Genomic DNA, 121,896 nt, shown 5'->3' with positions numbered 1-121,896 from the left:
GGCAACGTAGCCTAAAGCGAGCCTAATTCAGCGCGCCTAATTCAAATCTGTGTAAGGGGGCGTGTTTTATGTTAATGGGGCTTGACCTTACGTTTTTGACGTTTTTTTTCACTGCGCATGCGCCGGGCGCCTACATTTCCCAGTGTGCATTGCGGCTAAGTACACCGCACAGGCCTATTGATTTTGACGTGGACGTAAACGACGTAAATCCCGATTCACGGACGATTTGCGCAAACGGCGTAAAAATTTCGAATTTCGACGCGGGAACGGCGCCAAAACTTAACATTACTATTCCAACTATGGCCTAGCTCTAACTTTAGGCGGCCTATCTCTAACGTAAACGGCGTAAAAGTACTGCGTCGGCTGGGCGTACGTTCGTGAATCGGCGTATCTACTAATTTACATATTCTACGCCGACCGCAATGGAAGCGCCACTTAGCGGCCATACGAAATATTGCAACCTAAGATAGGACGGCGCAAGCCATCGTATCTTAGATATGTTTAAGTGTATCTCTGATTGAGAATACACTTAAACATAAGTCGGCGTAGATTCTGAGTTAGGTCGGCTTATCTACTGATAAGCCGGCCTAACTCTTACTGAATCTACCTAAATATCTTTAAACAGATTCCGGTCATTTGGGAGATTGTAAAGTGCTACAAGAATAATAGATTTGGTATGTATCTTGCAATATCGTTTTTCTGTTAACCAAAATAGACACACCTCGGGAGTTTGAGGAATACATGGAGTAAATGTCTCTTCTAATCCATGGTCTTTTAAAGGTTACGATTTTTTGCCTATAAAGTGGGTTTCCTATAACCAGATTATCTTGGTAACCCCAAAAAATGGTGCTAAAAAAAAACATCAATTGCAGCCACTGTGCCCATCAATTGCCACCGCTGTAAAAATATATAAATCTTGCAAGTTACTCTAGAGCAGCCTGAGACTGCAATCAGTGTCAGGTGTAAAGTAACCTGAGGTTACAACCTAGCGTCAGGTGTGGTATAACAATTCCTGTGAAACAAAGTGCAAATTCACAGCTGCTAAGCATTGATCACAATCCCATAATCTGTGAAAACATATATACAAAAAACTAAAAAATGCAGCGCTGTGTGACCTTACAAATGCAAAGATAGTGCCATAAACAATGACAATCAATATTGCTGAACAATGTAACTATGGAAATAAAAAAAATAATAATAATTTTGTGTAACAGGCAAGCTCACAGTGAAAGAAATGTAGTATTATTTCTTAATATCAAGTGTCCAAAAAATGATTTTCTTTCCCCGAATTTTCATCAATCCACAGACAAAAGTGCAAATTGGAGTATTATATGTATTACTGTCCAAAAAGTGACTCTAGTGATGATATGCCTGATCAGAAGAGGTTGACTTCCCACACGTGATCCCCCACCCCTGTGCGAATGCACTCACCTCCAACAGTGTGACCGCACACTTAAGTTTGGTCCACATAAGCAGTTGAACCACTCCTGGGCTCTGAGTGAAACTGGATCAGCAGGATCCCACAGGAAAAAATCCAAAGAAGTCACCCTCAATTTTAAAACAAGAAAGAGGGTGTATAGTGCATTATCGCTAGTTTAAAAATGTATTTAGAAAACATAACATCAGGGTACTCACGCATTTTAGGTGCTTCCAGCACACCAAACTATGAAAGCATTAAGCATAGGATTCCTCTACAAACGACTTCCAAACTTGTATGTGTCAAGTTCCCCCTGAGGAAGATACGTGATTGGGCCTGGGTCGTCACATGTAGGGGAGGGGCCAGGATGGTGGAGGAGCTCGGATACATGCTTGTTTGTAACTGGACACGGGAAACCCCTGTTGCGTCAGAGAGGGGCGGGGTCACCCGTCCATGTCACTGGGTAACCCTGCAGAGTTTCCCTATTGCATCAGATGGGGCGGGGTCAGCTGTGCATGTGACAGGTGGCCCCGCCCTCCCTCAGCTATTTAAGAGCAGTCACGGCGGGTGTAGTTTCATTCGACGGGAACCACCCATGGAGGTGGATCGTGTCAGCGTTTTTTTTATACCATTCTGAGGGGAGACCATCCAACCCTGGGGTCTTATTTGCAGGGAAGGAGAGTATGGCAGCAACCAACTCCTCAACTGTCAGGGGTTTATCTAAAAGAAGTCACTAGGAAGGTTAGAAAAAGTCAGGGAGGAAAATAAACTGTGAAAGTGGCCTAAGAGGGAGGTATTGAATCCTCATATAGATGACAATAAAAGGATGCAAAGGTTTGGTTAAGGTCAGAAGCAACCATCTCATCAGGTAACTAGACAATGCATTTCCTGAGGAAAATGCGAGTGGGAATGCTGAATAGCTGAATTGCTGAGCCTGCACAAAAGCCATTCACCATAACCACTACAGTATCTTTAGGACATACAAGCAGTGTTCCTTCAGTACTTATAAAGCCTAATATCACACAGCTCCTTTCTCTATCTGCAATATAGAGAGTGTCCTGACTTGCCTGGTCGCCCCTCCCCCCTCAAGAGGCTTTCTCCACATGAGGTGGGGGAGGAGGACTGCACTGAGGTAAGGAAAGCTATTTAGGGAATCAAAATACCATTAGAAACGCTTTCATCCACACACAAAATCAGTTATCGAAGCCTTCAAACAAAACGTAATAAATCCACAACCGTACATGCGATCGATACAGCGACTTCACCGTTTGAATGACACGGCCCTTGTGAACGCATCGATATGAAATTTATGTTGATAAACTTAAAATTGTGGCCATGCCAGCGATTTAGAAAAGAGCGTCTTTGTGTGTTTTGCAGGAACATTTTTAAAATTTTTAACATGAGAGTCAATGAGAGTTATTTTGGCCTTCTTGTCCTTTAGAAGCTCCTGGAACTAAAAGTCAAATGCCTATCGCAAAACTGATCACATTGCCTGAAACCAGACAAACATACCTACGTTTTGATATATAAATTGTGTATGACAAGTAGATCTTGTGGGCGTGAGAGCAATTTGTTCCCCCTTTTTTAAAGATAATTTTTTTTGTGGATGATCTGTGCTGTAATGGTCACATGACACACTCTAAACCTGCTCCATAGAAACACATTATAACCGATAAAATTTTCTGAAAAAATAACTAAACGTAAATTGCGTTTTCACAAAAACCGTAAAAGATATCAATCTAAAAAGTCATTTTCGGATAGCTGAATATTTTGTGACCGCTTTAAAGTTTGTTTGGTGTCGGTAAGTGAAAGTATGAAGGAGAAGAAGCATTTGGCAGCGCGTGTGATTTGAAGCGGGAAAAAGGATGTTCTCATTGACTTCAATGTTAAAAAAAAGTGTCTAAAAGCTTAATATTTTAAAAAGTATAAATAGTACAAAAAACTTGAAGAAGTCCCATCGTTAGCTGGACGAGATGAACATTTTAAAAGTTGAATGGTCTCAATAGCTGAAAGTATGCAGAAGTTACGCAGAGCCAAAAAACGTACGGAATAAAATTAAAATTAAAATTAAAATTAAGAATAATAAATTTACGGATATCAATACTGGGAATGCTTATTAAAGCATTCCCACTAATTACATTTCAGGAATCAAGTCTGTACGAGCAAGATAAGAAAGTAGTTTACCATTTTTTCCACTATGTTTATGCAGTCAAGCTGACATGTTCTGTTGTCGTTTACTGGTCAAGTCAACCATGTGGAGTTGTAATGCTCTATGTGCATCAGCTAAAGTACCACAGGATTTTACAGAAGGGTTAGCAGTGTGTCAAGACCGAACAGCATCTAAAGAGGCTTCAATTGCTGCTCGCACGGCTCTACCTGCAGTCTTATAATGTTTGTGATGCTTGAGCGTTTCAAAAACTGTGGTCCTTTTGAATTTGGAATTTAGTCAACGCACATTTCATGAAAAGATGGTCAGTGTGGACATATATTAAGTTTTACTGGACATAGGACAGGATGGATGGCCAGCCAAGGCCTTACAGAAGTATCTTCAGCTCCGGGTACATCTGCAGCAGTGAATGGAAGACATAGGGGTACAGAAACATACATACATCATGCACACAGAAATAAAACTATATACAGAAAAAATTGAAGCTAGCAAACAGAGGTAGCAACACCCCTGCCCAACTCCTAAATGCAAGAGTGGGCTTAATCCCTAAATGTAAGTCATGTATGGGGAACATGACCACGTTCAACATAAATGAATAGGTAACTAAAAATGTCAACAGTTTAACAATTAAAGGATAACATTTGTACCCTTTGGCAGCTCCAGCCAGCTAAAACAAAATAAAAAAAAAAAAAAAAGGAGGAGGATCATCACAGGCTCGCCTCAGGAGAGACAATGGTCACCCAAGAACTTTAAAAGAATAATAATTTTTTACTGGAATTTACTCATTAACCACTTTCCGACTGGCTTGCGCCGATATGCATCGTCAAAGTGTCACGCTCCCACGAATCGCCATATGGGTACGCCTTTCGCTTTAAGACCCATAGCAGGCACGCGTATGCACGCTGCATGGCGGGAGACTCAAGCATGATCGCCGCCAGCCACCTGCGATCGTGGGAACGAGAGCAGGAATAGGGATTTGTGTGTGTAAACACACAAATCCCTGTTCTGACAGGGGAGGAGATACAGATCGTCTGTTCCTACTAAGGAACAACGAACTGTCTCCTTCTTTAGTCAGTCCCATCCCCTCACAGTTAGAAACACACCTAGGGAACACACTTAACCCCTTGATCGCCCCCTAGTGTTAACCCCTTCCCTGCCAGTGACATTTACACAGTATTCAGTGCATTTTTAAAGCACTGATTGCTGTATAAACATCAATGGTCCCAAAAATGTGTCAAAAATGTCCGATCTTCCGCTAAAAATGTGCAGATCACCACCATTACTAGTAAAAAAAATCATAATAAAAATGCCATAAATCTGTTCCATAGTTTGTAGACGCTACAACTTTTGCACAAACCAATCAATATATGATTATTGTGATTTTGTTTACCAAAAATATGTAGAAGAATATATATGGGCTTAAACTGATGAGGAAATTTGGTTTTAAAAAACATTTTTGGGTATATTTATTATAGCAAAAAGTAAATAAAATATATTTTTTTCAAAATTGACGCTCTTTATGTTTATATTGCAAAAAATAAAAACCGCAGAGGTGATCAAATACCACCAAATAAACGCTCTATTTGTGGGAAAAAAAGGACATCAATTTTATTTGGGTACAGCATCGCAATTGTCAGTTATCGTGCCGTATCGCAAAAAAATTACCTAGTCACTTTTTATAATATATATAAATTATATGGACTGTTTCACCTGTGTTTAGAGTATTTAATTTATATCATGAATTACTTACATTGATTATTAATTTGAATGTTTTACACAATGGCACTTTAACTTATGTAAGTATATCCCATTATAATGTACTCATTTTAAGGTATAGCATTGCACATATAGCGTTGCAGTTTCATATCGCGAAAAAATGGCCAGGTCGTGAAGGGGTGTAAACCTTCCAGGGCTAAAGTGGTTAAAGTTGTCAGTCCGACCGTGTTTATGCCCCATCGGATTATTTCCATCGGAGATTCCGAGGAAGTCCATCGGAGTTTAGATCGAGAACATGTTCTCTTTTACTCCGATGGAATTCCGTGATTTTGATCGGACAAAGGTCCAACCGCGTGTACGGGGCTTAACAGTATGCGCTAAAAAGAGGGGTTTAGTTAGCACACATTTGCAAATACATGCGTAAGCTGCAGAGCCACTTCACGGCACCCTCTATTACCTGCAGTCCTAACTCTTTTAAATTTATGAGATTCTCCAACAGTAAAAGCACATTCATTTTAATGGATAGATAGAGGGCAGGTGGGCCTGGAAGTAGCCCAGTCCTCCTAAGGCCCCGTACACACAAACGAATATGTCTGCTGAAACTGGTCCGCGGACCAGTTTCAGCAGACATGTTCGGTCGTGTGTACGGCCGATCGGACAGGATTCCAGCGTACATTTGCCCGCCAGACCGTTTTCGAGCGGGCAAATGTTTCTAAACTTGCTTAGAAACATGCCCGCTGGAATCCTGTCCGTCGGACATGTTCGGTCGTCTGTACAGACTTACCGTACATGTCCGAGCGGCCGCCATCCCTCGCATGCGTCGAATGACTTTGACGCATGCGTGGAAGCATTGACCTTTCAGCGTGGCGCACGTCGCCGCGTCATTGACGGGAACACGTCACCGTGCTGTCTGTCCACGCGGATTGTCTCTCATTTCTGTATGATGGTGTGTACAGCCATCATACAGAAATCTCCGGGCGGGCATGTCCGCTGAAAACGGTCCGGCGGACCATTTTCATCGTACATGTTTGCCCGTGTGTACGAGGCATTAGAGGCACAGGGGCAACCAACACATAGCACAAGTTATCTATCAGGACTTCATTTTCTGACTAAAGTTCCACTTTAAGTCATGATGTCAGGAAAAAGTCAGACATTTATATTGAAAAGGGGTTAGCACTGTGTAAAACTTAGCCATAAGTTCCGGGAAAGTCATACACCAGTAACATAGTAAAAACAAATCAAATACGGAAACCTTTTTGGCTCATGAAGGTAATGGCTGGCATTCTGTGGTGTCAACTCTTAGGTAGGACCTTTACTTTTGAAAACGTAAAATTGAGTACAGAATTACTTTAAACAAAACTGAAAGTACACGAAACAAATAGATGTACAGCTCTGCTGAAATTTTTTTTTTTTTATTGAGGAATTGTACTGCTGTTTGTAACATTACACACATATTACACAACCTTTTCTGAAAACTGAAAATTTCCCACTTCTGATCACATCATGTTTAACACCAGACTCTGTTTGGAATGTGCAGGAAATGATCTGTATAGCTGGCAATTAATTTCAAAAGAGAATGCAACAGATTCCAAGAACCTTAATTAATGAAGTATGATGTGGAAATGGGAACAAAGCACAAATCTGATTCGTCCACCAGCATAGTTTAATTCGACCCTAATGGAAGGGAAGATTATTTCTTGGGTTTTCCAGTGTCCTATGGTTTTCTCAAGTAAACCACAAGTATCTTTCTATGTATGACTGTGGTTAGGATCACTTGTATTTCTCAGCACATCATCTTTTGCGGTTTCTCCAAAATAATTACGTGCTGGAAAAACTGGAACATTTGTTATTAACAGAAAGTTTTATAGTCTAAAAATATTCCAATCACTTTCTTCATGCTGGATGTAGTATAGTCTGTGTCACAGCACAGTATTTTTGGTTTTCTAATTGTCTCTGCCACAGAATTATTTGAGTTTAAAATAATCCAGTCACAGCATCCCGGAATTGGTGACACCGACATCTCAAGCACAAAAATCTGATTGGTTGTTCCTAAGTTTATATTTATGAAATAAGAGACAGTTAGTCCCCAAATTCTTCAGTGGATGAAAAGAAAATACAAGTCAGGTAAAGGCACTTTTTTTTATATTTACCCACTGCTCCCCTTGATTACCAAATTATATTATTTGTTTAATTCTATTAACTTTTTTGCTAACTTTATTAGTAAAATGTTGATTGTCTGAGTATGTATGCACAACAGATAGACCTTAATAGAAGTGTATTATCTTTTCATTTTATTTAATTTTATATAAACATGTAAAAGCTTGATGTAAATAATTTACTAATTAGTTTTCATAATAAAATCTTGTCGTTTATAGTTTATAATAAATGCATAAATGATCCATATTCGCTTATTATATGCTCAGACCTTCCGCCTGCTTTGCACGCTTCACAGTGGCTGTGCTTTACTGCTTCTTCTCCTAACGTAAGCATGAGTCAGCCGACTCATTGAAATCAAGCCACCCCTTATGTAGCTGATATCTTATCATAATAGTTGTCAATGAGGATAAAGCAGTAGTATTTAATCTGCTTCTAGTGGCATATCTACACCTCTTTGTATTTATTGTAATAGCAAGAATATAAAAGAGCAGGTGTATATAAAAAAATATATAAATTAAATCGGGCAAATTCTGACACTTCTCTCCTACATGTAAAAATCATAATTTTTGCTAGAAAATTACTCAGAAACCTCAAACATTATATATGTTTTTTTAGCAGAGACCCTAGGGTTGCATTAACAAAAAAAAAAACAGTTAAGTTAGCCAATTTGTTTTAAATAATGTGAAAGATGATGTTATGCTGAGTAAAAAGATACCTAACATGTCACACGTTAAAATTGCGCACACTTGTGGAATGGCGCCAAACTTCGGTACAAAATCCCTATAGGCGGCGCTTTAAAATGTTTTACAGGTCACCTGTTTAGAGTTACAGAGGAGGTCTTGCACTAGGATTATTGCTCTCGTTTTAACGTTCGCAGCAAAACAACACATGGTTTGAATGCCGTTTACATATGCAGGTGCGACTTACATATGCTTTCACTTCTGCGAGCAAGCACGCGGAGATGGGAGCGCTTTAAATCTTTTTTTATTATTATTGTTAGTTTTACTCTTTTTTTTGATGCTTTCCTTTTACATATTTTTTTTATCACTTTTATTTCTGTTACAAGGAATGTAAATATCCCTTGTAATACAAATATGGCATGACGGGTCCTCTTTACAGTGAGATATGGGGTCTATAAGTCCCCAGATCTCACCTCTAGGCTGGGAAGCCTGAAATAAAAAATAAACAAATGAAAGATCTCAGCTTCATAGTCGAGGCTCTCTGTGCTATAACATCGCGCCTGGCCTCTGAACGATCATAGAGACTTCGGGGACCATCTGGCCCACCGGAAGACTCTATTGTCAACATCCGACGCCCGTCATTTCCTTCTCCAGTTCACCAATCGCACTGGTCATCACAAAGTAAGTTTACAAACTTAAAGATTGTTTAGAATAATAGGCTATAAATAATTCAAATACAATGTGGAAATTAACAGCTTGCCGTAGCTATACATCAGCTCTCGCGCAGGCCACTAGGGGCGCGCGCGCACCACCAGAGGCGCGCATGCCCCCCCGTTCTCCCCTGACTCCCGTGCGCGTGACCGGCGGGCGCGATCGCCACCGGACACGCGATCGCTCGTTACAGAGCGGGGACTGGGAGCTGTGTGTGTAAATAGCTCCCGATCCTGTCAGGGAGAGAAATGCTGATCTTCTGTTCATACAACGTATGAACAGAAGATCAGTCATTTCCCCTAGTGAGGCCACCCCTCCTACAGTTAGAACACACCCAGGGAACATACTTAACCCCTTCCCCGCCCCCTAGTGTTAACCCCTTCGCTGCCAGTGGCATTTTTTATAGTAATCCAATGCATTTTTATAGCACTGATCGCTATAAAAATGCCAATGGTCCCAAAAATGTGTCAAAAGTGTCCGAAGTGTCCGCCATAATGTCGCAGTACCGAAAAAAAATCACTGATCGCCGCCATTATTAGTAAAAAAAATATTAATAAAAATGCCATAAAAATACCCCCTATTTTGTAAACTCTATAACTTTTGCGCAAGCCAATCAATAAACGCTTATTGCGATTTTTTTTACGAAAAATATGTAGAAGAATACGTATCGGCCTAAACTGAGGAAAAAAAATGTTTTTATTTTTTTGGGGGGATATTTATTATAGCAAAAAGTAAAAAATATTCATTTTTTTCAAAATTGTCGCTCTATTTTTGTTTATAGCGCAAAAACTAAAAACTGCAGAGATCAAATACCAATCAAAAGAAAGCTCTATTTGTGGGGAAAAAATTACGCCAATTTTGTTTGGGAGCCACGTCGCACGACCGCGCAATTGTCAGTTAAATCGACGCAGTGCCGAATCGCAAAAAGTGCTCTGGTCTTTGACCAGCAATATGGTCCGGGGGTTAAGTGGTTAATGTATGTAAAAAAATATCAGAAGGTATCCAAAGGATAAAAACTGATCCTAGCGCTCTATGGACGTGGTGGAATATGTGTAATAATCAATAGTTTTGCAGACAAGCAGCTGTTATAATAGGGTAAGAAATGAAAAGCAATGTGTCTCTGAATAGAAGCACTAACAGCGCTGAGGTGACTAATTAAATCTGTAATTAACCTTCTGCTAAATTACTGAGTGAGGATGAATGCAATGTGTATGACCACAAAATGAAATAGGTTTAAAATAAAATCATATAAACCAAAAGGAATAAAATGCATAAAGTCCATTCACAGAAAAAATTGTAAAAAGTCTCTCAAACCGATGTATTTCATAAAATCCTTGAAACTTCCAATTGTAAAAAAATCTTCATACCGGGTCTCCCTTAGGAGTTCTACTCACCAGATGCCTATGGTGTGTTCAGCATTAAGAACTCCTTGCTCATACTGGGATTCCTTTCAATGGATTGCCTTAAAAATCTCCTCAATCTTCCAAAGATATCTCCTTCCTCCTGTTGTCACCGTATCTCAGTAGGTTTGGTATAGGTCATAAATGAGGGAGTGTTTCATGTAAGGCAAGTGAAAAGACATATAGTATAATACTGTTTTTTATTGAGAACCATGCCCCATAAAAATATATATATGCTTACAAATGTTGAAGATAAAATACAGCACATCAAACGTAGTGAACTGCAGCTCTCGTCCGCTCTAGGTGCACAGTCAGCTCAGCTCCAGCTGACAGGCTCCCAGTTCAGTGTGAACGCTGTGTGCAGTGGAAGAAGCACGTCGTGTAGCCACGCCCTTGGTTAATGTATGTTTTAGAATTTTGACAATAAATATGCTTTAACACCCATACATTATGTTATTATTATAGGCATTTATAAAGCACCATCAATTTACAGAGTGCTTTACATCCTTTCCCACCTTCAAGGTGCTTACACTATAAGGTACCTAAAGCTGGCCATAGACAATTTGTTTTTGTTTTCCTTCAGCCAGTCAGCTGAAAAAAGAAATGAATGAACAGATTCCTTCTTCTACCCCAGATAGCAAGCAATTATTTTGCAAGTTTGTAAATTACTTGCTATGCTATTGCTAGACTTGCCAGGCTTCAAAAGTTTGTTGTACAATTGCAGCAAGTCCACATTGCATGACTCCAGTTCAACTTTCTTTGCAAACGTTCTGCAAGTCTTCTGCAAGTTCTGGTTCAGTTATGTTGTGCAATAGTCATCCCACCACAGGGGTTACTGAGGCTAAATTTTCATGTTGTAGGCTTGCATAGCTTTAGCTGTAGATTCACTACTGCAACTTTGCTCTTGCTATAGACTTGCCACGCAAATTTGCTACAAATTGGAAAAGTGTCAACTAGAATTGTGCTTCAACTTGCCAGTAAAAATGTGCAACAAGTTAACAGACTTGCAATTCAACACTGCCACAAATTTGTGGCAAGTTATTGTTGCTACCTGGGACACTGTATACCAACAGCAGGACTCAAGTCCCACCGTCAGAATTCACTGATCAGTGGCTGCAACTGCTTGGCAGCAGCCGCTGATTAACATTAGGGATGAGCTTTATGTTCGGGTCGAACTTGAGTTCGACTCGAACATGGGCTGTTCGCCCATTCGCCGAATAGCGAACAATTTGGGGTGTTGGCGGCAAGTTCGAAAGCCGGGGAACACCCTTTAAAAGTCTATGGGAGAAATCAAAAGTGCTAATTTTAAAGATTAATATGCAAGTTATTGTCATAAAAAGTGTCTGGGGACCTGGGTCCTGCCCCAGGGGACATGTATCAATCCAAAAAATAAGTTTTAAAAACTTCAGTTTTTCAGGAGCAGTGATTTTAATAATGCTTAAAGTGAAACAATAAAAGTGAAATATCCCTTTAAATTTCGTACCTGGATGTCTATAGTATACATGTAAAGTAACGCATTGATATATGTCCCCTGGGGCAGGACCCAGGTCCCCAAACACTTTTTATGAAATAACTTGCATATTAGCCTTTAAAATTAGCATTAAAATTAGCAAACCAGATACAACCAAATTTAAATTTTTCATGTTCGTGTCCCATAGACTTTAATGGTGTTCGCGTGTTCGAACACTTTTTTTGGCTGTTCACATGTTCTGCTGCAAACCGAACCTGGGGGTGTTCGGCTCATCCCTAATTAACACTAGACGCACATGTCAGTCTAATGATTGCTGAACAAGCTGAATTTGTATCAATCTATGGCCACCTCAATTCATGTGCATACATGCCCACCAGGGTACATCAACCTCTCTTTGGAGTGTGGGACGAAATAAGTGTACCCAGAAGAAACCCACAGAAGAACAGAACAGGGGGATTATACAAACTCCATACAGATAGCATGCTGGCTAGGATGCAAACCGGGGGGACCCCAGTTCTGCAAGACAGAAGTGCCAACCACTAAGCCACTGTGTTATCCTTATACTTGTATAAGGTTTACAGTATACAACCCCTGGCAAAAAGTATGGAATCGCCACTCTTGGAAAATGTTCATTCAATTGTTTAATTGTGTAGAAAAATCTAATCACAGATATGCCTGGGGAACTCACTCCAGCATTTACAGGATGACTGGGTTACCCTTTTGGCTATGAATGCTGGGGTGTGTTCTTGACCCTTGGTAGAACTGAAGAAGGAACTAAAAGAACTATACATAAAGCTGTAAGTACTGCTTAGCAAATCCATAGTATTTTTAAAATGATGTGGTATTTACTGAAGGCTGATACCAAAGTTGATTTCTAAGACACTGCAAATCCAAAAAGTAATTGAGTTACATTTTCAATTGGGAATAATGGCTTTTTTGAAATCTTCATATAGCCAAAACATGTTAAGTAAGTGCATTCTCAATTTACTGTCATACAATATCAAGTTAATCTGCACAAGTTTGTTTTCTTACAATAAAAATGTATGATGTAAGTTTTTACATATGATACAGTGGGGGTTATTTACTAAAGGCAAACTTAAAATTGCACTGAAAGTGCACTTGGAAGTGCAGTCACTGTAGATCCGAGGGGGACATGCAAGGAAAATAAAAAACAGCATTTTATCTTACACATGATTGGATAAAAAAATCAACAGAGCTTCCCCGTATTTCAGATCTACCCCTTAGATTTACAGTGACTGCACTTCCAAGTGCACTTTCAGTGCAATTTCAAGTGCACTTTGCACTTGTAGTTTGCACTTGTAGTAAATAACCCCCAATATCTTTACTTAAGTAATTTGCTAATATGATGTATTACATGCAAAATTGCTGTAAGTTATATAAAGTAGGTATACAATAGTTGGATTTTCTTCTGTACTAAATAGGATATCTAACGTTAGCCACTACTAACAAAAAAATATATATATTTTGGCTACATATTAGGTCCATAAACCACTTGAGTACTAGCCTGTAAGGTCGGCCATAGACAGATTGAAATTGAACCAGCCAAGTTTCGATCCATCTATGAGCAGGCAGGTTGTACTGAAGATGATCCATCAATCGACTTCAGTACAACCAGCCTGTCGGGTTTTTCGTGCAATCACTGTCATCGGCTATAGCTGCTGTCAGTGATCATTGTTTTCAGAGGGAGGGGAAACCTCCCACTGCCAGAATACAATGGCACAATGAGGGATTTCCCCAACAACACTCACTCTGTTGATGGGGGGAATTGAGCGATTTTGTTTTCCTTCAACCTGTCTATGGCTTGCATTGTACCCCTTCATTACCAGGTTATTTTTCTGTTTTCACCTATGTGATGTTTGATTGACATTTACTTGCTTATACAATACTGAACCCAAATGAATTGTATAATATTTTAATATCTTAATATTTAATATTTTTGAGACAGACAGAGCTTTCTTTTGGAGGCATTTAATCAACAACCTTTTTTTAACTAAAAAAAGCAAGGAACTGCCAAGATGAAAACATATTACTGAATGGAATGAAATTATAATTGTATAGGCACCAAACACGAATTCCTTGTATGCCTTCCTTAGGAGGTGTAAAATGTCTGATCATCTTTCTGTCCCTCATAATAGAGGTGTATATATAAGAATAATGGTAACTGCGCTGTGGGAAAGGGGAGGGGGGAGAGGTGGTGGGTCATACGTGGAAAGAGAAAGGGGTACGTGGAGTGGAAAAAAGCAATACAATGGGGGGAAAAAAAACAACTAGGATACTGCTAAATCTAGCAGTAAAAAACTCAGTGCATGTAAACTGATACATAAAAAAAAAACAAATAAGTAACAATGGTAAACACAATCACACAATCACACACGTGTTGAAAGTCACAAACAGGAAAATATATCATATCCCAGAAAAAAACACAGCGTAAAATGATCCAACAATCAGTGTCTGAATGAAACACCTCCACCAAAGATGCAGCATGCTGTATAAAATCTTCAGTGAAGACCACCTCTATGTGCACTAGCAGCTCACCTCACTGCTGTTTGAACCAAACAGCCAAAATACTGCAGATCTGGTTGCATATGGAAACTGGCAGACAAAGATATGTATCATGAAAAGACACAAACACAAGTGCTTATAGCATGACACTGTGAGGGAACCCCAATAATGGATAGGAGTAGGTCTCAAGATGATGCACTCACTTGAAAAATATAAAAGCGGCGTCAATCCACTAGCACCAAACTCGTATCCCCCTCAGAGTGTCAGCCTGGTGTGGACTAAAGATTCGCTCTTGACCCCAGATAGCAACCGATCAATACTCAAAGTGGCAATGACATTGAGAAAGAAAGGGAACCAATAGCGTAACTCCGTAAAATGAAACAATTTAATGGTAAAGTAAAAAACTCAAATAAGTAGATAAAAGCAAATGTGCACATCCATGAGCGTCGGAATGTTTGGTGTCTTAGCACGTTATTGGTTTAACATATGAAAATAAAATAACCATATTTTATTTTTATTGACCATCAAAGCAGTAAAATTTTAACGAAACCAACATTTTTAATTGCTCAGTGTTCAGAACTCACACAGCATTACCTCATTTTAACATGGAAATATAACGTCACCCCTAGAAATCTGGGGTGACTTAACCACGTAATAGTGCTCGCGACTGGGGAGAGAGGGAGCTCTTCAGCCAGTGCTCCTTGCAGGGAAAGTGGAAATTCCCAGCCCGGCAGTCCCCTATAAAGGCTTCCCATATTCCAGCACGTTCCACAGCATCCCAGTGGCTGGCTGTTGTTCCCGGATTTAAAGCAGCATTAGCCTCTTAATACCTGCTATTTAAACAAGGATTAACCATTATTATTAACGAATGGAGTGGCCACAATCCCAAGTAAGTGGGTTCATATTGTGCCCCCTCTTTCATGAGATTGTAGGCCACACCCATTCACACCATCACTTACTCCAGATACAACCAAATAAAACATACTCAACCAAAAGTCTGACAAATAATAACCACTGTACTTTATTGGTTTAACATATGAATATAAACTAACCATAATATATTTTTATTGACCATTAAAACAGCATAACTTTAATGAAACCAACATTTTTAACTGTTCAGTTTTTAGAACTCAAGCAGCATTACCTTATTTTAACATGGAAATGTAACGCCTCACAAGCCGGGCTGGAACATCATGTACAGTCCCACCCCACTTCCATGGCCTGTTCAATCCCATACTGCAATCCTAAATTGAAAATATTGAGACCTACATCTGAGAGGTGGACTCCATCTTGCCTGTACAACCCTTGAATACCACCTTCCAGATCTACGTGTCAGGCCCTGTACACACGATCAGTCAAAACTGATGAAAACAGACTGAAGGTCCGTTTCATCGGTTGACCGATGAAGCTGACTGATGGTCTGATATGCGCACACACCATCAGTTCAAAAACAGATCGAGTGCAACGTGGTGACGTAAAACACAACGACGTGCAGAGAAAAATGAAGTTCAATGCTTCCAAACATGCGTCGACTTGTTTCTGAGCATGCGCGGGTTTGGAACCGATGCTTTTGCGTACTAACCATCGGTTTTAACCGAACAGTTAGGCGTCCATCGGTCAAATTTTAAAGCAAGTTCTATTTTTTTTGACCGAAGGATAACTGACCGATGGCGCCCACACACGGTCGGATTGGACCGATAAAACGGACCTTCAGTCCGTTTTCACCTTTTTTTCACTGATCGTGTGTACAGTATGATAGCCAAACAATTCTAGGCATGAACTTTTCCATAGCTCTATTTATCAGTTTTCTCATTTTTCCATTACCTTCCTCTGCAAAGAGGACAGCCAGGAAAGACAAGGGATAATTTCCAAAAACACTATAATCGTACCTGGAGAAGTAAGTCCAATAATAAAATGAGAATTTTTTTCACTGATGTGCAAAAACGTGTGTGATGTTTCTTCAAACAGCCTCCATATCCATAGTGCTCCCACCACCACATGCAATGCTCGCTCACCTCCTTTACCTAACTCTACTAGGGGTCAAACACGCCTTGCACTTTGTGCAAACACTCCCTCCAGGGAATCCTTAGTAATCTTTGATTATTCAAGGAACAGGAAACAATCTATGAGGCCTCGTACACACGACAGAGTTTCTCGGCAGAATTCAGCGAGAAACTCGGTCAGAGCCGGATTCTGCCGAGAAACTCTGTCGTGTGTACACTTTCGGCCCGATGGAGCCGCCGAGGAACTCGTCGAGAAAATAGAGAACATGTTCTCTATTTTCTCGTTGTTCTATGGGAGAACTCGGCCCGCCGAGCTCCTCGGCGGCTTCAGGGCTGAACTCGCCGAGGAACTCGATGTGTTTGGCACGTCGAGTTCCTCGGCCATGTGTACGAGGCCTCACTGGTATGGATTCCTTCCACTGTGCTGCTTCAAACCTTAATCCACATTCGCTACTGTGACGATATCGGTATGATATCCCCGTCAAGCATTCCCTCCTCTCCATACAAGAACATCACAGGATCTTCCACACATGAGTCAAGATTGAATGCTGGAACCAAGACTGATTTATTGGCAGCTTGCTGCTGGTTATAAATACAGTTTTACAAGCTAAATCCTTAATCAAGGAACAATGGGAGCTCCACCCCCTTTTCACACACTCTGGAGTTTCTCATACAGAATATAGCCAGACAATTCAGAGCCGACCTGAGACACATTTTCTTTAAATAATGACATCAGGGAAGTTAATTACAAGGTGTACAGAACACATTAGCTGGGCAGCCTGGCACCGCATAATGAAGCAATCAGAATACATAACATGAGTCACCTCTAATCACCTCTAATCACAGTAACAGGATTAACATCCCTTTGAAATAAGGAGCTAGCTGCAGACGGGTCATTAACATGTCAATAGCTTGTAACACATGAATCCATTTTACCTCTAACCCACAATTTAACCAAGCAGGGAATTACACTGACATATCCTTCACAATGGCCCCCCTTTTTCTCCCTGCTACAGCAAACCCGGTTGGACCTTCCCTGGTCCAGTAGGGTTGACGGGTTCACCGGGTCGTCAGATCACACGCCGGTCAGTCCCCAAGTCTTTGTGCGATCTGCAGAGTCACCAGAAGTCAGTGTGAAGACGGCGAATGGGTCTGTGCGCCGCCGTCTAGGTGTCCCGCTATGGGAGGGGCAGGTTATGGCTCTGAAGTGACAATCACAGGAGATTCATAAAAAGGAAAAGTTATATTTGTTGAAATGCTGTAGCACTGGTGCTCAGAGTCCGGGGGGGGGAGGGGACTCAGAGCCCCATAAGGTCAGCCACCCCCTGCTCCCTCCGCAGCCGCCGGTTCTCCTCTTTGAGCTTCTCCAGCTCCATCTCCAGTTCATGGAGCCTGGGGGGGTCAGCCCGCTGTGACCTCAGGTGGTTGTTCTCCTCCTCCATGCGGCTTATGCACTCCTCCAGCTCTATGTACTCACGGATCAGCTCCTGCTTGCTCATGTCCTGCAGGCTTTCCACGTGGTCCTTCATCATCAGGAACTGGGTGGTGGTGTAAGGGGCCACCGGTGGGCCCTTGGCGAACATCTCGGCCCGCATCTGGGGCGCCCGCTGCGATTCCATCTCCTCCAGTCGCTTCTTCTCCTCCCAGGTCCGCTGGTTATATGACTTCCAGGACCTCTTCTTCTTGGAGGGTAGCTGGCGGTGCCTCTTTCTGCCCAGCTCCCTCCAAGGCCCCTCCGGCTCATGGCTGTCGCCCATGACCAGCTGACAATGGTGTTCCCTGTTGTCCGTAATAACAGATTGTACCATGAGGGCTTCGTAAGGGGTGCCCAATGGTTCTTCCTGACCCAGCTCCTGGGGATCCCAAGCCGAGTCTACACAATGGGCTGCTGCTGGTGGGCGGTACCCAGGTTGAGTCCAATTAGACCTGGTGTTGTCATTCAGGGGGCAATTCTGCTTGAAGTGACCCAACTGTTTGCACCGGAAGCAGCGTTGTTCGTTGTCCTCCTGGCGTGGATAGCGAGGGCTCGATGTCATCGGTCTGTTAGGCGGTTGGTATCTAGTGGCTGGTGGGTGTGAGGGCGCCGTTGGTCGTGGAGATTGTACCCGTGGTGTGACCTGGTTTGTCTTGCGAGTATCCACATATTCATCCGCCAACTTTGCGGCCTCTGGTAGAGTCATGGGCCTGCGATCTCTCACCCAATCTTTGACATCCGTCTGGATGTGATTGTAAAATTGCTCCAGGAGCATTAGTTGCAAAATGTCCTCTGCGGTGGTGGCCTGGCTGCTGTTAACCCAGTTAGAGGCCGACAGGGACAACTGGCATGCCCATTCCGCGTAAGAGTCTTCCGTGGTTTTGCGTGAGTCCCTGAACTTCTGTCTGTGGGACTCTGGGGTTACTGCATAACGAGCCAGGAGCACTTCTTTAACCCTGGCGTAGCTATGGATATCCTGATCTGGCACGGTCCGGAAAGCATCAGAAGCTTTGCCTGACAGTTTGCCTGACAATATTGAAACCCACTCTCCTCTAGCTATTCGGTGCAGGTTACATTGTCGCTCAAAATCTGCCAGGTAGTTATCAATTTCACAGTCCTTTTCATCAAAAGCTTTAAAAGCGCTAAACGGAATCTTCCTTGCGTCTGCTGTGCTGTACTCACTGTTTGGAGAATGTGCGGCTGCTTGTTGGACTGCTGCCAGTTTTAACTGTAGTTCTGCGTCTCTTATTTGTTTAGCCTCCTGTAGTTCTGCGTCTCTTATTTGTTTGTCTCTTATTTGTTTAGCCTCCTTCGCTAACAGGTCCATCACTTTCAGCACCACATCCGGCGTTGGGTTCGGGCCGAACCACGCTAGCTTCTCTCTCATTAGCTTGTTGGCTGGTGATTCCTCTTCCTGGATCACTGGTGTCTCCATCTCTTGTACTGCTGGCGTTGCTGCAATCCCGTCCTCCTGGTCTAGCTCCATTAATTCTGCTATGATGACCCGCTTGGTTTTGTTGCTAGCAATCCTTCCACGAACTTCCAGTAGTTCTTTCAGTGTATTTCTTTTAAGCAGGGTGTAGCAGCCTTCCATTCACTGTTCCCAGTGTCTGCTTGGAATCCTGGTGTAAGGGAGAGTAGAAGGGAAAATCCCGCCGCTGCCAACCAATTGTGACGATATCGGTATGATATCCCCGTCAAGCATTCCCTCCTCTCCATACAAGAACATCACAGGATCTTCCACACATGAGTCAAGATTGAATGCTGGAACCAAGACTGATTTATTGGCAGCTTGCTGCTGGTTAAAAAAACAGTTTTACAAGCTAAATCCTTAATCAAGGAACAATGGGAGCTCCACCCCCTTTTCACACACTCTGGAGTTTCTCATACAGAATATAGCCAGACAATTCAGAGCCGACCTGAGACACATTTTCTTTAAATAATGACATCAGGGAAGTTAATTACAAGGTGTACAGAACACATTAGCTGGGCAGCCTGGCACCGCATAATGAAGCAATCAGAATACATAACATGAGTCACCTCTAATCACAGTAACAGGATTAACATCCCTTTGAAATAAGGAGCTAGCTGCAGACGGGTCATTAACATGTCAATAGCTTGTAACACATGAATCCATTTTACCTCTAACCCACAATTTAACCAAGCAGGGAGAATTACACTGACATATCCTTCACAGCTACCCTCAGAAGTTGTCATCCATCTTACAGCAGCACAAACAGGAAGTACCTAAAAGCTCTTTCGATATTGGTCTTCTATCATCTGCAACAAATGTTACCCTCTTGTACCCCTTCAGCGTCTGCCTCACTAAAAAATATGATGTGCATGAAGGACTTCCCCTTAAACGAAAGAAAAAAGAAACGTCAGCCAACATTTTAATCACATGGCTGTATGAAAAACACTGCTGCATAAGTGATGCTACAAATGCTAAAATCGCCCCCTCTCAATGACTTCTGTAACCAACACCCATGGTATCTGCGAAAGACAACCAACGCCTCCAAGCAGCTAAATAACTCATCCAGGTCTTAGGAGCGACCGATCTTTTGATAGCTCTAGACACTATGGCCCAGATTCACAAAGGACTTACGATGGCGTATCTCCAGATACGCCATCTCCAGATACGCCGTCGTAAGTCTGAATGTGAGGCGTCGTATCTCGGCGCCTGATTCAAGGAATCAGATACGCCAGAATTTGTATAAGATACGACTGACGTAGGTCTCTTACGCTGTCGTATCTTAGGTGCATATTTACGCTGGCCGCTAGGTGGCGCTTCCGTTGATTTCTGCGTCGAATATGCAAATGAGCTAGATACGCCGATTCACGAACGTACATTAAAATACGCTGTTTACGTAAGGCGTCCGACTGGCGTAACTTTACCCCTCATAAAGCAGGTGTAAGTCATGTTAGGTATAGACGTCGGAAACGACGGAACAGCGTCGTATTTTACGTCGTTTGCGTAAGTCGTCCGTGAATGGGGATGGACGTAGGTTACGTTCACGTTGAGTAAACATTGAGCCGGCGTAAGTTAGGGAGAAAATTTGACGTGATACTGAGCATGCGCGCGCATGCGCCGTTCGTTAGGTGCGTCATTTACGTGGGGTCACGATTTATTACCATACAACACGCCCCCTACCAGCCTAGTTTGAATTAGGCGGGCTTGCGCCGGCCCATTTACGCTACGCTGCAGTAACTTAGGGCGCAAGTTCTTTGTGAATACGGTACTCGCCTCTCTAAGTTACGGCGGCGTAGCGTATCTAGGATACGCTACGCCCGCACAAATATACGCCCTCCTACGTGAATCTGGGCCTATATTGAGATCAATTCCCACAGATACTCAGGACATCAAATACCTTTCATGTCTGATTCCGGAAGAACCTGGTGAAAACGGTCCATCTGAAATAGAGACAAGGAATCGGCTATGTTATTCAAGCTTCCAGGAGTATATTTAGCTTTGAGCCAAACATTGAAATTAAAACCTTTACTACTGTAGCGCTACCCCCTCAGGAGCCGCTGGATAGATTTGGGATGGCGTGTTACCTTATGTGATGCGTCTAGGGGTATGATGATGATGATGATGAGCAATGACGGAATGTCCAAACAGCAAGGTGTCTTTTTCTGTGCTTTTATTCTTGCCCAACATGGCAAACAATGAACTTGAGGTAGATAGAGAAAGATGGGTGAAGAGGAGAAGTTGCAGACTCAGGCTTGGATAGAACAGAAGCAGTCAAATAACTGCTTCAAATAACACTCTCACTTTCGTCGCCCCTCAGCCGAGGGGGTATAGTGTACCTGGACAGGCCTCTCACACCGACCTGGCAGCCAGGGTATCACTGGGAACATGGAGAAGGAACAAGTCTCTGCCACAGACTTGGCTGAAATGAGGATAGAAGTGAAACCTCTGCCACAGGCCCTCCTCTCTGGAACGTAGATAATAAAGCAAATCCTTCTCAGTAATGTAATTTGCCTGAATCTCCCTCAGGTAGTCTCGCAAATGGTCACCGACTGACAGGTTGCCATACAAACTGTCAATGTCCGGTCACCTTGATCCCCGATGGATTGTCTAGGCCCTATTGGATTGCCTGCCTCCGGGCTCTCCTCAGACACCAAACAGCACAACTCGCTTGGGATCTTCTTCAGAAATTTGGGGACCCAGTAGATGACTGGGGCCCCGCCACAGCTTCAGTTGCTCCAGGCCATCATGGTCCCGGAACCAAGGACATCGCATAGCACGTGCGCCCCAGCCTGGTAGGCCATATCGCCGGGGCCCATGATGTACGCACACCCTGAAGGTGGGTGCCGCACCCGGAACCAGCAGAAGACGAACCCCACAAAATGGCTTCTGCCCTAGAAGTACCCTCCCTCAGCATGCCCCGCGAGGGAGAAACTCCTCTGATTGGCTGCTGGCAAGAGGCGCTTCAGACTGAACTCCACTGCTGCCACCTGTCGCCCAGAGATGGAAAGGTATCTCTGGAACACAGAATGAACTGGCAGTACAGCCCAGCTAGAGTAGAGGCCTAATTTACATAAATTAGCTGGATGAGAGTAAACTAACTGTAACGCCGTCAGCGTTACTCCTTCCACATGGAGCGCAGACTTGTCACTTATGACAGCTGCGCTCCATTCAGATACACGTCCGCGTCACTTCCGGTGCGCGGACGTCTGCGCTCCACGCTGGAACGCGGAAGTGCGTTCCAGCGTGCGGCGCTCAGCTCAGCCACTGCCCGGGCTATTTAAACTCCCGGGAATGGCGGCAGGGTGTTCGGATATTCCTGTTGGACCCTGCCGCCACCTGGGAACCCGGAACAAGCTACAGAGTCCCTGTAGCAGCTCTCTTCACAGCGCACCTGTTCAGAGACCCAAGACATCACTACTTGCTATTGGAGATTCACCACCATTGTTTCACTACAGGCAAGATACCACCACCACCTGTGCGGACTTTCCTGGTACAGACCACCTCCTAATCGCAAGTATATCTAAACCATATTACTGCTGTAAAAAGGTACCATCAACACCTGTGCGGACTTCCTTGGTACAGACTACCTCCTAAACCGCAAGTATATGTAATACCAGCTTATTGTTAATAGTGATTGCTAGTATATGTCTGGACTGTATCTTTGACTCTATACTTGTTACTATATACTAGCACCAGATACAGAGGAGTACTTCATACTATTTATACCAGTGCAGAGAGATACTACAGTTCCAGTAATATCTGCTACCTCTATGTGATGCAAATACCTAATTTAGATTTATGCTTATAGAATCTGGATTGTGTCCATTAAACAAGCTTAAGAGGAATTAAGCTTCTACTTGTATGTTTTACCTCCATTAGAGGATATGATGATATAACCCCAAACTCTTATTGTTCTGTGAGAGTGAAGTGGTGGTTGATTTCTGATAAGCCTCTACAGCTGCGGTCTAAACACTAAGTAGAGTCTTCTCATTTTCAGGGTCATAACATAATATCCGAACCCAAAAAAGATAAAGGATATATTTACATATATCTTTTAAATGGATCCAGCTGACCTTGCAAATCATTTAGTTGCACTCTCTCAAAGAGTTGATAATCTTACTAACAACATGAATGAGTTACGTATGCAGAATGATGCTTTAAGAGATCAAAATTTGGCACAAGCCAGGCAAAGACCTGAACCAAAGGCCTGTTCTCCGGAACCATTTTTTGGAGATAGAAAAAATTACAGACAATTTATTAGTTCATGCCGACTGATGTTTGAACTACAGCCACGTACTTATCATTCTGATAGGATAAAGATCCTTACATTAATTTCTTTTCTTAGAGGTGAGCCCAGGGTATGGGCTGACACCTATGTAGAAGAACACGGAGATCTCCTAGGAGATTTTGACACATTTCTTGATGAAATGTCTTTGTTATACGAAGATCCCAACAAACAGTTAACAGCTGAGAATTCAATCAGGAGTCTTAGACAGGGAAAACGCCCTGTTGAAGATTTTATTTCAGAATTCAAATGTTGGTGCAGAGAAACTCAATGGTCTGATATTTCTCTCAGAAACCAGTTCCGTTTGGGTTTATCTGAAGCTATGAAGGATGAGCTAGCTCGTGTTGACCTACCTACTACTTTGGAAGATCTTATGCACCTCTCAGTCACTATTGATCGTCGCCTTCGCGAAAGAAAGACCGAACGTGCCACTACCTATTCTGTCACTCCCTTCAGGAGATCTAGATCACCTCCCAAAGATTCTCCAATGGATCTTAGTGTTATTAAAGGACCTTTAACCTCTGCAGAGAAACAGCGTCGCAGAGCTAACAATCTTTGCCTATATTGTTCTGCTCCTGACCACATCGTTTCCACCTGCCCTCTTCTCAAGAAGAATTCAGAAGGTAATTTCTCCCACATTAGTAAATTAAATTCACCCAGAACCATATCTAATCATTATATTTTTGTTCCTCTCACCCTACAGTGGGATCAAGGAAAGATTTCCATTGAAGCAATGGTCGACAGCGGGGCATGTGGCAATTTCATTGACTCAAATGTTGTGAAAGCAAATAAAATTCCCAGTGTGTTAAAGCAGATTCCAGTGTCACTCACATTTATTGATGGTTCTAACTCTTCTTTTGGTCCAGTTACATCTCAGACAGTTCCTTTAATAGTTTCTTGTCCCACTGGCCACACAGAGACTCTCAATTTTGATATTATTTCATCTCCAGTTTTCCCTATAGTTTTAGGTCTACCATGGTTGCATCTTCATCAGCCTACTATTCTTTGGCCCACAAGATCTCTTTCTTTACAGTCTACTTACTGTACAGAATTTTGTCATCCTCCATGTATCATCTCCTTCTCAGAGATTAATCCTACTAATTTACCAGATTACTTACAAGATTTTGCTGATGTGTTCAGTAAGACTAACGCGAATAAACTCCCTCCACATAGGATTTACGATTGTCCTATTGACTTAATTCCTGACAGTCCTATCCCTACCGCTCGGATCTACCCCCTTTCACAACCAGAGCTTATACACCTAAAAGATTACTTGGATGAGAACCTTAAAAAAGGATTTATAAGGCCCTCCACTTCTTCTGCCAGTGCAGCTCTATTTTTTGTAAAAAATAAGGATGGATCACTTCGACCGATAATAGATTATCGATCCCTCAATAACATCACAATAAAGAATAGATATCCATTACCACTCATTCCAGAACTTATTGAACGGTTACAAACAGCTAAGATCTACACAAAGCTAGACCTCAGAGGTGCTTATAATCTCATAAGAATCCGCTCTGGAGATGAGTGGAAAACTGCTTTTAAAACTCGATACGGGCTTTTCGAGTATTGTGTAATGCCTTTCGGCTTATGTAATGCCCCAGCAACTTTTCAGTGGTTTATTAACGATATTTTTCATGATCTGCTTGACATTTGTGTTGTTATCTACTTAGATGACATATTAATTTATTCTGATACTCTCGAGGAACATCACAAACATGTGCGTTGGATTCTGGATAGACTCAGAATTCACTCTTTATATGCGAAACTTGAGAAGTGCGTCTTCAGTCAGACTACTATCTCCTTTCTTGGTTATCAAATCACTCCAGATGGAGTTCAGATGGACCATACTAAAGTGGATTGCATTTTGTCTTGGCCTTCTCCCCAGTCCAGAAAGGCCCTTCAGAGATTCCTTGGATTTTCTAATTATTATAGAAAATTCATTACAAATTTCTCATCAATTGTGAGACCACTTACTAGTTTAACCAGTTCTAAGATACCTTTCATTTGGTCCAAGGAAGCACAAAAATCCTTTGAAACACTTAAGCTTAGTTACTCTTCAGCTCCCATTCTCCAACTTCCCAATCCATTGTTTCATTTTACGTTGGAAGTTGATGCTTCACATTTTGCCTTGGGTGCTGTACTTTCCCAACGACCCACATTATCACACCCACTACATCCTGTTGCCTTTTATTCCAGAACTTTATCACCAGCTGAAAAGAATTATCCGATTGGAGAGAAAGAACTGTTAGCAATAAAGGACGCTCTCGCAAACTGGAGACACCTTCTGGAGGGTTCTACACACCCTATCACTATCCTCACTGACCATCGTAATTTACAGCATCTCAAGACTTGTAAAACTCTTTCTGCCCGTCAAGTTAGATGGAGTTTATTTTTTGATCGTTTTGATTTTGTCATCTCATACCTCCCTGGTACTCAAAATATCAAAGCAGATTCTTTATCTCGTATGAATGAGGATCAATCCATGGACATTCCACCACTTTCCATTATTCCTTCCAACCGATTTATTGGAACAACTTTGACATTCGATAAATTGCTCATTCAAACTCTTTCTAAAGATAAATCTCAACTCCCTAAAGGTCTACAACAGCAGTCTAATGGACTATTAACTTTCAACGACAAGATCTATGTTCCACCAAGTTTACAACTCACACTATTAAAACAACTCCATGATGCCCCACTTGCAGGTCATCCTGGTATTAGTAAAACCATTCTTTTACTGAAGAGAAATTATTGGTGGCCCCATATGACAAAAACTGTTCATGACTATGTGAGTTCTTGCCACACTTGTGCAATCAACAAACATTCAAGGAAACCACCCTATGGGTTATTAACTTCCATCCCAATACCTGACAGACCTTGGGATGTTATATCCATGGATTTCATAGTAGATCTTCCTAGATCAAATGGATTTAACACCATCATGGTCACTGTTGACATATTAACCAAGATGGCCCATTTTGTACCTTTGAAAAAGTTACCCACTTCTCAAGAAACAGCAAGGGCTTTTGTATCTAATATTCTTAGATTGCATGGTCTTCCATCCCAAATCATTTCGGATCGTGGGTCACAGTTTATTTCCAAGTTTTGGAGAGCCCTTTGCCAAACATTACAAATAGATCATCGTAGATCTACTGCTTATCATCCCCAAACAAATGGGCAAACGGAACGTGTTAACCAAACACTTGAGCAATATTTGCGCTGTTATTGCACCCATCTTCAAGATGACTGGGTTGACTTACTTCCACATGCAGAGTTTGCATATAACAATGCTTCCAATTCATCTTCTCAGTTTTCACCCTTTTACGCAAATTATGGGTTTCATCCTAATAGTTTACCTTCTACTTTTTCTCCAAATAATGTTCCGGCTGTTGAGAATTTCTTATCAACCATAAAAAACACTTTAAACACTCTCCGTTCTAATCTAAAGGCTGCTCAAATTAGACAAAAGAAACATTACGACTCTCATAGAACAATATCACCTCCATACAAGATTGGAGATTTGGTATGGTTATCCACTCGGAATTTACGACTTAATATTCCATCAAAGAAACTTGGTCGTCAATATACAGGACCTTTCCCAATTTCTCATGTAATAAATAAAAATGCTGTTAGATTACTTCTACCTCCAGATTGGAAGATTCATCCATCTTTCCATGTTTCACTAATTAAGCCTTATAAATCTAACCCCTTTCCAGATAGAGATCCACAACCTCCTCCTCCAATTCAAGTTTTTGGGGAAACTGAATATCAAGTAGAGAAGATTCTTGATTCTAGGAAAAGAGGATCCTCTATTCAATATTTGATTCGTTGGAAAGGCTATTCTCCCACAGATGATTCCTGGGAATGTTCTTCAAATATTCATGCTCCTCGGCTCATTAAGCAGTTTCATCATAAATATCCTGATAAACCATGTCTCACTGGGCGCTCCGGAGGTGCCCCCTTGAGGAGGGGGGTATGTAACGCCGTCAGCGTTACTCCTTCCACATGGAGCGCAGACTTGTCACTTATGACAGCTGCGCTCCATTCAGATACACGTCCGCGTCACTTCCGGTGCGCGGACGTCTGCGCTCCACGCTGGAACGCGGAAGTGCGTTCCAGCGTGCGGCGCTCAGCTCAGCCACTGCCCGGGCTATTTAAACTCCCGGGAATGGCGGCAGGGTGTTCGGATATTCCTGTTGGACCCTGCCGCCACCTGGGAACCCGGAACAAGCTACAGAGTCCCTGTAGCAGCTCTCTTCACAGCGCACCTGTTCAGAGACCCAAGACATCACTACTTGCTATTGGAGATTCACCACCATTGTTTCACTACAGGCAAGATACCACCACCACCTGTGCGGACTTTCCTGGTACAGACCACCTCCTAATCGCAAGTATATCTAAACCATATTACTGCTGTAAAAAGGTACCATCAACACCTGTGCGGACTTCCTTGGTACAGACTACCTCCTAAACCGCAAGTATATGTAATACCAGCTTATTGTTAATAGTGATTGCTAGTATATGTCTGGACTGTATCTTTGACTCTATACTTGTTACTATATACTAGCACCAGATACAGAGGAGTACTTCATACTATTTATACCAGTGCAGAGAGATACTACAGTTCCAGTAATATCTGCTACCTCTATGTGATGCAAATACCTAATTTAGATTTATGCTTATAGAATCTGGATTGTGTCCATTAAACAAGCTTAAGAGGAATTAAGCTTCTACTTGTATGTTTTACCTCCATTAGAGGATATGATGATATAACCCCAAACTCTTATTGTTCTGTGAGAGTGAAGTGGTGGTTGATTTCTGATAAGCCTCTACAGCTGCGGTCTAAACACTAAGTAGAGTCTTCTCATTTTCAGGGTCATAACACTAACTCTCTCATCCCCCTCTAAATTTAAGATAGCACCTGGACTGAAAATACACAGGCGCTACACTACCAACAATGATCTGGACGAGAGGCAGTTTATCGCAAAGGGGACTCCCTTATTGTCCGTCTCTACCAAAATCCTCCTGTTCGCAAACCCGGATACCCAAAGCTCCATATCAACCAAAATAGGGAATAGCTCGAGCAGAACTATGTTCTTGGTTGCCTCCCTAATAACCCAGGCCAGGCTGCACAACACATATGCATTTTCCAAATTGCAGCGAACGCTTTAGAACCTGCCATGTCAGTAAACAATCGAAAATCTGTAGCAAAAATAAAATCTCTTTGAAAAAAGGACTGACCATTATAAATGTCAATGAACCTGGCCCAAACCAACAAATTCTCTTTAAGAGAATTCGTCAATCTGATGTTGGCAAATGGAGACTTCACGTCAGATATAGCAAGGTAAAAGCAACGTGAAAATTGCGGCCCACTGGCATAATCCTGGATGCAAAAGTTAAGACTAAACTGTTCACTGCAGCGCGCTATGAGCGCCTCCGTACGGTTTTTGAATCCTGTGTACTGGAATCAGTCCGCCTGAGCCCCGGACACAGTGCTGAGAAGTCTCCTATTATTACTGTGTAATGGGGTTCCCCCGTGCAGGTGTCTCCCTCCCTGCCTGCACTGCCCGACTCTCTGGCCGAGTCTCTGGTCCTCCTGTTTAAATTGTGCAGTGACACATTGCAAGAGCGACTGTGTGCTGTGAGGGGGAGAGACTGCGTGTCTTTTAGAAGCACTTTCTTGACAATAGGAGAAATAGCACAAGGGGGAGGGAGTTGTGGGATACCGATATGGCAAGCGCGACAGGTACGACATTTTCTGGAGACTCTGGGTGGTGCAGAAAAGTACAAACGGGCACTCACAAAATTTGAGGAGTACTGTGGAGGAAAGGAACCATTAGCCCATATGGTCGCTAAAATGTATACACTGCTGACTGCACCACCAGAAGACTTTAGAATGTCGAGCCTGGTCAAATGGGAGAGAGATTTAGGAGAAACCTTCTCCCCAATACAAAGCCAAAATATTATAAAAATATTATAAATTTAGCACTAAAATCTTCAAGATGTACGAAAATACAAGAATTTAATTATAAAATATTAACAATGTTGCATACATTCTGGGGATGTCCAATAATACGACAATTCTGGGAAACGGTACGGAGAATTACACAGGCATTTACGGAATACCAGATTCCAGATGACCCCTCGTTCTTCCTATTACATCATACTGAAATTTCTCCAGTAGGATATATGGAATCAATGATATGTCATTTGATAAATGCGGCAAAAAGTTGTATCGCAACAAAATGGAAAGACTCCAGGGCACCTCCAATATCTATGTGGCTGAAAAAAGTAAGGAAAATAGGGATAATGGAGAAACTCCTCCCAAGAACAATAGATAAGAAAGAGCAAATTAATGATATGGGCACCCTGGGAATTATTTGTACAATCGGAGGAAGGCAAAAAGTTATTAGGGGAATAAGGATAAAGATTAACAGATGGAAGAAAGAAGGGAAATAGAAGAGAGATTATATTGCGTTCGGGGGGGAGACAGCGGAGGGGGGGGGGTCGATGTATGTTTTCCTTTTTTTTTTTTTTTTTTATAATTATATTTATTATAGTTATATTTTTAATTTTTTTTTTCTCTCCCCGGTCTATGGATATCCATGGCCGGAGGAGGAGATGAGGTGGAGATGGGGGTCTAGAGGTGGGGATAAGAGGGGAGGGAATGGAGGGGTTTAAAATGAGGAAGGAAGCGTGACAGGGATAATGAGGGAATCAGTCCATTATATAGAGAATATATGGATAATTAGGGCGGAGATGGAATACTTGGGGAAGTCGGAAATTTAGTTAAAAGTAGTGAGTATTTTTGTTAATTATACCTCTCTTAGGGGAATGGTCCAAAATTATCAGTGATATAGATATTATAATCTCCTTCGGAAAGTAATTTATGAATAGAAAATAGAGTTGAAGAGAGAGAAGAAATGTAATATCCATATATATGTTGATGTATAGGACTGTGCCTAGTCCTTTTCTTATGTTTTCTGTATCGCTTTCTTGCTCTTTGTTTTTGTTTTTGAAAAGAAACAAAATAAAAAGAAAGATATAGAATAAAAAAAAAAAGAAAAAAAAAAGAAGCACTTTCTTCTTTTCAAGAAATAACCCCAGCAAAGAACATCATCAATCTCATTGTTAAGTGAATCACCCTTAGGAAAAGACAAATGATGAATAATGCGATATGCATTTTGCTCTTTTTTGGGTACCACTCCCAAAGGTGTTATTCCGAAGTTACCAAAAAGAGGGTGTTTTAAAAGGACCTGCAATGTGCCCTTCCTCAATTTCTTTGAATATGTTTTCTTTTTGTAAAATCTCTGTACAATTTATTTTTGATTTACAAAAATCAAAAAATGCATAGACCTACTTAACCACTTGCCGACCGCCTACTGCAGCTGTACTGTGGCAGGTCGGCTCTATTGCTTTTTATAACCTAACCCTGCTTTAAACTTCTCCACAACTTTATCTCTGACCTGTATGGTGTATTCCTTGGCCTTCCTGACGCTGTTTGTTCACTAAGGTTCTCTAACAAACCTCTGAGGGCTTCACATAACAACTGTATTTATACTGAGATTAAATTACACACAGGTGGACTCTATTTACTAATTAGGTGACTTCTGAAGGCAATTGGTTTCACTAGATTTTAGTTAGGGGTATCAGAGTAAAGGGGGCTAAATACAATTGCACGCCACACTTTTCACATATTAATTTGTAAAAAAATTGTTAAACCATTTATCATTTTTCTTCCACTTCACAATTATGTGCCACTTTGTGTTGGTCTATCACATAAGCCATGCAGTTTAGATGGCTGAATTTGCATCGCACAGACATTGCATGTGAATCGGCTTAGCCTCCCGTTCACTTCGGAGCAATTTGAAATTCGATTTGACATGCCAAATTGCATGCCAAATCGCAGCCTATTGCCGGCAATGGCACTGTCCCAATCAGTGCGACGCCAATTTTGCGGTGCTGCACTGTTTTCCAAAAGTAGTTCCTGCACTACTTTTAGCGACTTGGGGGGCGATTTCATGAGACCCACACAGATGTCTTTCAAATTGCCCCCGAACTCGCACTGAAATGCAGGTTTGTAATCGTGGTAGTTCAGCTGAACGCGCATTATTTCAGTGTGAATGTACCATTATTGTCATTATAAATTGAACAAGCTGAAATTAGAAGCTGACCAGATTCTGAGTGCTTGAGTTTTAGTAAATCTTCACCATAGTGTCTGTTAGTACATTTATTTTACAATTTTGTTTTCTGATGTTGAAACGTCTGGTAGACCTCAAGTCACATCAAAGTCAGACCAAAGTAGCGCAGGGACTACTTTGAAGCCGCATACACACCATCACTTTATGTGATGAAAAAAACCGACATTTTCTGTGAAGTAAAAAAGGACGTTTTTGAAACTTCAATTTTGAAAGACGAAGTTGCCTACACACCATCGTTTTTCTCACAATGTTCTAGCAAAGCGAGGTTACGTTCACCACGTTTTTCCATTGAAGCTCGCTTCATAACTAGCTTCTGGGCATGCGCGGGTGTAAAAACGTCGTTTTAAACTACGTTTTTTGCTACACACGGTCAATTTCTGTGAAGTAAAAAACGACGTTTTGAAAAACGACACATAAAATTGAAGCATGCTTCAAATTTTTTTTGTGGTTTTTCAAAAGACATAAAACAACGTTTTCCCCCACACACGGTCATTTTAAGTGACGTTTTTAAAAACGTCGTTTTTTTTCATCACATAAAGTGATGGTGTGTACGCGGCATTAAAGTCTCACAGATATGAATGGTAATCATTGGAAATCATGGAGTACGACTTGTCATGTGACTTTGCAGTCCCAAGTCGCAGGACAAGTCGCACAAGTGTGAAAGGAGCCTTAAGATGAGGATCCGACTTGGATGCGACTTCCATTCAAGTCTTTGTTTTAGGAGGGCATATTACAAATGCACATGTTGAGAAATGTGAATATGCTGTAATAACAATAAGGGCCACTAGATGTCAGCATTTAAAAACATATATCACTGGGAAAGATTCATGTTACGCTAGCATCTGAAATTAGACAGAAGTCGTACCAAAGTAGTGCAGGAACTTTCTCTAAAGTAGGACCAACACAAGTGGGACCAGTTAAGACCGCTCTCATAGGGAAACAGAGATTTGTACATGTCATGCGACTCAAAGTCAGAGTGCATGTCGCACCAGTGAGAAACCAGGCCCTACATTTTTTTTTTAATATACAAAGTCTATTTGCCACTTGTGGGAGCTACTATTCTTGACCTATGTTTGAAGGTGCAAGCTCCAGGATTATAGGGCCAGATCCACAAAGCAGATGCGCCGACTTAACTCGAGATGCGCGGCGTAATTTAAATTTGCGCCGCGCGTATTTTTGCGCCTGATCCTCAAAACGAGTTACGCCTGAAAACCATTTTTTCCCGTCCTACCTAAAAAAATTACACCGGCGCTTCTTCGAGCGCAAAATACGCTAGACACGCCGCTGTTTTGATAGGCAAAGATGCAAATGAGGGTGATAAGGCGATCCACAAAATTAAGTGTGTGCGCCGTAGATTACGCCCTGTGCACTTCTGTTAGTTTCCCGGCGGGAAGTTACACTTTATAAAAGCGCCCTAATTTTACACCTGCCGTGTAAAGGTCAGCTACAGCAACACCATTAAGGAAGAGCTGAGCACACACACTTGCTGGACTACTATCTGTGTGCCAACATGCCAGGGCCATCCATGATCATAACTGCACTAGTGACTTTAGAGGCGCTAAGAAGGAGGAGGGAACGGAGGAGGAAGAGGAGGAGGGCACAGGAGAGGGTCTACCGCAGACGCCTAGATGTCTTTGGCATGACTGCTTCTGAGGTGTATCGCAACTTCAGATTCAACCGTGAAGCCATCCTGGAATTAACCACAATCCTGCAGGATGATCTCACCAGCCCAACACAACGCTCACATGAAGTGCAGCCACTGATCAAGGTAATGGCAACACTGCATTTCCTGGCCACTGGCTCTTTTCAGCGCACAAGTGGACGTGTGGCTGGGATGGCACAATCCTCCATGAGCAGATGTGTGCACCAGGTTGTCCCTGCAATCCTGAGATGCATGGCCAATCAATTCATCAAACCCTCCCAGGAGGTCCAGCGAATGAACACAATGACTGATTTTTTCAAAATTGCAGGATTCCCATGCACCATCGGGGCCATTGATTGCACACATGTGGCACTACAGCCCCCCATGAGACAGAGCACATGTACCAAAATAGGAAGCACTGGCATTCCATCAATGTCCAGGTGATAGTTGATGCCCAATACCTCATATGGCACGTCTGTGTCAAATTCCCAGGATCCAGCCATGACAGCTACATATACCGTCACAGCAACATCTCCAGAGAATTGGAACAGAACGTGTATGGGGACAGCTGGCTGGTTGGTGAGTGACATGGGTGTCAGGTATGACTGTCTCCCCCCCATGATGCAGACATCACGAGGGGCACATGCATGACTAACATCCTCCTGTCTTTTCCCTTCCAGGTGACTCTGCATATGCACTGGGACCCCATATTATGACTCCATACCGGAACCCCCAAACCCCAGGAGAGGAAAGATACAATGCTGCACACATACGCACCCGTGGAGTGGTGGAATGCACATTTGGCCTCCTGAAGTCACGTTTCCGATGCCTGGATAAGTCTGGGGGTACCCTGTTGTATTCCCCAGACTTTGTGTGCCAGATCATCGGTGCATGTTGTATTCTGCACAACTTCGCAGTGAGAAGGGGCCTGGAGATTGACATATGTGATGACCTGACCCCCGAACCAGACAATCCCCCCCCAACCAACTCTATCCGGTCTGCTGAGGGAACAGCAGCCAGGAGACGCCTCGCAGAAGGCATCTTTGCACAGTAAACACACACATTAATTATGTCACAATGAGAATGCATGCATGCACACCCACTGTGGTCCCTAGCACAGACACATCACATGCACATCTAATTGGATTAGATCCAAGAACCCCCCCAATGGTACTTGGGAGCAGTAACGCCCCGCCACGGCTCCAATTATGTCACTGTGCATTCATTCACCATTCATGGACCTGGGATCACTTCTCCCTGGTCCTGGGGATCCCTACTCCACCAAAACTGAGGGTGACACCCCTTATTTAATCAGGAATGCCACCCCCGACATTCACACATCATTCACACACATGAAACAAATCATAAGTACAGTATACAAAACAAAATCATAAAAAGAAAAAAAGAAAAGTACCCTGCAAAATTAACGGTGGAGGCGTGAGCTACGCCTGGGCCGCCCACGGACACGGGCACAGCCACGGCCAACCAGAGGAGCCTCCTGGGGAGGGGTGTGAGCAGGGGAAGGAGGATCATCCTGGGGGGGGGTGTGAGCAGGGGAAGGAGGATCATCCTGGGGGGGTGGGTGAGCACGGGAAGGAGGAGCCTCCCCTGGTGACTGTCCTCCTGCTGGCCTGCCCTCCAAAGCCACTGCTATCCTGGTCAGACAGATTGTGAGGGCAGCCGTATTGGCCTGGCCAGCCCGGGTATTGTCCTGGACAGCCTGGGTCAGGGCAGTCACCTCCTGGGCCACGCCTGTTGTGGCGGTCTGCAGGTCACACAAGCATGTGATGACCAAGGAGTTTGTGGCCCCATCAGTGATTGCCTCCTTAATTGAACCCAGGCTGGCCTCCATCTGGCTCAGAGTCTCTTTGATCTGAGCCAGATTGCGGGTCTGCCGGGCATTGTCCCTCTGCAGATTGGCCGGCAGACGCTCGGCCACCCCCCTGGTCTCCTGGGTCGCCATCCTGCCTGCAACCGTGTCTTGTGGCCTGGGAGGAGGGGAGAGAGAGACCCTTGTGGGTTGAGGCTTGTTGGGGGAGGAGTGGGAGGGGCTACCCCTGATGGTGGCCTGACTGCTGCCAGCCTCAGGAGTAGCCTCAGGGGTAAACAAATCCGAGGCCAAAAGGACTTCCCTGCCAATCTCCATATCTTCAGCCTCCACCCCCTCATCCTCCTCCCCCTCAACCTCCTCATGAGGGGAGGTGTGGCCACTCCCCTCCCCTGGGGACTCCTGCCCTTCTTGGGACTCCTCAGCAGCCTGTTGTCCAGGGGGATGGTGCAGCAGCCTGGCCTGATGGGCCAGCAATCTCCTGGCCATCTGTGGAGGACACAAAACAATCACAGGTTGGAGGATCCACACACTTGGCACATCTTCCCTTCCCCCACCCACACATGCTAATCACCAGATAGAAAAAACAAAAATGTACCTGTCCTCACAGGAACATCTGATTGATAGCCACGCAGGCCCACCACCTGCTGTGGGCCATCTTGTCACGGACCAGGCTCTTAAGATCGTTGATCTTCTTTTGTATGCCACACGGGGGTCATCGTCTCCCCCCCCCCCCGCGGCATTGATCTGATCCATAATTTTTTGGATCATCGCCTTCCTCTGGGCCGGGGAGGTGTTCCGGCTCTCAGGGCCATGTAAATAACGCCCATATTGGACGATGGCCCGAGCAAGTATCTGCTTCTCAATGGTAGAAAAATTATGCTTCCTACGCTTCGGTGCCATCACACCCACCACTCAGCACCAACAAAAAACAAACAATCAAAAATACTCACACAACAAACAAACAAAAATACTCACACAACAAACAAACAAAAATACTCACAGAAGAAACACACACACAAATCAAAACACACAAGCAGACAGCTACTACAAATTCAAAAACAAACACGCAAAAAACAAACAGAAAATACACTCAGAAAAAAAAACAATCAGAAAATACACTTAGGAAAAAAAAACTACAACTACACTCTACTACTCCTCCAAAACTTTTATCTCACACACAACTCACCAACACACACCAACAAACGACAGAGCAGAAGCAACTTGCTCTAGGAAGGGTAACACAGGGATATACTTTTGCAAGGGAAGTGTGTATGTCTGTGGCTATTTATACACAGGGCGATCCTCAAACTAAGTACGCTTGGCCTTTTTCCTATCTCACTGATTGCGCCGAGCAAAGTTCTGCACATGCCCAGTGAGGAGCAGATTCGTGCGCGCATGCGCAGTACGGCCGGCCCTTAATTTGCATGGGGTCACGGCTCATTACAATGAAGCACGCCCACTTCCTTCCCACTTGCAATAACCCCGCCTTACGTCTCAGAATTTAAGTTACACTTGCGCAATTTTGGACGCAAATGCGCTGTGGATACGGCACTTACGACACAAAATTAGGGCGCCGTAACTTAAATGACATAAGTTTTGAGTAACTTAATTTGCGCCGCTGTTTGTGGATCTGGCCCATAATCCTTATCCTACTGACCTAGAACACATTTTTGAGACAGGAGTCCGGGCTTCACTTTCAAGTAAGACTTACTTTATATGGTGTTTCAGTATTTATAGAGCAGGCATCTATTGGTACATGCTTCAGTTTAGATTTAGAACCCACATTCATCCCTACACCTTCTCACAGTATTACTGTCCTTAGGAAAGTTCTGGGGGGGGGCGGAGGGGGCAGAGATCAGCCTTGGAAATTGTCATATTTCTTTAGGACAGGGGTCTCCAAACTGCGGCCCGTGGAGCCAGATGCAGCCCTTGGTTGCCTTTATCCGCCCCCCGGGGCACTATTCATTCCACTGATATGATACACAATTCTGCCCTCTGACACCAAAAATGGGGCATAATTCTGGCCACTGACATCAACAATGGGAAACTATTTCTCTCCCTAATACCAAAGATGGGGCACTGTTTACTCCCACTGATGCCAAAAAAAATATATTCCCACTGGCCACAGTCCGGCCTCTCTAAAGTTTGAAGGACAGTAAACTGGCCCCTTGTTTAGAAAGTTTGGAGACCCCTGCTTTAGGAGAATGTCCAGGTTTTTGGGATACATGCACATTCTGAAGATAATCCAAGGATGCCAACGGGCACTACAACATTGTTAAATCTGTTGGTCAATGCCCAGCACTAGTTACTTTTAAAGCGGAGGTTCACCCTAAAAAACAACTATGTACCATCCAAACCAGCATACTAGCGTCAGCTACAGTATGCCTTTTTTTTTTTTTGCGCTGTACTTACTGTTTAATCCGTCACTTTCGTTTCAGACTCCCGCGGGGAGTAGGCGTTCCTATGAAGAGGGGAACACGATTGACGTCCGGCTATGGCGCATCACGCGTTCCGAAAATAGTCGGAGTAGGACTCGGCTCTTCACGGCGCTATACGGCGCCTGCGCACAGACTAGGAGCTCACTGCCCAGGCGCCGTATATATCCGAGTCCTATTTCGGCTATTTTCGGAACGCGTGACGCGCCATAGCCGGACGTCAATCATGTTCCCCTCTTCATAGGAACGCCTATTTCCCCGCCGGAGTCTGAAACTAAAGTGGACGATTAAACGGTAAGTACAGCGCAAAAAAAAAGGCATACTGTAGCTGACGCTAGTATGCTGGTTTGAATGGTAGATAAAGAAAAACATTTTTTTAGGGTGTTTAAATAGTGAATAGTAAATTCTATGTAAAAACTATACATTCAGACTTTCTTCTACAGTACTGATCTGAAATTTCGGAATAGGGAAGTTCCATTTTACCTGTTAGATTTTCACAATGCTGGCTAAAAATGAATCTTATGTCAAAGCTTTGATGCCAACAAAATACCAGCATATGCAGTAAATGTAAGCTGGGGACAGTTCTGTTGGAATCGGAAGCGATTAACCACTTTAATACAGGGTATTTTCACCCCCTTCCTGCCCAGGCCAATTTTCAGTTTTCAGCGCTGTCGCACTTTGAATGACAATTGTGCAGTCATGCGATGCTGTGCCCAGAGCGACAAGTTTTAAAATAACATAATATTTTTTACTTTTTGTTGTAATAAATATCAAAAAAAAAAAAAAAAAATGTCCTTAGTTTAGGCCGATATGTATTCTTCTACATATCTTTGTGTAGCGCCTGATTACTTCAAAGTACCGTGCTATTTAAATTTAGAGGGAGATCAGAGTGTTAGTTAAACTCTGATCTGGTTAAAATGTTCAAATTGGGTCTCTGTCTCAGTTTGCCTGTGCTGTGGGCTCATTCTGTTGTGCTGGGGTGTTCTTCCCACCCCAGTGCAGTAGATGGCAGCAGTGGAGTCAAGGTTTGGGCGCTCTTCCCCAGCAGCCAATTAGGAGGGTTGAGCCTCGCTGTGCATGCTGGGGGAGGGTATTTATGGGGCAGACGCTATTGGTTCGCTGTCTTCTTCAAGTGCGGCATCCACCTTTAGGTCGTCCGCACCACGGCGCCCCGGCATGGCGGCCTATCTGGCCGAGGCGTGTGTGCCACGTGGTGTTCCTGGGGTCGGGACCATGTTGGTCCGGAGCATTTGAGCAGCGGCGGGGACCCAGTTATCGACTGGGTTCCCACTTTTGAAGATCCCAAGCGGTATAGCTGTTCAGTGGGGAGTAGGTCTGAGGAGCGCCAATGAAAGGCTGGTGTTCCAAAAGGATTTCGGGATCAAGGTAGCCTGACACTGAAGGATTGATCACCTGTCAGTCGGTACCTGGGCGACGTTAAGAAGGAGATCCAGGCGTAATTCTTCCAAGGAGGATTGCCTCCGTATTTGTAATCAAAGAAGGCCTGTGGCAGAGGTGTCCCCCTGAAGTCCAGTCAGGAGGGTCTGTGGCAGAGACTTTTCCTCAAAGGTTCGAGTGATACTCTGGCTGCCAGGTCAGTGAGAGAGGCCTGTCCAGGTACGTTAAGCCCACTCAAGCAGGAGTGGCGCAGAGAAGTGTTACACGTGGGAGCAGGACTGTTTTCCTATTGCTACGCCTGAACTTGCTATTTTCCTTCTTCCTTCAACTCTACTTTCCTCATCACAAGTTTTATTGTTTTTACCCGGCTGAGTAATAAAGAGCACAGCAAAGAGCACCTGTTGCAGACATTCCTTTTCTGCTATATGCACCATTCACCCCTAGGAATTCGGAAAAGCCACAAGGTAAATGTGCCACACAAAACAAACCAGCAGCTCCTCCGGGGGTAGTGCTACATTTGGTTAAAAAAAAAATTGCAATAAGCGTGTATTGATTGGTTTGCGCAAAAGCTATGGCGTTTACAAAATAGGGGATACTTTTATGGCATTTTTATTTTTATATTTTTTTTACTAGTAATGGCAGCGATCTGCCTGACTGTGACATTACAGCGGACAGATCGGACACTTTTGACACTATTTTGGGACCATTCACTTTTATACAGTAATCAGTGCTATAAAAATGCACTGATTACTGTGTAAATGTCACTGGCAGGGAAGGGGTTTACAATAGGGGGAGATCAAGGGGTTAAATGTGTTACCAAGGGATTGATTCTAACTGTAGGGTGAGGGGACTCACAAGGGGAGGAGACCGATCGGTGTTTCTCTGTACTGGGAACACACCATTGGTCTCCTCTCCTCTGACAGGACATGGATCTGTGTGTTTACACACACAGATCCACAGTCCTACTCTGTATTCAGGCAATCGCTGGTGCCCGGCGGACATAGCGGCCGCCGGGCACGAGCATCGGCTCCTGAGTGACACGGCGGGCGTGCGCCCCCTAGATGGCCGGGAAGCCCAGGACGTCATACAACGCCCGCCCAGGATCGGAGATCCATCCTGCGGACATCATTTGACAATGGGCAGGGTATAAAGTGGTTAAGGTATCTATAAGTTTTCTTTTTGTCGAGACCCAAACATCATCCTAAAGCCTATACATGAGGATGCAAAGAGAGAAAATGATATTCATAATGAAATTGGCAACTAAACTACCAATTTGTTTTAGGAGGGCATATTACAAATGTTGAGAAATGCTGTAATAACAATAAGGGCCACTAGATGTCACCATTTTTAAACATATATCACTGGGAAAGATTCACATCACGCTAGCATCAGTTAGAAAGGTGAAGGGTGTTTTAAAAAAAAAGAAAAACTGTTATATAAAAACCATTGTTGGGCTACCACTTAGATGACCTGTAATTATTGTGTCTTGTCCACAGGAACATATAAAATGAAGATTGTTTTTGTCTGGGTCTGCCTCCTAACTAAGGCCAGCGCATTTCCAGTAAGTATGGTTGGTACCCAAATACAAACTGCTGAGTGGATGTAAATGTTTGTGTTAGTCCTGTGGTCTGCTGTTTTGTTTGTTATTTTGTTGCAATACACATATTGAAAAATTTGTTACAGTGTTATTCTAGCAAATGGATATTGTAATATTTTGTATTTCTGAAGTGTAAGTGACCCCTGACTATGATCCCATAAATCTTGAGATCTGATAACTTCCAGTGCTCTCTAACTCTGCTGCACTGCTATCAGTAATTTTTCCTAGTTCTCTATGTGACCTACAAAACACCTTCCCCCTATGTTTTCAGGAGGAGAGGGGGGATATTTTATAGTGCTGCCCTAGGCTGACAATGCTGTTCCTCTGAAGATACAGTATGGTGAGTGAGCGTGGTCACCCTAGGACAAGAAGCATGTAGCTGACAGGGTGTTCCTGATCGCTACCACACCAGTCCCAGTGTCACCAGACCAGTGTAAGCCAGCAACAGTGTCCCTGATTGCTGCCACAGCAGTCCCACTGTGTAACGCTATTAGCGTTAATTTGGGTACTAGGAGCGCAGCTTTACCTACTATGACAGCTGCGCTCCATTCACATAGACATCCGCGTCACTTCCGGTACGCGGACGTCTGCGCTCCACGCTGGAACGCGGAAGTGCGTTCCAGTGTGCGGCGCTCGGCGTGCATGGGAGACCGGGCTATTTAAACCTCCAGCACTGGCGACAGGTTGTTGGAATATTCCTGTTGGACCCTGTCGCCACCTGGAGACCCTCCACCAACTCTCACCAACCTTGAAGTTCACTTGTGGGATACTTGGATCCAGATCTTATTTGCTATACTAGATAGAAGGACCACCAGCTATACACCTGTGCTTATTTTCCCAGTCTGGACTACCTCCTAACCGCAAGTATATAGAGTATATTACTGCATATTGGGATTACCATCTACTCCTGTGCAAACATACCTGGTCCACACTACTTCTTAAACTGCATAAGCATATAGAGCATATTACTGCATATTGGGATTACCATCTACTCCTGTGCAAACAGACCTGGTCCACACTACTTCTTAAACTGCATAAGCATATAGAGCATATTACTGCATATTGGGATTACCATCTACTCCTGTGCAAACAGACCTGGTCCACACTACTTCTTAAACTGCATAAGCATATAGAGCATATTACTGCATATTGGGATTACCATCTTCTCCTGTGCAAACAGACCTGGTCCACACTACTTCTTAAACTGCATAAGCATATAGAGCATATTACTGCATATTGGGATTACCATCTTCTCCTGTGCAAACAGACCTGGTCTACACTACTTCTTAAACTGCATAATTATATAGAGCATATTACTGCACATTGGGATTACCATCTACTCCTATGCAAACTGACCTGGTCCACACTACCTCTTTAATTGCTTGTGTTTAAAGACTATTTTGCCATACAGTTAGTGTTGCTACCCATAGTCTGGACTACCTTCATTTCTCTCTTTCAGAAATACATATTAACTGTTGAGATACTTGCTCTAAATATATTGAGGTTTGCTTCTATATGTTATACCAGGAGTGCTAATTTCCTACATGACTCAAGTCCACTACCTATATATTCAGAAAGCACTTACTAAAGACTTATCCTTGTCATTTCTCTAGACAAAGGTTACTACATAGTTTAACAAGTATTAAACTATTACTACATGTTTTGCTCCAATCAGAGGATATGATGATATAGACCCCATACTCTTATAGTTCAGTGAGAGTGAGCTGGTGGTTAATTCTGATAGGCCTCTACAGCTGGAGTCTAAACTTGAGACAGAGTGTTCTCAGAATCAGGGTCGTAACATAATATTCCAACCTAATTAAAAAAAAAAAAAAAAAAAAAAAAAAAAAAAATTCAAGATGGATCCAGCTGAACTTGCAATTCATTTAGTTACACTCTCCCAAAGAGTGGATAACCTGACTGCTAACATGAATGAATTGCGTGTTCAGAATGATACCTTACGCAATCTCAATCATGCACAAGCTAGAGACAGACCTGAAGCTAAGGTCTGCCCACCAGAACTATTTTCTGGTGAAAGGAAGAATTATAGACAATTCATTAGTTCATGTCGTTTGATGTACGAATTACGTCCGCGCACTTATTACTCTGATAGAATAAAGATCCTCACTTTAATTACCTATCTCAGAGGTGAACCCAGAGTATGGGCTGATACATACATAGAAGAACATGGAGATCTTTTGGGAGCTTTTGATACTTTCATTAATGAGATGTCTCTCTTATATGAAGATCCTAACAAACAGCTAACAGCTGAAAATTCAATCAGAACCCTCAAACAGGGTAAGAGGCCTGTGGAGGACTTTATTTCAGAATTTAAATGCTGGAGCAGGGAGACCCAATGGTCAGAGATTGCTCTTAGAAATCAATTTCGTTTGGGATTATCAGAGGCTATGAAGGATGAGCTTGCTCGCGTTGTGCTCCCTGATACTCTAGAAGACCTCATGCACCTATCAGTGACTATCGATCGCCGTCTGCGTGAGAGAAAGGCGGAACGTGCAAATACATACCCAGTCACTTCCTTCAGGAGATTCAGATCGCCTTCAAAAGAGTCTCCAATGGAACTTGGAACTATAAGAGGACCTTTGACTCCAGCAGAAAAGCAACGCCGTAGAGCCAATAATCTATGTCTTTATTGTTCAGCTCCAGACCACATTGTCTCTACCTGTCCTCTACTTAAGAAAAACTCTGAAGGTAAATTTTCCCACATTAATAAATTAGACTCATCCCTTTCCACATCTAATCGATATATCTTTATCCTTCTTACTCTACAGTGGGATCAAGAAGAGATTTCCATTGAAGCAATGGTCGACAGCGGAGCCTGCGGCAACTTTATAGATTCAAGTATTGTAGAATCAAATAAAATTCCCTGTGTGTTTAAGCAAAATCCAGTGTCACTCACTTTTATTGATGGGTCCAGTTCAACTCATGGTCCTGTTATATCTCACACATCTCCCCTAAAGGTTACATGTGCCACTGGTCATTCTGAGACCCTCAAATTTGATATTATTTCCTCACCTGTCTTTCCCATTGTTCTAGGCCTTCCATGGTTGCTTCTCCATCAGCCTATTTTCTTATGGTCCACCAAATCAATTTCTTTGCAGTCTGATTATTGTAAACAGTTCTGTTATTCCCCATGCATCATCTCTTTCTCTGACGCCATTCCACATGACCTACCTGAATATTTACATGATTTCCTTGATGTATTCAGTAAGACTAATGCAGATAAACTTCCTCCACATAGAATTTACGACTGTCCCATAGACCTCATTCCTGACAGTCCTATTCCTACTGCTCGAATCTACCCCCTCTCTCAACCAGAGCTTGTACATTTAAAAGAGTACCTCGATGAGAATCTAAAAAAGGGGTTTATTAGGAACTCCACCTCTTCAGCAAGTGCAGCTCTCTTTTTTGTAAAAAATAAAGATGGTTCACTCCGACCAATCATTGATTATCGTTCTCTCAATAATATCACTGTAAAAAATAGATACCCATTACCACTCATTCCGGAACTCATTGAGCGTCTACAGAACGCCAAGATCTATACAAAACTGGACCTCAGAGGTGCATATAATCTGATCAGAATCCGTTCGGGTGACGAATGGAAAACTGCCTTCAAAACCCGATATGGCCTTTTTGAGTATTGTGTAATGCCCTTTGGTTTATGTAACGCCCCAGCAACTTTTCAGTGGTTCATTAATGATATTTTTCATGATCTACTTGATATTTGCGTTGTAATTTATTTGGACGACATCTTAATTTATTCTGAGAATCAGGATGAACATCACAAACATGTGCGCTGGGTTCTGGCTAGACTTAGGACACACTCGTTGTATGCAAAACTTGAAAAGTGTGTATTCAATCAAACTACTATTTCCTTCTTGGGTTATCAAATTACTCCTAGTGGAGTTCAGATGGATCGATCTAAGGTAGATTGTATTCTGTCCTGGCCTTCACCGCAAACTAGGAAAGCTCTTCAGAGATTTCTCGGTTTTTCAAATTACTACAGAAAATTCATAAAGAACTTTTCAGCTATTGTGAGACCATTAACCAGCTTAACCAGTTCAAAGATACCTTTTGTTTGGAATGATGATGCACAGAAATCTTTTGACACACTCAAGAATAGTTACATTTCTGCTCCTATTCTTCAATTGCCAAATCCATCATACCATTTTACATTAGAAGTTGATGCTTCGCATTTTGCTCTTGGCGCTGTACTCTCCCAACAACCTACATTATCGGACCCACTACATCCAGTTGCCTTTTTTTTCCAGGACACTCTCCTCAGCGGAAAAAAATTATCCTATTGGTGAGAAAGAATTACTAGCAATAAGAGATGCTCTCTCTAACTGGAGACATTTGCTGGAGGGTTCAACACATACTATCACCATCCTTACTGATCATCGAAATTTACAACACTTAAAATCTTGCAAAACTCTCTCTGCCCGTCAAGTCAGATGGAGTCTATTTTTTGATAGATTCAATTTTGTTATTTCCTACCTTCCTGGTACCCAAAATACTAAAGCAGACTCTTTGTCTCGTATGCATGAAGAACAAACATTGGAGATTCCACCATTTTCAATTATTCCATCCAATAGGATTCTGGGTACTACTATGACCTTCAATAAGTTGCTTATTCAAACCCTCACTAAAGAGAGATCTCATTTACCTATGGGTTTACAACAAGAGTCTAACGGACTATTAACTTTCAACAACAAGATATATGTTCCACCAAAATTGCAACTTATGTTACTAAAACAACTTCATGATGCTCCACTTGCAGGACATCCTGGCATTACTAAGACCCTTCATCTAGTCAAGAGAAATTATTGGTGGCCAAATCTCACAAAGACAGTTCAGGACTATGTTAATTCTTGTCAGACCTGTGCCACCAACAAACATTCTAGAAAACCTCCCTATGGTCTATTAACTTCTATTCCAGTACCAAATAGACCTTGGGACGTTATTTCCATGGATTTCATAGTTGACCTCCCAAGGTCAAATGGAACAAACACCATCATGGTCACCGTTGATGTTTTAACAAAGATGGCCCATTTTGTACCTTTGAAGAGGTTACCAACCTCTCAAGAGACTGCAAAGGCTTTCATATCCAATATTCTTAAACTTCATGGCTTACCATCTCAGATCATTTCAGATAGAGGCTCACAATTTATTTCTAGATTCTGGAAAGCTCTCTGTCAAACGCTACAAATAGATCATCGCATGTCTACCGCCTATCACCCCCAAACTAATGGGCAAACAGAGCGGGTAAATCAAACACTGGAACAATATCTACGTTGTTACTGCACTCATCTCCAAGACGACTGGTTTCATTTACTTCCACATGCAGAATTTGCTTACAACAACGCCTCCAGTTCATCCTCCCAGTTTTCACCTTTTTACGCAAATTATGGTTTTCATCCTAATAATTTACCGTCTACTTTTCCTTCAACTAATGTCCCTGCTGTTCAGAATCTTTTATCAACCATAAAGGATACTCTAGATATTCTCCGTTCTAATCTTGAAGATGCGCAGATTAGACAAAAGAAGTACTACGATTCTCATAGAACAAAACCCCCATCTTATAAGATTGGAGATTTGGTATGGTTATCTACTAGGAATTTACGACTCAAGATTCCTTCTAAGAAACTTGGCCGTCAGTACACGGGACCTTTTTCAATTTCCCACATCATTAACAATAATGCTGTCAGATTAATTCTACCCTCCGATTGGAAGATTCATCCATCCTTCCATGTTTCATTAATTAAACCTTTTAAACCAAACCCTTTTCCAAACAGAGATCCACAACCTCCTCCACCAGTTCAAGTTTTTGGTGAAACTGAATATCAAGTAGAGAAAATTTTGGATTCTAGGAGGAGAGGTTCTTCCATTCAATACTTGATTCGTTGGAAAGGCTATTCTCCCACAGATGATTCCTGGGAATGCTCATCAGATATTCATGCCCCTAGACTTATTAAGCAGTTCCATCACAAATATCCTGATAAACCTTCTCCTATTAGGCGCCCCGGATGGGCCCCCTTGAGGAGGGGAGTATGTAACGCTATTAGCGTTAATTTGGGTACTAGGAGCGCAGCTTTACCTACTATGACAGCTGCGCTCCATTCACATAGACATCCGCGTCACTTCCGGTACGCGGACGTCTGCGCTCCACGCTGGAACGCGGAAGTGCGTTCCAGTGTGCGGCGCTCGGCGTGCATGGGAGACCGGGCTATTTAAACCTCCAGCACTGGCGACAGGTTGTTGGAATATTCCTGTTGGACCCTGTCGCCACCTGGAGACCCTCCACCAACTCTCACCAACCTTGAAGTTCACTTGTGGGATACTTGGATCCAGATCTTATTTGCTATACTAGATAGAAGGACCACCAGCTATACACCTGTGCTTATTTTCCCAGTCTGGACTACCTCCTAACCGCAAGTATATAGAGTATATTACTGCATATTGGGATTACCATCTACTCCTGTGCAAACATACCTGGTCCACACTACTTCTTAAACTGCATAAGCATATAGAGCATATTACTGCATATTGGGATTACCATCTACTCCTGTGCAAACAGACCTGGTCCACACTACTTCTTAAACTGCATAAGCATATAGAGCATATTACTGCATATTGGGATTACCATCTACTCCTGTGCAAACAGACCTGGTCCACACTACTTCTTAAACTGCATAAGCATATAGAGCATATTACTGCATATTGGGATTACCATCTTCTCCTGTGCAAACAGACCTGGTCCACACTACTTCTTAAACTGCATAAGCATATAGAGCATATTACTGCATATTGGGATTACCATCTTCTCCTGTGCAAACAGACCTGGTCTACACTACTTCTTAAACTGCATAATTATATAGAGCATATTACTGCACATTGGGATTACCATCTACTCCTATGCAAACTGACCTGGTCCACACTACCTCTTTAATTGCTTGTGTTTAAAGACTATTTTGCCATACAGTTAGTGTTGCTACCCATAGTCTGGACTACCTTCATTTCTCTCTTTCAGAAATACATATTAACTGTTGAGATACTTGCTCTAAATATATTGAGGTTTGCTTCTATATGTTATACCAGGAGTGCTAATTTCCTACATGACTCAAGTCCACTACCTATATATTCAGAAAGCACTTACTAAAGACTTATCCTTGTCATTTCTCTAGACAAAGGTTACTACATAGTTTAACAAGTATTAAACTATTACTACATGTTTTGCTCCAATCAGAGGATATGATGATATAGACCCCATACTCTTATAGTTCAGTGAGAGTGAGCTGGTGGTTAATTCTGATAGGCCTCTACAGCTGGAGTCTAAACTTGAGACAGAGTGTTCTCAGAATCAGGGTCGTAACACACTGTCACCAGACCAGTGTAAGCCAGTAACAGTGTTTTTGATCACCGCCACCCTAGTCCCAGTGTTGCCAGATCAGTGCAGCCAGCAACAGTGTTCCTGATCACCACTACACCAGTGCCATTGACCCAGACTAGTTACCAGTCCCAGTGTAACCAGACCAGTGTAAGCCAGCAACAGTGATCCTGATTGCTGCCACACCGGTCCCACTGTCACCAGACCAGTGTAAGCCAGTAACAGTGTTCCTGATTGCTGTCACACCAATCCCAGTGTCAACAGACCAGTGTAAGCCAGTAACAGTGTTCCTGATTGCTGCCACACCAGTCCCAGTGTCACCAGACCAGTGTAAGCCAGCAACAGTGTTCCTGATTGCTGCCACACCAGTCCCAGTGTCAACAGACCAGTGTAAGCCAGTAACAGTGTTCCTGATTGTTGCCACACCAGTCCCAGTGTCAACAGACCAGTGTAAGCCAGTAACAGTGTTCCTGATTGCTGCCACACCAGTCTCAGTGTCACCAGACCAGTGTAAGCCAGTAAGAATGTTCCTGGTAACCGCCACACTAGTCCCAGTGTTGCCTGATCAGTGCAGCCAGCAACAGTGTTCCTGATCACCAATACACCAGTGCCATTGACCCAGACTAGTTACCAGTCCCAGTGTCACTAGACCAGTGTAAGCCAGCAACAGTGTTCCTGATTGCTGCCACAGCAGTCCCACTGTCACCAGACCAGTGTAAGCCAGTAACAGTGTTTTTGATCACCGCCACCCTAGTCCCAGTGTTGCCTGATCAGTGCAGCCAGCAACAGTGTTCCTGATCACCAATACACCAGTGCCATTGACCCAGACTAGTTACCAGTCCCAGTGTCACCAGACCAGTGTAAGCCAGCAACAGTGTTCCTAATTGCTGCCACACCAGTCCCACTGTCACCAGACCAGTGTAAGCCAGTAACAGTGTTCCTGATAATTGTCACACCACGGCCTGTGTCACAAGGTAAGCTCTCTGTGTCTGTGAATGCTCTGTCTGCTTGTGCATGTGACAGATCTAATTACTGTGTAGCTTTCACCTGCCTGAGCACTTGCTTAAGAGACCCAAGGCGTGTGGGATATATAGTTTCTTCACAGGAAGTATTAGATCTCAGACTGCAGAGATTATACCATAACTTGTGCTGAGCAATGACAAATGCCTCTTGTTTCACCACAAACAGAAATTGATGACACAGGAATGTAAAGGTTTACTCCACTATAGACCAAAAACTACATGTGCAATGTGCATCTTATATAGGTGAAAAAAAAGTTGCCATTAGGAATATTTACCACATTTTTAAATATGCTATGCTAGTCTTAAATATCTACTCTTCTTTATTAAAGACAGAACCTCCACCAAATACAGAAGAAAAAAAGCCTTGCTGTGTTGGACCACCACGTGTATGTATCTACTTTTTGCACAGCAAATATTGTCTATGCACTATTTTAAACAAATTATATACACAATGAAAATCTTTTGAAACAATTTTTGGAACTAGCATTTAAGATTTATGCCAGTGTAATATATATTGTCCCCTGGAATCCAGTACAATATTACTCGTACCTTGGAGATGATTATAAACTATATTGCCAGATATACTGTATGTACCAGGATGAAGTATGCTGACACTGTCTCGTTCTAACTACTGGTGCCATGGAAATAATTACACTAGTCTTTGTGCTCGGTATACTGTATACTGCCAGCATTGTCAGTGCCTGATACCAATTACTTGGGTTCCAAGCAATTTTGTTGATAGTTCCTGGAATGAATATTGTAAGTTCAAGATGTGATTATTATTTTTTTACAGTTTTTAAATATTAATATGGATTTTTTTTGTATATTTATTTCTAGTTACTTTTTAAGGGCTATGATTCCAAACATGGAATCAATGTATATTTATTTGAATTTCCACCATTGAAGAATGGCTCTAAATCAAATGTAAGTGTATTCATTGTTTTTACTTACTTTTAAACATTTTGTTTATTTTGTGAGACTAGCTGCTGTCATTTTAGGCTAACCTAGGATTGTATTAAAAGGGTTACTGCAGTCAAAAGTAGTAGTTTGTTATAACATACAGTAAAGCTGCCCACACATGTTACAGTCTGACTGTACAATTTCCTTAAAATCTACAACTGTGTAGTAGAATGGACTATCAGGTTACAAATTGATTGGAACATTTAGGGAGGTTGTCATATTACACAGATGTGGAAATTTTAAAGAAGATTGTACAGATCTTGTACAACCAGATTGTAACATATACAGTGAGCTTAAGTCAAATAACTTTCACTTTCTGAAGTTTAGGTTATTGATTTATTGCATAGATGTATTGCTTGCAGCTTGGAACAGTGTAAGTATGCATATCTCATACCTGGCCGATCCCTGTGTAGGTTGCAAATCATTGTAGCAGTCACTGCTACTACAGTGACAGCAGCAGGCTTCTTGGTCCAGTGCAAAGCTGCTGTCCTTCTTTCCTGTGGCTGCCCACAGGAGGTCACTCGTTCTGTGCTGCCACCATTAAGAGCACTTTCACACCAAGGCACAGGGGCGTCAGAGGTAAAGCGCCACTAGTTTTAGCAGCACTTTACGGTCGTTTTAGAGGCATCTTTCAGTCGCTAGCGGGGGGGGGGGGTTTTAACCCCTGCTAGCGGCTGAATAAAGGGTTAAAAGCGCCCGCAAAGTGCCACTACTGTGGCGATTTACTGGTGCTTTGGTGGCACTGCCTCAAAGATGCTGCTTGCAGGCCTTTTTTTAATGTCCCGCAAGTGCACCACTCCAGTGTGAAAGCCCTTGGGCTCTGACACTGGAGTGACAGGAGAGGCGATTTGCAGGTGCTATTTTTAGGTCTATAGTGCCTGTGAAGTAGTGAAAGTAGCCTAAGGGCCCTTTCACACGGGGCGGATCAGTAATGATCCGCCTCCGTGTGTCCGTAAGCTCAGCGGGGATCGCTCCGTAGATCCCCGCTGAGCCGTCGGATGACAGGGCGGTCTCCACACACTGTGCAGGGACCGCCCTGTCTTTTCTCTGCTCTCCCCTATGGGGGGATCGGATGAACACGGACCGTGTGTCCGTGTTCATCCGATCCGCAGACGGAAGAAAAAATAGGACATTCTTCCGTCTGCAAAATCTTTGCAGAGTCGGGTGATTACGGGTGTCAGCGGATGTTTATCCACTGACACCCGCAATCACATAGGGACCAATGTATGTCCCTTTTTCATCCGCAAACGGATGGATGAAAAAGCGGACATACAGTCCGCACGTCTGAAAGGGCCCTTAGAGAAAGCCTTGTTTTTTTTCTTGTTTTCTTTTTTTTTTATACAAGGTGGAGGAGATACAGATTGTGACATCATTTCCCCATTACTCCACCTCATTCAATTACAGAATGTCTTGGAGTCAATTAAAAATACAGGGTTTTCTCTGCATGGCAGCAGTGCCATCAAGTGACCTCTTGTTGATGGCCTGGGCAAGTACTACAATAGTTTGCACCATAGAAAGGGAATGGTAAGGTATGAGATATGCATACTTACATTGGTTGGCTGGAAATATAACTATGCAATACAATTCATACCTAAACTTCAGCCAGTGTCCCTAAGTACACACGGTCGGACAAAACCGATGAGAATGGACCGAGGTTCAGTTTCATCGGTCCAAACTGACCGTGTGTATAGCCCATCGGTCTGTTTTCCTTCGGTCCAAAATTTTAAAACATGCTTCAAAACCGAACTGATGGACAGCTGCCCGATCGGTCCAAACCGATGGTCAGTACAGAAAAGCATCGGTTCAAAACCCGCGCATGCTCAGAATCAAGTCGACGCATGCTTGGAAGCATTGAACTTCGTTTTATTCAGCACGTCGTGTGTTTGACGTCACCGCGTTCTGACCCGTTTGGTTTTTGGAACGATGGTGTGTACGCACATCAGACCATCAGTCTGCTTCAGCGGTGAACCGATGAAAACGGTCCGTCGGACCATTCTCATCGGTTTGGAACGACCGTGTGTACAAGGCCTTACAGAAGTACAATTTCAACCTATGGAAACTGAAACACATATTGACTTCTTGTATTTCTCTGTGACTTTGGAGGTGAGAATGTGAGCTTGTGTTCCCACCAACCAAAATGTGAAGACAATTGCTATGGTTCCCACTATTTAATTGTGTTTTCCATGAGTTTTTTATAATGGTGAAGGAGGTTTGAGAATCCAGGAGGAGCAGAGTATGGATCTATAATGTAGATATCTTGCCACTGGAGAACCCAAGAGATAAAGAAGCAGGTGGGTAATCCAGTTTTCTAGCGCCTACAAAAAATGAAGTCATGTAATTAGACCATCCTTTCACATTTTCAGAAGACTCATAAAGAGTAATTGTATAATAAATAGTCCTTTACAGCATGATGTTCTATACTTCTGTGTCAAGTATAATGGCTTCTACTAATGCACTTCAGTTCCTACACTAGATGAGCCAACTTCAGTCTAAAGGCCAGGGGGGGGGGGGGGGTGGAAAGGAAGATACATAAGGAGCTAAGGTGTCTGGAAGGAGGAAGGCTCTTCTGCTGATGCTAATCTTTGTTATCCCTTTGCAATAAAGATGCATGGTCATAGGCTGTGACATGAAATAGGAGCTAATGGCTTTGGTAATTACACCCTTGGTGTGATGCCAGTGAGCAGGATGTGAATAAGTTTAGGACTGTGCTACATACAGTGTGCAGAGTTGAGGAGTGCACTATGTTCACAGGGTCGGGGAACAGCAGTAGATAGATGTGCCTGTTTTCCTAAAGGCATTGTTCCCAAATGTCCCTCATGCAGCCTCAGTTGTCCCACTTTTTGGTTTGATGTGTATATCTCTATACAAAATGTACTATTTTATAACTAAAGGTGTTATTCTCCACTTCAGGGCTTTTTTTTATCAAAGAATAGTGTCAGGAGTTCAATCACCCCCCCTCCCCCCCCCCAACAGCATTATATGATGGTTGGGGCCAAATTGCACAATCAGTAGGAGGGTGTTAAAGGAGCATTAAATACCAGGTGTGTGCTACGTAAAAATTGCAGAGTTCAGGAGTGTGCTACATAAGAAGTGCAGCATTCAGAACTGTGCTATGTACAGAGTGCAAACTCAGGAGTGCGCTGTGTACAGAGTGCAACATTCAGAAGTGCGCTTTGTACAGAGTGCAGGGTTCAGAAGTGCTCTATGTACAGAGTTTAGAGATTTGAAGTGTGCTATATACAGGGTGTGCCACTTACAGAGTGCAGGGTTTAGGAGTGCGCTATATACAGAGTGCAGGGTTCAGGTGTGTGCTGCATACAGAGGGCAGGATTCAGGAGTGTTCTATGTACAGCATGCAGCATTCAGGAGTGTGCTACATGCAGAGTGCAGAATTCAGGAGTGTGCTACATTCGGAGTGCAGGGTTCAGGAGTGCACTACATACAGAATGCAGGGTTCAGGAGCGTGCTGCGTACAAAGTGAAGGGTTCAGGAGTGTTCAATGTACAGCATGCAGAGTTCAGGAGTGTGCTACATACAGAGTGCAAAAGTTCTGAAATTTTCTACATACATAATGCAGAGTTCAGGAGTGCATCGGCGTAACTAGTCATTTGCATATTCTACGCCGACCGCAATGGAATCGCCAGCTAGCGGCTGGCCTAGAATTGCAGCCTAAGATCCGACGGTGTTAGTCACTTACACCTGTCGGATCTTAGGGCTATCTATGCGTAACCTGATTCTATTAATCAGGCGCATAGATACGACAATCGTATCTCAGAGATACGACGGCGTATCAGGAGATACGCCGTCGTATCTCTTTTATGAATCTGGCCCCATCTCTTTACTCACAGGCAGCTTACAACAAAGGTTGCTGAGGACTGGTAGCTGAAAATAATAGCAGATGGTCTTAGCTATCTGCACGGGGCCTTGCAACCTATGTAGCAAGCAGATTAAAAATGCTATTTGATACAAAACTCACAAACCGTACTAGTATCTGAATACAGCCATCTTTATTGTGATATACAGTATTGTAATATGTACTTTATACAAGGAATAAATGTCTACCATCAACCACAATAAAAACTGCTGTGGGATATTTCCTAGGTCTTCATGTTTTTTTGTTTTTTTTGTAATCCAGGTGAAAGATGAAAATGTGGAACACTCAAATACTATATCAGAGATTAAAAAAGTAAATTCACTTTCAAATACAGGAGATGGAAACCAGCAAGACGTTGCAGTTACTGAAACAAATACACCAGCTTACTCACATGGTTTTAATGATGTTCCTAAACCAGTGAGCTATTCCATTAATGTTTCCTTAAACACAGTTGATAAGAAAAAAAGGGATTCAATATTTCAAGAAACATCTATGGATCTTTTACCATCTAACATTCAGCAGCATAAACTGGATCCAAAAACCAACAACAGTCCTAAAACTGTTGTACTAAATGACACCGAACAGTATGAAAAGATAAAAAAAACTGATATCACAGTTGGGGATGAAGCAAGACATACAGAAGATGGGATCACCGATGATGTTGATGGGTTTTATAGTACAGAGGGAATTACACTTACTGACATTTCAGGCTATAGTGATACCAATGTTACTAAACCAGACCCAAATGTAATTTATCCTTCTAAAGATGTAGAGAATGGTAGTATACTTGACTGCAGGGAAACTGATGGACTTTGCAGGAACACTTCCAAATATGCAGAACGCAAACAAGTTACTCATCCAACAACACATAATGAAGGCCCTTATCCCACTGGAAAGAGTTTTGAACATAATGCAAACGTAACACAAAATAGCAAAAAACACAAAAATAAACCAAATGAGGGACATAGAAAGCCAGTGACAAATAATGATAAAGTTAAGAAACAACCTGATCAGCCTAAAATAAATGATAGGCAGTCCTTTATAAAGTACAGCACTAAGAGAAATCCCAAATATGCCAGCAAACAACAACAAAGGTATGCACATTTTGATAGCCATAATCGTTATCGTTATCGTCACCATCGCAAACAAAGTTCTTCAGAAAGTGAAAGTGACAGCAGTCAGCAGTTCGGCTAATATAATAGATATCTACAACTAATGCCGCGTACACACGGTCAGAATTTCCAACAAGAAAAGTTTGATGTGAGCTTTTGGTCGGAAATTCCGACCGTGTGTAAGCCCCATCGTAATTTTTCTGTCAGAATTTACGACAGCAAAAATTTGAGAGCTGGTTTTTTAAATTTTCAGATGGGAAAAGTTCTTGTCGGAAATTCCGATCATCTGTATGCATTTCCGACGCGCAAAAAAACACGCATGCTTGGAATCAATTCGACGCATGCTCTGAATCATTGAGCTTCATTTTTCTTAGCTCGTTGTAGTTTTGTACGTCACCGCGCTCTTGACGGTCGGAATTTTGTGTGGCCGTGTGTATGCAACACAAGTTTGAGCCAAAATTTGTGTGTATTAAACACACAGTTTTCTTGTCGGAATTTCCGATCGTGTGTACGCGGCATAAGAGGTCAAATGATTCATGAATGTTATTCAGTATTAGAGTGTTGTTATAGTTTATACTCATGATGAATACTTATTATGTCTGCTCCTGTCTGTTTCTGTATTTTCATTTTAAATCAGCAAAACTTTGAATAAAAAAAGAAGAGGATGTGTATAATGTGGTTACATAAAACAACTAATAAGATTTCATTTTCCTTAGACACAACAGTTACATTGTAAGCTAGGTTGAAAAAAAAGACACATCTTTCTGGTTAAACTAAAAATACCTAATATCCAAAATTGAGATAACTGCATCCACAGAATCCCAAACCAACAGTTAATTGAGAGAAGGTAAAAGAACTGAAAAAAGTTTTATCCTACAGGGAGAAAAAAGTAATTTCTGATCCCCCAGAGTCACATACTTCCTGAATCAACATTATATCGTGTCATTTTAAATAAATATGAATAGGTAATTATATCTTGTGCATTCAGAAACACATTCTGCTTTTTTTTTTTTTAAGTAATCTAGAGATGACTACAGCCAGCTCCTTAGGAAGTCTATTTTACATTTCCAAAGCTCTTACTGTAAAGACGCCTTTCCATATGCAGAGGTTAAGGTTCCTATTCTCCACGTTTACTACATGAACCATTAATGCACTTAATTTTAAAGCAGCATTTTTGGTCTTACACTTTGAACATCCTCATATCTTTGAAGTGCTTAGGTGGGCGCAGAAGGAAAAAAATGGTTTCAATGATAAACTGATTTGTTTCACTACTTATTCAGACATATATCTGTACATGTCCCATGTCTTTAAAAGTGGTCTGTGCATTTGAATACTTGTATTTTATCTAAGTTACAGTTTTCACTATATTTTTTCAATAAAATTTAAACTTTTTTCATATTTATTTTGCTGTATCAAATGTGTGTTTTTCATGAATTAATCACAGCCTAGCTGTATAGCGGGGTCTGAAAAACCTAAGGAGCACCCAGAGACTTTAAAGCGGGGTTCCGGGCATAATTCTTTTTTTTTTTTGCAAGCTAAAATTAATCACAATAGATAATCCCTAAAACATATTAACCTCTTGACCACTGGGCACTTAAACCCCCTTCCTGACCAGACCAATTTTCAGCTTTCGGTGCTCTCACAATTTGAATGACAATTACTCCGTCATACAACATTGTACCCATTTGAAATTTTTGTCCTTTTTTTCACACAAATAGAGCTTTCTTTTGGTGGTATTAGATCACCTCTGGGTTTTTTATTTTTTGCGCTATAAAAGAAAAACGACCGAAAATTCTGTAAAAAAACAAAAAACAAACTTGTTTCTGTCATATTCGCAGGTTATTTTTCACACACAGCATATGCATACCACAAATGACACCCCAAAACACATTCTGCTATTCCTCCCGAGTATGGCGATACCCCATGTGTGCAACTTTTACACGGCGTGGCCACATACAGAGGCCCAACATGCAGGGAGCGCCATCAGGCTTTCTGGAACACCCAGGCCAATTCTGACATTTCTCTCCTACATGGAAAAATCACAATTTATTTGCTAGAAAACTACATAGAACCCCAAAACATTATATATGCGAAGTATTGGGGTATTGCGGAGTATTTGGGTATTGCAGAGTATTGGGGTATTGGGGGTATTGCAGAGTATTGGGGTATTGCGGAGTATTTGGGTATTGCAGAGTATTTGGGTATTGCAGAGTATTGGGGTATTGGGGGTATTGCAGAGTATTGGGGTATTGCGGAGTATTGGGGGTATTGCAGAGTATTTGGGTATTGCAGAGTATCGCGCAGGGTATTGGGGTATTGCAGAGTATTGCGCAGGGTAATGCAGAGTATTGCGCAGGGTATTGCAGAGTATCGGGGGATTGCAGAGTATCGAGGTATTGCAGAGTATGGGGTATTGCAGAGTATGGGGTATTGCAGAGTATCGGGGTATGGCAGAGTATCGGGGTATGGCAGAGTATCGGGGTATGGCAGAGTATCGGGGTATGGCAGAGTAATGGGGTATGACAGAGTATGGGGTATGACAGAGTATGGGGTATGACAGAGTATGGGGTATGGCAGAGTATGGGGTATGGCAGAGTATGGGGTATGGCAGAGTATGGGGTATGGCAGAGTATGGGGTATGGCAGAGTATGGTGTATGGCAGAGTATGGGGTATGGCAGAGTATGGGGTATTGCAGAGTATGCAGAGTATGGCAGAGTATGGGGTATGGCAGAGTATGCAGAGTATGGCAGAGTATGGGGTATGGCAGAGTATCGGGGTATGGCAGAGTATCGGGGTATGGCAGAGTATCGGGGTATTGCAGAGTAACGGGGTATTGCAGAGTAACGGGGTATTGCAGAGTATGCAGAGTATGGGGTATTGCAGAGTATGGGGTATGGCAGAGTATGCAGAGTATGGCAGAGTATGGGGTATGGCAGAGTATGCAGAGTATGGCAGAGTATGGCAGAGTATGGGGTATGGCAGAGTATGCAGAGTATGGCAGAATATGGGGTATGGCAGAGTATGCAGAGTATGGCAGAGTATGGGGTATTGCAGAGTATGGGGTATTGCAGAGTATGCAGAGTATGGCAGAGTATTGCTGAGCTGGGAGGGATGGCTGGATCTGTGACTGCAGTTGTCACAGATCCAGCCACAGCACTGCTGACACCCCGCGCTCCCCCCCCCTCTCCTCTCCTCTCGCACTGTACCGAACGGTACAGAGAGGAGAGGGAGGAACCGGCGTCATCAAATGACGCCGGTTTGTTTACAAGTGATCGCTCCGTCATTTGGTAAACAGCCGCGATTCGCGGCAATTTACCGTGATCCGTGATGCGCCGGGTCTTCTAGACCCGGCGAGCACGGACACTTACGCGAGCGCGCCCCAGGGGACGCGCAAACGCGGAAGTGCACGAGGACCTCCCAGGGACGTCCTGTCACAGTAACTCGACCGTGCTGTAGCAGTATTTTTGCTATAGCGCGGTCGGCAAGTGGTTAATAGCTCCAAAATTGTTCCAGAAATCATTGCAAACACTTGCCTTATATCCCCCAGCTCATGTTGGGACCGTATCCATCATATGTGTGGGCATGTGAAGCCCAGTTCCTTTGTCTTCCTGGTTTTCAGGGAGAGGTGCATGCTGGGCTATTTTTAGGCACAGTAATGTCTTGGGACAGGAAGTTGAACCACCTAGGACCAGGAACTAGGCAGAACAAAAACTGCCTAGTTACAGCCAGATAGAAGTGAGTAAAACATTTTTTTTTTTTTTTTACATTAAAGGCAAGCTGTTAATAGAAAGTTCATTTTTAGGGTGGAACTCCGCTTTAAAGGGGCATACATTATGAATCTGATTTCCTGACTATCACATTTTAAGAGGCCCTGAAGTGTAATGGCCCTGAAATCTATTTTTCTTGAAATTTGTTTCCTACTGTGTTTTTCTTCCTCCTTATAATATCCTCCATAAGCTCAAGAACATCTCCTTTTCACTTATGTTTGTTTGAAATGAGCAGTGCATGTTAGTTGTGGTCATGTACACTCTTCTATGCACACTACGAAAACCCATAGTCCACAGTCCACACAAAGTCCACAGTCCACAGTTCATCTTGGGAGTGAGCAAGAGGGGGGGTGGCTACATTCCTCCATACAGTGGGACCATCGAGAATGAATGTAGCCACCCTCTAACAGGACATCTGGAGATTTGGAGGAGGCTGAGAGCGATAGAAGATGCTTGTTTGAGCTTAGAAAACATTGTTGAATATTTTTTATTTTTTTTAACCACTTCCGGTCCAGCTCACGCTGATATACGTCGGCCCCTTTATAAGAGGGATCTCTTCAGTGAGCGGTCCGGTTTCCGATAATAGTGTTCTCTGCGGTGGATTCGCCACGAGATCTCTTTTATCAGCGGCTGGAGAGAGCCCCCCTCCAGCCGCTCTCCTGTGCCCTTGCGATTTGGTCCTTTCTCCTGCTTGGTATGGAGACGAGTGAGGGGAAGATGGCCCCCACCCATCTCCATACCATTGCAGAGCGGAAGCACTGTCAAAACATCACTTCCGCCCATAGCTCTTAAAGGGCCATCCTCATTTTTTTTTTCAAATGACAATTTTTTTTGTGTACATGTGAGGTCTTTTTTGACCCAAGATCTCAAATTTAAGAGATTTTTTGACCCCAGATCTCATATTTAAGAGATCCTGTCATGCTTTTTTTCTATTGCAAGGGATGTTTACATCATTGACACCATTTAAAAAATAAAAAACAGTGTAAAAATAATAAATAAAAGGTAAAATAAATAAGTTTTTTTTTAATGCGCCCCGTCTCGGGTGCAGAAGCGAACGCATACGTGAGCAGCGCCCACATATGAAAACGGTGTTCAAACAACACATGTGAGGTATCGCCGCAATCTGTAGAGCGAGATCAATCATTCTAGCCTTATACCTTCTCTGTAACTCAAAAGATGCAACCTGTAGAATTTATTAAACGTCGCCTATGGATATTTCTAAGGGTAAAAGTTTGTCACCATTCCACGAGCGGGCGCAATTTAGAAGCGTGACATGTTTTGTATCATTGCATAACAATATCTTTCCCAATATAAAAAAAATTGGCCTAACTTTACTGTTGTCTTATTTTTTTATTCAAAAAAGTGTATTTTTTCCAAAAAATCCTCAAAAGAGATACGACGGCGTATCTACTGATACACCGTCGTATCCCTGTTTCTAACTATGGAACTGATCCACAGAATCAGTTTCCCATAGTTAGGCAGAAGATCCGACATGTGTAAGGGACTTACACTGCCGGGTCTTAGGATGCAGTACCGCATCCGCCGCTGGGGGCATTTCGTGTCGAAATGCCGCCTCGGGTATGCAAATTAGCACTTACGGAGATCCACGAAGCTTTTCAGCTTCGTTTTTTCTCCGTAAGTTTTAGTTTGCAAACGCAAAATTAGGGCTGCTTTTACAAAGTGTAAAGTTAGTACACCATGTAAAAGCAGACCCTTCTGTCCAGCGACGCGATTTTTTTTTTTTTGTTTTGAATTTTTTTTTTCGCCGTATCTTTTTTTTTTCCCTACACAACTTTATTGACCCGTCGCGATCCACAAAGCTTGGCGTAACGTAATTTCGCGCTATGCACGTCGGGAAAATGACGTCACGAGCATGCGCAGTACGGCCGGCGCGGGAGCGCGCTTCATTTAAATGGGAATCGCCCCCATTTGAAGAGGAACGCTTGCGCCGGCGGAATTTAAGTTACACCGCTGCAAATTCCCAGGTAAGTGCTTTGTGGATCGGGCACTAACGTGGAAAATTTGCGGCGGTGTAACTTAAATGGAAAAAGTTAAGTTACGCCGCCTGGCTGAGGATTTGGCCCAGTACTCTTGTAAGACAGCATTTGCCAGCAATTTGATGCAAATCTTTCTGTGGCTTTGTAAAATGAATGCCCCCCCCCCCCCCAGGAGCCTGGCCAAAATACTCAGGCCCCGTACTCACGACCAAACATGTCTGCTGAAACTGGTCCGCAGACCAGTTTCAGCAGACATGTTTGGCCGTGTGTTGGCCCGAGCGGACCATTTTCGGGCGGATCGGACAGGTTTCCAGCGGACAACTGTTTCCTGGCATTGCTTTAAAACAGTCCGCTGGAAACCTGTCCGCCCGGACATGTACGGTCGTCTGTACAGACCTACCGTACATGTCCTGCCGCCCGCCATCCCTCACATGCGTCGAATGACTTTGACGCATGCGTGGAAGCATTTTAAAGGCGGGCCGCCCACGTCGCCGCGTCATTGTCGCGGCGACACCGCGTCATCGACGCGGCGACACCGCGGACACGCCCCGCATATTGTTTACGCGCGGACTTCTGTTCGATGGTGTGTATAGCCATCGAACAGAAGTCCCCGGGCAGTCCCCGGCCAGGCATGTCCGATGGAAACGGTCTGCAGACCGTTTTCATCGGACATGTCCTGCCGTGAGTACAAGGCCTCAGAGTTAGAAATTCCCATGTCCCAAATGTAAAATATTTCAGTTAAAATTAGAAGTAGATTGGGAGGTGTGGGGAAGGATTGGAGATTCAGCAGTGATTTGGGTACGTTTCCATACACCTTAAGATAATTTCGGTGCTAATTAATATTATAATATTTACGCACATGCTTGAATGTGTGACCTTCCCCGGGCTCTGTTGTAAGAACTTTGAGGGACCATTTCTGTGATTAATTTGAATGAATATGCTGCATGCACAATAATGATAGGGGAAAGACCTTTACTGGTAATGTTTAGCTGAGTGGGGGTATTAAAGGCTAAGTTCACCTGTTCCAGAAAATAGCCTATGCTGTCAAGGGGCCCAAGTAGATATAAAAACAAAAACTTTACAGCTTTGTAAAATGTTCATTCATTTTATTGTCATATTTTCCATACAAGCCCGGCCTAAAAAAACTATCCTGTCATGTTGCTAGGATGTGAAAACCATTGAACGCTCAAACTCAGCATTATACGGTAGAAGCTAAAACCAATGCATTTCATATAGCAATAAGGCAGGATGTGGGGTTTGCTAACCACTAGGTTTACTGGCCAGGTTTCCAGGTGGCCCAAATGGTCTACAAGTATGACAATGCAGTGAAAAGTTTCAGATATCAGAGGATCAGTTGGCCAGCCTGCAGCCACAGATACCTGTGGACAGTATAGAGATGTATAGAGTATTCAACGGGTTACCAAAATTGAACAGGGGTTAAGTATGACCCTTCATGTCAGATATCTAGTCACAAATCTTTATTCTTGAAGCAATCCCCAGAATACCAACAGAGCGTCCCCCAAAAAAACTGTGCTCATAGCTGGATCTGCCAAATGCACATCCCCAGCATTATAAAGTGGGAACAGGATTGCAGGCATGTCTCAGTTTATACAAAAACCTCTTCAATTGGATAGGAACTTTGGGAGTTTTAGAGGCGATCTTCACCTGAAAGTCTGAAAAATATGATGTGGCTTGCCTTAAAGCATTAGCATTAGTTTATATTTGTAGTGCTTACCTTTGAAGGACTAGCTAGTCCCTTGTTCCCAGTGCCCATGACTCTACAAGCAGCACCACGCTTTCCAACACACCAGGGCTGAAGGGTCGATATTTATTTCAACAATGCACAATAGTTCAACAATCAAAGATCATACTGGCCAGTATGTTGGGACCCTAATCCGGAATTGGAACACTCAAAATTAACTCCCTCTGAACCTGGATGTATGTGTCTGAACTGTGCCCCCATAAAACAATGCTGTTCCTTTAGGTAGGGTGTAGTAGGGTATGACCAGCAGCCTTTCACCAACTTCTAGGGTGATGACTTGTCTCCTCCCACTCTCTATCCAGGGTTTAGCGATGTCAGCTGCAATTTTCTCCTGTACTTGATCAGGCAACAATACCAGCCTATGTCCCAGACACTGTTGCAAAATTGACTTGACATCACATCTCCTCTAGACTGCCCCGAATACCTACATTTTCCTCCCCACAGAGCTTTGGTTAATGCTGGGATATGCAATCCCTGAGCCAATCTGTAATACCTTTATTGAGCCTACATTTGCCCCCCAGTTGCTCCCAGCACATTCTGTCCTTCACACAATCCACAGCAGCTCAGTTTCCTCTTCCTCTTTTATCCCTGGGTGATGGGCAGGGCTTTCCTCCAGCTCTCCTTGTAGCTGCATACAGTCCTGGAAGTGGCCAGTTGTCAGAAGTTCAGAAGTGCTGAGGGGGCTCCCCTTGTGGCTAAGTGCAGTACACCCCTGAAGATTTTACAGGAGGTGCAGTGCCAAAAGAAGCAAAAGTTGCCAGATGGGTACTGAAGAGTAGGACCGGTGGTATATACTGGATAAGGCAGGATACACAGCTGGGCAGAATTTAAATAGGGAGAGTTTTGGGACTTTAAATGAGGCATTGAGCATAAATATCTAAGTGCCTCTATCCCTGTACATCATTTAAAGACAGAGAGGGAAAAAAAGGCTGTGTAATAATTTACCCAGATATTGGAGGGGGAGAGAGAGAACCAAACCCACCAAAAAGGTGGGATCCCTACATTAGTATGCTCACAAATCAGGTTGGGATTCAATATGTGGCAATGTGAACTGAGAATCGCCAGGGGGCATCTGCACCGGGAGCTGTAGGGGTACTCTCCATGGCCACAGGGAGAAAATTGCAGATCTCCATTGGGTAATGGATGGTAAACAAAAATGGCTGTCCAAAAGGGGTTCTGCAAAAATGATTATGTATGTATTATCATAAGGGAAAGTATATTAACCACTTGACAACTGGGCACTTAAACACCCTTAATAACCAGACCAATTTTCAGCTTTTGGTGCTCTCACGTTTTGAATGACAATAACTCAGTCATACAACACTGTAACCAAATGAAATTTTTGTCCTTTTTTTCCCACAAATAGAGCTTTCTTTTGGTGGTATTTGATCACCTCTGCGTTTTTTTTTTTTCGCTATTAATGAAAAAAGAACGAAAATTTTGTAAAAAAATGAATTTTTCTTCATTTCTATCATATCATTTTGTAAAAAAGTAATTTTTCCTCATACATTTGGCCTAAAATGCATACTGCTACATATTTTTGGTAAAAAAAAAAAAAAAATTGGATATTATTTAGTCTGGGTGAAAGTTATAGGGTCTACAAGCTATGGTACCAATTTCTGAAAATTGAACAATTTGATCACACCTGAAGTACTGACAGCTTCTCTCATTTCTTGAGACCCTAACAAGCCAATAAAGTACAAATACCCCCCAAATGACCCCTTTTTGGAAAGTAGACATTCCAAGGTAGTTAGTAAGAGTCATAGTTAGTTTTTTGAAGTTGTCATTTGTTCCCACAATTCTTTGCAAAATCAAGATTTTTTTTTTTTTTTTTCCATACCAATATTGTCATTATAACAGGTTATTTCTCTCACATGGCATGTATATTCCACAAATGGCACCCCAAAATATATTCTGCTGCTCCTCCTGAGTATGGCAATACCACATGTGTGAGACTTTTACACAGCGTGGCCACATACAGAGGCCCAACACCGAAGTAGCAACTTCAAGCATTCTAGGAGCATAAATTACACATCTAATCTCTCAACCACCTATTACACTTTTGAAGGCCCTGGAGCACCAGGACAATGGAAACGCCCACAAAGTGACCCCATTTTGGAAAGCTAACACCCCAACGTATAATCTATGAGGCATAATGAGTCTTTTGAACAGTTCATTTTTTTCCAGATGTTTTTGGAAAATGTGGAAAAAAATAAAAACGCATTTTTTTTTACAGAAAGTTGTCCATTTATAGGATATTTCCAACACATAGCATGTACATAGAAAAAAATACACCCCAAAATATATTCTGCTGCTCCTCCTGAGTATGGCGATACCACATGTGTGAGACTTTTACACAGCGTGCCTGGTTGGGAAGGACAATCGGGACAGTAATACGTGGTGTCTTTTCGAATTCCTCTTCTGGAGCACACCCGGCACCTCTTCTGATTTCTGTTGCCTGTTTCACGGGAGGGGGTTTGCTCAGGAAAGTGACGCTCGTGCAGTCTGCTCACAGAATCAGAGCGAATATTTTTCGGTGGGTTTTCAGGGTACAAAAGGGCGGTGATGACTTCTTCTTGATAGTCCAGATATGATACGGGGTTCTCGGATGATTTTTTGTAAATTACATAGGAATTGTAGAAGGCCAAACTAAAAAAATAAATGGACACTTTCTTATACCAGTGGCGGGATTTTCTTGTGGGCAGGTAGGGTTCTAACATCTGGTCATTGAAGTCCACTCCCCCCATGAACAAATTATAGTCATAGATGCATTTTGGATTGGGCCGGTTCTTTTGGGGACTTCCACGTGGGTGTCATTGTGGATTGATGAGAGCATGTGGACGTTCCGTTTGTCCCTCCACCTGACAGCCAATATCTCCTGGTTCCTCAATGCTGCAGACTCCCCTCGTCTGAGCTTTTGATCCACCAGTTTTTGCGGGAAGCCTTTCCTGTTGGGTCTTATTGTGCCACATGCTGGGGTATTCCGAAGGTAAAGACAGCGAAACAGGGGCAAGCTGGTGTAGAAATTATCCACATAAAGGTGGTATCCCTTTCCAAAGAGTGGATACATCAGATCCCAGACCACTTTTCCGCTGACTCCCATATACTCTGGACATTCAGGGGGATGCAGTTGGGAGTCCTTCCCTTCATACACCATGAATGAGTAGAGGTACCCTGTGGCTCTGTCGCAAAGCTTGTACATTTTGACCCCATATCGGGCCCTTTTGCTGGGGATGAACTGCTTGATGCCCAGCCTGCCTGAGAATTTGACAAGGGACTTGTCCACAGATATGTTCTGGTCAGGGGTTATAATTGGGGAAATTGTTGAGCGAAAAAATTTAGAAGTGGCCGAATTTTATATAGCTTGTCAAAAGCAGGGTCATTTCGGGGAGGGCACTGGGCGTTGTCGTTAAAGTGGAGGAACCGCATAATTATTAAATATCGGGATCTTGGCATAAGGGAGGAGAAGATTGGCATGTGGTGAATGGGTTTGGTGGACCAGTAGGAGTACAATTGTTTTTTTTTTTAAAGTGCCATAGTAAAGGTTAGGCCTAAAAAAATTTTAAATTCGTCCACGGTTAGTTCTCTCCACTCAAAGGGGCGGGCATATCTGGAACCAGGGTTACTTCTTACGTACTGTTGTGCATAGAGATTGCACTGGGCCACAATGAAGGATAGCAAATCTTCGGTGAAAAGTAAATTAAAAAAATTAATCATGGAAAAGTTTTCTGTGTTCATCTGGACACCTGGCTGGGCAGTGAAGGGGGGATATTTGCTACTCCGGAATTAGGGGGAAGCCACAGGGGGTTTTGAAGGCCATAGGGAAGGCTGGCATGGCCCCTATCCCTTTGGGGCTGAGATGACACCCTACTGGTGCCTGGGCTTTGTTGCAGTGGCACATCGCTTGAGGTGGACGGCACAGCTCTTGAGGTGGACGGCACAGCTCTTGAGGTGGACGGCACATCGCTTGGGGTGGACGGCACAGCGCTTGGGGTGGACGGCACATCGCTTGGGGTGGACGGCACAGCGCTTGGGGTGGACGGCACAGCGCTTGGGGTGGACGGCACATCGCTTGAGGTGGTAGGCACAGCGCTTGAGGTGGACGGCCCTGCGTGTCTGGGAGTAGGCCGCTTCTCCACGCCAGCACCCCTTTTTTTCCTGGGCACATGTTCTTCTTCAGATTCTGAATCGGACCCACTGTCTATAACGGGTTCATAGGCCGAATCAGAATCGGACAGAGACTCCTCGCTGCTCTCATCGCTCATGGCAAGTAGAAGATGTACGGCCTGCTCACCGGTAAAGAATTTTTTTGCCATACTGGTGGCTGGTGAGGCTGTACTGCAGAGCACTGTGGTGGCACTGGTGGACACAGGTGGGCACAGGCGGCACTTATGTGCACTGTAGTGGCACGGGTGTGGCTCTGGTGGGCACAGGCGGCACTGGTGGGCACAGGCGGCACAGGTGGCTCTGGTGGGCACAGGTGGCTCTGGTGGGGCTCTGGTGTGCACCGATTAGCAGCACTGGTGGGCACAGGCAGCACTGGTGGGCACAGGCAGCACTGGAGGGCACAGGCGGCACAGGTGGCACTGGTGGGCACAGGTGGCCGTGGTGGCACAGGCGGCACTGGTGGCACAGGCGGCACTGGTGGGCGCAGACGGCACTGGTGGGCGCAGGCGGCACTGGTGGGCGCAGGCGGCACTGGTGGGCACAGGCGGCACTGGTACGGCACTGTTGTGGCAATATTATAGGACTGGTGCGGCTCTGGTGACTGGTGCGGCTCAGATGTGGCACTACTGGGCACAGATGTGGCACTACTGGGCACAGATGTGGCACTGTTGGGCACAGATGTGGCACTGTTGGGCACAGATGTGGCACTTTAGGCACAGATGTGGCACTTTAGGCACAGATGTGGCACTTTAGGGCACAGATTGGGCACTTTAGGGCACAGATTGGGCACTGATGTGGCACTATGGGCACTGATGTGACACTATGGGCACTATTTCACTCACAGTTTATCTCCTCTTCTCTCCCGCTGATACTGTGTGAGGAGAGGAGAGGAGGTAAACTTTCCCTGACCTCCTTTGTTTACATTGTGATCGCGCCGTCATTGGACGGCGCGATCACATGGTAAATGACCGTTGTTGCTGGTCATTTACCTCGATCTGTGTAGTCATAGACCCGGCGCGCACAGAATTTTCTGTGTGCGCGCCCGAGGCGGCGCGCATTGCTGCTTCTGCGGGGCGCCGTTTCAGAACGGCGACCCCCAGTTAAGCAACCACCTTGCCGCCGTTTCCAGACGGCGGCTGGTGGCTAAGTGGTTAATAGTCAACGGATCAAAAACATGTGACTGCCAGTGGGAACCAGGAGAAAGGCAAGAAAAGAGTGAAAAAAAGTGAATAAACTGGAATGAAAAGTTTCCACTGGCAGTCATGTGTTTTTGATTTGTTGACCATTAATATACTTACCCTTATGCTAATACATATATAATAATTTTTGCAGAACCCCTTTTTGACTGGTGGGTTTGGTTTTCTCTCTCCCCTCTCCTTTTCCCATATCTGGATAAAATATTAGACCATTATATTATTATTTTTCAAATATATTTTTTCTAGATTTGTATCTGCTCCTGAGGAAGTGGAGCATACTACACAAAACACGTCAAGCTAAATGGATGCAATTCTCTGTGTGCAATCATGAATTTTACTGTTTGATTATTCATATCTACCTTCTACTCATCATGGACTAATGTCAAATCCATAGATTTCCACACTATCAGCTCCCCATTTTCAAGTAGTGAAATTATGTAATCAGCTCAAATGACTTTTCACAATATGTCTCATTGTAAAAAAATTAGCTTTGAGCACTGTTTCAGATCATGTGGTGGAGGGGGAATTATGGTGTGGGGTTGTTTTTCAGGGGTAGGGCTTGACCTCTTGGGAACTCTTAAGGCATCAGCATATCAATACATTTTGAGCAATTTCATGCTACCAACTTTGTGGGAACAGTTTAGGGATGGCCCCTTCCTGTTCCAACATGACTGTGCACCAGTGCACAAAGCAACGTCCTTAAAGACATAGATGAGCGCATTTGGGGTAGAGGAACTTGACATAGACACACTCCTAAACCTTGTGGACAGCCTTCCCAGAAGAATTGATGGTGTTATAGCTGCAAAGGGTGGACCCTATGGGCTAAGACTGGGATGAAATTAAAGTTCATGTGCGTGTTCATGTGCGTGTAAAGGAAAAATGAAAGTTTATTATCAATACAGTACTTGCCATGCCCTGTATGATTCTCACAAGTGATGTGAGAAAAGTAATGTATTACTTATGACAATCAAGCCCATTATTTGAGTATGTCAACAATCCCACATAAGCTACACATGTCTGGTGTATCTATCGATATGCTTATGTGCATCTTGCGTTACCCAAAGGGCAAATAAATTACTGCAAGAGACAACTAGTGTGGTCATTTAAACACTGTAAGGCCTCGTACACACGACCGAGAAACTCGTTGTAAAAGAAACATCGTTTTCCTCGACGAGTTTCTTGTCAGGCTTGTCGAGAATCTTGTCAAGCTTTCTTTGCGCTAACACTGTCAAGACAAAATATTGTCGTTCTCAAACGCGGTGACGTACAACGGCACTATAAAGGGGAAGTTCGATTCCACTGGCGCCACCCTTGGGGCTGCATTTACTAATCTCATGTTACTGCGTGTTAAGTAAAAGTTTGGTAAGAGACGATTCACGCTTTTCAGTCGGTTACAGCGTGACAAATATGCTACAGTATGTCCATTACGAACGCTACTTTTACCGAAGGTGTGCTCCCGTCTCATACTTTATTCTGAGCATGCGCGGGTTTCTAAGCATACACACAAACTTGTTTCTCGTCGTAAACCAGCCCGACGAGAAACACGACAAGGAAATTGAGACTCCCGACGAGAAAAAAGAGAACTTGTTCTCTTTTTTTCTCGTCGACATCCACGACAGTTTTCTCTACGAAAAACATACACACGACCGTTTTCCCTCGGCAAAAAAGCTCTGCCACCAAGTTTCTTGATGGATTTTGTCGAGGAAAACGGTCGTGTGTACGAGGCCTAAGATGTACCCAAAGATCAGCTGAGCATGGCCAGATTGAGTAAAATGGGATGGGAATTCAGGATTTACCTCATTCTCAAAGGAGGGCCTAAGTAAGACAGGGAAAGAAAGGGGGGTGTGTGTGTGTGGGTGGGGGATGTTCGGGGCGGTAGGAAGTGGATTTGGAGGGAAAGGTAAAAAAGGAAAATTGTGTATTTACAGTACTTCCTTTCTATTTCCATTTTCCTTTTGCTTCCCCACATCTTCTAGTTTATAAGGTCAGTGAATGAATGTGGGTGGTAAGTAAAGTTCAATCCATGGTTCCCATATCTTCCCAAATGTTTTCATCATATTGTTTTGGACACAAAGTAAAGGGAAATCTCCCCAATGGGACATAGATGGCAAAACATTTTTTATAAAGAAATAAAGACTAAAAGGCCCTATAGTTTATTAATATGTATTGGTATATGTTACATAATTCTGCCAAAAAATATGAGAAAGGAAGAAAGAGCTGGGTATAAGAAACCTAATGTTTAAATATATCAAGATACTGTATTAGTGATTTATTTTTAATTATGTTTTTATTACAAATTATTTTATCCTTTAATCTACAAATCTGTTTTTACTACGCTGTATTGTAAATCCATTTTCAACCAATAAAAGTTTGTGAAACAAAAAAAAAAAAAATCTGTTTTAATGTAATTGCTTGTAAGTTTTATTTTGTATTTATTTTCTCAAATAAATCATGTTCTATGTTTAACTGTGTTTGAAAATATACACAGGTGTACAGTACATGTCTCCATATATTTTAGGACTATTTACTCAGAATTGTCCTTGTTTGACCGTATAAAAAATGGATTGGCAAAACTCCCATGAACTGTACTGTAATAGGATGCATGAACCAGTAAGAACTCCTGAACCTGCTGATACTACCAGCCACAAACAGAACATAACAAAATTCCTTTCCATGCAGGGGATATTAGTATACAACATCTCTTCTCCGGCAACTGTAGAAGCAAAATCCGGGTTTTAGATTCCTGGTGACCACATTCTAATGCCGCGTACACACGATCGGTCAATCCGATGAGAACGGTCTGATGGACCGTTTTCATCAGACCAAACTGATCGTGTGTAGGCCTCATCGGTTATTTATCCACTGGTTAAAAATGTTTAAACTTGTTTTAAAATTAACTGATGGATACCTAACCGATAGAAAAAAAACGATCGGTTGTAGGCACGTCCATCGGTTAAAAATCCATGCATGCTCAGACTAAATTAGGGGACGGGAGCGCTCGTTCTGGTAAAACTAGCGTTCGTAACAGACAGAAAATCGCGAATCGGCTCTAACCAAACTTTTACTAACACGCGGTAACACGAAATCAGCAAAAGCAGCCCCAAGGGTGGCGCCATTGGATTTGAACTTTACCTTTATAGTGCCGTGGTACATGGTTTACGTGACCGTGTTCTGACACGATCGTTTTTTTAACCGATGGTGTGTAGGCACGACTGACCATCAGTCAGCTTCATCGGTTAACTGATGGAAAAATCCATCAGACCGTTCTCATCGGATTGACCGATCGTGTGTACAGGGCATAAGACTTCTCTCTAGGTGACTCACAGCCAAGATCTCACCTATCAACATGGTAATGTTTAAGTCATAGTTTAATTGTAATTATGGTTGAATAGGTATTTCAGAGTTTAGCAACACCACAGAACAATATAACTAACCACCTAAGCACTAGGTAAAGACTCCCTTCAGAAATTACAAAGCATTTCAGAGAAGACAATAGACTTTCAGAGAACTCTATGTTCAGTAAAGCATGGATGTCCTAACCACCAGATTATTATTTACATGTAATTACCTCTATGACATTTTATATTTGCAATAATGGGTGATTGTTTACATATCAATCATGGGCTGGAGAGGATGGTGGGCACAGCAGACAACACAAGGGGACAGGACACATGCCTACAAAGAAGTGTAGCCAACTCCGTACTTACACAAGGGATGTGTGACCATAAAAGCAAGTACATTATAGTCAGTGTCAGATCCTCTAACAGAGTACAGAGTGAGAATAAATTAAACAAGCTTGTGACACACTTGAATTTTCCTCCTGCTCTGTCTGACACATGTTAAATAGACAGAAAGCAAGGAAAAATCTACCAGACACAAAATTAAAAGACAATTGTATAGTGGAAAAGCAACACAACCATTTGCATTGCAGTCTTTTTGTCTCCAGACAATATATGAAGTAAAGAAAAAATCTCCTAAATGAGACACTGACAGCATTTAAAACCTAATTTTTATGTGGCATAGACGTGCAGAATGGAAAAATTTGCTTAGTTTAGTTTCGATTAGATTCGTAATGTTACTAATTTGGGGCCAGATTCACGTAGAATCGCGGCGGCGTAACGTATCGTATATACGTTACACCGCCGCAAGTTTTCATCGCAAGTGCCTGATTCACCAAGCACTTGCGTGAAAACTTAAGCCCGCGTAATTCAAAGGGGCGTGTGCTATGTAAATTAGGCGCGCTCCCGCGCCGGACCTACTGCGCATGCTCCGTTTTAAAATTCCCGCCGTGCTTTGCGCGAAGTGACGTCATTTTTTCGAACGGCGACGTGCGTAGCGTACTTTCATATTCCCAGACGTCTTACCCAAAAAAAAAAATTTTTTTAAATTCGCCGCGTGAACGGCAGCCATACTTTAACATGGGCTGTGTAAAGTTATGGCAGGTAAAACGACGACTAACTTTGCGACGGGAAACTAGACTAGCAACGACGTAACGAACGCGAAAAACCGTTGTGGATCGCCGTAAAACCTCATTTGCATACCCGACGCTGGAATACGACGCAAACTCCACCCAGTGGTGGCCGAGGTACTGCATCCTAAGATCCGACGGTGTAAGACAATTACACCTGTCGGATCTAAGGGCTATCTATGCGGAACTGATTCTATGAATCAGTCGCATAGATACTCTGAGAGATACGACGGCGTTTCAGAGAAACGCCGTCGTATCTCTTCTGTGAATCTGGCCCTTAGTTTTGTTGAATTGTTTTGGAATCCGTTTAGTTTAGTTTTGTTTAATTTTGTTTAGTTTATTAATTTTCAAATGAATTCCAAATTTTCAGAACAATTTGAATTTGGATTAGTTGAAAAATGATTGACTGATTCAAATTCTGTTTGAGGATCAGCTGGTTGCCGTGTCCTTAACAACTGATGACTCGTCCGAATGAAATCAATGAAAAAGTCAGAAGTCCCCCCAAATCCATATTAGCCCCTTTTACGAACAAGCAGCCCGGCAGGCCAGGAAAGGGGGTGAAGAGCGAGCGCCCCTCCATTCCTGAACCACACCAGGCCACATGCCCTCAACATGGGGGTGCTTTGGGGCATAGGGGCTCTGCTCTCCAAGGTCTAGAAAAAAATGGTAAAGGTCAAATCAGAGAACACATTGCATTGATTGAGAAAATGGACATCTTGTGTCCCCTGAATGGTGCCCATGCCAAGCTGGTGACCTCCTGTGTTCACTCAGCTGCAGTATAGCCACTCTAAATGGTACCCAGAGGTCTGCAGCAATCAGTGTAGTAAAAGTGTCGACTACAATGATTTCCAACTTCCACATGGATCGGTCAGGTATGACACATGCATACTGTAATATCGCAAGTAGTATTGCTCAAGCGTGTATCGCTTTCTAGTGAGTCCACGACAGTCAGGAACTATTTATTTAAAACGAAAGCAAAGTTCAGCAAAATAAACAGTTAACCACGCAGGGTTAACATTACAAACATGAAAATAAATAATGATTGGCCTCCTAGCTCTGTTGAAGTACTGCTGCTCAGACCTCAACTTCAGACTTATAGGTTGGTCCTTCGGAGCAGTACACAATACCTTCTGTGCCCAAATGCAGTCCATGCATTTCTCACATACGTCCTTTCCATTACACTCCACAGCTCCCTGCCACATGGACCCACACCCTGGCCTCTTGATAGGAAAATTTCCTAGCACATGTATGAAGCCCTCCTGTCTCTTAGCCTGAGACCTCCTAGCTTTTGGATGTACCACAGCTGTCCCCTCAACAGACCACACCTGTCTCCTGGCTGGAGCCCTAATCTCTTTGACAAGAAGAGGAGAGGGGAGCTGGACCTTCAACCGGGTGATCAGGTATGGCTCTCTACAAACAATCTCAGGTTAGCCTGTCCATCCAAGAAGTTGGCACCCAAGTTTATGGGACCATTTCCAATAAGGAGAAGGATCAATGAAGTGTCTTATGAGCTATCTTTGCCTACCTCTCTTAAAGTGCACCCTGTGTTCCATGTTTCTTTGCTAAAACCCGCAGCTTCCGATCCCTTTCCTGATAGGGGGGCCAGACCTCCCGAACCTGTTTGTGTCGACGGCTGTGAAGAATATGTGGTAGAAGCCATTCTCGATTGCAGGAGACAGCAAGGGCAAACCCAGTTCCTAATCAAGTGGAAGGGGTACGGGCGGGAGGACAACTCCTGGGAACCGGAAGGTAATATCCATGCCAAAAGATTGTTATGTGCATTTTTTCTTGCTCATCCTGACAAGAGAGCCCGACTAGGCATCCGGAGGCTGCCCCTTGGGGGGGGGGCAATGTCAGGGACCTGCCTCTCGGTCCCGACGTTCGAGAATGTGCATGCATACCACCACACAAACCAGTCAGCAGCACCCATCTGTAACTGCATGCCGTCTAATGCACGCTCGCATGCTCCAATGGCACGCGCACATGCACGGCGGGAGTGCACGGACCGGGAGCGTGCATGTGCACGCTAATACGGGTTTTGGCGCCAATTGCCCTTTAAAAGGCCACCAGCTGCATCAACACAATGCTGTCTGATCTGCAGCTTGTGTCTGAAAACCTGCATCTGAAATCTGTTACTTGTTACCGTTACTGACCCTGGCTTTCCTGACCACCTGAATCTCTCCGACCTGTTGACCCTTGGCGTGTTATTGACCTTGCTCTGATTGATTACCCGTTGCCAGACCTCTCTGCCTGAACCTGTGACTACGCTCCAGCCCCACTGCACCTGCCACCTGATTACCTGTTGTGACCCGGCCTGTCTGACTCCGCTATTGCCTGTTGTGTCCTAATCCAGCTTACTTCACCAGCTTCCGCTGCCGATGTACCAGCATCGGCTGCTCCGGGTCGCTGACCCACTTCTTGTAACGTCTCACGATCAATTTTGCAGTAAATACAATTGTGCTTCTTTCCCAGTTAACTCTCATCCATTACTTCCTTCCCAAACCTTCTTCCTGAAGAGTCTCTCACTCGAAGTTCAACTATAGTTACTTCCTTCTTTCTAATTAGCCTGTGACTTCCTGTTAAGCTGCTGGGCGGCCTATTTAAGCTCCTAGCACTAACCCGGAAGTGTTCCTTTATTTTGGCTGACACAACGCCTCTGTCGGTTGGGTATCCAGACGCACCTGCTCTGAACTTCAGCTTTCTGACCTGGACCAGGAGTCTCCACTGCTTCACCAGCCTTACCCGTCTGGACCCTTGGAGCCTGACCTTATGCCTGCATCATTCACTTCAGTATCGCAAGTACCCTGATGTTGTTATGCATTACTATCCTGTGAACTGCCCTGCCTGCTAATTATGTATGCTAACTATACCAGGAATTGCTGCAGCCATAGTCTCTCTATGTTTGGTACATCTAATAAGGATCCTGCCATGATTTCTACATTCTAAGTCACCAAGTATAAACGGAAGTCTTTCATGCCTAAGTACCTCCTTCTCAAATGTTATTGTGTGCACATATACTACCTATTACTTTGAGGTCTTTGCTGTTAAGGTTATTTACATGCCACGCATGCTCTGCTACTTCTGCATTTAACTAGTATCAGTTCTACCTGGACTTTATACTTATTTGTTTGAGTTTTCACTGGAGCCTATGAAGGAATATGCGCCATGTTTCTTGACTGAGACTGTGATGGTAGGGTTCCAAACTCTCTGCACACAAGAGAGTGAAACCTGGGTCCGAAACTGAGTAGTCTCCGCAGTTGAGATCCTAACTCTCAAATAATATCCGGCGTAACGTTACACTTCTTCCTTTCCAGCGGTCTCCAGTTCAGCCGCTACAGAGGGATCAGCATCCAGTGCCGACTACTGCCATCACTCCAGCACTCCTACCTTGCTGCGCTCCTGAGGTTGCTGTTCCCATCCCAGCAGCTCGCGAGCCAGGGCTGTAAGAGAGGCCTTCTCCTGCAACTAGGCTCTGATTACCAGGTACGTTCGTACATAACAGTTTCGAGAAACCCGAACATCTGTATACTTACCTATTGCCATGGAAACTTGCGACGCATGCGCTGTAGCTTCCACGGCATAGGTAGGGTGAAGCAAGGTGGCGGCGATGGCATCGAATGTGACGAGCGCATGCTCGACGTACGCGATGATGTCACCGTGTTCTTGCCTTTCAAAAGAACTGTGGTTCTTTTGAAAGGTGTGTGTGTACACTCGGGTGGCAAGAGATTCTTGCCAAGAATCTCGTCAGGAAAAACTACGTTTTTTTCCTGACGAGATTCTTGCCTGTGTGTACGAGGCTTTAGACGAATGTGTGGTTCTCTCCGTCCACTCTATGTCTGGATAATTAAAATCCCCCATTATGATAACACTTCCCATCCTTGCTGCTAATCCAAATTGTGATAGAAGGTCTGTCTCCCCCTCCTCCCCCCTCCTCCTCCTCAGGTTAGGAGGCCTATAGCATACTCCCAGTATTGTATCAGCTTCAACCATCATAGTCTGTCTTTCAGTTTACCAACCTTTTTGTGGTTACCCTTGGCAACCAAATGTATCACATACTTCATTGGTCAATGTTATCAGCAGTGTCAGCCCATCCTTTCTTAGTGTCTGGTTGGGCAGTGTCTGCACAGGGCACATACCCCAACAGAAACCTCACTAATCACTGACTTGCAGGCAGTTGTCCTGTCATTTGACCTTTACCAAAGCAATTTATTTTTAGGTTGGTGACCCCAATAATTTTAACCATCTCAGTGTCTCTTGGTACCTTAACCAGTACTGTGGGTTATAGACAGGATTTCCGCCATTGCTTCGACAGCTCCCTACCTTCCATGTCACAAGGTTTGGTGACTAATGCAGTATGCGCACCTTTTCACCTGTTATGCATAGAGACCTTCAACATCTCTGACACCTTTGACTTATTCCCACTTTTCTGGAGTATCTTCCATACACAAAAGTACCAGGAAGCAAACCGGCAGAAAACCGTGAGACAAATTTCCAGGTCATTAATAAGCATTGTATAAAACAACTCCGATTTTGACCATCTTTGTCCAGTACAGCCTGCAATGCTTTGCTCCACCTTGTGGTACTCCGCAGTACCAATTTGTTTGACCAAATAGGAGACACCCAAGTATACAATGGCTATACATTTAAGCCTTCAAGCACTTACTTTATCATATCAATCATATCAAGGCACCCCGACGTCATACTCAAGACCTTCTTAGGGTCTTCCCTATTATTAGGTGCTTATTTGCTGAGGCTTGAGAGGTTGCATTTACAAGGATATCCTCCCAGCTGGAAATAGCCAACACAACAACCTGGTGCTCTCTCATTCTCAGCCTCTTATGTTCCAGGAGCTGCTGCTGCTCTACCTGTACCTCTTCCACTCTTATGTGCCCCCCACAGCATTGATCTTCTGTGGCTCCCCTGCAGCTGCTGGTTACTCCTCCTCTCTCCTCCCGCCAGCTTCGGGGTGCTGCAGGGGAGCCACAGGGGAATTTCATTCTGAAAATAGATCCCCCTGTACTGCTCTCTCCACTCATCAATGCCCCAACACCCCCTCCCGGCTACTGGCCGGCTTCACCTCCTCTCTTTCTCGCAAGCTGCAGCTGCTACTGGGGCAGGTATTGGTGTCAGAATAAAGAGCAGGGGGGTGGCTGGTGACCAGTCTCTTCCTGAATGAACACAGTGAGCGATCACTACTGATCACACTGACACATAGTAAATTAATAGACTTCTATTCATTTATCTGCAGTGCAGCTGAGAAATAAAAATAAAAAAAATTGCGTGTTCACATGGGACACCCATGCGGGGCTGTGTTTAACCACATGGGGATGCAAGCTGTTCCATGCATCCCCATGCAGGCAGTCCTATTGATGTCAATTGGGAAGCAGCGCCTGCATGGACACAGTTGCTGCTCAATTTGACATCCATATACAGTGCGTTGAAAAAGTATTCATCCCCTTTGAAATGTTCCACGTTTTGTCATGTAACAACCAAAAACGTAAATGTATTGTATTAGGATTTTATGTGATAGACCAAAACAAAGTGGCACATAATTGCGCAGTGGAAGGAAAATTATAATTGGTTTTCAAATATTTTTACAAATAAATATCTAAAAAGTGTGGCATGCATTTGTATTCAGCCCCCTTTACTCTGATACCCCTAACTGAAATCTAGTGGAACCAATTGCCTTCAGAAGTCACCTAATTAGTAAATAGAGTCCACCTGTGTGTAATTTAATCTCAGTATAAATACAGCTGTTATGTGAAGAACCTTAATGAATAAACAGCATCATGAAGGCCAAGGAACACATCAGACAGGTCAGAAATACATTTGTGGAGAAATTTAAAGCAGGGTTATGTTATAAAAAATATCCCAAGCTGTGAACATCTCATGGAGCACTGTTCAATACATCATCTGTAAATGGAAAGAGTATGGCACAACTGCAAACCTACCAAGACATGGCTGTCCAACTAAACTGACAGGCCGGGCAAGGAGATCATTATTTAAAGAAGCAGCTAAGAGGCTCATGGTAACTCTGTAAGAGCTGCAGAGTACCTCAGCTCAGGTGGAAGAATCTGTCCACAGGACAACTATTAGTCATGCACTCCACAAATCTGGCCTTTATGGAAGAGTGGCAAGAAGAAAGCCATTGATGAAAGAAAGCCAGAAGAAGTCCTGCTTGCAGTTTGTGCGAAGCCATGTGGGGGACACAGCAAATATGTGGATAAAGGTGCTCTGGTCAGATGGGACCAAAGTTGAACTTTTAGACCTAAAAGCAAAACGCTATGTGTGGCGGAAAACTAACACTGCACATCATCCTGAACACATCATCCCCACCGTGAAACATGGTGGTGGCAGTATCATGTTGCGAGGATGCTTTTCTTCAGCAGGGACAGGGAAGCTGGTCAGAGTTGATGGAAAGATAGATGGAGCCAAATACAGGGCAATCTTAGAAGAAAACCTGTTAGAGTCTGCAAAAGACTTGAGACTGTTGCGTAGATTCACCTTTCGGCAGGACAACGACCAGAAACATACAGTCAGAGCTACAATGAAATGGTTTAGATCACAGCCTATTCATGTGTTAGAAAGGCCCAGTCAAAGTCCAGACCTAAATCTAATTGAGAATTTGTGGCAAGACTTGAAAATTGCTGTTCACAGACGTTCTCCATCCAATCTGACAGAGCTTGAGCCATTTTGCAAAGAATGGGCAAAAATGTGTATTCTCTAGATGTGCAAAGCTTGTAGAGACATAGCCAAAAAGACTTGCAGCTGTAATTGCAGTGAAAGGTGGTTCTATAAAGTATTGATTTAGGGGGGCTGAATACAAATGCACCCCCTGCTTTTCAAATATTTATTTGTAAAAAAAATTGAAAACTATTTATAATTTTCCTTCCACTTTACAGTTATGTGCCACTTTGTGCTGGTCTATCACATAAAATCCCCCAAAAATATCATTACGTTTTTGGTTGTAACATGACAAAATGTGGAAAATCTCAAGGGGTGTGAATACTTTTTCAAGGCATTGTAGGTGCAGGTGCATGTCCCTGAACTCACACTGTCTGCATTCAGGACCGTGTACCCACACCAACAGGAATGTTATGTTTTCATGCATCTGCTGCCTCCCAATTGAAATTAATAGTTCTGCCTGCACAGGTATGCATGGAACACCTGTGCATCCTCGTGCACATAAACACAACCCTCACATGGGCTTACACGTTAGTACGCTCCATGTGAATGAGGCCTTAGTAGGAATTTAACAGGAATTGTGTAAGTTATGTTACAGCTATGTTTGCTAATAATGATTTTAGTGTATTTTTTTGGTGAAAACAGTGATTTGATAAACATTTAAGCAACTATTGTGGGGCCCAAAAAAAATAACTATTGCATGAATTGTACTGGGGGTCAGTCTGTCTCCCAGTACAATCCACCTAGATCAGTCTGACTGACCTGGGTGGATTATACTGGGGACATACTGACTTGAGGGGGTTATACTGGGAGATAGACTGACCTGGGAGGGATTATACTGGGGGATAGATTGACATGGGGGAAAGTATTTTACTGGGGGACAGACTGAGCTGGGGAAATTATACTGGGAGACAAATTGACCTTGGGGGTTGAAAGGATTATATTGGGGACATGTAAACAAATTAGTGTAGCGCTCAAAATGGTGAATATAAAAGTAAATGAATAAACGTAAAAGGTGAATGTCGATTCAACAGTGAACATGAGTGAATGAACAACCCATATATATATAATTTCATGTGGAGACACTAAGAGATGGTTAATCCAAAAGAATAAACGACCATAGAAAATCTCTCTTGACGTGTACAGGGAAATTGATAAAATATTGATCCCAAAAAGTGCAGTAGAAAGTGATAAGGTTGGCACGCTTACCAGAGACAATGGGCACACATACTATAAAGCAGGTGTGTCAAACAGGAATGGATGAGGATGAACCTCAATGAAATCCACCACAGGAGGACACTGTAAGCAGCATAGGTCCCATCCGATAAACCCCAAAGGTTCCTGGTAGAAAGACGCAGACTCCAAAACCACATCAAATGGTGCAATGATCCATGATGTGCATGAAAAAAAGAGAACTGCACATAGTGTAATACCGTTTGGTATATTTATTGTAAAAAAAGAAGTTTACACTTACAAAAATTCCAGATAAACAAGTAATATGTAGGCAAGTATGCTATTATTCCACGACCGTCACCCAGTATATACTGGGGGACAGACTGACCTGGGATGGGATTGTACTTGGGGGCAGATTGACCTGGGAGAGGATTGTACTGGGGGAAAAACTGACCTGTGTGGATAATAGTAGGGGACAGTTTTACCTGGGGGGAGAGGAAAGGATTATACTGGGGGACAGACTGACCTGGAGGGGATGGTACTGGGGGACTAACTGACCTGCAGAGATTATACTTTGGACATACAGGCTTGGGGGTATTATACTGGGGGAGAGATTGACCTGGAGGAGGATTATACTGGGGGACACACTGAACTGGGGACATTATACTGGGGGGGCAAATTGACCTGGGAGGGAGGGGGAAGGATTATACTGGGGGACAGACTGACCTGGGGGGATTATACTAGGGACAAATTGACCTGGACCTGGAGGGGGGGAAGGATTATACTGGGGAAGACAGACCTGGGAGATTATACTAAGGTATAAATTGACCTGGGGGGGGGGGATTATACTGGGGGCAGACTGACCTGGGGGGGGGGACTGTACTGTGGGGCAGACTGGCCTTGTTTTAATTAACTTTTATTTACCCTTAAGCCCCTTCCACTGTTAACACAATTTGGCCACATCCACTGTTCGCCACAGCAAGCAATGCACATTACTCTTCTACTTAGTGTGTCCAAGGGTGCCCCAGGTATTTTACAATACTAGCAATGTACATGGCTCAAGGAGAACCATGCCCCCTTTTCACTGTGGCGCACTAAGCACACCACATTTTTTTAAATCAAGCAATGGGGCCCACTTATGATCTTGCATACAGGCTCACTGATATCATAAAACTCCCCTGACTAGCTCCAACACTGCAGGCTTTTGGAAGGTTTCCAGGGATACCTCTGTTGCACCCTTTTCTCCCCAGGGCATTGCACCGAGGCAAGTCCTTCTTTGCACAAAGTGTAGGTCTCCCCACTGGGGTCACTCCCAATTCACAGTGGATAATCTCATAACCAGTCCTTATCATCAGTACATTAGTAGTCCAACCATTCACTCCAGCAAAGATAGTCTTATCCACTAAGTAGGTGTTGCCATCTTCCTTGGCTTGCGATGGCTCAGGTTTGACTGCTATGCTTTTCTGTGACCATCTACTTCCTCCATGCACATTTAGACTCCCAGCAAAGTATTTTATCTGGTTTCTAGGGGAGACCTTCTTTTAGCAGAGGCTTTCTAGTATTCCCAGTCATACTCATTCTACTCTTCATGCAAAATCTCTGCTTTGTAGTAATCTGCTTGGTAATCATTTCAGCTTTTGGCCAATCAGACAGTAAGTTACCCTGTACTTTACCAGCAAAACGAGGGATTGGCCAAATTAATCGGCCAATCCCCAGTTGAAGTCCATTAGTGACAAAATGTGTAGGGTGCAGGTGACGTCATCACGCTTTTACACGAGACGGTGGTGTTACAAACATACAGGAACCAATGAGAGGCACATAGAGACGCCGCGGCTCACATTTTTTGAATTTACAGCTGAACATACATCTTAACTTTTGTAAGTGCATTTTATTCATGAATTAAATGATTTGAATATACATACTACACTATGGACGCTTCCATTTTTTATCTTTGAGCATTACTGGACTATCAGCTATCGCTCCGGATGCCTATAGGTTTTAGGGAGACTGTGAATTACAGTCACTGCTTTCTGGTAAGCAGGATACCATACACTTGGGTGTTTCATCTGAAAATCACGCTGTTTATGGGAAGATTGGTGTCACTTATCACTTTCTGGTATTACTTTGGTTTATTCTGAGAATCACTTTTTCACGGACTTCGTTTTTTAATTGGAACTTGAATAGGACTCTGCCTTCGTTTTTCTTTTTTTTGGAACCAAATTATTTTTTTTGTACTTAGAGTTTTAAGGTCTTTTTTAAATATTCTAATTTTAACACTTATAATGTCATCAATTATTTAGCACTACATTCTTTTTTATTTTTCACTTTGTCATACGTTTTTTGTACTGAACTTAAATCCCAGCTGTTTTTCTACACTTTATTTCACCAATTTTTTGATTTATCATAATTTAGCGCAGCGTTAGCCCTAGGGCTCTCTTTTTATAGAAAATTTTAAATGAAAACAAAACATTTTTTTTGACCAATCATTGATTGTTCCTTTGTTTCTTGTGTTAAATATATTCCCTGGCTTAGGTGAATTCACTGAGAAAGCCCTGCATCTAGGGCGAAGCATGTCAGAATAAAAGCAGTTCCTGACGGCTATTTTAATTAAGGAAGAATAATAATAATCTGTATTTCGGTGTGTGGTATTCCTGGTTCTAGTGCAATAACTGCTTCAGTGGAGTTGTGCCAAGCCAGCATCTGAGATGTTATTGTGGAGTGTGAAGCCTGATCTCACATGGAGTGGCTTGTGAAATAATTGATAATATGTGGGAAGGCGTTTGCAGATGATGCTGGGCATTAATGTTAATATATATTGACAGCAAGTCAATGCAGCCAGGTAAAGAAAAACATAATATTGCAAACTCCTGCACTGTACAAAGTAAATAGAAGGAAGAGGCATATTGGGGCCATTATTTTCAAAAATATATATCAATGTACATTAAAAAAGAGAGTGATCATGTGGACTGCTCATAGGCGTGCACATGGGGTGTGCCGGGTGTGCCTGGCCACACCCTAATCACCCTATGTGGCACAGATTCCCATTGCTCCAGAGAAAGGGACTAGGGATTCTCTGTCCTCAGTCCCTTTCTCTGTCTCAAAAGTGAGACATCAGGGGTCTGTTTATATCCCTGATATTTCACCAAAGCCCCCCAACAGGACTGATTAAATTTTTTTTAAAAACATATATATAATTTAAAAAATAATATTGTAAAAAAAATTAATAAAAATAAATTTATAAAAAATAGTAAAATAATAAAAAAAAACTACTGACACTGTCCACTGCCCTACTGACTCCAATTATTGCCCTACTGACTGATGTCCGCTGTCCTACTGACACCATCAAAGGTAAAAAGCAGGAAGCGCCACCTGAGTGTAGTATTAATGTAAAAGGTTTAATAGCAAATTTCATAACACTCACAGGATAGAAGTTAAAACAATGCTTATGTGGTGCATAGTGTCACTCTGGTCTCTCCTGGTGGCTTTCAAACTGTATCCACGGGCTGCTGGGGTAAAGAGTGGTCTGAAACACGTCCTGTGGCCACCAGGAAGTCAAATGGAACCAGCGTGGAATGACGCCAGAAGAGACCAGAGTAACACTATACACCAGATGAGCATTTTTTTACTTCTATCCTGTGAGGCCCCGTACACACGACCGAGGAACTCGACGTGCCAAACACATCGAGTTCCTCGGCGAGTTCAGTGTGGAAGCGGCCGAGGAGCTCGGCGGGCCTACTTTCCTCATTGAACAACGAGGAAATAGAGAACATGTTCTCTTTTCGGCCCGACGAGTTCCTCGACGGGTTCCTTGCTGAAAAGTGTACACACGACCGAGTTTCTCGGCAGAATCCAGCTCCGACCGAGTTTCTGGCTGAATTCTGCCGAGAAACTCGGTCGTGTGTACGGGGCCTGAGTGTAATTTGCTATTAAACCTTTCACATTAATACTACACTCAGGTGGCGCTTCCTGTTTTTTCCCTTTCTTGCTTCATCCCACATAGCCGGCTTTCTCTGAGGATAGCTGCCACCATTATGCTCTATTATAAATATATAGATATGTTTCATATGAACTCATGGACTTTATACCCTAGTTGCATTGCCTATGGACTATATTATTTCTTGTTTTAAATGTGCCTTATTATTCACAAATACACTGTCTTTGCGCCAGTAATCACTGTCATTTTTGTCTACTGACACCATCAACTGCTCTACTGACTGACACTATCCATTGTCCTGCTGACACCAACCTCTGCCCTATTGACACATCCACTGCTCTACTAATGGCCCGTACACACGATCCGAAAATCGGACGACAGATCGTCTGACTTTTTTCGCTCAAAAGTCGCAAGTAGAAATTGAATAGGTTACTAAAGTCACGAAAATTCTCGTACGACAGAAAAAAAAAATCGGAAGTGATGTCATGGGTTGTAATGTATTTTTATTGTATGTTCGCATGACAACTATACCGACTAAATCAGTGGTTCTCAACCTTCTTGTGCCGTGACCCCTTGATAAAGTAAAAGTTGTGGGGACCCCTAACAGTAAAATTATTTTCATAGCGTGGGTTTGAAAGTACCCAAGGCAAGACAAGTAATTTGCACCCCTAACCCGCAGACATTTAGCGCTCCCTGAGTGCCTTCCACTCGTACAGTATTAAAACCCCTTATAGTACATTTTAGGATGTACCACTCTTTCTCTTTGTTCTCCTTTCTTTCCCTTTTATCTCTCTCTATCCTAATTCCTTGTTTTTTTCCCCCCCATCTTTCCCTCTAACTGTTTTTTATTGCTCTCTATTTTTTTTCTTTCTCTCCCTTTTCTTTGTTCCTCCCCCTCTTATTATCTCCCTTCCTGGGAGAACAGTGCGGGCTTCAGGAACAGCCCAGGATTTGGTGACCCCTGGCAAATCATCATTTGACCCCCGAGGGGATCCCGACCCCCAGGTTGAGAACCACTGGACTAAATGACAAACATACGATCTGGTATCGTACGAGGAAACATTTTGTGCTTGTCCGATCTAATAATATCAGATGAATTGTCGTGATTGGCTCTCGAAAGCTCTGTAATAACGATCCGATTATCATACGATTCTTCCTCGGACGACAGTTTTCGTACGATGTTTGGATTGTGTGTACGGGCCATAACTGACACCACCCTATCTCCAGGAGACAAGCATATACTGTAAACTAACACACAATAGAAATAGAAATTGACTCTCTATGTCCTGGGTACATGATGGGCCCATATCTCTCAAAGTGTTATGATGAGTCTCATAGTTGATGCTCAAAGAAGCCACGTGTGATTATTACACCAACTCCTCAAAATAAATAACTTCTAAACAGCAAGTGAAAACTGTCAATGAAGAAAGAAAACTGAATTTCAAAAAATCACTTTGACTTCTGGCTCAGGAAACAACAGACATTCTACTAAAAGAAAAATTGATTCCTTATGTTGCTATTTTTGCGCACACTATTATTTCCATATGCGCTACTTTTCTAGGAAATGAAAAAGTAGGGCGTAGCTTGAAGTCACTAGATCATCCATAATTCACCCTCAACAGCAGAACTCCAAGTATTTATTTTAAACCAAAGACAGTGAAAGAAATGACAATATTTGAGAAGCAAACAGGATGTTACATTTTATGAAGCTGGTGTGTTAATTGTACATCTGATGAGACAGTGCTCATCATTTCCTATCGACAATAATGCAGACTGCTGGAGACAGACGTGTTATTTTATGTGGCTGAGGCTCTGATGTCACCAACTAATCTTGCCAGTAACTTTTTATAAATAGATCTGAATATCTTGGGAAAACCATATAGCTGACGGTAACGTCACACATAAAAATAATACAGCAATAAATGAAAGCCCTCGACAATTTTGCTGGTGGACAGATTTTGAGGCTTTGAGGACATGTACTCTCTTCCTATGCCCCGTACACATGATAGGAAATTCCGACAGCAAAAGTCAGATGTGAGCTTTTGAACGGAAATTACGACCGTGTGTATGCTCCATCTGACTTTTGCTGTCTGGAATTTCCGCCAACAAAAGATTGAGAGCTGGTTCTCAAATTTTCAGACAGAAAAAAATCCTATCGGAAAATCCGATCGTCTGTAGCAATTCCGACGCATGCTCGGAAACAATTCGACGCATGGTCGGAAGCATTGAACTTCATTTTCTCGGCTCGTCATAGTGTTGCACATAACCACGTTCTTGACGGACGAAAGTTCAGAGAACTTTTGTGTGACCGTGTGTATGCAAGCCAAGCTTGAGCTGAATTCCGTCGGAAAAAACATCCAAAATCCGATCGTGTGTACGCGGCATTACACCTACTGGAATATTATCCTTTCGCCAATTCTTCTCACAAAATCATGCCTAGACAACACTTTTTGCTATCTACAGCTAGGACACATACATAGACTCACTCCTCTGCCCCCATCCCTCTACATATATTCTTATGCAGCGTACTAATTACGTTTTTTAAGGGTCTAGAAAAAACTACGTTTTTTTCAACCCGATCATTAAAACGGCCTTGCCTACACACGATCGTGAAAAAAAATGCTCTAGCAAAGCGCGGTGACGGACAACACGTACAACGGCACTATAAAGGGGAAGTTCTATTCGGATGGCCGCTATGCCCTATTGTTGAGACGATATTTAAGAGAATCCAGTGCTCTAGTCAAACATCCCCTGATGAAGTCACGTGATGTGACGAACACGCGTCGGGACAACAGAGCATTCACCAGGAGCAGTACCTGACGGACGGTGGACAAGCGCGGTGTTCGTGGCTACGTGACCGCCTTTAGACTGCCCCATGTGAGTCTTTTACCGATTGTTTTATGATCCAATAAATTTTATTTTGCTGTACGGTTTTATGCGATGTGCCCCCTTCTCTTCTTCCACCCCTGCCTTTCATATCTCGCTATGAGCGGACGGCTCTATGGATGCTAAGGGGAGAAATTGGTAGCAGGAAGAAGACAAGGATACGAGCTCGGCGCTCGTGGAGATAGGCACACGCTCCCTACACACTTTGTAAGTTGTGTAAGTGGACATCTGACCACTCTTTTGCGCAGTATTTTCCTCCTTGTCTTAAAGAGGATAAAGCTACAATACCTTTACCATTATCTTTACATGTATGATCAACTACTGAGATCTGACAAGAAGACATCCACCAAATAGAAAGCTGGTATAGTGATCATTCATTTGGCTCTGTATGTCAGTAGGGAGGTAAGCTGTTTGATTCACCATTGGTGAAGGGTGCACGGTGTGTGGATTTCACCTGATCCGGTACCTCTCACATTTAACTACTTATTCCACCCATTTTCACCTTGAACTTGTTTGGAATTTTGGACTGCACTCCAATATTGTTTGTAGGATTTCACTTTTTGCTTAGTCTTGTTTATTTTATTTTTTCTGACTTCCATCTCCAATCCAAGGTTTTTCTTTTGAGTTGTAGTTTATTAATTATTTACATTGGAAGATTCTCTGTGTGTTCACTGCTATACAGTCTAGGCTAGACTGCACTCACTTAATTTCCGATTGAAGGTCACTTCCATTTGTGTTTGTACACCCCACCACCCCACTGGTCCACGGATCTTTGTCCACTCACCCCTCCCTTTCCCCCTCCCCCATTTCTGGATTTTACAGCGCAGACACTTTCACATATTTTTTCTATTCGGATGGCGCCAACCTTGGGGATGCTTTTGCTGATTTTGTGTTAGTAAAAGACGATTCGCGCTTTTCAGTCTGTTACTGCGTGATGAATGTGCTTACTCCATAACGAGCGCTCCCATCTCATACTGTAACTTGCTTCTGAGCATGCACGTTTTTTTCACGTCATTAAAGCCCACACACGACCATTTTTTACAACCTTAAAAACGACAACGTTAAAAACGTTGTGAAAAAATAGAGCATGTTCGAAATTTTTAATGGCCATTTTTTCGATCGTGAAAAATGCTCTGGAGCCCACACACAATCGATTTTAATGACATTAAAAAAAAATTCATTTTTTAGAACCCTGAAAAACGGTCGTGTTTACGAGGCATTACACGTTTTGAAAACATTTGTAGATCCAATCAACATACCACTAGCCACATTTCCTTGATTTACTCCTCGAATGTCTACTACTATATCCAATCCAGGAAACGGAACTTGGTGTGATGATAGACCCAGAAGATTGGCAAATCATGAGTTAAGATATAGCCAAATGTCCCAAAAATGTACTAATCCCTGAGAACGCATATAAAATCTTATATTGATGGTACTAGGCTCCAACACGTCTGGCCTGCTGCATACCAAATGACCCCATCACCTGTTTTCAACGATGGCCCATGATGGATGGACATGCCCAATAGTGAGCAAACTTTGGATCCAGGTCTATAACCTTATTTGTACTTTACTTCATACTAACTGTCTTAGAAACTACTATGAAGCTCTGCTTTACAAACCCATTGCTGAAATCTTTTGCACAAAACAGATGTTAATTGCTCATATTTTTAGTCAATAAACTTACAATAGCGAGAGCCTTGAAAACTCCTATCTAAGCTTTGGGGTAGTAAAAAAAAATATTAAATGATATCATGCTTAAAGGGGTTGTAAAGGTTCATTTTTTATTTTCTAAATAGGTTCCTTTAGAGCCGGTTCACACTGGGGCGACTTGGGATCCGACTTGAAGTCGCCTCAAGTCGTCCCAAGTCGTGCTGTCGAGAAAAACAATGCAAGTGAATGGGAGCGGTTTTAATACACACGACTCGAGTCGCTCCAACTTCAAAGGAAGTTCCTGTACTACTTCAATCCGACTTGTAGGCGATTTGTACCCATTGATTTCAATGGAAGTCACCTCCAAGTCTGATCACTGTCTTAACTGAAGCGACTTTCCAGGAAGATAACATACATTTCTCAGGCAAACCTCTCCCTCCCCCTCCCTCCCCTAGAGCTGATTGTTGTTTGATTGGCCACTGGAAAGTCTCCTGTCCTGGAGACGACTTCAAGTCGTGTTGTGAAACGCCCCAGATCGCCCTGTGGTTCATGCTCAAGTCGTGTCGGAGTCGCCTCTGAAAGTCGCGCTGGAAGTCGTGTCGCCCTAGTGTGAACCAACTCTTAAGCTAGTGCATTGTTGGTTCACTTACCCTTTCCTTCAATTTCCCTTCTAAATGTTTTTTTTCTTTGTTTTCTTTGTCTGAATTTCTCACTTCCTGTTCCTCCTCAGTAAGCTGTTCTGGCTGACTAAACACCGCTCGGATAATGGGGGCAAGTTTACTGAGGAGAAACAGGAAGTGAGAAATTCAGACAAAGAAAAAAAACTTTTAGAAGGGAAATCGAAGAAGGAAAAGGTAAGTGAACCAACAATGCACTAGCTTAAAGGAACCTATTTAGAAAATAAAAAACTAACCTTTACAACCCCTTTAATGAGAAGTTAACAGTTAACTTGATCAATACCTGCAAAAAATTCCAACCCATGTGGCAATCCCAAGTAACATATAACCATATATCCAGAGTCGAGAATCCACAATTTGATAAAGTAGACACAACAACCCCCTGGAACCCCCCCCCCCCCTATTTTCTTCTCCTCCTTCCAAATCTTTGGGAACAACTTTCTCCTTTATTCTGACCTCTCAATACCACCTACTGTTTTTTTTTTATTTACATTTTTTTGATGATGGTCTCTTATTTTTACTTACAGCCCACAATTACCGTATTTATCGGCGTATAACGCACACTTATGGTCGAGCATGGTCGAGCATAACCGAGTGTACTGCGCTCGGTATATGTCGGCGGCGGCGCTCAGAGACAGCGCGGGAGAGCTCAGAGACAGCGCGGGAGAAGCGGGGAGGACACCACCGAGGCCGCAGATGGATGCCGGACTGGACAAGGCCGCCGATGGACGCCGGGCAAGACACCGACAAACTGTAAGTAACGGTATGTAATTTCACTTGCAACCCAGTTTTGTGTAATTTACATTTTGGATAACCACCGATCGGCAGCATTTATAATTGTGTTCATTCACTTCCCTGTCTAGCGTATATGTTTTTTTTCACATTTAAATACTCTTTGTGAGTAACCAGACAAGTATACATCTCTATTTACTATGGTTCTACTTTGTTACAACTGACATTGCTTACATTTCATGTCAATGCTGTAAATTAATACAGTAAAACCTTGGTTTGGGAGTAACTTGGTTTGAGAGCGTTTTGCAAGACAAGCAAAGTTGTTAATAAATTTTGACTTGATATACAAGCGATGTCTTGATATAAGAGTAGCGTCATGTCTCAACTGAGTATAAAAGAGAAGAGAGGAGCCTCTAAGTGTAGCAATATGGTTACATTTAATGAAGGTACAACATTTAGAAACATATTGCTACACTTGGAGGTGCCTCTCTTCTCTTTAAGGGCCCTTTCACACGGGGCGGATCAGTAATGATCCGCTCCGTGTGTCCACAAAGCTCAGCTGGGATCCTCCGTAAAATCCCCGCTGAGCTGGCAGCTGACAGGGCAGTCCCCGCACACTGTGCAGGGACTGCCCTGTCTTTCCTCCGCTCTCCCCTATGGGGGATCGGATGAACACGGACCGTATATCCGTGTTCATCCGATCTGATCCGGCAGACGGAAGAAAAATAGGATTTCTTCCGTCTCCATCTTTGCGGAGGCGGACAAATTACGGGTGTCAGCGGATGTTCATCCGCTGACACCCGTAATCACATAGGGACCCATGTATGTCTCGTTTTCATCCACAAACGGACGGATGAAAATGCGGACATATGGTCCGTACGTGTGAAAGGGCCCTTATACTCTGAAGCTCCTGCTGGATTTTGCTTTTAATCCACTTGTGGAGGCTTCCATTTGTGGACGGACATTTTATGGTTACGCAATCTGGTCACATTGCTATAATCTTTTTATATGGACTATAAACTGAAGGACTTTCTTTCTTATGGGGAAATTTGCTTTGATATACAAGTGCTTTGGATTACAAGCATGTTTCTGGAACAGATTATGCTCGCAATCCAAGGTTTTACTGTATTGGCTGTTAATAAAACATCTGTAAAAAGAAAAATAATAGAGCAATACAAATACATTTTTATACCTTTGAATTATTATATTCACATTTTTATATATTTTTTTCATTAATTTTTCTTAGTGTAGCCATAGACAGACAGATCTTTTTTTAATGACAATGGCTTATATTGCACTTCTCCTGTCACTGCTTTTTTCTTGGATTCTTTGGTACGTTCATAGATTAAAGTATGGCCATAGTTTGCAGAGGAGTGTGATGTTCATGAATTTTGGCAATGCATTTTTGGAGACAAAGGCCCGGATTCACAAAGCACTTACGCCAACGTATCTCGAGATACGCCGCGTAAGTGTAACTATGCGCCGTGGTATCTGTGCTCCGTGCCCACAATCTGAGATAAGCCTAAAAATAGGCTTCCTACGACCGACGTAACTTACCTACGCCGGTGTATAGTGGGCGCATATTTACGCTGGGCGCATTTGCCGCTCCCATTGATTTTCTATGCACATATACAAATGAGGGAGATACGCTGATTCACGAACGTACTTGCGCCCGGCGCATAATACACGCGGGACGCCGGACGTAAGTCGTACGTCCGGCGTAAAGTTATTCCCCCTATAGGAGGTGCAACTCATGCAAAGGTATGGATCATGGAACACAAGCCGTCGTATCTTTTGTCGTTTATGTTGTACGTGAATATGACTAGGCGTAGGTTACGTTCTAGTCGTAGGCAGTGATTCGACGTATCTTAAGCAGTTGTTTCAACGTGATTCTGAGCATGCGCACTGGTATGCGGCCACGTGATGGCGCATGCGCCGTTCATTTTAAGTACTTCTATGGTGCTTGGCCCATCATTTGTATGCGGTCACGCCTCATTAGTATGGCTCACTCCCACTTCCACCTACGCTGGCTTACGCCGAGGAAACCCAGCGTATCTTTAAGAGCGAGTGGGAGCGAGTGCTTTGTGAATCCAGTGCTTGCCTCTGTGCGCTGCATCGGCGTAGCGTATATTAGATACGCTACGCCCGCATAAATATGCGCCGATGTATGTGAATCCGGGCCTTACTGTATATTCCTAATAAAACGTTAAAGCGGATCTCCACTCTAAAGTGGAGTCCCGCTGATCGGAACCCTCCCCCCCTCCGGTGTCACATTTGACACCTTTCAGGGGGGAGGGGGGTGCAGATACCTGTCTACAGACAGGTATCTGCACCCACTTCCGGCCCTACGATACGGGCAAAGGACGGGTTTTTTCCTTCCTTCCCGTCCGTCCCCCGTTGTATGCTGGGAACACTCGGCTCCCAGCACACAGCGGGAGCCAATCGGCGGGCGCAGCGCGACTCGCGCATGCGCCGTAGGGAACCGGGCAGTGAAGCCGGAGCGCTTCACTTCCTGGTTCCCTCACCGAGGATGGAGGGGGGAGCAGCAGGGTGACGAGCGATTGGCTCGTCATCTGCTGCGATCGGCGCTGGACTCCAGGACAGGTAAGTGTCCTTATATTAAAAGTCAGCAGCTGCAGTATTTGTAGCTGCTGGCTTTTAATATATTTTTCCCGTGGCACATCCGCTTTAACATAGATATAAAGCCTAACTGGATGACATTAATTTGCAAATTTTTGTATCATATAAAACTGCCTATTATTCTAACAGTAAAATACAGTTTTAATCTTTTTTTCATCCTTACATGCATCTCAGTGCTGCTGATCTCTTCTAGCCTCTTTCATCCATGCATATAATGGGCTGCAAATCATTTGTCTGAGCCACCTCCTGATAGTGACAACCCTTGACCATGCCTACACAATATGCAGTATGCTGTTTATGGCAGGATCATCACCAGGCAATATTTAAATGAAAGCTGCAGATATAAAAAATATTATTTGAGATTTTTGTGGCTGGGTTTACATCTACTTTAAACAGAGACTTTGATCCCTTTTTATGGCTGATGGGTTTATGTGGTATGCAATCTGTTGATATAATGCACTTTCACACTGACATCACTCTCTCCACCACGTTCAATCATAGAATCAACGCTGTATCCTGACCTAGGCCAACAAGGCCCAGGCTTAGGGCAGCACTTTGCAGGGGGGCATCATGGAAAGAGTCCCCGCCGGCTTGCGCTACACTGTTAGTGCAACGCAAGCTGCTTCTAATTTTGACTGTCCTATCAGCCTGGACCACAAACCTTCCTCACTGTGCTATATGTTTTCTGCCGCACCATTGGCATGGTTATATCTTCTTAGTCCTGTCCATAAAATTATCAGAAATTTGTGCTTAAAGTAGAACCATAGGCAACACTCTTTTTTTCTTTCATTTTAGATAGAGTAAGGGAGGGCTATAGCCCCTGACAGTTTATTTTTTACCATCCCTGTCCCATTACGGAGACTTCCCTTCACTTCCTGCCCCATAGCCAAACAGGAAATCTATCCCAATTAAAGGGGCTGTAAAGGTAAAAGTTTTTTTACCTTAATGCATCCTATGCATTAAGGTAAAAAAAATCTGACAGCACTGCCCCCCGAGCCCCCGTTTTACTTACCTCACCGTTCGAAAGTCCCGGGCGTGTGCTTGTCATCTTGTTCGGTTCCCAGCCTGGCCGTTGATTGGCTAGGCTGGGCAGATTGATAGCAGCGCAGCCATTGGCTGGCGCTGCTGTCAATCACAGCGGATGACGCGGTGCGCCGGTGGGCGGGGCCGAGTGATACAGTCGGCGGCTATGCCCGCCGCTGTATCACGGGAGCGCGCTCGCAAAAGCTTTCTACCATGCGAGGGAGCTCGCATGAACGTGGAAAGCTTTTGCGAGGAGGAGCCGAGACAGCCGCCGAGGGACCCCAGAAGACAGGATTCTGGGCCACTCCATGCAAAACGAACTGCACAGCAGAGGTAAGTATAACATGTTTGTTATTTTAAAAAAAAGTATTAGTATTAGTGGGAGGACTAGTGTCCCAAGGGCCAGATTAAGGTAAGCGAAGGGGTCGATCTGGCCCCCTGGCCACAATTTAGAGACCACTGGTATATGCACAAGTCCGTGCTGGACAAATGTAACTATGTATAAAATATCCATACCTGGAATTCTTCTTTATGTCTGTATATACTGCAGCATGTCCCTTATAACCTGCATTAACTGGCAGGTAAAAGAAAAATGAAGGTGTCCTATTGAATTTCTTGATTTACATTTATCTCATGGAACCGACTTACTAAATAAAGTATGAGGTGGGATGAGAAGTAGTAAACTTTTGTTCCCTTCAAAAATTCAACCTGCACATAATTAAAGGTTGGTGTGAATGCAGGCTCACTACACCTTACTACTTAGTAAACTGGTCTCACACAGTAATAACCATTAAAATATACATTTGGATCTGGATGTGTTTAAGTTAATCTGTCGCATGACTGTGCACTGGGGCCATACCAATGTGCCTGGGCACACCCTGATCCAGGGGGTCAGCAACTCGCCGATCGTGATCTACCCATCAATTGTGGGCAAGTGACAGGTAGACTGGGATCCTTCCTTGCCAACCCTGGGTACCTGGACAAAAGTACTTTGGACCACTGAGCAACAGTCCAGTGTTGCTTCTCTGAAGCCCAGGTCAGGCGCTTCTGCCGCTGTTTCTGGTTCAAAAGTGGCTTGACCTGGGGAATGCGGCACCTGTAGCCCATTTCCTGCACACGCCTGTACACGGTGGCTCTGGATGTTTCTACTCCAGACTCAGTCCACTGCTTCCGCAGGTCCCCCAAGGTCTGGAATCAGTCCTTCTCCACAATCTTCCTCAGGGTCCGGTCACCTCTTCTCGTTGTACCACATTTTCTGCCACACTTTTTCCTTCCCACAGACTTCCCACTGAGGTGCCTTGATACAGCACTCTGGGAACAGCCTATTCGTTCAGAAATTTATTTCTGTGTCTTACCCTCTTGCTTGAGGGTGTCAATGATGGCCTTCTGGACAGCAGTCAGGTCGGCAGTCTTACCCATGATTGCGGTTTGGAGTAATGACCAGGCTGGGAATTTTTAAAAGCCTCAGGAATCTTTTGCAGGTGTTTAGAGTTAATTAGTTGATTCAGATGATTAGGTTAAGAGCTCGTTTAGAGAACCTTTTCATGATATGCTAATTTTTTGAGATAGGAATTTTGGGTTTTCATGAGCTGTGTGCCAAAATCATCAATATTAAAACAATAAAAAGGCTTGAACTACTTCAGTTGTGTGTAATTAATCTAAAATATATGAAAGTCTAATGTTTATCAGTACATTACAGAAAATAATGAACTTTATCACAATATGCTAATTTTTTGAGAATGACCTGTATATATAAAAAATATATATATATTTTAAAATGTATGTTTGCATTTATGTTTGCATTTACTGTGTGTGTGTGTGTGTGTGTATATATACATATACATATACACACACTTGTGTGTTTTAGCTATCTATGATCAAATGTTTTTACAACAAGAAAGCGTGTTAAACTATATATATTATTTCCCTTTTTTCTCATTGGATTAGATGAATAATAAAAGTGTAGCTTGTTGGGGCCTATTCAGTCCAGCCTGTTGAGATGTGTCGACACACACATTAACCACCTGCGGACCGCCCACCATACAAATCCTGCAGCAGGGCGGCTGCTCTGTGCCAGATCACGTACCTAGTACGTGATTTGACAAATCAAGGGTCTGGGCAGACCACTGTTTTGTGAGAGGGGAATATACTGTACTGATCCTGTGTTTCTGCTATGCAGGAACACGTATATTTACCTTCCCCTAGTAAAATAACCCCCCCACAGTTAGTCAGCACTCCCAGGGAACACATTTAACCCTTTAAGCATCCCTGATGTTGACCCCCTTCCCTGCCAGTGTCATTTGAACAGTGACAGTGCATATTTTATTAGCACTGTATTAGTGTCACTGGTCCCCAAAAAGTGTCAAAAGTGTCAGTTAGATGTCCAATTTGTCCGCCACAATATCGCAGTCCCACTTTAAGGCCGTGTACACACGGGCAAACATGTACGATGAAACCGGTCCGCCGGACCGTTTTCACCGTACATGTCTGCCCGGGGCTTTCTGTACGATGGCTGTACTAACCATCGTACAGAAAGCCGCGCGTAAACAATACGCGGGGCGTGTCCACGGTGTCGCCACGTCGATGACGCGGTGTCCCCGCGACAATGACGCGGCGACGTGGGCGGGCCTGCCAGTTAAATGCTTCCACGCATGCGTCAAAGTCATTCGACGCATGCGAGGGATGGCGGGTGCTCGGACATGTACGTTAGGTCTGTACAGACGACCGAACATGTCCGAGCGGGCAGGATTCCAGCGGACTGTTTTAAAACAAGTCCAGGAATATTTGTCCGCTAGGAAAAGGCCCGGCGGGCAAATGTTTGCTGGAATCCTGCACGCTCGGGCCTACACACGACCGAACATGTCTGCATATACTGGCCCGCAGACCAGTTTCAGCAGACATGTTTGGTCGTCTGTACGGGGCCTTAGTCGCTGATCGCCGCCATTAAAAAAATTTAAAATTAAGAAAAATATTCCATAGTTTGTAGACGCTATAACTTTTGTGAAAACCAATATTGGGTGAACTTATTGGGTGAACTATACACTTATTGGGTGAAAAAAGGAGATACATTTATTTGGTTACAGCTTTGCACGATCACACAATTGTCAGTTGAAGTAACGCAGTGCCGTATCACAAAAAATGGCCTAGTCATAAAGGGGGTAAATCTTCCAGAGCTGAAGTGGTTAACGTGCAGTAACTTTCTTATACCATTTTTGACATCCTTGCATGGCCCCGAACACACCTAGGGTGAGTTCAAGGACACTCGCCCGAGCCCGCACCCACTCCAATGCCATACTCGGACACAGCAGCTGTGTTCATGCAGTCATTATGTCCCAATAGACAGGAATGGGAATGCCCAGAGGGGGAAGCATGGAACGCCTGTGCATCTACGTGCTGGTAAACCTGACCCTGTACAGACCACTGATGTAATCGTCCAGTGTGAACAAGGCCTTAGTCACTGACCCAAAACAATATTGTAGGTCAACAATCGCCCAGAAAATTCTGAGGCCAGAGGATTAGCATGGCAGCTAGGCAACTAGCATTTATGGAAGGAGGTTAGCAACGGCAACCTTCTCATTTTTTTTTTATTCAGATTTACTTTAACTTTCCTAGAAGCAGAACTAAGCCTGCCAGAAAATTCTGATTGCAGCAAGCACAATGTAAAGTCAGTATTTTTTTTCTTTTCGTAACCACTGTCCGACAATTCAACTAGCTACATCCCTATTCATAATAATCACCATGTTTAAACATATGTCATAAAAAGTTAAAACTGGAATGTTTTTTTCCGGCTAACATGTGGATTATGTATATTTAAAGAAATTCCTATACTGTTAACATGTAATTTTCACTATCTGTTTTATCCAAATTCTGTGATCTGACAAAACATAGGAAATAAGATTTACACTGCTAGCATACACTGTTTAACTCCAGTATGAAATTACACCACATCCTTCAATACGGTTTATTTTTCCTGTTGTTTATTATATATGACAGCAAAAGGCACTTCATTTTGCAACCATCTAAATATACAAACCATTGTGGGATCCTGTTTTCTTGCAAGATAGCTTTCTAGAACTTTCTACTAGTTCTACCTCTAAACAAAAATCGAACTTTTTTCTGGTTCAAATATTTTATTAAAGCGGGGGTTCACCCGAAAAAAAAAATGTAACATTAGATTGAGGCTAATTGGGGGAAGCACAATCGGGTGTTTTTTTTTTTTAATCAATGCAGTACATACCTTTTTAGAGATAGATGTTCTTCGCGGCTTCCCGGTATGATCTTCGGGACTGGGAGTTCCTTTTTGATTGACAGGCTTCCAACCGTCGCATACAGCGCGTCACGCGTTGCCGAAAGAAGCCGAACGTCGGTGCGACTCTATACGGCGCCTGCGCACCGACGTTCGGCTACTTTCGTAAACTCGTGACGCGCTGTATGCGACGGTCGGAGGCCTGTCAATCAAATAGGAACGCCCAGTCCCGCAGTCCATACCCGGAAGCCGCGGAGAACATCTATCTCTAAAACAGTATGTACTGCATTGATTTTTAAAAAAACACCCGATTGTGCTTCTAGCAACTCGCCTGAATCTAATGTTAAAAAATAGTTTTTTGGGTGAAACCCCGCTTTAAGTTAAAATATAGTTACAGAAGGAAAAACGTCAAAAAATAAGTTCAAAATGCAGCCAACAACATAAGGTATCCAATAAAGAAAGGGAACATGGTAGCATTGATACATACAACATTTATGCCTAGTACACACGTGCGATTATTTCATCGGATAAAAATCTGATGTTTCTTCTGACAGAATTGTGCCTTGTATACACACGCGCAGACAAAAGTCCGCCCGTCCAAAGCGCGCTGACGTACAACACGTACAACGACACTATAAAGGGGAAGTTCAATTCCAACGGCGCCACCCTTTGGGCTGCTTTTGCTGATCCCTGCATTAGTAAAAATTTGGTGAGAGACGATTCACGCTTTTCAGTCTTCGTGCTCTTCAGTCCATTGCAGCGTGGTGAATGTGCTATCTCCATTACGAACGCTTGTTTTACCAGGAAGAGCGCTCCCGTCTCATACTTGATTCTGAGCATGCGCGGTTTTCTGCCCCGACAGATGGATTTCCTGCTCCGATTTTTGGCCTGACGGGAAAAAAGAGATCATGATCTCTTTTTTGTCCGGCAGTTTTCCCGTCGGCCGCGTGGAGCATACACACGGCCGGAATTCCCGACGAAAAGCTCTCATAGCAGTTTTCCCGTCGGAAAAAACGGTCGCGTGTACGAGGCATGAGACTGGGTTCAGACTAGAGCACGGAGCTGCTCACAGCAGAGGGTTTTTGGCTGAAACGGACCAAAAGACACCCAGGACGCCTATGTAATTTGCACCGAAGCCACTCCGGAGATGTGTGAACCGGCTCAATAGAAAGCAGGTCAAAATCTCCTGCTATGCGAATTGGATGCGGGGAAACCCTGCATCTAATTTGCAATGGTGTGAACCCAGCCTGAAGGTTCTTACAGTAAAATCTAAATAACAGGCAAAAAGTGAGGAGTAGGTAAGCCATGAGAGTAATACCAGGCCAATATATGGAAAAAAAATACAATCCAGGGGGTTGTATGAACCAATAGTAGCTACAAAGAACCCTAGGTTGGGTAAAAAAATTGAGGCTTGGAGAACTGTATAGGCTGGTAGTACACCAGTAGGGGAGGCTGCAATAGGCCTAAGAACTGTAGGAAAACAATCTTGTCATGCTCCGCAAAGCCGTAAGCAGCAGGGAGAAAGTAAAGTTTACATATTGCTGACGTAAACATGAGAAGAAGGAAAACAGAAACCAGAAAAATTAGACAAAAGGGGGAAAAATAAAAAATAAGAGGGGAGAAGGGGAAAAGGGGATGGGATAAGAAATCAATGGCTTAGAGGGAAAAGGATGAGGGAAAGGTAGACGGTGGGAGAAGAGGGAAATGGAGGGGTCCCTGGAGGAAGGTAAGCAAGTTGGAGAGGCTAAGGGCACCCCTGCTAGCTTACTGATCAACTAGATAAGTTACAAATTGGCTGCTAGATGATTATACATTGCTTGATTACCACCAGGGCGGCTGATAGGGGGGGACCACCAGCCCTCCTGTAGGGGGCCCCGGCACTCAGAGGGGCCCAGACAGCAGGAGGGTTGGTGGAGAACAATCTCCCCCCTCTACCTCCCGCTGGCTTTTAGCTGCTGGGTGAGAGACATGGAGGGATAATGAACCTGGCCTGCCGCCAGAGACATGTCCGCTGACATCCGATCCGGCAAAATCAGATGGATGGCGACTCGTCCCCATCCGACCATGGCAGATCGGGTGAGATCTGATGAAACCGGACATGCTGTCCGGTTTCATCAGATCTCTCCATAGGAGACAGCGGCGCTGCACAAGCCCCTCCCCACTCAGTTCTAGCTATGCTGAGAACTTAAACTGCTATCCTCCAATGATCAGATTTGTCTTGACATGCCCCCCTGCACAGCCTTTCACTTGGAAGCTCAGTGTGTTGCTGATTCTCCTCCCCCAGCACGTATGCAGCTGAGAACAGAGGGAACAGAGGGTATGTGATCACAAATAAAAAAAGGGAGAAAGGTATTTATAATTTTTTTTTAATCTACTGTATACACAAATGTTTTGCTTTTAATTTCTATTAATTTCTTTCATTCCTAAATTGAATGGGTTGTTATACAACGTGATCGTTTACAACCACTTCAAGGCCCTGAAATGCAGTCCATTTTTTTAAAGTAGACAGTCCAAGGCATTTAGTAGGAGCCAGATGAGTTTTTTGAAGTTGTAATATTTAAATTTCACAATTTGTTGGAAAATAAAGAAATTAAATAAATGTTTTTTTTTCACAAAGTTTTCTCATGCGTATATGTACAATTAGACCCCAAAATACATTGTGCTATGCCTTCTGAGTATGGGGATACTACATGTGGGAGACTTTTATAACTTTAATCATAACTTTTATAGATGCATAGAGGGGCTCGGAATCCAAGGAGAACCTGTGCACTTAAATGTTTATTTGTAATACAAAGATTGCATTTAGACAGTAAAAAACTGCAGTTTAAAAGATTTAGGCTGGGTTCACTGTACGTGCAAATTGGATGTAGCTTTCACTGCATCCAATTCACATGACATGTGAGTGTCTCAATGGAGTCGATTCACACACGTTCAGGATGGACGCACTGCGGATTACAAAAAGATCCTGTCCTTTTTGGGCACGGTTCAGTTGCAAATTCAGGCAAAAATTCAGCCCTGAATCACACCCGAGCCGGTGAACAGAAACAAACGGGACCCCAGGCTGGAAACCGCGGCTACAGATACAATGCACAGAATAAATGAGTATACCCCAACAGATTTGCCAGAAAACCTTTACTTTCCTTTCAGTATCAACATTTTCTATGGGACTCTATACTACAAAATGCTCCCACAAATGTGGGCCATTGGTTGCAATCAAGATTTGTTAATTTGCACACACAAAACTAATTCAAGACCATATTGTAAAAATGAAAACGCCCCAATGAAAGTCAAAATTTTAGACAACAAAATCTCAATTAACACAAATTCAACTACAGGTGAGTCGAATTATTCAATAAACAGGTGTCCAGCAGACAGTTGATTAAAAAAGGCCGTTACTTAACAAAGAAACCCCTTCCCATTTCATGCTGTCAGCAATGGAAGAGAAATGTCACAAGGCCTGACAAAGAATATAATTTATTTACACAAGGTTAAGTCTACAAAAAGATCAGCAAAACTTTACTCATCAGTCAGAATACTGTAGCAAAAGTTATACAAACATTTAACAAAGATGGAACTGCAACCATCTCACAAAGACATCCGGACCCTCCACAAAAGTTTTTTTTTTTTTCTTACCACTTCAGACTCCGCCAAAAGAGAGGACACGAGACTTGCTCACGTTTGGGTTGCTTACAATGGTTTTGCATCATTTGTGGTACTCCATTAAATCTCATTAACTTTTTTCTTCTTTTTTTTCCCCCATCTTCTTCCTTTCTTTTCCTTTCCCTTTTTTCTCTCCTTCCAATCAGAGATTTTCCAATACAAAAAATCAAAAAATATATCCATTTACAGACATTTAGGGATGAAATTAACAAATAGACTTCTGAGCCATTTTATCCCTCTTCCCTCCCCCCCTCCCTCCCCCTGCTACCTCATCGTTCCTGCACTTACAACCGTCTTTATATCCTTCCTACCTTGGCCTCTATTGGGTCTATGCCCTTAAATTTTCTGCATAACTCCACAATTTCTTGAATTCCCTCCACTGTTCCCATTTCTCTTTTTGAGCTATTTTACCTTCCTATAGACTATTCCTGAGACCTTCCATGTTATACGTCTCCTCAACCAAATCGATCCACTCCCATATAGATGGACTTTCTACCTCCTGCCATTTTTTGGGAATCAGCCTTTTGGCTGCATTTAGGAGATGTAGTACCAAAGACTCTTTATAAGATTTTACCGCTTCCGCACCTCCATGGAAAAGTACGGTCCATGGATCATTCTTTATTTCCTTCCTGGTGATATCTTTTATAAATCCTAAAAAAAAATGCCCAATATTTTTTCACTTTTGGGCATTTCCACCATAGGTGGGCCATGATACCCAGGAACTTGCAGCCCCTCCAGCAGTCGGCTGACTGGCCCTCTTTAAATTTACTCAATTTGTCTGGTGTTATATACCAGCCTGTTATACACTTATAGCCAAATTCACGTAGGCGGGCACAACGTTAGGCAGGCGTAGCGTATGGCATATACGCTACGCCGCCATAAGTCAGAGAGGCAAGTGCTGTATTCACAAAGCACTTGCCTCCTTAGTTACAGCGGCGTAGTGTAAATGGGCCGGCGTAAGGGCGCCTAATTCAAATGAGGAACAGTGGGGCGTGTTTTATGTTAATGACTCGTGACCCGACGTGATTGACGTTTTTAACGAACGGCGCATGCGCCGTCCGTGGACATATCCCAGTGTGCATTGCTCCAAAGTACGCCGCAAGGACGTATTGGTTTCGACGTGAACGTAAATTACGTCCAGCCCCATTCGCGGAAGACTTACGCAAACGACGTAAAAAATTTAAAATTTGACGCGGGAACGACGACCATACTTAAAGGGTCACTAAAGGAATTTTTTTTTTTAGCTAAATAGCTTCCTTTACCTTACTGCAGTCCTGGTTTCATGTCCTCATTGCTCGTTTTTGCTCTGATGTTGCTGTAATTCCTCTCTGTTCTGGACACTTCCTGGTTGTCTGGCTCCTTATGAAAAAAGTCATGGGAGAGTTTAGTTTCGTTTTCCTAGCCATGACTCTCTATGGCACTGTCCAGCACAGAGGCATAAAATAACATGCGGTAATGCTCCCCCAGGTGGCCACAGGTGGAATGGCACATCCTCAATGGGAGCATAGCAATGGGGAGAATCATGGAAGATAACGCCATGTCGGGAAGCCTGTGGAAATGGCGACACCCACCCCACATGGAGAGGGGGGGGAGGAATGAGGTGGGGAGCATCAGTGTGCACCCAGGACATCAAAAACATAAGAGATACAAAGTACAAAGTGAATAACCCCAAAGGGGTATGGTAATAGCATATACATTCAAACATTACATTAATGAGTGAATTACTTAACTGGTAAAAAGCTATAGGCTAGATGAAAAGATGGGGTCATTTATTATGGCAAAGATGGGTGTTGAGGCGAGTTGACCCAAAAATATGTATCTTTGGCTTGCAATTTTTGGACAGTCCTTTCGGAAGGGGAACATAACTTATGGAACCTATAGGTACACAACAAAGTGATAGCCTATATACCAAAATTGTAATATACAGTAGACCTAAAGTTTGGACACACCTTCTCATTCAAAGAGTTTTCTTTATTTTCATGACTATGAAAATTGTAGATTCACACTGAAGGCATCAAAACTATGAATTAACACATGTGGAATTATACATAACAAAAAACAAGGGAGGGGGCGAGCAAGACACTCCACACCAGGGAGAAAGCCTGTGTAGTTACAGACAGAAGAACAGGAAGTGAGGATTTCTCAGAAGAAATAAGGACATTTAAAAGCAAAATCGAAGGATGAGGTAAATGAAGGAGGACTACACTAAGGTAAAGGAAGCTATTTAGGGGGGAAATTGTACCTTTAACAACCCCTTACTTTCATATAATGAGCTAAACAAATGTTCTATAAAACTCAGTTTTGTAAAACTTTTGGAATTTGGTCATTTGTTCAATGAGATATTGATTAAAATCGTACTTTTCAAAAAGGGTGTACTTATTTTTGCTGAGCACTGTATGTGGACCCAGCCTTAAACTATAGAAAAAAATAAAGCTGACCCCAAAACATTATATTTTGGATCTCATACATTTCATGGCTTTGTTTCTGCTCCTCTAGATGCTTTCTATCACCCATTCTTTGCAATAACCAGCATACTGTATGTCCTCCAAAACCAAACACTTAAATATAGGAAAGCATTCTTATAATTACTAATTGTTTATTTTCAAAAGGTACATGAATTGTTTATGTATCATTTTAAAATAATTATTGCAGAAGTGGTTTTATTGAAATTAATAAAATAAGAGGAGCTGAAATTATTCATCAAGCAGTACATACAGTTCATGTCAACCTTATAAAAAAAACATCTACATTTCAATGAATAACAACTTTTTGATCCAGACAAAATCCTTCTTTCATGAACAAGAATGTTAGGAAATGGACTCGTTCATCCCTGAGCACAGTAACCTACATTTTATTTTTAGATGTTTTGCAAACTGGCAGGCACTATGACTGGCTCACCAAGGTCACATTGGAGCAAGGACAGCGGGGGAACAAAGCCACAAGTTGTGGCACATGCCACTGACCAACTTTATTTGGGATGAGGAAGCGCGGAACAAGCCTAACCCATGGTTGACCTGAAGAACCCGCAACCTAGACCTAAACTGTGAAAATTCAAAAGTGCAAAAGGAAGTTAAGCGGACATATGCCTCTCTCTGCATTAAAAAAGAGCTCTAAAAGGACTTTAATTATATTTAAATATTTAGAATATAGCATTAGATTGAAAACAAACCAAAATGTTTCAAAATAGGACTGTGTGGCTGGTACTAAATAACACCTTCATTTATCGTTTCTTTTCTACAATGAGGGTTGCTATAAGGGTTGCTATGACCTTTTATTCAGATTTTTTATGTCTTTGGCATGTCATATGAATTTGAATCATCTGTAAATTGTGCTTAAAGTGCTTCTAAAGGTTTACATTTTTTTCTTTTAAATTACAAACGTTTTACTTGCCTGCTCTGTGCAATGGTTTTGCACAGAGTAGCTCCGATCCTCTTCTTTTTGGTTCCCCTGGCAGCACTCCTGGCTCCTTTGCCCTGCTGAGTGCCCATTAGAGCAGGCTCGCTCCCAAGCTGTGCACCTGTGAATGGACATTGTCCATTCACACACAAAGTGAGGCTTAAGGGGTTGTAAAGGTTACATTTTTATTTTACTAAATAGGTTCCTTTAACCACTTTAATACCGGCCGTCGTCAAATGAAAGCTGAAAAATGGCCTGGGCAAGAAGGGGGTGAAAGTGCCCGGTATTGAGGTGGTTAAGCTAGTGCATTGTTGGTTCACTAACCTTTTTCTTTGATTTCCCTCCTAAATGTTTTTTTTCTTTGTCTGAATTTCTCACTTCCTGTTTCTCCTCAGTAAGCTTGCCCCCATCATCTGGCTGGGGGTTAGTCAGCCAGAACAGTTTACTGAGGAGGAACAGGAAATGAGATACTCAGACAAAGAAAACAAAGAAAAAAAATATTTAGAAGGGAAATTTAAGGAAAAGGTTAGTGAACCAACAATGCACTAGCTTAAAGGAACCTACCGTATATACTCGAGTATAAGCCGACCCGAATATAAGCCGAGGCACCTAATTTTACCACAAGAAACTGGGAAAACCTATTGACTCGAGTATAAGCCTAGGGTGTCCATCTGCATGCCTCACTGTGCCTCACTGTGTCCATGTCCATGCCTCACTGTGTCCATGCCTCACTGTGCCCATGCCTCACTGTGCCCATGCCTCACTGTGCCCATGACTAGACTTACGTTTAACATGGGAGTATATAGAAGGGGTGCCTTGCTTTGAAAAATTGTACCGTAGGTCCCTCAGACAGCAATCTTTGCACACTTGTAGAGGATAACTGGGCCTTTATGTTAGCCAAGTTTGGGGTCCAGGGGACCTACGGCTGGCCGGTACCGGGTCCCCAAAGTCTGGGAGATTAGGCACAAAAAGGTGACTCGAGTATAAGCCACGGGGGGCATTTTCAGCACAAAAAAATGTGCTGAAAAACTCGGCTTATACTCGAGTATATACGGTATTTAGAAAATAAAAAACAAACCTTTACAACCCATTTAGCCCGGCTCTCTCCTCATTTCCTTACTGGCTGTGATTGACAACAGCAGGAGCCAATATATAACACACGTATACAGTATCTCACAAAAGTGAGTAGACCCCTCACATTTTTGTAAATATTTTATTATATATTTTCATGTGACAACACTGAAGAAATGACACTTTGCTACAATGTAAAGTAGTAAGTATACAGCTTGTATAACAGTGTAAATTTGCTGTCCCTTCAAAATAACTCAACACACAGCCATTAATGTACAAACCGCTGTCAACAAAAGTGAGTACACCCCTAAGTGAAAATGTCCAAATCGGGCCCAATTAGCCATTTTCCCTACCCTGGTGTCATGTGTGTTACAAGGTCTCAGGTGTGAATGGGGGATTGTTAAATTTGATGTTATCGCTCTCACTCTCTCATACTGGTCACTGGAAGTTCAACATGGCAAAGAACTCTCTGAGGATCTGAAAAAAAAGTATAGTTGCTTTACATAAAGATGGTAATACAAAAAAGATGCCACTGGGGGGGCGTGGTCTGGACATGGACGAGTAGAGTCGCACATTTGTGGAGCTCCCGGTCCGGCCCGGCCTATTACAGTGATATTGCAACGAAATTGACCAATATTCCCCGGTATGTTCTCTGCTGGGAAGCGGAAGGGAAGGAACAAGTGGAAGACCCCTCCTAAGCCGCTCCAGAGCGGTGAAATCCGCAAATTTTTCCAGACTAGCAGCGGGACCCCTCCGGCCACCAACATGGCGGACGACACGAGGCACAACTTTATGGATGCCCTGCAGACAGGAGCTCTCTCCCCACCCCCTGACATCCTCCTCCGCCACTGAGATGGACCTTACTACACCAGCGGCTTTCTCTGCGGAATCACGGGACCCACAGGAGCGGCATCCCTCCCTGCTTACCTTACGGGCTGACGCGAAGCTGCGGGAACTGCTCCGGGCGATCCCCACGAGGTCCGACTTTGAGGCCTTGGCCACCAAGCTGGAGACGGCTCACCGCAGGGAGATCGCGGCAGTGAGAGGCGAGGTGGAGACACTGTCGGAAAGGATGGGGATGGGGGAGACTTCGGTGGCTGCCATGGAGAGACGGATCGCAGCGGTGGAAGCTCAACAATCCACACAGGCAGCGACAGTCCTCACGCAGCAGCTTCAGTTAGAAGAAATGGAGGACCGCAGCAGGAGGAACAATCTGCGGCTGAGGGGCATGCCAGAAGCTACGGAGGCAGAAGACCTGGCGGCATCGGTACTGGGTATATTCCGGGACCTGCTGGGGAGTGAGTTCCCAGCTGGCATGTCCTTCGACAGGATCCACAGAGCCCTGGGCCCCCGCTCGGATGATCCGGACAGACCCAGGGATGTGATTTGCCGCATCCACCACTACGCGCAGAAGGAGATGGTGCTGCGGAAGGCATGGGAGAAGGGAGAGGTAGATTTCGATGGCGCCGCACTCCGCATCCTCCTCGACCTGTCTAAGGCCACCCTGCAACGCAGAGCCATACTGAAGCCGGTACTGGAGGTGGCCCGAAGATCTGGAATCACGTACAGGTGGGGGTTCCCTCTATCAGTGACTTTCAAGAAAGCCCACCAGTTCTTCACTCTGCGAATCTCATCAGACCTGCCTGATCTTTTCCTGTTCCTGGAGACTGAGCCCTTCGAGATCCCCGACTGGCTGCAGCCCCTACATCGCCCAGCTCCCCGATCCGGTCCACCGGGACGCCGGAGAGGCAGGTCACCCAGGCCACAGAGAGATCGCTGCAGATCAAGGCACAACCCGGCCGAGGAGTCAAGAGAAGCCTGATCACTACCGGCCGTGAGGTGAGCCCTTTGATGTGTTCCCTCTATCCCTGCCTACCCTGATGGTTGTATTTTTTACCTTATTTTTTCTACCTGCCTTTTGCTTTATTTTTTTCCCCCCTTCTTTGTCCCCCTCCCGTGGTGATTGTTTTTTCCCCCTCCCCCCTCTCTGACCGATCGCTGTTTTGACCCCCCCCCCCCCCCATGCCAGCCTTCTGGATCCTCTCCTGCTATCCAGCCTTCTATTACTGTTCATCCCCCCCTGGAGCTCTGGGGGGATTTGGCCTGGGGGGTGGCTCTGCTGATGGGAGGAGTTGGCATTCCCCTTCCACCCTGCAATTGGATTTGGGGTTGTCCCCCACCCCGCTCCGGCCGGACTGACCCTCAAGGCGCCTCTATGCTGAGTCACAATGACGCTAAGCGACGGCACTGGGAGCTCTGTACACGCCCGCTGGATCTTTGAGACTCCGAGCCGTTTGCCGGTCGAGCAGGCCCTGGGGTGGGTGCGGGGGTGGGGAAGGGGAGGGGGTGGCGTCCCGGATCTGCTGCGGCGGCTCTGCTGGCCTGGGCTGGAGATGGAACCCCACGGTGTCCCCTTTGCTGGGGGGGAGGGTTTAATTGTTTTTCTTTTTTTTTTTTGTGCTGATTTGAGCCTGTTTTTTTTTCTGCTCCCCCCCCCCCCGTTTTTCCTGCTTCTGGCTTGGTGATACTATAGATGGAGGGGGGGTGACGGGGTCGGTCTATGCAGCCAGGTGACGAGCGATGGAGCCAGAGATATATCTCACGGTGCGATCAAGGTACTAGATGTGGAGATGAGATCTCACTGATGGGCTGTGGGGAATTGACTGCATGGATTGACTGTATCCCCCTTGGGAAGTCATTGGGACCAACGTACTATGCACATGTTCCTATGTTAATGGCTTATGAGGGGCGGGGGCTTGTTTGTTTGTTTTTTTTGTTTTTTTTGGGGGGGATATCTATCTATCTCCTGTATTGATCTCTGGGGTTGAGAGACTTGGGGTAGGGGGGTACGGTTTGTGTTTGTATTTGGGCTTGAAGCGGTAACCACGCGGTGGGTTGATAGGTGGCTGGATAAAGTTCTATCATACCAACGTTTGATTTTCCTTCCCATACTATGTTGTTTTTTTTAGAATGTGTGGGGTTTTGTTTTACCAGTAGTTATACAAGTGCTACATCTGTGTGTTGTTTTTTTTTAGAATACTTGTAAGTTCTGTTTTGTTTTTTGTGTGTATTTTGCCCCTTTTTTTTTCCTTCTCTCATCCCCCCTTTTCCCTTTTTATTTGCTCTCCTCCAATTCTTTCACTCTCTCTCCCCTCCATCTCCCTCCCCTGCCCCCCACTCCCACTAGTAGCTCAGCTTCCCCCTCTACTCCTCCCTCCTGCCCACGCGCGCATCCTCCCCCCTCCAGCACCTGACTGTGCTCTTCGCCCCCCCCTACCCTCTCTAACTACTCCCTTCTTTGCTAACTTCCTTCGAGTGACCCGGGGAAAATGGACAGTCTCCACATTTTTTCGCTGAATGCAAAGGGACTTAATGTGCCCGAAAAGCGTCGGATGCTCCTCAATGATCTTAAGAGGATTAAAGCAGACGTAGCATTCATACAAGAGACGCACTTCAGGACTGGGGGGCCCCCGTGCTTGAATAGTCGTTTCTACCCCTTTGTGTATCACGCAACTAACGAAACGGCCAAATCTAAAGGGGTGTCCATTCTTGTATCTGGAGAGGTACCTTGGACGTGTGGCGACACCCTGGCGGACGCCAGGGGTCGCTATATGTTCATCAAGGGGACCATAGAGGACACGAAGGTGACGTTCGCCACTTTGTATATACCCAACGACCGACAAGACACCTTTATACATGATACCCTGGACCTACTAACAGACTTTCAGGAGGGACAATTGATTGTGGGAGGCGACTTCAACATCCCGCTGTCTCCATCAATAGACACTTCGTCAGGACACTCTTCCGTACGCCCGAGAACGCATAAACGCGTCTCCAGGGATCTACACAACGCCCAACTGGTTGATGTGTGGAGGTTGCACCACTCAGGGGTTAGGGACTACACTTTTTACTCGTCTCCGCACAAAGTATACTCGCGGATAGACTACCTTTTCGTCCCTCATGGCCAGTTGGAGGCAGTACATGCACCAACGATCGGGAATATCACGTGGTCGGACCACGCACCTATTACCATGCGCTACGATCTTACAGAGACCTCGAGGTCCAGAACACGGTTTTGGCGCTTGAACGAAAGCCTACTTCAGACACCGGAAGTTCTATCTGAGGTCACAAACGAGATGCAACATTACTTCAGAACTAATGACACTGATAACTGCGACCCAGGTATTTTGTGGGAAGCACATAAATCAGTGATCAGAGGGATACTGATCAAATGCGGCGCGCGGGTCAAACGGGAGCGAGAGCAGCAATTGCTGGGTCTCTTGGATAAAATCCGCGTGGTGGAGTCCACTCACAAGCGGACACCTACGCCCTCTCTGGAGGCAGAATTGCTCGTACTCAGGAGACAGACGGTAGACTTATTTCAATACAGGGCTAAAGCGGCACTACAATTCTGCCGGAAACTTACATACGAATCTGGTAACAAATGCGGAAAGCTACTCGCCAGAGCAGTTCAGAACCACAGGCTTAAAGCGTTTATACCTCACATAACTGCACCTTCGGGACAAAAAAGGACTCTCCCCATCCATATAGCACAGGAGTTTAGGACCTACTACTCCTCCTTGTACAATCTCCAGACCGGGACCCCCAGCGAAACGACAATCGACGCTTATATCGAAACCTCGGGACTACCCCAACTCCCAACGACGTTGAGAGCGGACTTAGATGACCCTATCACTATAGAGGAACTGCAGCGAGCGGTGGGTGACATGAAACCCGGTAAGGCGCCGGGACCAGACGGATTCACCTTACAGTACTACCGGACTTTCCTCCCGTGTCTGGGTCCCCATATGGTGAAGATGTTTAATGGCCTCGGGGAGGGGGGAGCCTTCCCTAGAGATACTCTGCGGGCACATATAACCCTGATACACAAAGATGGTAAGGACCCGACGGCGTGCGGAAGCTACAGGCCTATCTCCCTGTTGAACACAGACCTCAAGCTGTTTACCAAAATCCTGGCCAATAGGTTGACTCAATCCATGCCGGATGTTGTACACTGGGACCAGGTGGGTTTCATCCCCTCCCGAGAGGCGAGAGACAACACCACGAAGGTGATGAACCTGATCCACGTGGCGACCAAGTCCAAAGTGCCCTGTGTCTTCCTCAGCACAGATGCTGAGAAGGCATTTGACCGGGTTAACTGGTCATTTATGTTCGCCGTTCTCAGACGTATAGGCGTAGGACCTAAGATGCTTCAATGGATCTCTAGCATCTACTCCATACCTACAGCCCAGGTCAAAGCCAATGGAATTCTTTCAGAATCCTTCCCCATTACAAACGGGACCAGACAGGGATGCCCGCTCTCGCCCCTGCTCTTTGCCTTGGCTTTGGAGCCGTTTCTGTGTACGGTACGCGCACAGCCAGACATTACAGGGATCACTGTGGGAGACGAACAGTACAAGATCTCCGCATACGCGGATGATCTCCTGTTCTCCTTGACCAATCCGGTGGTATCCCTACCGAACTTGCTGCAAGAGTTTAAAAGATATGGGAATCTGTCCAACTTGAACATAAATTTTGACAAATCGGCGCCGATGGGGGTTAATGTTCCCCCCGCGAGATTGGGCTTACTGAAGGCCCAGTTTAAATTCAAATGGTCTGACTGCTCCCTCGGGTACCTGGGGACTCGGATTCCTGGAGACTTGAGGCGCACCTTCGATCTTAATTTCCCGCCATTGTTGGCCAGGGTTAGGGAGCTGTTGAAAGACTGGACCAAGGGATTGCACTCCTGGTTCAGGAGGTGCAATCTGATTAAGATGTCAATCCTGCCCAAGTTCCTGTACTTGTTCCAAGCATTGCCGATCAAGATCCCATCCTCATTCTTCAAACAGGTGAACTCCATCTTCATTGACTTTATATGGGCTGGCTCCAAGCCCCGTCTACGTAGGAGCCTCTTGACGCTGCCAAAACATCTTGGAGGGCTGGCCCTTCCAGACGTGTGGAATTACTACAGCGCAGTTCACCTGGGAAGAATTATAGATTGGAACCGGCATGGTAAATTTAAGCTCTGGGTCCATCTGGAACAGGCACAGGCGGAGGTCCCGTTGGGGGGGCACCCTGGTGCGCTGACCGACTACCCTCAGACATGACTTCCCACCCGGTTATTGGCACTACCCTGGGGGTGGGGACGGCAACCTTGTTCTCATCCCATCTCTCGTCAGGTAAATCTCCGCTATACCCGATTTTGGGGAACCCAGCGTTCCCTCCGGGACTGGAGACAGCGGAATACGGGGCACTGACATCGACGGGGAGGGTTCGAGCCTCCCACTTCCTGGAGGGGGATCATTGGCCTTCTATTCAGGCCCTGACTAGAGATACCGGTCAGTTTTGACTCCCGTTTTGGAAGGCGATTCGCCTGCACCACATCCTACACTCTATTGCGAATCCAGCGCACTATCAGCGGGAGCTAACGTCCTTCGAGGAGTATTGCAGGGATGAGGGGACAATGCCGCAGGTGTTGTCCAAAACGTATGAGCTGCTTAACTCCCCTCCGACACAGCCTGACTTGCCCTTTCTGCAGAAATGGGAAACCGAACTACAGTGTTCCTTTACTGATACCCAAAGACAGAAGATAATTCGCTTTTCCCTTAAAAAGTCGATCTGTACAAAAATTCAGGAGCTTAATTATAAGATCCTGACCAGGTGGTATTATACCCCTCAGGTCTTACACAGATTTTTCCCCACGTCCACCAATTTATGCTGGAGATGTCTAGCGGAGGTAGGAACGTTCCTTCACATCTTTTGGTCCTGTCCCAGATTGCAGCACTTCTGGTCAATGGTCGGTGAGATCACTCAGAAATTCACAGACCACGTAATAGTGAACGACCCGGCCTTCTTCCTGCTCCATGACACTCCAATCCCAGAGAGGACTTACAAGAAGTCAATTGCACGGCATCTACTGAATGCGGCTAAGTCCTGCATTCCTCTCAAGTGGAAGAAGAGGTCGCCCCCGTCGGTGGGTATGTGGCTGCGGAGGGTGGAAGATATTAAGCGGTTGGAGGACCTGGTCCTCACGGCTCAAAACAAGCAGGAGAAACATTCTCAGGCATGGAGACTCTGGAATATGTATATCTATTCAGATGAAGGGTCCGAAATGCTCGCTTCATAACTTGATCAGGAGAAATGGCCCCGCTGTCTGTGACGGCAGGGAACCTAATCCCAACCCTGGGTCGCCCCTTCTTTCCTCCCTTCTGGCCTCCCCCCTCTCTTTTTTCCCTTTTCGGTCCTCATCCTTTTTCTTCATTCTATGGTTATTTATCTTTCCCTACCCCCCTCCCCCTTGGCCTCTGTTTACTCTATCCCCGTTGCTCCCCTGCTAGCGCTTTCTTTCTCTTTCTAGCTAATGACAGGTGAGACCTGGACAGGGCAATTGAACCTTAGACAATCACGAGTTAGTAGCGCAATCTGTCCGATGTCTTTTGTAGCACAGGCCAGCGTAGGGGGAGGAGGTTATCTGGGTAGCCTCGTGATATAGGGCCGATATTGTCTCAGGTTATGCTTTGTGCACTGGAGAATATCTGGTCCGTTCAGGGATAAGAATGCACGTGATTCTTACACCACCCCTTCTGGTGGAAAGTACCGTATTGTAATTGTAATTTTTCTTGTATGTATGTATGTATGTCTTGTATGTTTTGTAAGAAAATAAATACAAATTTATATTTGAAAAAAAAAAAAAAGATGCCACTGCCTCCATCTATAGCTGGCCATCGCAGAAAGGAGCATTGGAAGGCTACAAAAGATATAAACAGGGCCATAAATGAATCCATGGGAAAAAAAGAAAGCTCACGTACCGACCAGCTCGCAGACAACCAATTAAACCTGTTAAACAGTATGCGTTAAAAGCATTTGCAAATGCATGCATAAGCCACAGAGCCTCGCCACGGCACCCTGGTATCTGTGGTACCTAACACTAACTTATGAGTGTCCCCACAGTGAGGCACATTCCATCTTGATGACTAGGTGAGGGTAGGTGGATTTAAGGGGAGCCCATCCCTTCTTTAAGGTACAGGAGCACACTGAGCATCCAGCACATAGCTCAATGGCTGCAAAGGTGTCAGTGTGTTGCCTGACCAATACACACGACAGTAATACAAAAAAATATTCCACCGCGCCCATCTATAGCTGCAAACAGTTTGCTGAAGACAAGCAGACTAAGGACATGGATTACTGGAACCATGTTCTGTGGTCCGATGAGACGAAGATAAACGTATTTGGTTCAGATGGTGGTGGCAACCAGGTGAGAAGTGCAAAGACAAGTGTGTCTTGCCTACAGTCACTTTTCTGGATCTACATGAGTGCTGCTGGCACTGAGGAGCTACAGTTCTTTAAGGGAACCATGAATGCCAACATGTAATGTAACATACTGAAGCCGAGCATGATCTCCTCCCTGGGTCACAGGGCAGTATTCCAACATGATAACGACCCCAAACACACCTCCAAGATGACCACTGCCTTGCAAAAGAAGCTGAGGATAAAGGTGATGGACTGGCCAAGTATGTCTCAAGACCTAAACCCTATTGAGCATCTGTGGGGCATTCTCAAACGGAAGGTAGAAGAGCGCAATGTCTCTAACATCCACCAGATCTGTGATGTCATCATGGAGGAGTGGAAGAGGACTCCAGTGGCAACCTGTGAAGCTCTGGTGAACTCCATGCCCAAGAGAATTAAGGCAGTGCTGATAAATAATGGTGGTCACACAAAACATTGACACTTTAAACCCAATTTGGACATTTTCACTTAGGGGTGTACTCACTTTTGTTGACAGCGGCTTAGACATTAATGGCTGTGTGTTGCGTTATTTTGAGGGGACAGCAAATGTACACTGTTTTACAAGATGTACACTCACTCCTTTACAATGTAGCAAAGTATCATTTCATCAGTGTTGTCACATGTATCTCACAAAAGTGTAAATATTTTATTATATCTTTTGTATATATATATATATATATATATATATATATATATATATATATATATATATGTGTGTGTGTGTGTGTTAATGTACATGTATTTATCAAATAATATTATTATTATTTTTTTATTATTATTATTATTATTATTATTATTAGTAGTAGTAGTAGTATTAGTATTATTATTAATAATTTCAATATTTATTTAAATTAAAAAAAGACATAGCCAATAAACAGGTTCCTGGAAAAAAATCTTACAGACACTAGAATGGAAAATAATTAGCAGATGGTTTATATATATTTTAAACCATTTTCCAGTTCCTCAAATGTAATTTAACTCTTGACTAGGGTTCACTGAGTATATTGTATGTCCTCAAATTATTGTCGATTAAACTATACCTTAGTGTCAACCTGTTCAACAAGACCACAGTTCACTGCTTATCTGAAGAAAAAAGTAGCACTATAAGCATCCACTATTTTTATCCAAGTTACATCTAATAAAATGATGGGCTTCATTGTTGATATTTTGCTCTTAAAATGCACATTAACATTTTGTCACTGTGCATATAAGTCATATAAACAACATAACCCAAGGATACCACTGAAAAATACTTGTATGATAGGTTGACTCAATGTCAACAGCCTCCTGTTGGGATTGGTTTTATGCAAAAGCAATAATTATCTATGTGTGTAATTTAGTAAGCTAACTGAGATTTCAATGTTGTGGTGTCTCTTTTTTCAGAAAAAAACACAGGAAGCAAGTTAGCGTTTACAACAGAATTTGTTAAATCAGTTATCGTAAATGGCTAGTCATTTCAGACTGGTAAAATGTGTTAATAAATAATCATTTATACTAAGTTTTCCTTGCAGATTATTTTTCAGAATGCTTTACACATGTTGACAAAACTATAGTAAACCCTTTCTTAAAGGGAAACTATGTTATTATGTTTTAGATCATTTTTATTTAAGTGTTTAAAGTGGAGGTCCAGCGTTAAAATAAAATAAAATTAAAGTCAGCAGCTACAAACACTGTAGCTGCTGACTTTTAATAAGGACACTTACCTGTCCAGGGTGCCCGCAATGTCGGCAGCCGAAGCCGAGCAATCGCTCGGGTCTCGGCTGCCCCTCCAACATCCTCGGTGAGGGAATTAGGAAGTGAAGCGTTGTGGTTTCACTTGCCGGTTCCCTACTGCCCGGCACTATGTGAATGGGCGGATGTCTACTGGGACACACACAAGGTCCCAGAAGACACCACTCCCCATTTCCCAGAAGGCAGCGTGAGGAGGAGAAGGAAGAAGACCACCGCAGACAAGGAAGTGGCAGATTAGGACGATCTGCCTAGTAACAGCCATTTCTAGTAAGTATAAAAAAAAAATTATTTTTTTTTCTATTTTTTTGTAGCCTTTTTGGTTATTTTTTATTTTTTTAGGGTGGACCTCCTCTTTAACAATTTTTAAAACATAGCGCCAGTTATAGCTTTGAAAGAATAGGGAAGAGTTAACACTTATTTCCAGATGTCCAGGGGGATGCACTGTGATGTAAGGGAGAGTGGGGGACTCAACTTCTGATGGTGGGGTGGCTCTTGACATCTAATGTAAGGGGAGGGGATGCGCTGGACATCTAATCCTACAGATACAACCGGCCCTTTTGAGGGCAATCATAATGCTGATGCGGCCCACAATGAAATTGAGTTTGACACCCCTGGTCTAGGGCATTTCTGACTGTGAAGAGTATAGGAACTTTTACCAATTCCCTGTTATGTGGTAAGAAAAAGTGTGCTTGACCTTACTTAAAGTGCAAATGCCCAACATAAAAGCGTTGTGTGTTGTTCTGAACAGAGTGAACAGAGTGAGGCCCCATACACACCATAGAATCTATCCGCAGATAAATCCCAGCAAATGGGTTTCTGCGGATAGATCCTATGGTGTGTACACTCCGTCGGATATTTATCCGCGGAGAAATCTCCCCTGGGATGGATTTCCAGCAGATGGATATTTGCTGACATGCTCAACAAATCCATCTGCTGGAATCCATTCCAACGGATGGATCCGCTCGTCTGTACAGACTTACCGGATCCATTCGTCCAAAGGGATTCCCCGCACGCGTCGTAATGATTTGACGCATGCGTGGAATTCCTTATATGACAGCGTCGCGCCCGTCGCCGCGTCATAATAGCGGCGACGGCGCGACACGTCATCGGCAGAGGATTTCAGCGCGGATTTCAATGCGATGGTGTGTACACGCCATCGCATAGAAATCTTCTGAAATCCTCGAGAGGATTTATCCGCGGATACGGTCCGCTGGACCGTATCTGCGGATAAATCCTCTCGTGTGTATGGGGCCTGAGAGTGATACCGTTGTGTTACAGAATAAGAAATAAATAAATAAATACATTTTATATATATATATATATATACTGTATATATATATATATATATATATATATATATATATATATATATATATATATATATATATATATATATATATAGTGGTTAGCAGTGGTTGGAAAGGCAGAAGGTTTTTTATTTTAATTTATTCTATGCATTAAGATAAAAAGCCCTGTGTGTGCAGCAGCCCCCCTCAGCCTCCATAATACTTACCTGAGGTCATTTTAGATCCAGCGATGTCGCATGAGAGACTCGGCTATCCGGGACTCCACTCCTCATTGGCTGAGACAGCTGGCTCCCACCGCTGTCAATTACAGTCAGTGAGCCGATGGGGAGAGAAAGGGGGTGGGGCTGGGCCGAGGCTCTGTATCTGAATGGACACAAGAAGCTGTGGCTCGGGTGCCCCAATAGGAAGCTGCTTGCTGTGAGGGTACTCAACTGGAGGGAGAGGACAGCAGAACCGAAGAAGGACCTGAGAAAAGGAAAATCTGCTCCACTGGAACCCACTGGAACCCAGGTATACCCATCTGCCCAAAGTCTGACCAGAAGTGGTCTTCATAAAAGAATTGCAGCCAAAAAGCCATACCTCTAATGTGGAAACAAGGCTAAGTGACTATGCACAAAAAAATAGGAACTAGCTTGTCGAACAATGGCAGCAGGTGCTCTCTGGACTAAGGAGTCAAAATTAGAAATATTTGACTGTAGCAGGAGGCCGAAGGGCTGGAGAGTGGTACAATAATGAATATCTGTGGGCAATAGTGAGGCATGGTAAAGGTTCTTTGCAAGTTTGTGGCAGCATTTCTGCAAATTGAGTTTTAGGTTTGGTCAGGATTAGTAGTGTCCTCAAGTACTTTAGTGGGGTCCCAGCTAAAGTTTGGCTGGGGGACCTCTGTTCTATCCTCCTGGAGCATTCCTAGAAAGTACCTCAAAGATCCAAGACACAGGCTGTCGTATTACTGAAGTTGACTGACCCTGCACAAGTAATTAGCAGCCTTCTGCAGACTTTCCTTTGCTCTCCTGGAAGATGCATTCACCCTGAAGTCTTAGTCCCTCACCTCCCTCTCCTTCTGTGTATAACCTGTGTATTGATGTATTGTATCTATTGTACCATTACCAAGCTCCATGTTTTAGTCCTTATACCAGCATTTTTCTTAATTTCCATACTTTTGTGGCACAAAATGAGATCCACTTAGGGTGTCTACTTTCAGCTGTATCACAGCTGGGATTTCTATCTAGTATGCTAGTAAAGGATCAGCTCAGGCATGTTCAGATACTAATGTAGCGCCTGTGTACTTTCAGTACAGGTGCTATGTTAAATTTAGAGGGGGATGAGAGAGTTACTTTGCTCTCATTCATGTTAATTTGGTTAAATTGGGTTTCTTCCAGGCTGGGCTGTCCTGTGGGTTCATTCTGTGTTCCAAAGATACATTTCCATCATGGGAAAGCAGGTGGCACCAGAGGAGGTCAGGCAGAGGCGCCTTTCTCCAGCAGCCAATCAGAGGAGTGTTTCCCTCGCGGAGCATGCTGGGGGAGGGCATTTATTGGGCAGACTCCATTTTGTGGGGTTTGTTTTTGCCAGTTCCTGGTTCTGGTTGTGGCACCCACCTTTAGGGTGTGCACACATCACGGGCCCTGGCGAGATGGCCTACTACGTGTAGTTCCCAGTTCTGGGTCCTCATGGCCTGGAGCAACTGAAGCTGACTTACTGGGTCCCCACATCCTATGAAGGAGATTCCAAGCGAGTTATGCTGTTCAGTGGGGAGTCGGTCTGAGGTGAGCCCGGAGGCAGGTGATCCAATAGGGCTTAGACAATCCATCGGGGATCTGGGTAGCCGGACACTGAAAAGTTGTATGCTGCAACTTGTCAGTCGGTGACCCCAAAATCAAGAAGTCTACCTGAGGGAGATTCAGGCAAATTATATTCGCTGAGAGGATTTGCTCTATTATCTACGTTCCTGAGTGGAGGGCCTGTGGCAGCGGTTCCACTCCTAATTCTAATTCCATTAGAGCCAAGTCGGTGGCAGAGACTTGTTCCTTCTCAAAGTTCCGAGTGATACTCTGGCTGCCAGGTCGGTGTGAGAGGCCTGTCCAGGTACACTATACCCACTCTGGAGTGGCGACGTGAGTTAAAGTCCCATTGGAGGCAGGACTGCTTCCGTTATCCATAGGCCTGAATCTGCAAATTCTCCTTTCACCAACCTATTTCTATCTACCTCAAGTTAACTGTTTGCCATGTTGGGCGAGAAATAAAAGCACAGAAAACGACACACTGCTGTTTGGACATTCCATTATTGCATCATCATCATCATCATCCCTAGACACATCACAGGGGTAACATAACATGCCGTCCCAATCTAACCAGCGGCTCCTGAGGGGGTAGCGCTACACTAATACAAAAAAACTCACCCAAGCTCTACTGCTATATGAAAATTGATGAGCGGAGTTGGTGTACCAGCTGTGTAGTTCACTGTGAATCCATAATAGAAGAAATAGCCAGCAACCCAAGCCCCACAGCTGCATGTATACAAGGAGTGTGTACAGTACATGCATATCCTATCTTCGGTCCAGCATATTATTATATATTCCATGACTGATGGTCTGCAGTAGCTCAGTTGGGTTCAGACTAGTATCTGAACATAATAGAAGAAATTTCCGGCAGCCCAAGAGCTTCTTCTTGCAAAATGTATTAAGCACAACAGCAATGCACAATCCACATAATGCTAACGTGTTTCGGCCCAAAGCGTTCATCATAGCATTATGAGGAAGGCTTTTGCTGAAACGCGTTAGCCTTATGTGGATTGTACATTGCTGTTGTGCTTAATAAATTTTGCAGGAAGAAGCTCTTGGGTTGCCGAAAATTTCTTCTATTATGTTCAGATACTAGTCTGAACCCAACTGAGCTACTGCAGACCATCAGTCATGGAATATATAATAATATGCTGGATAGAAGATAGGCTATGCATGAACTGTACACACTCCTTGTATACATGCAGCTGCGGGGCAGGGAATGCCTCAGCCACTAATGATTGGCAGTCTGCAGGGGAAACTTCCTGGTGGGATAGCTCAGGTGGATTTGGTCTAGTATTCAAACACATCTGAGCTCATCTCTGCTAATTAACTAGGACTATCTGTTCCCATACTGGTAGCTCAAAAGAGGCCTTTAGGAGAGCTGCTGTCAAATTGTAAATTATGATATGAGATGACTGATGAGCAAGCAACACAATGCAATGCAGTACATGTGTTCCAGTCTCAATGTAAAATTTACTTTGCAAGAATTGTTTTTACTTAAAGTAGTATGAAAAATTCAGAGCTAGTTTAATGAAGCATCAGTTGTGTTGAAAGTCTGCCAGGGAACATTTTATTTTTTCCATTTATTCACCATATTATGGCAGGCTACCAGGATTTCATCACTTTCCACCAACACAACAGACAAACCTTAAACTAAGGTGGGATTTAGTGAAGTTACACATGCACAGTTCAGCAAGAGCTGAACTACAGATTTTAATCTCACGTCGCTGGGCAATTTATGTACATATACCAAATCACTAAAATTGCAACTTATTAAAGTACAGCTTTTGAAAAAACATTTTTTTCATTTTAGATAGCGTAAGGGAGGGTTATAGCCCTCATCAGTTTTTTTTTTTGCCATCTGTGTCCCATTGCGGAGATTTGCCTTCACTTCCTGTCCCATAGCCAAACAGGAAGTGAGAAGAAATCCCTGCAAATTAAAGCGGTGTTCCAGCTGCGATTTTTTTTTTTAAGTCAGCAGCTACAAAAAAAAAAAAAAAAACACTGTAGCTGCTGACTTTTACCTATCCTAGGCACCCCTGATATCGCCCCCCCTGAGCCCGATCCCTTGATCGAGGCAGGTCCCGGGTGCCGCCATCCTCACTAAGGGAAACAGGCAGTGGAGCCTTGCAGGTATAATGCGCATGCGCTGGTGACATCATGAGATCGAAGATTGCTCAATTTCTGCAGTACAACACAGGTTAGACAGGTTGTAAAGATGTAAAGACAGCATCTGGTACATTGTTCATTACCTATTTCAGTGAGAATGAGGGTGGCACGTTACCTCTATCTTCCCGCCGTCTAGGGTACTGGATGAGAGCTGCAATAAAGTCAATGTCCACACGACAGGTGTCTTTTCTGTGCTTTTATTACCCAACAGGGTAAAAATGGTAAATAGTAGAAAGGTGAAGGGATAGAAGGTATGGAAGGTGACAGATTCAGGTGTAACTGGTTCCTGGAAACAGTCCTGCTTACAATGGCAATTTATCATCGCCACTCTAGCCAGAGTGGGTATAGTGTATCTGGATAGGCCACTCTCACCAGCCTAGCAGCCAGAGTGTCACTCGGAAACTTTAGGGTGAAGTCTCTGCCACAGACCCTCCTAAAGCTGGAGATAGTTTTGGTCCAAAATCCTTCTCAACTGGATTCAGCACCCGGATCTCCTTCAAACAGCTTTAGTTTGGTCAGGAACTGATAGGC

The 121,896-nt window shown here is 43.7% G+C and overlaps 1 protein-coding gene across 2 annotated transcripts; it reads left to right on the top strand.

The window, feature by feature from the left end:
- The first annotated feature begins 7,162 nt into the window (after positions 1-7,162).
- Positions 7,163-55,114, top strand: LOC120915379. Of its 2 annotated transcripts, XM_040325821.1 has the most exons (5): positions 7,164-7,424; positions 40,485-40,549; positions 49,342-49,398; positions 49,850-49,936; positions 54,108-55,114. In XM_040325821.1, exons 1-5 carry the CDS (start codon positions 7,403-7,405, stop codon positions 55,038-55,040), a joined length of 1,164 nt encoding a protein of 387 aa, XP_040181755.1. In that variant the 5' UTR covers positions 7,164-7,402; the 3' UTR covers positions 55,041-55,114. The 2 variants fall into 2 exon arrangements, with proteins under 2 accessions (XP_040181765.1, XP_040181755.1); XM_040325831.1 differs by lacking the exon at positions 49,850-49,936 and having other exon boundaries at positions 7,163-7,424.
- Positions 55,115-121,896: the final 66,782 nt, after the last annotated feature.

Source organism: Rana temporaria, chromosome 1 (genome assembly GCF_905171775.1).
Source record: "Rana temporaria chromosome 1, aRanTem1.1, whole genome shotgun sequence".
Taxonomy (NCBI): Eukaryota; Metazoa; Chordata; class Amphibia; order Anura; family Ranidae; genus Rana; species Rana temporaria.
Note: the sequence above shows the minus strand (reverse complement) of the source record. Positions and strands in the feature narration are given on the sequence as shown.

Bases quoted from the DNA above. Each gene is read 5' to 3' on its own strand.
- LOC120915379 (XM_040325821.1), top strand. From the start codon at position 7,403: ATGAAAAGAAAATACAAGTCAG. The intron at 7,425-40,484 runs GTAAAGGCACTT...TCTTGTCCACAG, and splicing joins GAAAAGAAAATACAAGTCAG to GAACATATAAAATGAAGATT. The intron at 49,399-49,849 runs GTATGTATCTAC...ATTTATTTCTAG, and splicing joins GCTGTGTTGGACCACCACGT to TTACTTTTTAAGGGCTATGA.